Here is a 144179-nt window from a genome sequence, read left to right as displayed (position 1 = left end):
CCGAATAACAATTCCTGTTTTGCAAACTATATTCTCGAAGTGTTTGTCTGGAGTGCTGTTTATAACGAACATTAAACATCCACGACAAGCAGAACAGATAAGTAGTGAAGAGAATTTTGTAAGGTTCAGTACTACAGAAGAATACCGAAGTTCAGATGAGTAGATTTAGTAAATAATAAGGAGACAAAAGTTAAAGCTGTCCACAATACGAAGGTTGGTTTGAATACCACGAAGCTTTACTACACTCGGTGCTACTGGAGATGGAATGCCGTTGCCGTCTCCGAACTCTGACCTGACTTTTCCAACCAGTTGTTGGATGAGCATTACTGCCGGCCGGAGTGGCCGAGCGGTTCTAGGCGCTACAGTCTGGAACCGCGCGACCGCCACGGTCGCAGGTTCGAATCCTGCCCCGGGCACGGATGTGTGTGATGTCCTTAGGTTAGTAAGGTTTAAGTAGTTCTAAGCTCTAGAGGACTGATGACCTCAGAAGTTAAGTCCCATAGTGTTCAGAGCCATTTGAACCATTTTGAGCATTACTTACAGTTGACTCGAGACCACTGAGCTGTATTGGGGAGCAAAGAGCTATATGGTACCATCTTGAGTATCTACAAGGGATGCACTGACAGAACACATCCTGAGGTATGAAGGACTTATGCAAAAGTGGCAATATTTGTACAAGATGCTTTGACGTGGAGAACTGCACCGAACCAGACTTAGTCCTGAGGACCACAAGAACATTACCTGTGCGAAATACACTCCTGGAAATTGAAATAAGAACACCGTGAATTCATTGTCCCAGGAAGGGGAAACTTTATTGACACATTCCTGGGGTCAGATACATCACATGATCACACTGACAGAACCACAGGCACATAGACACAGGCAACAGAGCATGCACAATGTCGGCACTAGTACAGTGTATATCCACCTTTCGCAGCAATGCAGGCTGCTATTCTCCCATGGAGACGATCGTGGAGATGCTGGATGTAGTCCTGTGGAACGGCTTGCCATGCCATTTCCACCTGGCGCCTCAGTTGGACCAGCGTTCGTGCTGGACGTGCAGACCGCGTGATACGACGCTTCATCCAGTCCCAAACATGCTCAATGGGGGACAGATCTGGAGATCTTGCTGGCCAGGGTAGTTGACTTACACCTTCTAGAGCACGTTGGGTGGCACGGGATACATGCGGACGTGCATTGTCCTGTTGGAACAGCAAGTTCCCTTGCCAGTCTAGGAATGGTAGAACGATGGGTTCGATGACGGTTTGGATGTACCGTGCACTATTCAGTGTCCCCTCGACGATCACCAGTGGTGTACGGCCAGTGTAGGAGATCGCTCCCCACACCATGATGCCGGGTGTTGGCCCTGTGTGCCTCGGTCGTATGCAGTCCTGATTGTGGCGCTCACCTGCACGGCGCCAAACACGCATACGACCATCATTGGCATCAAGGCAGAAGCGACTCTCATCGCTGAAGACGACACGTCTCCATTCGTCCCTCCATTCACGCCTGTCGCGACACCACTGGAGGCGGGCTGCACGATGTTGGGGCGTGAGCGGAAGACAGCCTAACGGTTTGCGGGACCGTAGCCCAGCTTCATGGAGACGGTTGCGAATGGTCCTCGCCGATACCCCAGGAGCAACAGTGTCCCTAATTTGCTGGGAAGTGGCGGTGCGGTCCCCCACGGCACTGCGTAGGATCCTACGGTCTTGGCGTGCATCCGTGCGTCGCTGCGGTCCGGTCCCAGGTCGACGGGCACGTGCACCTTCCGCCGACCACTGGCGACAACATCGATGTACTGTGGAGACCTCACGCCCCACGTGTTGAGCAATTCGGCGGTACGTCCACCCGGCCTCCCGCATGCCCACTATACGCCCTCGCTCAAAGTCCGTCAACTGCACATACGGTTCACGTCCACGCTGTCGCGGCATGCTACCAGTGTTAAAGACTGCAATGGAGCTCCGTATGCCACGGCAAACTGGCTGACACTGACGGCGGCGGTGCACAAATGCTGCGCAGCTAGCGCCATTCGACGGCCAACACCGCGGTTCCTGGTGTGTCCGCTGTGCCGTGCGTGTGATCATTGCTTGTACAGCCCTCTCGCAGTGTCCGGAGCAAGTATGGTGGGTCTGACACTCCGGTGTCAATGTGTTCTTTTTTCCATTTCCAGGAGTGTAGTTCTCGGTTTACGTACTATTATGTGTTCCGCAAAAAGTCAGCATGATGTGAGCTGCCCCGCATACCGTCAAATCGATCCGATGATGCGGTATTGATAGGCGTTTCCCTTGCGTGTAGGGTGGAGGGGGGTGGGGGGGTGCTTGCCTTCCTTGAAGCTGTGTGTGCGTCGCGTGACGCGGCGAAGCGCCAAAGTGCGCAGCTGCCGGCTTGCGGCTGCGGCTCTTTGTGCAGCGCCCGACAGCCGATGCCGCGGCTCGCGTGACGCCCGCCGTCGATCGGCAGCCAAATGCTCACACACTTCACAGCTTATCATTTATTTATTTAGTTAGAGGCTCAGGTAAACAAGAAGCACTCCACCAGCAAGAACGTTTGTCACAGCCACGTCAGTTTTCAAAAGCAGTCGACGGTGTGAATGCTGTATCCGGAGGTGTGAATCAGTTACAAGCTCGGCCTGCAAAACCACACACGACGAAACGAATAACGCTCAAAACTGTACGACCATTTATGGCACTGAGGACAGTTCATCGCTTGCCGCTACACTAAGAAATTACTTGAAAAAAGTGTATCTATTCAGTGAAAGAAGGAACTAATGTTTACAGATGATGCTAGTAACGACCCAATTGACGTTCATTGAGTGCAGTGTGCGACGCATCAGACTGTGAGAGACAAGTAGCAGCTCGGTTTGACTGGTGGCTGTAGCAGCGTTTTCAATCTTCTCTTGCAGCTCTTCTGTGTATGTGTGTATTTGTGGCTCACGGGGATTCAGCTGCCACTCCAGATTTTTTTTGTGTTTCAACCTAACGTCTACTTAGCAGAGAACGAATATCATCTTTAATGTGAATTTCAGACCACACTGGCATTATATCTTCTTCACCTGGTGTAGTCAGAAGAGAAACGAATCTTTCTCTCCCTATCTAAAATCTTTGACAGAAGTGGGAGTCGAGCCCAGACCATAGGTACAAGAACCTACCATCAGTCCAACAGACCACCAAACCCTCACTTCTATGATTCATTTTTCTATTGTAACGCCGTTGCGCCACACTGGATAAGAATTCTGACACACAGGCTCCCTGTAGTAAATTGCAGCATGTTCAGTAAATTCATTTACTTGGTTGACCGAATCACCATGAACTAGCTGCCTCGGCTACCCAGTGCATAAATTCGACCCTTATTTTGTAATCACAGAAATAAAATCACTTAACTGCCACCTACACAGAACTGCCAACACTGTAGGATGCAGAAATTTAAATAGGAAGTGTTCCTTTCCACTTGAGCTATTCTGTTGCGCTATCTGTTTGTAAAAAACGTCGTGCAGCGCAAAAGAAAAGCTGTAACTGTTTCTCTCAGAAGTCTAGACCCGGCCATTTGCATTATCTCGCAGCGCTGTGGTATGCAGAAGTTCTGGAGGTATTGTTGTTCAGCTCTGGAGCTATTGTAGCTATGTGTCAGCTAGTAGCATAATGTTAAGTGCCGTGCACCATAGAACAGATTCCCCGAGTTCGAAAACATTTATTACTAAATTTTTTTTAAATACGCAGTTCTGCTGTCTGCTGAAGTTAGCAATCTAATGGAACTTTGAACATAATTCCCTTCACTTCTCAACCCAAAATAGTTGCATGTGGAAAAAGGGCTAACTTCTGTGACATTTTGTTCTTTTCAGGTTTAGTAGACAGCTAGGCAGCAGATGCATATCTAAGCTTTTTTATTATGTATTGGGAGAGCGTATCGTGCCCAAATGCGTCAGAAAGTATTTTCTACATTAGCTGTCGTGTGGTATATGCATTTTATTCTTCTTCAAACATTGTTTGACAGCTTAAACTCAGAACAAGTTTTCTACATGCAAGTAATCAATAAACTGTATGTGCATCGTTAGACTGTTATAGATAACATCAGAGAATTGGCATAGGTCGTTGATGATTAATTTCACTCTTATGTTTACTATTGTTTCAACAACACTAAAGGAAACCTTACGAAAACTGTGCACTGTATTGTAAGAAATGAAATAAAACTACCCACGATAACCTTACGACGAAAGTCTGTTGTAATAAAACTGAGTATCTGTACATAAGCATGCCTCTATCGACACGAATTAGTAAAATACTACTCACTTAGATTTTGATTGGGTCTGTGTTTAACTGGTATGCTGTGTCATACTCAAGAGGTATGCAAATGTGGCATTTCATAAATATAGTTATGTATTTCTAGAAACCGAAAATTTGCTTGTGAACAGTGGAAAGAAGCGTTACCTGTTGCGCAGCATTGTAAGTTTTTCACCATTGCACTATGAGCCGAAACTATTTTCTACATCTACATCTACATCTACACTCCGCGAGTCACCTTACGGTGTGTGGCGGAGGGTACTTATTGTACCACTATCTGATCCCCCCTTCCCTGTTCCATTCACGAATTGTGCGTGGGAAGAACGACTGCTTGTAAGTCTCCGTATTTGCTCTAATTTCTCGGATCTTTTCGTTGTGATCATTACGCGAGATATATGTGGGCGGTAGTAATATATTGCCCATCTCTTCCCGGAATGTGCTCTCTCGTAATTTCGATAATAAACCTCTCCGTATTGCGTAACGCCTTTCTTGAAGTGTCCGCCACTGGAGCTTGTTCAGCATCTCCGTAACGCTCTCGCGCTGACTAAATGTCCCCATGACGAATCGCGCTGCTTTTCGCTGGATCATGTCTATCTCTTCTATTAATCCAACCTGGTAAGGGTCCCATACTGATGAGCAATACTCAAGAATCGGACGAACAAGCGTTTTGTAAGCTACTTCTTTCGTCGATGAGTCACATTTTCTTAGAATTCTTCCTATGAATCTCAACCTGGCGCCTGCTTTTCCCACTATTTGTTTTATGTGATCATTCCACTTCAGATCGCTCCGGATAGTAACTCCTAAGTATTTTACGGTCGTTACCGCTTCCAATGATTTACCACCTATGGCATAATCGTACTGGAATGGATTTCTGCCCCTATGTATGCGCATTATATTACATTTATCTACGTTTAGGGAAAGCTGCCAGCTGTCGCACCATGCATTAATCCTCTGCAGGTCCTCCTGGAGTACGTACGAGACTTCTGATGTTGCTACTTTCTTGTAGACAACCGTGTCATCTGCAAATAGCCTCACGGAGCTACCGATGTTGTCAACTAAGTCATTTATGTATATTGTAAACAATAAAGGTCCTATCACGCTTCCCTGCGGTACTCCCGAAATTACCTCTACATCTGCAGATTTTGAACCGTTAAGAATGACATGTTGTGTTCTTTCTTCTAGGAAATCCTGAATCCAATCACAAACCTGGTCCGATATTCCGTAAGCTCGTATTTTTTTCACTAAACGTAAGTGCGGAACCGTATCAAATGCCTTCCTGAAGTCCAGGAATACGGCATCAATCTGCTCGCCAGTGTCTACGGCACTGTGAATTTCTTGGGCAAATAGGGCGAGCTGAGTTTCACATGATCTCTGTTTGCGGAATCCATGTTGGTTATGATGAAGGAGATTTGTATTATCTAAGAACGTCATAATACGAGAACACAAAACATGTTCCATTATTCTACAACAGATTGACGTAAGCAAAATAGGCCTATAATTATTCGCATCTGATTTATGACCCTTCTTGAAAATGGGAACGACCTGCGCTTTCTTCCAGTCGCTAGGTACTTTACGTTCTTCCAGCGATCTACGATAAATTGCTGATAGAAAGGGGGCAAGTTCTTTAGCATAATCACTGTAGAATCTTAAGGGTATCTCGTCTGGTCCGGATGCTTTTCCGCTACTAAGTGATAGCAGTTGTTTTTCAATTCCGATATCGTTTATTTCAATATTTTCCATTTTGGCGTCCGTGCGACGGCTGAAGTCAGGAACCGTGTTACGATTTTCCGCAGTGAAACAGTTTCGGAACACTGAATTCAGTATTTCTGCCTTTCTTCGGTCGTCCTCTGTTTCGGTGCCATCGTGGTCAACGAGTGACTGAATAGGGGATTTAGATCCGCTTACCGATTTTACATATGACCAAAACTTTTTAGGGTTCTTGTTTGGATTGTTTGCCAATGTTTTATGTTCGAATTCGTTGAATGCTTCTCTCATTGCTCTCTTTACGCTCTTTTTCGCTTCGTTCAGCTTTTCCTTATCAGCTATGATTCGACTACTCTTAAACCTATGATGAAGCTTTCTTTGTTTCCGTAGTACCTTTCGTACATGATTGTTATACCACGGTGGATCTTTCCCCTCGCTTTGGACCTTAGTCGGTACGAACTTATCTAAGGCGTACTGGACGATGTTTCTGAATTTTTTCCATTTTTGTTCCACCTCCTCTTCCTCAGAAATGAACGTTTGATGGTGGTCACTCAGATATTCTGCGATTTGTGCCCTATCACTCTTGTTAAGCAAATATATTTTCCTTCCTTTCTTGGCATTTCTTATTACACTTGTAGTCATTGATGCAACCACTGACTTATGATCACTGATACCCTCTTCTACATTCACGGAGTCGAAAAGTTCCGGTCTATTTGTTGCTATGAGGTCTAAAACGTTAGCTTCACGAGTTGGTTCTCTAACTATCTGCTCGAAGTAATTCTCGGACAAGGCAGTCAGGATAATGTCACAAGAGTCTCTGTCCCTGGTTCCAGTTCTGATTGTGTGACTATCCCATTCTATACCTGGTAGATTGAAGTCTCCCCCTATTACAATAGTATGATCACGAAACTTCTTCACGACGTTCTGCAGGTTCTCTCTGAGGCGCTCAACTACTACGGTTGCTGATGCAGGTGGTCTATAGAAGCATCCGACTATCATATCTGACCCACCTTTGATACTTAACTTTACCCAGATTATTTCACATTCGCATTCGCTAATAACTTCACTGGATATTATTGAATTCTTTACTGCTATAAATACTCCTCCACCATTGGCGTTTATCCTATCCTTGCGGTATATATTCCATTCTGTGTCTAGGATTTCGTTACTGTTCACTTCCGGTTTTAACCAACTTTCCGTTCCTAATACTATATGCGCACTATTTCCTTCAATAAGAGATACTAATTCAGGAACCTTGCCCTGGATACTCCTGCAGTTTACCAATATTACGTTAACTTTTCCTGTTTTTGGTCTCTGAGGACGGACGTTCTTTATCAACGATGATAATGTCCTCTCTGGTAAGCCGTCAGGTATTTTATCGTTTCGCCCAAGGGGGGGTCCCTCTAACCTAAAAAACCCCCGTGTGCACGCCACACGTACTCTGCTACCCTAGTAGCTGCTTCCGGTGTGTAGTGCACGCCTCACCTGTCTAGGGGGACCCTACAGTTCTCCACCCAATAACGGAGGTCGATGAATTTGCAACCATTATAGTCGCAGAGTCGTCTGAGCCTCTGGTTTAGACCCTCCACACGGCTCCAAACCAGAGGACCGCGATCGACTCTGGGCACTATGCTGCAGATATTAAGCTCAGCTTGCACTCCGCGTGCGATGCTGGTTGTCTTCACCAAATCAGCCAGCCGCCGGAAGGAACCAAGGATGGCCTCAGAACCCAAGCGGCAGGCGTCATTCGTTCCGACATGTGCTACTATCTGCAGCCGGTCACACCCAGTACGTTCAATAGCTGCCGGAAGGGCCTCCTCCACATTACGGACGAGACCCCCCGGCAAGCACACCGAGTGCACACTGGCATTCTTCCCCGACCTACCCGCTATTTTCCTGAGGGGCTCCATAACCCGCCTAACGTTGGAGCTCCCTATAACTAATAGGCCCGCCCTCTGTGACTGTCGGGACCTTGCCGGAGAATCGGCCACTGGCCCAACAGGCGAGGCATCCTGTGGTGGCTCGGAAACGATGTCATCACCACTAGGAAGCACCCCGTACCTGTTGGAAAGGGGTAAGGCAGCTGCCACGCGGCCAGATCCCACCTTCGCCTTTCGGCCAGGCACGCGCGAGCCCACCACTGTCCGCCATTCACCCTGGAGTGATGGCTGACGGGTAAGATGCTCACTGCCGGAAGACGCAGCGACATCAGGGGTTCCATGTGATTCCAAGCCCACCGAAGTAGGCATAGGTCTCACCACAGTTGCCCCAACGCCACTACTAGCCGACGCCTCGAGCTCGATGAGCCTAACAGACAAAGCCTCCACCTGCCCCCGAAGAGTGGCCAATTCACCTTGCGTCCGCTCACAACAACCACAGTCCCTACACATGACTATGTTTACCCTACTCTATACGGTGACAAATTCCCAAGATAATCTTCTGATGAGCTACTCTGATAATCAAGAAACACTCACTGAAATACGAGACGCGAAAAGTACGCTAGGTTTTCCCAGAAAAAATATTTAAAAGCTAAGCGCAGCAAATAAGTACAAAAACGCTTTATACAAACAGTACTCGCTGCTGCTGGTGCTCTCGCTATGGCTGTCACAAGACAACTGCTGATTCAAGTGACTAGTGGCTAACGGCCGCGAAACAAACAAAAGACGGTTTTAGGGTGCTTTCTGTTCTAAACGATCAAGAAAACACTAAGAAATCTAACACGAAAACTACGTAAAGTTTTATCAAGAACTGTTAGTTACTATGCAGAGCAGATAAACACAAATAGAATCCCTTCCTTAGTGGAAGTTCGTAAACAAAATGCAAAATAAACGCTTTATACAAACAGTACTCGCTACTGCTGGTGCTCTCGCTCTGGCTGTCACAAGACAGCGATTTGCTTACTGATGTTTGATCTGACTGCCTGTAGCCCTTTCACAGAAGGGGTAAGAACGTTGGAGTCAGTGAGACTGGAACTGCGAACCATAACAGACGCTTTTTCACAGGTCAGCACGCTACCACCGAGCTGGCAAACAGGTATGTGTGTGGGCTTTCTCTTACGAGTCCAATAGTGGCTAGAACTCATAAACCGCTAATTAAAGGACGAGATTAGTTGCGATTTCCACCTGCAACGACTTTCCTGGGCTGAAAACGTAAATTTACAATTTTTTGTTACACCTCAAGCGATAATAACTGAGATTATTCAATGGAAATGACAGGTAAAATCAAGTGAACTTCGAGGTTTAATTCCGTGCACACAAGGAAGTAACTCGCCGATCACAGAGTTGCCAAAAATACGTTGCCTTGTTGCCAAATCTCAGTTACAGTACCAGCAGGCAGAAGACGAACCGATGTGATCCGACAGCGGGCTGGGAAGTGACCATAGCTGGTGTCTGCAGGTCACAGCTGCTACGGCCTGGAATACGTAATGCGACTGATTCGCATTTCTGTAACTAGGTTTAGGGACTGGAGCGTAGTTACTAAAAATAATCAGAATTGACTGCAAACTAAGCATCATAAATCAATAACTCCCATTGTTGTTTTTATATTTCTTTCGTAAGTGTACTCAAAACTGAGAAACTCATTCACAGGCGTTTTCGTGCCTCGCCGATAGTCGAGCACAACAAACAAATAAAAAAAAAATGTCTGTGTGTGTGTGTGTGTGTGACAGAGAGAGAGAGAGAGAGAGAGAGAGAGAGAGGGAGAGATAGAGAGAAATATAAAAGAATGAGAGAGAGAGAGAGAGACAGGGAGAGGGAGATAGAGAGAAATAAAAAAGAATATGAGAGAGAGAGAGAGTGTAAAAGATTGTTGTAAAGAAATTGAATCACGGTATGTAAAGAAATCTTTCTTTTAAAATGACACTTTCCACATCATTACGAAATGTTGTATTCATGATCTATGGAACGAGAATTAATCTAATATAATCTAATCTAAACTAATCTGATCACATCATATTGATGACTAGCCATGAAGAGTCATGAATTACCGAAATTTTTGCCAATACCAGTAACCAAATCTAAACTTGAAAATAAAAGACGACATTTTTTGTAATAAACCAGGACCCCTACTAAGACCCTTTCGTCCCTGTTAGCTAACCACGAAAGATGTTGATATACCTCCATTCTGAAGTAACGAAGTGTGCATGCATTTAAAGATGAAGAGCAAGACGTGAAGTTCTGTGACGGAGATACGAACCCAACACGTAATCGGATTGTTAACTAAGAAAAATCAAATGTTACGTATCGGTTTTTCTTACGAGCTGCTAGGTGTTTGAATCTAAAATAAGGATACAAAGTTTTGTGCTTAGCGACAATCGAACTTCCCACATACGGTGCATCTACGAATATAGCTTAAGTATCAGTTGCTTACTTACCAACAGTAAGATGTGTGCGTATTTGACCAGAAATAACGACACCTATTGCGAATGTTGGCAACACATGAACAGACATTAAAAATGCACGTTTATTTTCACTAACAGGTGGGTGTGCACTTGATAGGGCTTGAAATGAAATTATGAATATTTTTGTACTGGATCCTTTGGAGGAGACCTAGAGAAAATTGCAGTCTTGGGAAAAGGAACGAAATGATTGAACTATACTGTTCTGAGATATTCAGATCCTCGAAAGAGAAGATACAAATTCGAATCACAGTCCAGCATCAAATTTTTCAACGTCTCTAGTTCAATCGAGTACAAGTAAAATAAGAGACCTGTTCCTTTAAATGGCTATCGGTTCATCAAATAAAATAAAATTTTCTAATGTAAGTGAGTTTACTGGCGACTGTATTTCTGATTGCTATGACTTCCGCTATGTCATTTCCCAACGTAAACCGGCTCTGCCCAGTTGTTAATATAGGAACGTGATGTTTAATGCGGAGTGTGGATTATAACGTCCTTCTCCTGAGGTTACCAGAGGTAAAATAGATCTGTTTCTGCCTCTTAAAAGTAAATTTCTGAACCCACGCAGTGCACCTGTGATAATTCTTTCCACCAGACCATTGTGGCCACATTTCCCAGCCTCAAGAGTGTGCTGAAACGGATGATGTGCTTAGCTTACAAAATTAGTCACAGCGGAAAAAATGCGAGTCTATTAAATGGTTAAATAGAAGTAAGCTTCTGACGCGGAGATTATGTTACTCTTATGTCAGCAGGATGTAAAGACTCTTCAAGGCATCATAGGTTCGAAGTACAGCCATTTTGAATTCTCACAAATTGAGCAAATATCTTAGTTCGAGAAAATTCACTGTGAAGTGTGAAGTTACCGGATAATTCGATTATTACCGTCATTATTACTATCATTTCATTGATACCGCTGCTGGAACACACGTGCTTGAAGATCATTTATTGCCTTTTGGTCACAATAGAAGTAGTTTCCCAAGAACAGATTCTTTCCCTGTCTACGGAATCCTTTTCATGTTAATATCAAACATCAGCAGTTACTCGTAGATTACATTAAAACTAAAGTAATTGATGAAGACGCTACTTGATAACAAAAACGCGCTGCCTTTCTTCATTTTCTTGGGCATAGAAATGGCTGTCGAATACTGCGAAACCAAAAGACAAGAGATCTTACTGCCTTCCGATATACGTCGCTGTCAGTTCTTCCATACGATTTGGTCGACATGACCTGTTTCGAGTTGCGTATGACAGACAATGTTTTAGATAATCAATTGTTTTATATGGTCAGCGACTAAGTGTAAGGTCAATGAGTCGGATGCGGGTTTTGAACTATGAAATACTTTCCTACATTATAGAAGCGAATATTAAATTTGAACTAATATTACGAAAATTTTGTACTTTGATAGCTTAGAATGAAAATCTTTCTGTTTGTTTCAAAGGAAAACAATTGATTTTCTAAAACATTGTGTGTCATACACAACTTGTAACAGGTCATGTCGACCAAATCATAGGGAAGAACTGACAGCGACGTATATCGGAAGGCAGTAAGATCTCTTGCCTTTTGGTTTGACAGTACTAGATAGCCTTTTCTAGGCGCAAGTAAATGAAGAAAGGTGGCGCGTTTTTCTTATCAAGTAACGTCTTCATCTGTTACTTTAGTTTTAATGTAATCTACGAGTAACTGCTGATGTTTGATATTAACATGAAAAGGATTCCGTAGACAGGGAAAGAATCTGTTCTTGGGAAACTACTTCTATAGCGACCAAAAGGCATTAAATGATCTTCAAGCTCATGTGTTCCAGCAGCGGTATCAATAAAATGATAGTAATAATGACGGTAATAATCGAATTATCCGGTAACTTCACACTTCACAGTGAATTTTCTCGAACTAAGATATTTGCTCAATTTGTGAAAATTCAAAATGACTTTACTTCGAACCTATGATGCCTTGAAGAGTCTTTACATCCTGCTGACATAAGAGTAACATAATCTCCGCGTCAGAAGCTTACTTCTACTTAACCATTTAATAGACTCGCATTTTTTCCGCCGTGACTTATTTTGTAAGCTAAGCACATCATCCGTTTCAGCACACTCTTGAGGCTCGGAAATGTGGCCACAATGGTCTGGTGGAACGAATTATCACAGGTGTACTGCGTGGGGTCAGGAATTTACTTTTAAGAGGCAGAAACAGATTTATTTTACCTCTGGTAACCTCAAGAGAAAGACGTTATAATCCATAATCCGCATTAAACATCACGTTCCTTCATTACCAACTGGGCAGAGCGGGTTTACGTTGGGTAATGACATAGCGGAAGTCATGGCAAACAGAAATACAGTCGCCAGTAAGCTTTCTTACATTAGAACATTTTATTTTATTTGATGAACCGATAGCCATTTAAAGGAACAGGTCTCTTATTTTACTTGTACTCGATTGAACTAGAGACGTTGAAAAATTTGGTGCTGGACTGTGATTCGAATTCATATCTCCCTTTTCGAGGATCTGAATCTCTCAGAACAGTATAGTTCAATCGTTTCGTTCCTTTTCCCAAGACTGTAATCTTCTCTAGGTCTCCTCCAAAGGCTCCAGTACAAAAATATTCATAATTTCATTTCAAGCCCTATCAAGTGCAACCCACCAGGTAGTGAAAATCAACGTGCATTTTTAATGTCTGTTCATATGTTGCCAACAATCGCAATAGGGGTCGTTATTTCTGGTCAAACACGTACACATATTACTGTTGGTGAGTAAGCAACTGGTACTTAAGCTATATTCGTGGATGCACGGTAGGTGTGCAGTTCGACTGTTGCTTAGCCACAAAAGTTTGTATCCTTATTTTAGATTCAAACACCTAACAGCTTGTAAGAGAAACCGATACGTAACTTTTGATTTTTCTTAGTTAACAATCCGATTACGTGTTGGATTCGTATCTCCATCACAGAACTTCACATCATGCACTTCACCTTTAAATGCATTCACACTTTGTTTCTTCAGAATGGAGGTATATCAGACATCTTACGTGGTTAGCTAACAGGGACGAAACGGTCTTGATAGGGGTCCCGGTTTTTTACAAAAAATGTCATCTTTTATTTTCAGGTTTAGATTTGGTTACTGGTATTGGTAAAAATTTGAGTAATTCATGACTCTTCATGGCTAGTCATCAATAAGCCCACACACATACCTGTTTGCCAGATCTGTGGTAGCGTGCTGACCTGTGAAAAAGCGTCTGTTATGGTTCGCAGTTCCAGCCTCACTGACTCCAACGTTCTTACCCATTCTGTGAAAGAGCTACAAGCAGTCAGATCACACATCAGTAAGCAATTCGCAAGAAACTATTTTCGGCTTGTAGGGAAGCAGCCTACTCACGCCGTATAAAATTCACATCAGCCCTCCCACTGTGTGCCAGCCTAGTCCGCTGTAACTAGCTCTGACGTTATAAATGTTGTGCAATACTTTAAAAATCAAGTAAATAACCTGAAACGTTTCTAGTATGTCAGGAGTAATACTAAATCAATATGTGTTGAATATCAGTTCAATAAGTTTACCCATTTTCGAAATTTGGATTTTTTCTGTAAAAATCATTTGCGCTCCAGAAAAGAGCTAGAAACTTAAAAATTTATATTTAGATTCTTTTTTCATAATAATTTAGTAGAAACAGTATTCTGGATCTCTCAAATTAAAATTTTAGTTGAAATTCATGATTTCCTGGTTTTTGTCTTAGAAATTAAGGAAGCAAGATAGATTAAGTAGGCGAATAAATGAAGCTAGGATGTTTAAATTTACGTAGATGGGAGATCCGCTATTATCATAAAAATGTGAGAAGTTTCAACTGAATAACTATAAAACTATAGCGATAGCATATCTCCAAAGGGCATGTTCACAGCTCGTCTACTGCGTGTAGTGTAATTAAATTAATTCTCTCGCCCAAAATATTTGACTTAGCCACGTCAGACTTTTATTATGATTACTTATCTGTGTGTTGATTGCACATTTAAATCGAGAGCTTCATCGGCCATCAGCAAAGGAAGCAATGATTTATTCGATAACTTAAAGTGGTGCATTACTAGCCCAGCGGCTTTTCGTCAGAGCGGATTTCATCAGGCGTTCCCTTAACCGTCCGCACCGCGGCTTTATATATAACAACGCTGCGCGAGAGAAGAAGGCCCCAGTTCTCTCCAGACGCTGATTAGCGCACCATCTGTGCCGGGAGTCGCGTCGCGTCGGTATCATTGCTATAAACAGCCTCGGATGCCGTAATAAGTTACTCGGGGTACGCTTAACCATGAAATCGTTTTCGAGTGAAGTGTTAGTTCCGGGCCGGCCGAAGTGGCCGTGCGGTTAAAGGCGCTGTAGTCTGGAACCGCAAGACCGCTACGGTCGCAGGTTCGAATCCTGCCTCGGGCATGGATGTTTGTGATGTCTTTAGGTTAGTTAGGTTTAACTAGTTCTAAGTTCTAGGGGACTAATGACCTCAGAAGTTGAGTCCCATAGTGCTCAGAGCCATTTGAACCATTTTTTTGTTAATTCTGGGATGACTTTAATGATTTATCTTCAGTTTGCGTATGTCGTATTTTCACATGCCGCCGCGAGAGAGACATTCTACCATTATTTAGCGTGGCGTTTGATGAACATTATCATCAAAGTATGGTGAGCATTCACTTAAACATTTAATTTGAACAGTTATAGTTGCATCAGCGTATTAGACTCTGAACTGCTCTGGTAGTTGGATTGTGTGGATTATTTTTGGTCTGTGACTTTCAGAATACAGTGAACATTTTAGAGAGAATGGTTTTTGGTTATGAATCCCAGACAATCTCCTAATTCCTCAGAGCTGTAAGCTGTAGCTATAAATGTATTTCTCAGATGAAGTGGTCACTAGGAATAATAATTTCAGGCTTCACGTTTTGCTAATCACTTTCTGGTTGCCAATATTGTAGTTACAGAGCTAGTGTTGAGAACGGCAAACAAAAGCATAAATAAAAGGAACATTAAATAACAATAATTCCACCCGCCACCCCACAGGCTCAAAGTGCAATGGTGAAAAACTTACAATGCTGCACAACAGGTAACGCCTCTTTCCGCTGCTCACAAGCAAATTTTCGGTTTCTAGAAATACATAACTATATTTATGAAATGCCACATTTCCATACCTCTTGAGTATGACACAGCATACCAATTAAACACAGACCCAATCAAAATCTAAGTGAGTAGTATTTTACTAATTCGTGTCGATAGGGGCATGCTTGTGTACAGATACTCAGTTTAATTAAAACAGACTTTCGTCGTAAGGTTATCGTGGGTAGTTTATTTCATTTCTTATAATGCAGTGCACAGTTTTCGTAAGGTTTCCTTTAGTGTTGTTGAAACAACAGTTAACATGAGATCGAAATTAATCATCAACGATATATGCGAATTCTCTGATACATACAGTTTATTGATTACATGCATGTAGAAAACGTGTTCGGGGGTTAAAGCTGTCAAACAATGTTTGAAGAGGAATAAAATGCCAATACCACACGATAGCTAATGTAGAAAATACTTTCTAACGCATTTGGGCACGATACGCTCTCCCCATACATAATAAAAAAGCTTCGATATGCATCTGCTGCCTAGCTGTCTATTAAACCTGAAAAGAACAAAATGTCACAGAAGTTAGCCCTTTTTCCATATGCGACTATTTTGGGTTGAGAAGTGAAGGAAATTATGTTCAAAGTTCCATTAGATTGCTAACTTCAGCAGACAGCAGAATTGCGTTTTTAACAAAATTTAGTAGTAAATGTTTTCGAACTCATGAAATCTTATCTATGGTGCACGACACTTACCATTATGCTACAAACTGACACATAACTACAACAGCTCCAGAGCTGAACAACCATTCCTCCAGAACTTCTGCATACCACAGCGCTGCGAGATAATGCAAATGGCAGGGTCTAGACTTCTGAGAGAAACAGTTACAGCTTTTCTTTTGCGCTGCACGACGTTTTTTACAAACAGATAGCGCAACAGAATATCTCAAGTGGAAAGGAACACTTCCTATTTAAATTTCTGCATCCTACAGTGTTGGCAGTTCTGTGTAGGTGGCAGTTAAGTGATTTTATTTCTGTGATTACAAAATAAGGGTCGAATTTATCCACTGGGTAGCCGAGGCAGCTAGTTCATGGTGATTCGGTCAACCAAGTAAATGAATTTACTGAACATGCTGCAATTTACTACAGGGAGCCTGTGTGTCAGAATTCTTATCCAGTGTGGCGCAACGGCGTTACAATAGAAAAATGAATCATAGAAGTGAGGGTTTGGTGGTCTGTTGGACTGATGGTAGGTTCTTGTACCTATTGTCTGGGCTCGACTCCCACTTCTGTCAAAGATTTTAGATAGGAAGAGAAAGATTCGTTTCTCTTCTGACTACACCAGGTGAAGAAGATATAATGCCAGTGTGGTCTGAAATTCACATTAAAGATGATATTCGTTCTCTGCTAAGTAGACGTTAGGTTGAAACACAAAAAAAATCTGGAGTGGCGACATGTACAAACTCTGTCACCAGTAACCTTTCTTATAGTAGTTATTTATTTCTAGTGAACAAACGAACGCTATGTAGAGTCACAGGACACCTATTCCATCTTTTATCTGAGCTTCTGTATGTCGATAAAATTGGTTCAGAACTGAGAATGCGACTGAGACCGCCCTTAACGCGGAATTTGATCCCTTCGTGGCAATACAGCTCGGCTATAATTTGTTGTTTGTTCAAAACTGCAGATTCCTCAACATCTCCACATATTACGTGTGAATGGGTTCGAATCCTGGCCCGGCACGAAAGATTTCATTATGTATTATCAAGCTCTAGCATGAGAACACCTATCTACTGGTGGATAATAATTTTGATTTTTAATGTTTTTTCATTCGTTGTCAACACTAACGATATCTGACGTTTTTGACTGCCAGTGGGACACAGAACTACTTGCGAGATCACTGTAAGTTCAAGATGTTATTCCGAGCTGCTTGTGGAGAAAAATTCGGTATCTGACGTCTCTTTGTATGTAGTCAACAACGATATGTGTGGGGCTCTATTCCCAGTGAGCACTGAACCCTTCGTCATATTATTTCTAGTTCAAATATGCTCAGATGTCGCTGCTGGTGGAACAAACCCATATTTAACGTTCGTTTTCTCTAGAATATAACAGCGATAGGTGTCGGGTTGGAGTCCTGGGAGGGAAACAATTATTGTTTCTTCTCGTCATTTCAGTTAAAACATCTAGCTACTGGCAAGGAAATCCGATATGTCACAGTTGGTTGTGCTTCTATATCAATCCGATTAGTTTCTGGGTTCGAATCCCTGTCCAACACAAAGGTTTACCTCACGGCATTACAATTAAGTTACTTGTGAAAAAGCAATATTTATCATCTCTCGTAGTTCGTTAACAGGGACAAGAGATGCTTTGGAGGAATTCGCGTCCGTTAAGAATGTTTGTGTTATGTAATTTAAAGTTGATATTTGCTAACTGATACTGTCTAAAATCGAGGTATATCACTCTCTGTATGCCTAATCAGGAATGACTGTTAGTTTGTGTCAGTCACGAAATCTTTGCTTAGTTTGCATGGCCTAGATTTGAATCCATATGCAGAACGAGACGGCTCGTCGTGTCCTTTGACGTTCATACACATTCCCAACTGGCAGCTCGTGAATGACTTAAATTTTTAATTTCATTTTGTGTTTAATGATATGTACGGTATGTTACTCTGCAGAGGAAATCATGAATACGACCAACTTATCACGTGCATTATCTCTCTGACGTAATAATGAGAGTGGTAACATTTCAGGTATGTCATTTACTGTAATAAATGTGAGCTTACAAGCCTTAATGACACTCTTATCTGTGATAACGTGTTCCCTGATATTTGCAGTGTCGTGGTATTACTTTATATCATGAGTTATTGCGAGACAGAGCAGTGTTTTCTAGTGGTGACATGTTGGAACCATTTTCAATAGTCAAACGACTGTACCAAGGAGCGATTAGAGGACCTGCTAGTCAGCCGCGTTATGCCAGTTGCATGCGAATCAGGCGATGTGCAGTTAAGGTCGTTCGGATACTTTTGAGCATGACTGTACTTATTGAAGAGATGGTTGGTTTCAGCAAGCAGTGTATTTTGATCCAAAGAAGCGGGAAATTCTTTACTGATAGATGCTTCTGGGTGCACTACGTACCCTCATATGGCGAAAGTTTCGAGCGTGTGTTGCACCCAAGATCATTGTGAAACACGATCCTTTTGGTGGTCCATGTGTGGGAATGCACAATGGTTCATGGGCGTTCTGAACCCCAGTTTTTGAAAACGACACACTCAAAGATCAACGATATTGTGGCACTATACTCTTTTCCCATTTGCGTCTTTTCATGGGTGCACTAGACCCTGATTTCATTTCACAATGAGTGACAGTATCAAGCATATTCGGCAAGTGCACTGGGCTGCCTGTTCCCCCTACTTAAGTACCGCGGAGCATATGTGGGATGCATTGGAAGACGAAATGCTGCACACCACCGACGACCCTGAGGTTGCCGACCGCGCAGGGGGAGGAACGGAATGGCCTACCACAAGAGCTCCTCCCGTAATGGTGGCCAGCACGAGAACATTCACTGCTGCCCGCAAACCATATTAACACCACTGTCCAAATGGTGGAGGAATGGGACGGCCTACCACAAGAGCTCCTCCCTTAATGGTGGTCACCACGAGAGCATTCACTGCTATTCACACACCCTATTAACACCGTTGTCCAGCTGTTGTGGGAATGGACTACCACAAGAGCTCCTCCCATAATGGTGGCCAGCATTAGAGCATTCACAGATTTTCGCACACCCTGTTAACAATATATTCCAGGTGGACGAGGAATGGAATAGCCTACCACAAGAGCTCAAGCTCCTCCCTTCCTGGTGGCCAGCACAAGATCATTCACTGCTATTCGCAAACCCTGTTAACACCGCCGTCTAGCTGGTGGAGGAATGGAATGACCTACCACAAGAGCTCCTCCCTTAATGGTGGCCACCACGAGAGCATTCACTGCTGATCGCACACCCTATTAACACCACTGTCCAGCTGGTGGAGGAATAGAACGACCTACCACAGGAGCTCCTCCCTTCCTGGTGGCCAGCACGAGAGCATTCATTGCTGTTCGCACACCCTGTTAACACCAATGTGCAGCTGATGGAGGAATGGAATGGTCTACCACAAGAGCTCCTCCCTTAATGGTGGCCAGCACGAGAGCATTCTTTGCTGTTCGCACACCCTGTTAACACCACTGTGCAGCTGATGGAGGAATGGAACGGTCTACCACAAGAGCTCCTCCCTTAATGGTGGTCACCACGAGAGCATCCGCTGCTATTCGCACACCCTATTAACACCGCTGTCCAGCTGTTAGGGGAATGGAATAGACTACCACAAGAGCTCCTCACTTCCTGGTGGCCAGCACGAGAGCATTCACTACTGTTCGCACAACCTATTAGCAACATTGTCCAGCTGGTGCGGGAATTTAACGGCCTACCGCAAGAGCTCCTCAATTCCTGATGGCTAGCACGAGAGCACTCACAGCTGTTCGCAAGCCCTATTAACACCACTGTCTAGCTGGTGGAGGAATGGAATGGCCTACCACAAAGGCGCCTCCCGTAATGGTGACCAGCACGAGAGCATTCACTGCTGATCGCACACCCTATGAACACCACCGTCCAGCTGGTGGAGGAATAGAATGACCTACCACAAGAGGTCCTCCTTTCTTGGTAGACAGAACGACAGCACTCACTGCTGATCTCACATGCTATTAACACCTCTGTTCAACTGGTGGAGGAATGGAACGGCCTACCACAAGAGTTCTCCCCGTCCTGGTGGCCAGCACGAGAGTATTCACTGCTGTTCGCAAACCCTATTAACACCAGAGTCCAGCTGGTGGAGAAGTGAAATGGCCTACCACAAGAGCACCTCCATGATTGGTGGCCACCACTAGAGCACTCACTGCTGATCGCACACCCTATTAACACCACTGTCCAGCTATTGGGGAAATGGAATGGACTACCACAAGAGCTCCTCATTTCCTGGTGTCCAGCATGAGAGCATTCACTACTGTTCGCACAGCCTATTAGCACCACTGTCCAGCTGGTGGAGTAATAGAATGACCTACCGCAGGAGCTCTTCCCTTCATGGTAGCCAGCATGAGAGCATTCATTCCTGTTCACACACGCTGTTAACACCACTGTCCAGCTGGTGGAGGAATAGAACAGTCTACCACATAGGCTCCTCCCTTAATGGTGGCCACCTCGAGAGCATTCACTGCTATTCGCACACCCTATTAACACCACTGTCCAGCTGTTGGGGGAATGGAATGGACTACCACAAGAGCTCCTCTTGTAATGGTGGCCATCACTAGAGCATTCACTTCTGTTCATACATCCTTTTATCACCACAGTCCAGCTGGTGGAGGAATGGAATGGCCTACCACAAGAGCTCCTCCCTTAATGGAGGCCACCACAAGAGCATTCACTGCTATTCGCACACCCTATTAACACCACCGTCCAGCTGTTGGGGGAATGGAATGGATTACCACAACAGCTCCTCTTGTAATGGTGGCCATCGCTAGAGCATTCACTTCTGTTCAGACATCCTGTTAACACTACCGTCCAGCTGGTGGAAGAATGGAATGGCCTACCACATGTGCTTCTCCCGTCCTAGTGATCAGCACGAGAGCATTCACTGCTGTTCGCACACCCCGTTAACACCAATGTGCAGTTGGTAAAGGAATATAACGCCCTACCACAAGAGCTCCTCCCTTCCAGGAGGCCAGCACGAGAGCACTCTCAGCTGATCACACACCCTATTAAGAGCACTGTCCAGCTGGTGGAGGAATGCAACGGTGTACCACAAGAGCTCCTCCCGTCCCGGTAGCTAGTACGAGAGCTTTCACTGCTGTTCGCACACCCTATTAACTACACTGTTTTGCTGGTGGTGGAATGGCACGGCCTACCACAAGAGCTCCTCCCATCCCAGTAGCCAGCACCAGAGCATTCATTGCTGTTCGCACAGCCTATTAACACCACTCTCCTCCCGATGGAGGAATGGAACGGCCCACGACAAGTGCTCCTCCCGTCCTGATAGCCAGCACGTGAGCTTTCACTGCTGTTTGCACACCCTATTAACACCACTGTCCAGCTGGTGGAGGAATGGAACGGCCTACCACAAGAGCTCCTCCCGTGCTGGCAGCCAGCACGAGAACATTCACTGCTGTTCGCACACCATATTAACACCTCTGTGCAGCCTTTTGCAATGTTCACGCAGCTTCATAAATCTCTGTGACATCAATGTGGTTATTGTCATTCAGTAAATGTCGTTTGTGTTCGTCTCACTGCACATTTCTATCAGTCACTTCCTTTTCTATACGAAAGCAATTGTTGCCATGAATTGTCCAAGTTTTCTCGCGCTGTGTTATTTGGCAGCAACATGTCATGCTAAAGTGGATGGAACGATCGTAGGAGTATACTCAAAATGGCCGTATGTTCGTAGTAGTTTAGCCTTAAATGGAATGACCAGATAAATCAAATTTTGAGGAAGGTTCGGATTTATAGGAAGAAACGTAATGATGCTTAATTTAGCTACGAAGTAGGGGTTGCGTAAAAAGTCTTCGTCGACCAAGTCCTCCAGCCACATTTCCGATCGAGATTTACAATATAAAATAGTTGTAAGTTATCGTTGAAATTCGGGACAGACTAAAGTATTAAGGAGACAAGAAGTAATTTAACTGATACTTGAGTCACACTGCTTTCTACTCAATTATCATGCAAATTAGGATAGATACAATTGTTACAGGTTGTGGCTAATTTATTTTTCATACATATCCCATAATTATGTTTATAAATAAATATGAGTATTCAATTCATTCAATGTTTACGTTTGACTCTTCACTTACTTTAAGTTATGGGCTTTTATTCAGTGTCCAAGAAGATATTAGCATTCAGTTCATGTTCATAGCCAACACACTATTCCAGTCAGATAGAATTAGTCTCAGTGAAACTTTCTACAAATTTCCCACTTTAAGAGCTACGCCTAGAGCCGTAATTTTCGCGTTATCCACTCCATTTTGAGCACAGAAAATTTAGTGAATACTACTTAAAGAGGTGAGCTCCCCGTCACCACGGTTTTGGAGAAATTGTTGTATCCGTACAAGCAATGAGTTAAAATTTTTCTGAGAAAGCAGTCAGTTACATTAATTGTAGGTTTTGTATAATTGTATCAGGTTGCACCTCAGACTGAGTTCCGGTTATCGGGAAAGTAATCAGTTTCATGAATCATAGTGTAATCGTAATTTGTAGGCAGGTGTGTGCATTTTATACATGTGTTGGTGGATGAAATAAGAGACAACAAATCGCAGCTTGTCTATTGTGGTGCAATCTGGTGCCATTTAGTAGCCTGTACTTTCTCTCCTTTAGATTATAATAAAAGTTTTGTGGGTTCTGTCCCACATTCGACGACTCATCTGTGTTATAATCAGTGTTGTGAATGTTTTAGATGGCTTATATATGTACAACACGTGGTAAATAATTTCGTGTGTGCGGAAATCCACGACCCTTACAAAAACTTTTGACAGCTGTTCTGTTTTTTGTGGAGTGTGGACGTTTTTCACCCCGTACGTTGAGCGTGTAACTTAGCGAAAGTCGTATGAGAAGCATTATAGATTCCCAATGCGGAATAAAATGTTACAGTATCCACTATAACGAGTCCGTGTGGCCCATGAAAGTACGGAACGTGACTTATACGAATTTAGGGGCCACTTATGAGAAACAAAAATTTTGCGCCCCACGAAATGTAGCCAGTGCAGTCTTACGGAGTGGCTAGCACACTGGACTCACATTCGGGAGGACGACGATTCAATCCCGCGTCCGGACAGCCTGATTTAGGTTTTCCGTGATTTCCCTACATCGCTCTAGGCAAATGCCGGGATGGTTCCTTTGAAAGGGCACGGCCGACTTCCTTCCCGTCCTTCCCTAATCCGATGAGACCGATGACCTCGCTGTCTGGTCTTCTCCCCAAAACAACCCCAACAGTCTCACGGGACACAGCACATTAAGCTGCCAAATAATACACGTAATCTGTGGAACATGCTGTCAATCAGGCACTCTCAACAACGAGAAAACTGTGCATGATTGGTTATGAGGGAAATGAAGTAAGGGAGCAGCAAGGGAGCAGGAGTGAGAGTCAAGAATTTATTTTGGCTAGCTTTACATTTTGGTAAACATATATCGTTGATAGAGAGGCGTGAGGGATATTCAGTCTAATATGTGGTGAGTATTTAAGGAAGATAGGGGATAACAGAGCTGTGCTCAGCGAGACGCTACTGAGAGATCTATATTTTCGTGTTGTTATTAGTTAGTCAAGATAAAAACATAAACCAACATGTTGGGAGTTACCAAACAAGAATTCGAAGGAGGTGAATCCTTGCTGAAATACATTTCGTACTTCGCTACAAAAAAAAAAAAAAAAAAAAAAAAAAAAAAAAAAAAAAAAAAAAACAAGAACACTACAGGGACACAATTCGCTATACTCGTTCTTCGTTATGTGAAGTACAAACATTGTGCGTAGAAGATGATGTACGATTTCCTAACCAGCGTGATTCGCAGCCGGGAATCGAACCCGGGCCCCAGAGGTTTCACAATCCGTCGCGCTGACCATTAAGCTACCGGGGGCGGACAATGGGGAGATTATCGTTTGGGACTATAATCAGAATTGTCACATAACTATTAGGAAAGAAGACGTGAGCTGGAAGCCAGTCGCATGGCGGAGGATAAGCTGGCTAAACAGCTGCCATTTGTTGTGCAGTGTAAACAAGGCTTTGATGAGGGATTTAGAGCTCTGAACTGTATCTAGAAAACGAGAAGAACAAACAAGATCTCATTTTCAGACACCAAATTTTTGTAGATATTCAGCCTGCCTGTAGCAATGTAAAAATACAATGATATGATGTCTCTGTTTAAGTCAGGGCTTCACGCACTAGAATCGGGATATCGGCCATATCATAAAAACCTTCGTCATTGAGGAGAGGACAAGAAGAAGATTGAGAATCGTCATCTGAATATGCAACTAATGACCTTTAATAATTACAGTTCTGTGAAATGTAAGAAGATCAAAAGGTGAATCAATTCATTTTTGCGGGGGCAACTCTGCCCCTCCGCAAGTTATAAAAATGATGTACAGTAGCTTACTTTCGTAGTGATCGATTCATAGCTGGCGCAAAATATTTTTAGAGTAGACGATTTTTCTGTTTTTGGCTTCCTGGTGGTTGGCGAAGTGCAGTTGATGTCTCAGTCTGTTCCATTTTACGATTTGTTCTCCTGCAGTCATGCAGCTGCTGTTTGAGATTACCTTGGACCAGGTAGAAAATTTCGAGCTACATGTGCCTCTTAAGATGTCAGTGATAGCTGAATTTATTTACTTCCACTCAATTACCAATTCCACTGACTCAGTGGATTACCACTTCGGTGGTGATTCAGGAACCTGTGGGCGCCGTACGCCTTTGCGGCAGTTACGAACAAACACTCAACGTGCGACGTGTCGCAGCGGCGGAGCTGTTGGCGAAGTCCTCGGTGGTCGGTATTTCTCGCACGTCCACTTGCGCAAAGCTTACCAGCAGTTGCTGTCGGATGCAGTTTCAAGAACTTTCTTGGTCCTCAAAACCCTCTTGGGTCTATATTACTTTAATCGCTTACCTTTTAGAATATCGTACGCGGCATGAATTTATCAACAGTATGTGGAGTAGTGAATTAGACATGCTCTGTTACGTCAGTTACCTTGAAGACGGCTAGGTAACAGGCTCTATACGAGAGGAGCTTTGCCTTCGTTGTAAGCTGGAAAAGTGCAGTTTTTCTGCCCAAAGGGGAATTTCCTAAGACATGTGCTTAACAAAGAAGACCTTGTCCCTATGGACATTCCTGTATTTTCGGGTAAGATTTCGTATTATGCTCTGTTCATTCCCTGGGCCATGCACTTCTGTCACCCTCTTACTCGTCTTCGCCAAAAAGGCGTTAAAATTGTCCTACCTACTGACTGTCAATGGGATTGTTAGTCTCTCAAGTAGTGTCAACTCTATTTCGTGGTCTCGTTTTGGGGCAGCATGTGGTCACTATTGGTCAGTGCATTGGCCAGTTTCCCATACACAGGCAATCTGTCTGCCATGTAGTCCACTGACAATGTTCGTGTGCTGTCCATTATTCTTGCCATTGCGGGATCCTCAAGGAGCCTCATGTCTAATAATGTTAGGCAACTTATGTCGGAGATGTTTGAAGGCTTCGCATTGGCAAGGGTATGCAGCATCTGACAGCTGCCTCATTTCATCCACGATATAACTGAGAGATGGAGGGCTTCATGTATATGTTTAAGACTCAGATGACGAAGCCTGTGTTTGCCTTATCCAGTGACTATGTGTTGTGGAGTTTCTGGCTACATACCAGACAACATCGGTTAAAGGGTGCAGCTGGGGGAATATTTGCATGGGTGCCAGCTGTGGCGTCTCCTGTGTATGATTTACACTGTGTCACAGGTCCTGGACCACAGTGGTCCGTTGTTTCTACCTGCTGGGACCGCCGTTTAGGCCTGGTCCTTCTGCCAGCAGCAGGAGTGGCTACCAGGTGACGTGGCGGGCCACCACGGTTGGACGTTGTTGGTGGTGGATGTCACTCGGGAGCTGCTCACCCATCAAGCAAATCAGTTGCATCTGCACCTGTTGGAGCTTCACAACTGCGGACTTCTATTCATCCAGGTGATAGGGATGGTCATAACACTGTTCTGGGGTGGGGTTTCCACTGACAGCATTGCGCCTTCCCATTGACAACTCCTCTGTGCTCTCCACTGTCCTCCCACCATCTGCAGCCTCAGATCCCAGTGAGGCTCAAATCTGCACCTGCTGACGTGGATCTCACTGATTTGGACTGCCCACCTCCCTTTATGCCACCAGCCCCTTCTAACTGATGGGATTTCCATCACCTTCACTGCTGTTGAACCGCTATCGCTCCTTCTGGTGGAGCTATGTCTATTCTGATGGTCAATACAATGGTTATTTTTCCTAGGGCCTAGAGGCTTCTGTTATACGCTGAAAGCAGCGGCGCAAGCCTAGCCACATTCATTCTGCGTGGGCCTTTTCTGGAAGAAGGGACTTTCCATCGCCACCAGTTGATGTCACAATGAAGGTAAATGTGCTGGCATGGGTACAGCAGCAGAATAGTTGAGAAACCAGCCATCGAGGGCACACATGGGAAGACTTTATGGTAGAAGGTTTACCTATGGGTGGCAGTAAGCCGAGGTTGCTGGTGCTAATGCTGAGTTCAACACCGAGGACCTCGCCTTGTGCTAAGTGTTTTTGGTGACTCCTAAGCTGTGAACCAACTGTACCATCCATGTCCTGAGTTTATTCCTGTGCACGTCTCTGCATGGTTTTGAACTCACTGTTTCCCTGTGGATCAACTCGCATAGTAAGTTTTCTTTCCTCTAATGGGACTCTGTTCCATAGTTATTGTTGAGAAGGCAGCCTGTGAAGTACCCTAATCAACAGTGTTGTGTAGTGGAGTTGTTGTGTTTTTGCAGATACTAAATTAAACAATAACCACATTTCCCATATAATCATCTTACATGGTATTGACTCTGTAGCAGGTATCCGACCTCAGTAACTTTGCTGAGAAATCGGATTCCGCATAGGAGAATAGTCACTTACTCACCCCCATCAGTCATTAACAAATGATCTGTTAAACCCACAATACTGGACAGCACATGCGTTCCATACTGATTTTTAATGTAATTTCCATACCATGAACAGACAGTCAATCAGATGTGCAATATAGAATTCCACCAACATACAGTCTACAACAGAATTGTCAGCATCGCTGCTTGATACTTTATGTAAGCAATATCCACGTTAAGTAGTTAACATTGGAGACATACAGACTATAGTGTCATAACCGCTTACCGGTCCTGACTACATGGAATGTGTATACTTCCACACAAGTCATCAGACAACCTGTATGTAATTATTTTCATTCTCTGGAAGACGCTGGTTTATATTCCACGTACGTTATTTTTATTATTTGTCTATGTGTAGGATAGACACTGGAAAGCATTTTAGCACAGCAATATGATCAGAATATCGAGCACCAGCAAACGCCTTTTGGTGATGATATTTGCCTATAGCAAAAACTGCTAATGAAGACCATGAGGAAAACATATTCAGTCACATGTGTATCTACTTTTGCCTTCAAAATTTTATTGTATTTCCAATTCAGTTGTAACCTTCTAGCACAGTTACACTAGCCGCAGCCAGGGTAGGGTGTGGGAGAGTATCCAGCAATGACAAGCCACATGCATGTGTTTTTTGCATTCCTGCTATTACGCTACGTACCTAAATATACAATAAGGGAGGAGCTTGAGCGGTTTCTGTTTATCAAAGTGTCAACTCCGATGTCTACAATCAATGCGACATGTGCGAGGTACCGCTCCCAAAAGAAATGTACAGCTCAACACCAAGTAGTGTGTAGAAAAACTTCGTCATGTTATCCTGCCTCGCGTGGTAGCCGTGCGGTCTTGGGCGCCGTGCCACGGTCCGCGCAGCTTCCCCCGTCGGAGGATGGGTGTGTGTGGTGTCCTTAGCATAAGTTAATTTAAGTTAGATTAAGTGGTGGGTAAGCTTAGGGACTGACGACCTCTGGAGTTTGGTCCCATAAGACCTTACCATAAACTTACAAATTTCCATTTTCATGTTATCCTAGCAGGGGGGAGGGTGTAATAAACTATGAATAACTCTGATATTTTGGCAAAACGTTAGGGGGATTTGAAAGTTATGTTGTTTTCTTACACTCCATTCAAACAGATAAATTGTTAACAAGTTTTTTTTTGTTTGTAATCAGTGATTTAATCACCTTCATAAGGAACAACATTTTGCCATCAAGTGTGCAAACTGTCACTGCCGGATCGATATAAATGAGTTGGTGTTGGGAGATGCCGTTTTAGACATTTTTCACATATTCAAATTTTGCCCACATAAGATATATTGCAGCGATCGGAATATATGGAAATCCGACGGCTCAATATCGGGTGAGTATGGTGGGTGAGGCGCTAGCTACCACCGTAGTTGTTCAATTCTTCCCAGGGTTCATATTGCGCGTCGTGGTCTTGCAGAATAACGCCTTTTCTGTTAACAATCGCTGAGACATTTTCGCTAACAATTGATTTATTTGATTCAGCTCTTCACAGTAGAGCTCTGTCCGCAGCTCGTAGTCGTGCGGTAGCGTTCTCGCTTGCCGCGCCCGGGTTCCCGGGTTAGATTCCCGGCGGGGTCAGGGATTTTCTCTGCCTCGTGATGACTGGGTGATGTGTGATGTCCTTAGGTTAGTTAGATTTAAGTAGCTGTAAGTTCTAGGAGACTGATGACCATAGATGTTAAGTCCCATAGTGCTCAGAGCCATTTGAACCTATTTTAGGAGAGCTCTGCATTCAGTGTTTGTTCAGGTTTCAGAACTCCAAAATGAACGACGCCGCGAATACTCCACGAAACACACTAAAGCTCCATTTTGGGATGCAAAACCTGGCTTAGCTGTACTTGATGGTGATTTGTTCGGAGAGAGCCACTGCCTTTTGGTTCATTATACAAGAGACAATTTTCATCTCCAGTGATCAAGCGATAGAAAAACGCTTCTTTAGATATCCTGCTGAAGCAGTATGTGGCATGTGATGGATCGGTTTGCACTTCTTGTCCATAACAAATTGCTGGCAATGTTTCGGACGGTCTACCAAGGGTGATTTTGGGTGTTCGACAGTTTCTCGACCGTCTGACATGGATTTCCTTTCACTTCCACCTTTAACATGTCATTGTCTTAAGTTGTCTCTCTTCCTCATTGGTACTACTCGAAAAGATCAAAGTTACCAGATTTTAATTTAGAAAACTATATTTGGTACTTAGGAACATATGTTGCACCTGCATAAACATAGAAATAATTTTGGTAGCAATTGTTGCGTAGCTATCCCCGCAAATCTGAAAAGTATTCGTTGCCGGATATGTACAAATTCTGTTAGTTGGCTGAATATTTCCCCATAAATTGCAAAAAAATTAAGATTTATTTATTTACGAGTAAATGAGTATCTCTAATCTTAAAACGTCTTTCGAACTTCTGTGACGTGTACAGTGATCTGATAAACAACAAACTAATATCGACATACACTATATGATCAAAAGTATCTGGATACCTGCCTGAAAATAACTTGTAAGTTCGTGGTGCCCTCCATAGGTAATGCTGAAATTCGATATGGTGTTGGCCCACCCTTATCATTGATAACAGCTTCCACTCTCGCAAGCATACGTTTAGTCAGGTGCGGGAGGTTTCTTGGGGAATGGCAGCCCATTCTTCACGGAGTGCTGCAGTGCGGAGAGGTATCGATGTCTGTCGGTGAGGCCTGACACGAAGTCGGCGCTCCAAAACATCCCAAAGGTCTTCTATAGGATTCAGGTCAGGACCCTGTGCAGGCCAGTCGATTACAGGTATTTTATTTTATTGTAACCACTACGCCACAGGCCGTGCATTATGAACACGTGCTCGAACGTGTTGAAAGACGCAGTCACCTTCCCCGAATTGGTCTTCAACAGTGGGAAACAAGAAGGTGCTTAAAACACCAATGTAGGCCTGTGCTGTGATTGTGCCACGCAAAACTACAAGGGTTGCAAGCCCTCTCCATGGAAATCACGACCAAACCATAACATCACCACCTCCGAATTTACTGTTGGCACTGAACTGGCAGATGACGTTCACCGGGCATTCGCCATACCCACACCATGCCATCGGATCGCCAAATTGTGTACCGTGAGTCGTCACTACACACAACGTTGTTTCCACTGTTCAGTCGGCCTGTGTTTACGCTTCTTACACCAAGCGAGGCGTCGATTGGCATTTACCAGCATAATGTGTGGATTGTGAGCAGCCGATCGCCAAAGAAATCCAGGTTTTCTCACCTCCTGTCTGACTATCATAGTACTTGCAGTGGATCACGATGCAGTTTGGAATTCATGTGTGATGGTCTGGATAGATGTCTGCCTATTACACATTACGACCCTCTTCAAATGTCGGCGGTCTCTGTCAGTCAACAGACGATGTCGGCCTGTACGGCTATGTGCTGCACGTGTCCTTTCACGTTTTCACTTCACTATCACATCGGAAACAGTGGACCTATGGATGTTTAGGAACGTGGAAATCTCGCATACAGGTATAATGACAAAAGTGACACCCTATCACCTGACTACGTTCCAAGTCCGTGAGTTCCGCGGAACACGGCATTCTGATCTCTCACAATGCATAATGACTACAGAGGTCGCTGATATGGAGTACCTAGAAGTAGGTGGTAGCAAAATGCATCTAATACGAAAAACGTATGTTTTTGGGGGTGTCCGGATACTTTTGATCAGATGGTGTACAAAGAAAAGGTCCCCTTAGTAATACGAACGATCTAGACTTTGATAAACGCCATTTTATATTAGCACACCAACGATATAAGTTTTCGTAATCGCTTTACATGTTCAAAAATTGAAGTTATACACAGGCAGAATATGATTAGCATTAGATCGTCATCTGCCTAACGTGCCTAGCACCTGCCTGCAGTTAGTGTGTCACGAAAATTGAGTGATGCATGATGTTTCGTTGGTTGGGCACTCTATTCCACAGTTATCAGCGCTCGTAGAAAGTCCCAGTATTGAAACAGTCCAGTCGGTCAACAAACACCAAAGATGTTAATGAGGATGAAATGATGAGGACAACACAAACTCCTAGTCCTCAGGATTGCGTGGTGGAGCCTGAAATATATTTCAGCAGCTTTTTAATGATAATGATAACATGGCTATTATGGATAATATGTATTTCATCTATGTGAATCTGTCACAATATTCCATAAGAACACGATTTTTTTTTACTGTCCACCAGTTCCACTTATACCAAGAATGGATAAGCCTTTTGCAAAGAAGTTAACGTGTGGCAGTAGAATATTAAACCTTAAAACCACAGGACGACGACAAGCGCTCATAAACCACTGGAGAGAGTTGCCAGGTAACCCTGACCAATCATTGGCGGTGGGCCTAACCTTCCTCACAGCAGCGATATGACAAAAAGCTACTCGCATAAACCGCACTAAATGCGCACCATTTGTTTGTTCGTCGAAAGCAGTAAATTTCAATCCGTTGATATTGCTGAAGATAACCAAAAAAGTTGACACTTTTGGTTGTTCTGCCGGATATCAGCGTCGTTGTTGCTCGTAAGCTTCATCAGGTACGGCCTGAGACTGTTTCTCAAGCGGGCCTGGTCCAGTTTTTTGTGTCTGTGCCCTTCCCTCTCCACCGGCGGATGCCGGCATTCCCTACGCAGTCCGCGCCCGATCGCTACGACCTGCTGGAGCGCAGTCATTCCGTTTTCCATCCGCTGCGGTTCTGGAGGTTTCCTCTGCGGTCCGTACCCACCAGCCCCGCTCCTGGGTGTTCCATCTTCGGTCTGGTGCGTTTGGGGATCTGTGTGGGTTGCTAGGTGCTCTCCCTGTGGTCCTCTCCCGCTCACTGCGATCTTCTGCAGTGTCGCCATTCCGTTTTCGATCCTCTGGGGTTCTAGGTGTTTCCTTGTGGTCCGCGCCCATGGAACTAGATAAATTACATTCCATCTTCAGTCTGGAGAGCCTGACACTCTGTCTGAGGGCCGTTTTCTCTATCCATACTATCAGTTATTCTAGAGCAGGATCTCAGGCTCTACTTAGCTGGTACACCATGTCACGGTTAATGAGGTTGTCAGTTTCTTTTACCTCTATCGATTCCCTTGTAGCACTGTCTCAAAATCTGGGTGGCTGTCCTAGAATCTTGGTTTCATCATAATTCATGGTATGATCTAGTTCTAGACAGTGTCCAGCAATGGTTGACATCGTCACCTGTCTTAATCAGGTGTGTCTTTGTGGTTCCTTGCACCTGGTATCCACTGTTATTGTAGTCTGGCTAATGTAGAACATGCCACATTGACAAGGTATATTGTAAATGCCTGGTTTCTGTAACCCCAGGTCGCGTTTAACGTTTCCCTCCAGACCCCTGATCTTGCTGGATGGACAGAAAACACACTTCCTGTAGCATTAACGGAGGATCCTACTGATTCTGGCAGAAATAGAACCAGCATGGGCCGGATACGCCATCTTCTTTACTTCATCTTGCTTTGCTTCTGGAACCTGTGGTGTGATGACTGGTTGGAGTGCCATCTCAATGTGTTTGGCAGTATATCTATTTTTGCAGAACACTGTTTTAAGATGCTCTATTTCCGTTGATAGACTCTCTTCGTCTGACAGGATACATGCTCTATGGACCAATGTCTCATGAACCCCATTTTCTGCACAGTGCGGTGACAGCTGCAGGCCTGCAGATATAAATAAGTGGTGTGGGTTTTCGATACGCACTGTGGCAAAATCATCCATCTGGTTTCCTTTCAAACAGTCAATCCTGAAACGGCAGTTGGGCATTCTTCTCCAGTCCTATGGTTAACTTGATATTTGGGTGAAAGGAGTTAATATGTTCAGGGAACTAATTGAGCCTGTCCTTCCCTTGAGGCAAAAACATGAAGGTGCCACCCACATACCTGTAGAAGCATGTGGGTTTACATCTGAAAATAAACAAACTTTTCGCACTTTATGTGTGCCTCTGTTTGAATGGCTATAGAGATTAGATTTTTGTTTGTAAATTTCACCTACCGCTAGCCATTCAGTGTGAACTAGTTTTAAGTATGTGAGTTCCACCAATTAAATTTTTGATATATGTTCACTTGATTGTTGTAGTCTAAAAGTGTTTAGATCCATCGACTACAATGAAATATATATATATGTTCACCTCGTTCTTGTAATGGAAAATGTTTAGAGCCAGTTACTTCATAGACACATATTTTCAATTGCTTGTGGTAGTGGAAAATGTTTTAGAGCCACCCACTTGATGTAACTACCTTCACCTTTAGTTGAAAGTGTTTTCTTTTCTTTTTTTGCGTGAAACTTCCCTAGCGATAGTATTTACCTTGCAAGATAGTGTAATTAGGTTGTGGTATCTCTGCATTAGTTGTAAAATTATATATATATATATATACATATATATGTACACTCCTGGAAATGGAAAAAAGAACACATTGACACCGGTCTGTCAGACCCACCATACTTGCTCCGGACACTGCGAGAGGGCTGTACAAGCAATGATCACACGCACGGCACAGCGGACACTCCAGGAACCGCGGTGTTGGCCGTCGAATGGCGCTAGCTGCGCAGCATTTGTGCACCGCCGCCGTCAGTGTCAGCCAGTTTGCCGTGGCATACGGAGCTCCATCGCAGTCTTTAACACTGGTAGCACGTCGCGACAGCGTGGACGTGAACCGTATGTGCAGTTGACGGACTTTGAGCGAGGGCGTATAGTGGGCATGCGGGAGGCCGGGTGGACGTACCGCCGAATTGCTCAACACGTGGGGCGTGAGGTCTCCACAGTACATCGATGTTGTCGCCAGTGGTCGGCGGAAGGTGCACGTGCCCGTCGACCTGGGACCGGACCGCAGCGACGCACGGATGCACGCCAAGACCGTAGGATCCTACGCAGTGCCGTAGGGGACCGCACCGCCACTTCCCAGCAAATTAGGGACACTGTTGCTCCTGGGGTATCGGCGAGGACCATTCGCAACCGTCTCCATGAAGCTGGGCTACGGTCCCGCACACCGTTAGGCCGTCTTCCGCTCACGCCCCAACATCGTGCAGCCCGCCTCCAGTGGTGTCGCGACAGGCGTGAATGGAGGGACGAATGGAGACGTGTCGTCTTCAGCGATGAGAGTCGCTTCTGCCTTGGTGCCAATGATGGTCGTATGAGTGTTTGGCGCCGTGCAGGTGAGCGCCACAATCAGGACTGCATACGACCGAGGCACACAGGGCCAACACCCGGCATCATGGTGTGGGGAGCGATCTCCTACACTGGCCGTACACCACTGGTGATCGTCGAGGGGACACTGAATAGTGCACGGTACATCCAAACCGTCCTCGAACCCATCGTTGTACCATTCCTAGACCGGCAAGGGAACTTGCTGTTCCAACAGGACAATGCACGTCCGCATGTATCCCGTGCCACCCAACGTGCTCTAGAAGGTGTAAGTCAACTACCGTGGCCAGCAAGATCTCCGGATCTGTCCCCCATTGAGCATGTTTGGGACTGGATGAAGCGTCGTCTCACGCGGTCTGCACGTCCAGCACGAACGCTGGTCCAGCTGAGGCGCCAGGTGGAAATGGCATGGCAAGCCGTTCCACAGGACTACATCCAGCATCTCTACGATCGTCTCCATGGGAGAATAGCAGCCTGCATTGCTGCGAAAGCTGGATATACACTGTACTAGTGCCGACATTGTGCATGCTCTGTTGCCTGTGTCTATGTGCCTGTGGTTCTGTCAGTGTGATCATATGATGTATCTGACCCCAGGAATGTGTCAATAAAGTTTCCCCTTCCTGGGACTATGAATTCACGGTGTTCTTATTTCAATTTCCAGGAGTGTATATATATATATATAAATAAATAAATAAATAAATATATATATATATATATATATATATATATATATATATATATATATATATACAGGGTAAGTCACCTAACACTACCGCTGGATATATTTCGTAAACCACATCAAATACTGACGAATCGATTCCACAGACCGAACGTGAGGAGAGGGGCTAGTGTAATTGGTTAATACAAACCATAAAAAAATGCACGGAAGTAAATTTTTTAACACAAACCTACGTTTTTTAAAATGGAACCACGTTAGTTTTGTTAGCACATCTGAACATATAAACAACTACGTAATCAGTGTCGTTTGTTGCATTGTAAAATGTTGATTACATCCGGAGATATTGTAACCTAAAGTTGACGCTTGAGTACCACTCCTCCGCTGTTCGATCGTGTGTATCGGAGAGCACCGCATTACGTTGGGATCCAAAGGGAACGGTGATGGACCTTAGGTACAGAAGAGACTGGAACAGCACGTTTCGTCCACATGCTAACACCTTTTTATTGGTCTTTTTCACTGACGCACATGTACATTACCATGAGGGGTGAGGTACACGTTCGACGGGCGTTTCACAGGACGTGGAGGGCGCATAAATTGGCCAGCCCGTTCTCCTGATCTTACACCTCCAGACTTCTTTCTGTTGGGTACGTTAAAGGAGAATGTGTACCGTGATGTGCCTACAACCACAGAGGATATGAAACAACGTATTGTGGCAGCCTGCAGCGACATTACACCAGATGTACTGCGGCGTGTACGACATTCATTAAGCCAGAGATTGCAATTGGGTGCAGCAAATGATGGCCAGATTGAACATCTATTGGCCTGACATGTCGGGATACAATCTATTCCACTCCGTAATTGAAGCACTTGCCCGCGAAAGGCAAAGGTCCCGAGTTCGAGTCTCGGTCGGGCACACAGTTTTAATCTGCCAGGAAGTTTCAGCAGAAGGTTGATATTTTTCGTCAAAAACCAATCATGTATCTGTAAACTCATATATAAATGTGAAAAGTGAATCATGTTACTGTGCCGGCCGCGGTGGCCGTGCGGTTCTAGCGCTGCAGTCCGGAACCGCGGGGCTGCTACGGTCGCAGGTTCGAATCCTGCCTCGGGCATGGATGTGTGTGATGTCCTTAGGTTAGTTAGGTTTAAGTAGTTCTATGTTCTAGGGGACTGATGACCTAAGATGTTAAGTCCCATAGTGCTCAGAGCCATTTGAACCATTTTCATGTTACTGTAAACTGATACTTCACAAACACTGTTAAAAAAATCTGAATTAAAAAATAAATTCACTTATTTTATTGTAAAAATGTCGAATTTTGTTATTATTTCATCCCTGAATCACCATAATTCTTTTCATTAAAAAATATTATTAATGTATTTTTGTGTGTCTATACAAGACGTGGATACAGCCACGCTGCACTGCACAGACATATAAGGTTTGCTGCTTTTAAAACAAATCATTTTTGAATAACACATGCTGGACTTCGTCCGGCGGTCACGAACACGCAGTGCGCCTCAGCACTTTCTTTCAGCCCTGGCGCCGGCAACCGCGCGGCTGGCATCTGATGCATCGCGACCGAGCTGTCACAGCCACTGGATTCCATGCAGGTGAGGTGAAAGCTGGTCTGTTACTGACTCTGGTAACATTACTCAGCACGTCAAGGCTGACGTATGTGTCTCATACAGTTCCAGAGGAATTCACTTCATATACAATATCCCCCAATAATCTTACATTGTACGGACGTTGGGTGCCACAGAAAGAAAGAAAAATAGCAAATTTTATCCAATAATAAACGATTATTTATTTGTAATCCCACTTAAAAGTAATTTTACATTCTCATATGCAGATACAAGAGCACCTTTTTGGTAAATGTTCTTCAGTTGATGGATTGATGGACATTCATACAATCCAGGTCTTGGATAGAAGCAAATTTAAATATTCCACGCAGTCAGGTACTCTTCTCATCACCTTTAACGTAGATGATTGTCTCCTTGTGATCAAATACTCAGGGCACTCGAACTAAATCTGTATAAGAGATGCCAAGGTCATCCCAGTGAATTCCATGATAGAAGTGTGTTAACCACATTGCACTTCTACATTTTTTAATGCACTTCACATCCTTGAATGGTTTCGGCGACGCAACTCTTGATGTAAATGTTCTTATTATTCCATCACTTTGTGTAAATGCTATTAATGCACAGTCTTTAATTATGAATCGCCTGCGTTCATCATAGTAAAATCCTTGAGCCTCAGCTACGATCCTCACACCTTGGGGTAACATCGTGATCTGCCTTAGAGCTAGAGGAGCGCCTATTAATTTATACAACTCGTGGCACTACACCAGTTACAGGGCAGTAGTTAACAACACAATCATGCAGAACTAGAACATACGCGGCAGTGTGATCTGGGAAGTTTGTTGAAGATTCAAATTCAATCTGTTGAAAGGTGGCTACACTGAGCCACTGCGCCAGAGATTGCGCCAAAGAGTATTATTCAGCCGCCTCCACAGTGCTTGGGGAGAGCTCGTGGTAGTCAGTGCCTGTCGAGGACTCGTAGTAGTCAGTGCTTGGGGAGAACTCGTAGAAGTCTGTGTTTGTTGAGATGTGCTAGTAGGCAGTGCTTGCTGAGATGTGATATTGGAGAGTTCTGGTCGAGATGTGGTAGTGGCGAGTCGGTGTGGAGAGATTGTAATGTTTAGAGTGCTTTTCATCAATATAAACGAAGGTAAAAAAAAAAAAAAATTTCTTTTCCCTCTCATTATTCCAGTGTCCTAAATAAAGCGTCATTACAGGTTCAGTCAACAAAGCATTTGACGTGTGTTCTTGTATTAGAGTGTAATTCTGGTTTTCTTGCGCAATTATAGTATTTCTAATTTTTTTTACCACGTCAGTATAAATGGTATTTGAAATTTCTTGTCTTGCTGAAGAAGAACCGTGCCAGATGTGTACGTTGAGCCACACTCCCACACACAGAACAATTACATTTGTGCTTTGGTTTCGTAGGTGTATAGTTGCTGGGGACTTAATTAATTAATTGTGTTAACGAAAATTTTCATTTCATTCTTTGTTGTTGTTCTATGCAGTCAGATTGCGTAATAATATTAGTCAGGGCCAACCGTTTACGAAACAGCGTAATCGGACATACAGCTACGAAAAATTAAAAATTATTTTCAAATTAATAATAATTAAGCCCCTATGCACGTGGCGACCGCTGCTTCGGATCGTCCCTTGGATTCTTCTGATTGTAAAAATAGTAGACAGTAGTATTGTTGTAGTAATTTGTAGTTAGTAATTGTAGTCTATTTTGCATGTGTAGATTCTTCTAATGGTATTTTCCAAAATTTAAATTTGTTGTCTTGTCTATGGGTTTGACAATTTAGTGCAATTATTTCAATTGTTCGTTAATCGTGTTTGAGGGAAACATCTCGTGTGAGTGGTATTGTTGGAGATGAGGAGTCATTGTGTGTAATTTTCGTACAGTGACGAGTTTTGTATGTTTTGTAAATGATTACGCGATCGATGAAAAAGGCGAAAATGATGAATAGTGAGAATGACGAAATTGTTGACATGGCGAACTCGCCAACACAGGACAACAGTATGATGAATAATGGAGTTGAAAACAATGTAATAAATCGGGAAAATAGTCCGGAACCATTTCAAAAATTTTTCACAATCAAAAAATTTTCAGAATCCGAGATTAACGACAGAAGATTCTGGAATAGTATCGAACTCAGATAGCTTTGCAGCTATGACGAAGGAAACTGGTTTCGTGAGAAATGTTAGGGGTGAAAAGAATTTTGAAACAGTTACTATGGAGCAGTTGATGAGTGCTATAATTAATGTGGGATCACAGTTACGATCTGAATTTAAAACAGAAATAGGAACAATTGAAACAGAGTTAGGAACAATTAGAACTGAGATGAAAGCAATGACAACACGATTAAGTTCACGAATAGGGACATGTTTCAAAAACATGAAAGATGAATCAAACAAAGAAATTAGAGAAGAAGTACAACCGATTTTGAATTCTCACAATAATAGATTAATTGCAGTAGAGATTAGACAAGAGGAAGAGGACCGAGAACAGGAAGAAAGAGATCGCGTGATAGTACAGAAATTTTCAGAGTTAAATTTTCAACGTGCAAAAGATAAGGAAGAAATACTTGAGAGAATCGAGGAATCCGTACCAAATGACTTAACGCAACAGTGTGAACAGTCAACTACTAAATGTGACAATACCGAAACCCGAGTTGCGACACTTACGGAAGACGTAAACTTATTGGAAATAGATGACGAGATTTCAGATAAATTGACAAGTCTTAGTTTAAATGGGGACAGAGATTCGGATGATACAGCTCCATTACCATTTGCAGAAACCGAAGAGTACCAGAACATAAATAAGCATGTTGAAAATCAGGGAAAATTTAATGAACGCGTGAAAAGGGAATTTAAGGCATTAAAAAAGCAAGTCAAACAAATTGAAGGCGAAATCGTAGGAAAAGACAGCAAAAGAAATTTAGAATCACAGATACCAGAGGGGTTCGAAGAAAATAATTTGTTTCATTTACGGGATGCAACAAGAGAGCGCCAGGCGCGCGAACTTGACAATAATCAACATTGGGACTGGGACAGACGCGGTAGGTCTTTGTCGCCACGAGGCGAAAACTTTGACTATAAACACTTTTTGACTGTTCGGAAATTTAAGATCTTCCGCAATTCTAAGAATGACATACATCCATGTGCATAGTTAGATCAATTTACGTACGCACTTTCACCAAATTTGCCACTAAGTCACAAACTAGAAATTATGTGCGGCTATTAAAGTCCTCAGGGGATTCACTACTCTAAGTGAATATGTGCCGTAGCGAGCATAGGGCCCCGAGCTGTAGTGGTGCTACACTCCTGGAAATTGAAATAAGAACACCGTGAATTCATTGTCCCAGGAAGGGGAAACTTTATTGACACATTCCTGGGGTCAGATACATCACATGATCACACTGACAGAACCACAGGCACATAGACACAGGCAACAGAGCATGCACAATGTCGGCACTAGTACAGTGTATATCCAGCTTTCGCAGCAATGCAGGCTGCTATTCTCCCATGGAGACGATCGTAGAGATGCTGGATGTAGTCCTGTGGAACGGCTTGCCATGCCATTTCCACCTGGCGCCTCAGTTGGACCAGCGTTCGTGCTGGACGTGCAGACCGCGTGAGACGACGCTTCATCCAGTCCCAAACATGCTCAATGGGGGACAGATCCGGAGATCTTGCTGGCCAGGGTAGTTGACTTACACCTTCTAGAGCACGTTGGGTGGCACGGGATACATGCGGACGTGCATTGTCCTGTTGGAACAGCAAGTTCCCTTGCCGGTCTAGGAATGGTAGAACGATGGGTTCGATGACGGTTTGGATGTACCGTGCACTATTCAGTGTCCCCTCGACGATCACCAGTGGTGTACGGCCAGTGTAGGAGATCGCTCCCCACACCATGATGCCGGGTGTTGGCCCTGTGTGCCTCGGTCGTATGCAGTCCTGATTGTGGCGCTCACCTGCACGGCGCCAAACACGCATACGACCATCATTGGCACCAAGGCAGAAGCGACTCTCATCGCTGAAGACAACACGTCTCCATTCGTCCCTCCATTCACGCCTGTCGCGACACCACTGGAGGCGGGCTGCACGATGTTGGGGCGTGAGCGGAAGACGGCCTAACGGTGTGCGGGACCGTAGCCCAGCTTCATGGAGACGGTTGCGAATGGTCCTCGCCGATACCCCAGGAGCAACAGTGTCCCTAATTTGCTGGGAAGTGGCGGTGCGGTCCCCTACGGCACTGCGTAGGATCCTACGGTCTTGGCGTGCATCCGTGCGTCGCTGCGGTCCGGTCCCAGGTCGACGGGCACGTGCACCTTCCGCCGACCACTGGCGACAACATCGATGTACTGTGGAGACCTCACGCCCCACGTGTTGAGCAATTCGGCGGTACGTCCACCCGGCCTCCCGCATGCCCACTATACGCCCTCGCTCAAAGTCCGTCAACTGCAACTGCACAAACTGGCTGACACTGACGGCGGCGGTGCACAAATGCTGCGCAGCTAGCGCCATTCGACGGCCAACACCGCGGTTCCTGGTGTGTCCGCTGTGCCGTGCGTGTGATCATTGCTTGTACAGCCCTCTCGCAGTGTCCGGAGCAAGTGTGGTGGGTCTGACACACCGGTGTCAATGTGTTCTTTTTTCCATTTCCAGGAGTGTATTTCTCTTTTAGTTTTCTGCACCGCTGCCTACTCTTTTACTATTCTTTGCATCTGTCAAAACAACTCTTCGACTATCAATCTATCTTGAGAGTAAGTAAACAATAACCTGATATGACTAATTTACCCAAAAGTGACTTCGGAAATTACCATTTGGTCTTACTATATTTTCTGCAGTATTCATTCGTAGCTTAAACGAAATTTTACCTGTTTATCTTCGTGACAATATTACTTCATATGTTGACGATATTCTTATTGCTAAACGTTCTTGGAGTGAGCATAACAAAATTTTGGATTCATTTTTACGTATTTTTTCAAGAGTTGGCATTAGAGAGAACTTGGAAAAATCTGAATTTGGTCGTTCTCAGGTGAAATTTCTCGGTCACTTTATTTCTACAGAAGGTATTCCTCCTGATCCAAAAAAATTAGAAGCTCTTCGTAATTATGCTGTTCCTACCACAAAACGTGTTGTTCGTAGTTTCCTTGGTATCTGTAATTTTCTTAGACGCTTTGCTAGATTGGACGATTTGGCCACACCTCGTTTTTGCGATCTATCTGGAAAGTTCTTTTTAAACGAAAATCGCTCGACAACTCTGTTTGGTTAGTTTGTATTCCTGATGAGTGGGTTAATAAGCTGATTTGGTATACGCATTTCAGTTATGCACACTTTGGTCCCAGAAAATGCTTTCATAAATTACGGGAAAATTGCTACTTCAGTAATATGGAAAAAACGTATTCGATCTGTTCTGGCCAAATGCAAATTATGTCAAAAGGCTAAGCCGCCAACAATTTCTCACAGAGCACCGTTGTTTCCTATCATTCCAGCGAAATTAAAGGACATGGCTGCAGTTGATTTGTTCGGTCCAGTGGTTCGTTCTACTAATGGTTTTGCGTACATTTTCGTAGCAGTAGAGTTGACATCAAAATATGTGTGTTTTACACCTTTACGCAAAGCAACAGCTCGTTCAGTATCTAACGCTTTCATCAAACATTTTCTTAAAGAAGTTGGTCATGTTGATAAGGTTATATCAGACAATGGATCACAGTTTCGTTCTAAAATTTGGCTTCGTACTCTACGGCGTCGTAAAATTAAACCAATTTTCATTTCAATTTTTCACCCCCAATCTAACGCTTCAGAGAGATGGATGAAGGAAATCAATAAATTGTGTCGTCTTTATTGTCATCAGAATCACAGAACGTGGGATCAGTATCTTCATATTTTTCAAAACATTCTGAATGAACTTCCTAATGACTCAAATTCTTTACCGCCTATACTGATATTGAAAAACAAAGCACCGACAAATCGCATTTCTGAAATCGTTCCTTTTCCGCCTTCACGGAAACTACGGCACTCTGAAGTTGTCAACCTGGCTCAGCAAAATATTGCATCTGCGGCTGCTAGAAGAGAGAAATCAGCTAAGCGTCCTGATCGTTTAAAAATTTTGTCAGTTGGTCAAAAAGTGTTAATTAAGTCTCATCATTTGTCTCATAAAGGAAAAGGCTTGTGTCGCAAATTTTTTCTGCTTTCTAACGGTCCATATAGAATTCGCAAAATTATTCATGATAACACTGTTGAAGTAGAAACTCTTAAATCTCGACGCTCTAAGGGAATACGTCATATATCAAACGTTAAAATTTTTGTGGAATGACATACTTTAGAGAAACTAACAGCTACATGTAACCACGCAGAGAATACAAGGATACCGCGCTGTGTTTTGGCGGCGGCACATACTCAAAGCAACAGTCAAGTCTGCGCGCCGCACAAGGCAGTCGTTGACTGCAAACAATTGCTTCCTACGTCACGCGCCTACAGCTGATCGAGCGCTCAGTGCGAATGCACTGACAGCCGTAAACAAATACACAGTCTAAGTTCTCCGATTAAATTCAGTATAAAGCTATAGTGACTTGATTAATTATGTTATTAACATTCAGTATTTTTCAGGATACGGTTGTATAAGATATTTAAGAACGTCAGGTAAATTCTGTGTGTTTCCGACGTTAAGAGGACTTGCTATCGAGAAAATTTCAGAAGGAATGTAATTTCGAAGAAGAAACTAATAAACTAAAAAAAGGTAACTATTGATTGAGTTCATTTTTCAGGTAACATATTTCCACTTAGGTATGTACTTTAGACGTAATTTGCTGCTCGCGATTACGTGATTCATACTTTGTGCTAAATTTCATATCTTATGAATTTACTTGTGAAGCGACGTGCTTGCGTACATTTGCTGATTTTTGTCAATGTTTTATTAATGAACAGGGTTGTTATTTGTATATATTATGCATCGCTTGGCTGCACTGCTTTTTCACTGATGTCATATTTTTTTTATTATGTGTCTGCTGTGCTTATTTATTTAAATTATAATTGTCAACTGATTACTTGTGCTGATATGTATGTAAGTTATACTTTGTGATTTATCTGCTTGAGCCTTCATGTTTACTTATTAAGATGACATATGAACAATTATTTGCTTATGCTGATATGATGCTAATGACCTGTTTATTACGTAAGATATATGTTTACTGCTATGCGTATGGATTGCATATTTATACATTTCTGTTTGTCGTCACAACTACTCTTTAATTTGGTATATAGCAATGCTGATGTACAGTGTACGAACATAGAGTTTAGGTTACACTATGGTATAGGTTACATATTGTTCGCTTGGCAGAGCCTCGTTGTAAGAATTGTGCTGCATCCACTTGTTGACATTCTGTTCTCTACTGGTATATTTACTCGCTATTGCATGTTTTACTTACGCTCAGTGCCTTATATTTTTAAGATAAGAAAATGAGCTGCTGTAATTCGACGAACGACATTAGTACAAGAAACTTCATAGAAGTCACATGAGCTGGAGGTTTTATGAAAGCTGTATAAATGTATGCTAATAGGAAGGAAGCTAACGACATGACATACCAAAACTAGAGTTAGACCATTGACAGTTATTACACTGCATTTTTCGTGAGCAATTGAAATAGGAAGTGACACTTGATACAACAAATACTCCACATGTTTGCTTCTGTTTGCCATAATTCTTGAAGTGGTGTACACACTGTGAAATATTATGATCATTCACACTCCGTAATCGTACTTAATTACTGAGAGTTATTCGAACTAAGTCTGTTAGAGGTAATGTATGCATTTCTTTTGTTTATAATTCATAATGAGTAGAAGATTTGGGTCAGATGGATTACACAGAGGTTGTGTGTTGACAATGTGTCTTCGGATTGTATGGAATGATGAGGTTTGCATTAGGATTTTATCAGTACTTGTTCGAGGTGACTGACTAGAGAAAAGAGTTGTTATGGAAGTGAAATGATATAGGTAATAAGGTTTATATGTATCGACGTATTGAAGAGGTATTATTGAGGTATTATTGAGATTATGTGAAGTTGATGATTATTGGAGTTTTGGTGGACAAGAGGTAAGGTAAATGATATTGATGATAAGATTTATATGTGTTGACATAAGCGGTATTATTGAAGTATTGAGATTATGTGATGCTGATGATTATTGGAGTTTTAGTGTATAAGAGGTAAAGTAAGTGAGGTGCATATTTTTTTTTTGTTGGTCTATATGGAACAAGGAGGATGAAGTTAGCAGACTAGAACACTAAAGTGGAAGGAAGATTGTCTACACACACTTTGTTAAATCAATAAGCAGTACATAATTTTTTTGAAGAGAGGAAGTATTTGCATATCTTGGTAGACTGACAGTTGTTCAGCAACAGTACATTTGATTTGGCTTGGCAAACATTGGTCTTGACATGATGACTATGACATTGACTTAACTATTATTGACTGTTATACATTGCTGCCACTACTACTTGATACACATGATAAACATCAAATCTTGGACAGAGTTACATTTACACAGTTAACACTATTCAATTACACAGTAGTACTTAATGTGGATGAAAGATGAGTGAGTTTGTTTTGTGTGTTTTCCTTTCCTAATCCCTAATAATTAGTCCCAACCTATCTCCTAAATATTATTTAACTTGTTTATTGTGGCTTGCACTGACACCCATAAATGTTATAGTGAAACGTCCCCTTTGAACAATTCTTACAAGACTGTCCTTAAACTGACATACAATATTTTTAGCGCAACACAATCTGACTTTCAAAATTCCCTACAAAACAATGGCCCTGACTAACATTTAACTATACCTTTCACAAATCACTTACCTCACAAAAATCTTCGCTGCTCAAGCTACTGCAATACAGCGAGCGCCACTACTGCCAACTAAATAAAAGATTCAAACTATGGAAGGCACTAACTACTGATAGGGATAGTTAGCAAATGAAAGATATTAATAGAGAACAAACATTGTATTTACCTTAATATCATCACAAGTCATTATATATATCTATCAGTTCATGACAAATTACAAACCTCCGCCATCTCTCTCCCCACATCCACCACTGCTGGCGGCTCACCTCCAACTGCGCAACGCTACGCGCTGTTCACATCCAGCTGCCGCTGCCCAACACTACAATGGCAGACAACAATGCAAACTAGCCACAGACTGCACACAGCACAGCCAGTGATTTTCATATTGAGCGCTACGTAACGTTGCCAATAAGAAAACATAAACAGCCTACTTACATAGAGAAAACATAAACAGCCTACTTACATAGCCCCCATGCTCCCCACAAAAAATTTTACAAAATATTTTTTTGGGCAGTGGCCAATAATGATTTGATAAAATTTTTCATAATTACAATAACAAACATGTCAAATGCACACACTTATTGATACAATGTTGGTCAAAAGCTAAAATTTTCTCACAGTCCATAAAGACAGTCCTAATCGTACATAACAGGAGAATAGCCGTGTTTTTCTCAAAGTCTGAGCAGTAAAAGAAAATGCACACGGAAGTAGTGGATTTCCATGCAGTCTTGAAGAAGTAGTGTTGTCCTTCCAACGGAAAGACAGTGCTGACTCTCGACATGCATACAGGTAATGGGCCACAACAGAGCAAACCCACTGCAGAGTCAGTCGAAGTTTTGATGAATATTGGTAGGTAGGTCATCACAGAGCAGACCCACCGTAGTCCTGGTAGAGATTACGATATTGGTGGGCCACCAGAGGTGCAGACCCACTGCAGTCCTTGTAGAGATAATGGTATTGGTGGGCCACCAGAGGTGCAGACCCACTGTAGTCCTTGTAGAGATAATGGTATTGGTGGGCCACCAGAGGTGCAGACCCACTGGAGTCCTTGTAGAGATGGCCAGCAGCCATCTGTAGCGACTGTGCAGGTGCACAATCACCCTCGAAGAGTCTTGCGGAGAATATAGCAAGTCCATCAACCACCACTTGTGCACTCACAAAGTTTTTGAAATTGTCCTTAGAACCAGCAATGCTGTTATCCAGTCCCTTGCTGAATTATTAACACACGTGCAAACACTAACAGTCCCTACTTCTTACATATTGTCCATATACTATGACCAACAGAAACGTGTGCAGTGAAATGTAACTTACAAGTTAATAATGTCATGAACTGGTGACAATTACAATTTTATAACAGAAGAATACAATAACAAAGGTACAAAATACATCATTAAAGAACATAACAATACAGATAACATTTGTAGTACAGGCTTTACAAAAGAATCGAACTAACATATACATCAGTGGAATTATGACATGAGTACATACATAAAAGATCACAATAACTTTTGAAACATCAACTTCACACATGAGCATTAAACAGAATAAATAATGTGTAAGCATATTTATAAGGTAAATAACATATTATTAATGCCAATTATATTTGAGGATAACAGTATTCCTCATCATAGTGAATGTAGCTTAATATTAAAAGAAGAAAAAAATTCTATGAAACTACACAGAGACAGGAAGAAAACAAATACTCAAGGGTACACAAACACATAGTGGGATAACACCAATAGGAAAGGACAGGGTTCGTTTTCAGTGTAACATTTGGTACTGCAGTCCAACCCAAAACTTCATATATCTTTCCTCTTATTTCATCCTTTGTTTCCACAAAAAAAAAATTCTATCTAAGCATGCTTTCTGTGTTTATATGCTCACACATTTCTTACCTCATTTTTATTTTCCATTATCTTACCTCATCATTTATTTCCAAGAAAATCCTACCTAAACCTGTTTTCTCAATGCATTTCTTCCCATTCATCGCAACTCATTCTCTTAGAGGCTACCCCCTCTTAAGCTAACTTAAATCTACTGAGCTCAGATGCTAAACTAAGGAACGAGGCAATGCAGCAGCACAAAACAATTAACACAAGCAGCAATGACAAAAAATACAGATTGGCAAAGCTAGCAGCAGCAAATGTAATAACTTATATCAAAACATGACATAGCTCAACAGAAAAAATAGTACACTAAAGATAACAATGCAGATAAGGGAAATGTATAATCACATCTTAATGTCTATGTAATTAAAGTGGTGCACCACAAGAAGTTATTCTACCAAAAAGTTACCAATTACTTGAAAAGAAAATTATGAATGCAGTTACTAGTTCCTTCTTATTGTTCTTTCCTTTCCAAGTGCTCCTTTTTTAAAGAATGTGGATCATAAAATAATTATTTAATAGATCTGTTGACAGAAAGTGTTCACATTAGCAAATGCATTTAATTTTATTTTATGAAACCAATGCTGCAACACAGCTGGAAAACAGATGTCAAATGAAATAAGCAATTACGCAAACCAAAGCATAAAAACATCATTCAATAGCTATGTGGCATTTCGTAAGTCAGTAGCTCTCAATTCTCGTAGAAAGACACTTATCATTATCAGGTTTGCAGATGTAAGAATATTTCCAAGGATAATGGCCTCCCCCTTTTTTTTTTGTGCTACCTGTGCCGCTGAAAAGGGCTCGCAATAATGGCTTTTTCTCCAGGCGTCTGACACAGCTGGGTGCCCGCGACGCATTACGTGCAGGTGGTCACTTAACTTTCGTACGGAAATATTTACGACAGGAGATTCTGCTACCGTGGTAGTCTCATATAAAAATATTTCACAGGTCAAGAATTAGCGTTGCAAATCTGTAGAAACAAAACCCTATAAATATAACAGTGTCCAAAACAATTTTCAGTGGCATTGTGATACATTCATGCATATACACACACATTTCATAACTCTTAAAGTACGATTCTTGGTTTCCAACAACCTTTTCATAAATCAGAGTCCCTAACCCCTACTCCTTATTCCTTACCTTATTACACATATACGTATCCATCGACACTCGTCAATATTTCGTCATTATAAATATGAAGCATAATCAAATAACTCATATAGTAGCCTCAGCCTATTAATCGTAAACATACTTCAGCAGCATAATACACATCGTCGTCGTAAAAATAACATCATAACACCTCAGTCAAATCTCAAAATCGTCGTAGCTTCCTCCAATAATTAAAAAAATTCTCTGCTCATGTCAAAAGTGTCATCTGCCTCAAACGTACTTTAAAAATCATAATCCCTTTACCAAATACATCATTCAAAGCTCTCATAGTATCACAATGGTTCCAAAAAAATATGAACAGTTTACAATGCACAGACAAAATACAGTTTCATAAGTGTGAAGTTATCCAGCTGTGTAATTACGTAAACATCTGTCACTGACGTAGTAAAAAAATGTTTATCTCTCAGTTAAATGATCAGATAGCTGTGTAATTTGTGTGTTAGAGAAATATGGTACCGATGTGTAAAGTAGTATAAGCAAATACCATATTAGCTAGGGTTCCTTGTGGTTGCCACCCACATGGTACACAAAGTAAGCGTGTACCCCCCTGAGGATAAATGTAATTATACCCTCAGGTGTTACAAATTACAGCAATGGAATGAAATGTATCACGGAAAACTTTCTTTGTAATTAAAAAATCTTTGAAAATAAGTGTTTTAAGTATAAGATTAATCACTCAAATGCGTGTCCTGTAGCGCTAAATGCGCGTCTTGCTGTAAGATAATTCTGTGGAACTGTCGTAGTTATCGTCCTCTGTAAGCAAAGTTCTGCTAAAGTCAATGTACTTACCTCATGATACACAAAAGTGAAATGCTTTGCGTATAGATATCTTAGTTATTACGCTTATTGCCGTGATGAGGAAAGTACTGTACAGTAACGTATTGTTATGCCACGAAAAAGGCTTTCTCATTGTTGCTATACCACAAAAGTTACTACTAAAACATGATAGGGATAGTTAGCAAATGAAAGATATTAATAGAGAGCAAACAATGTATTTACCTTAATATCATCACAAGTCATAATATATATATCAGTTCATGACAAATTAGAAACCTCCGCCATCTCTCTCCCCACATCCACCACTGCTGGCGGCTCACCTCCAACTGCGCAACGCTATGCGCTGTTCACAGCCAGCTGCCTAACACTACAATGGCGAGTACTACAACAATGCAAAGCAGACACAGACTGCCCACAGCACAGCCAGTGATTTTCATATTGAGCGCTACGTAACATTGCCAATAAGAAAACATAAACAGCCCACTTACATAGAGAAAACATAAACAGCCTACTTACATAGCCCCCATGCTCCCCACAAAAATTTTTACAAATTGGTTTGGGCAGTGCCCAATACAGATTTGAAAAAAATTTTTCATAATTACAATAACAAAGATATCAAATGCACACACTTATTGATACAACGTTGGTCAAAAGCTAAAATTTTGTCACAGTCCATAAAGACAGTCCTGATCATTCATTACGGTGAAATATAGTGTTTTTCTCAAAGTCTGAGCAGTAGAAGAAAATGCACACGGAAGTAGTGGATTTCCATGCAGTCTTGAAGAAGTAGCGTTGTCCTTCCAACAGAAAGACAGTGCTCACTCTCGACATGCTGACAGGTGCCCTGACTAACATTTAACTATACCTTTCACAAATCACTTACCTCACAAAAATCTTCGCTGCTCAAGCTACTGCAATACAGCGAGCGCCACTACTGCCAACTAAATAAAAGATTCAAACTATGGAAGGCAATAACTACTGATAGGGATAGTTAGCAAATGAAAGATATTAATAGAGAACAAACAATGTATTTACCTTAATATCATCACAAGTCATTATATATATATATATATCAGTTCATGACAAATTACAAACCTCCGCCATCTCTCTCCCCACATCCACCACTGCTGGCGGCTCACCTCCAACTGCGCAACGCTACGCGCTGTTCACATCCAGCTGCCGCTGCCCAACACTACAATGGCAGACAACAATGCAAACTAGCCACAGACTGCACACAGCACAGCCAGTGATTTTCATATTGAGCGCTACGTAACGTTGCCAATAAGAAAACATAAACAGCCTACTTACATAGAGAAAACATAAACAGCCTACTTACAATAGGTTTACTGATATTTGAGTATTTGTAATAGTTAATATGACAATTATCTGATATCATTTGTGTGTTTATTAGCATTTATATGTTTAGTGTGTAAAAGAATTTGTATGTGTATTCAAACTATTGTTCATGCCTGAACTGTCTGATTAGTGATGGTGAATATTATGAACTGTTACCTGCACTTTTTCAACATAATGGGTGCCACTTAGAAATGATTAATTTCTGCTGATGAACTGTGTGATTAGGATAGTGAATATTATGGACTGTTACTTGTACTTTTTCTACATAATTGGTGCCACTAGGACATGTTTAATTTCTGCTTATAAACTCTGATGAGCATTGTGATCAGTGATAGTGAATATTATGGACTGTTACTTGTACTTTTCTACATGATTGGTGCCACTAGGACATGTTTAATAAACTCTGATGAACAGTGTGATCAGTGATAGTGAATATGATGGACTGCTCTCTGGACCTGCTCATCATTGCTAGGTACCACTGATAGACTGCTTCTACTGAAATAATGTCACTTGTTGGTGTCTGCACCTGTCAATATTACTGGGTGCCACTAATGAACTGCTTCTGCTGAGAAATGTGACTTGTTGCTGTGTGTACCTGCTCAACATTACTGGGTGCCACTGATGAACTGCTTCTACTGAAATAATGTCACTTGTTGCTGTGTGTACCTGTTCAACATTACTGGGTGCCACAGATGGAACTGTTTCTACTGAGATAATGTCACGTGTTGGTGTCTGCACCTGTTCAACATTACTGGGTGCTACAGATGGAACTGCTTCTACTGAAATAATGTCACTTGTTGGTTTCTGCACCTGTTCAACATTGCTGGGTGCCACTAATGGAACTGCTTCTGCTGAGAAATGTGACTTGTTGCTGTGTGTACCTGTGCAACATTGCTGGGTACCACAGATGGAACTGCTTGTACTGAAATGATGTCACTTGTTGGTGTCTGCACCTGTTCAACAATGCTGGGTGCCACTGACGGACAGCTTCTACTGACATAATGTCACTTGTTGGTGTCCGCACCAGTTCAACATTACTGGGTGCCACAGATGGAACTGCTTTTACTAAAATGATGTCACTTGTTGGTGTTTGCACCTGTTGACCATTGCTGGGCTGGAATTATCAACTATTTTTTTTTTTTGAATAATTAAAAGTATTTTATGTGAACATTTGTATAGACTGATTTTTTGTGTATTGTGTAAACTATTATGTAAAGTCACATGTATGAAAGAATTTGTAGTGCCTACTGTATTTTATATATTAGGTTATTGAAAGGTCAGTGCAAAGCCAAAATTTTAACTAATTATGTGATATTTAGGTATTAATATTATCTTTTATTTTTGTCTGTATTTTTGTGGACGAATTTGGTGGTATTTTCACCAACAATGCTGGCAAAAATACCATCAAATTCTGGCCTGTGGAGGAGGGGCATATGAAAGGTGGCTACACTGAGCCACTGCGCCAGAGATTGCGCCAAAGAGTATTATTCAGCCGCCTCCACAGTACTTGGGGAGAGCTCGTGGTAGTCAGTGCCTGTCGAGGACTCGTAGTAGTCAGTGCTTGGGGAGAACTCGTAGAAGTCTGTGTTTGTTGAGATGTGCTAGTAGGCAGTGCTTGCTGAGATGTGATATTGGAGAGTTCTGGTTGAGATGTGGTAGTAGCGAGTCGGTGTGGAGAGATTGTAATGTTTAGAGTGCTTTTCATCAATATAAACGAAGGTAAAAAAAAAAATTTCTTTTCTCTCTCATTATTTCAGTGTCCTAAATAATGCGTCATTACAGGTTCAGTCAACAAAGCATTTGGCGTGTGTTCTTGCATTAGAGTGTAATTCTGGTTTCCTTGCGCAATTATAGTATTTCTAATTTTTTTTACCACGTCAGTATAAATGGTATTTGAAATTTCTTGTCTTGCTGAAGAAGAACCGTGCCAGATGTGTACGTTGAGTCACACTCCCACGCACAGAACAATTACATTTGTGCTTTGTTTTCGTAGGTTTATAGTTGCTGGGGACTTAATTAATTAATTGTGTTAACGAAAATTTTCATTTCATTCTTTTGTTGTTGTTCTATGCAGTCAGATTGCGTAATAATACTAGTCAGGGCCAACCGTTTACGAGACTTGCGTAATCGGACAGACAGCTACTAAAAATATTTGCATTTTATATAATTAAGCCCCCAAGCACTGTACATCTACAGGCCCTGTTTTAACTATCTCATTCTGTTTTGAACACTCAATCACGATTATTGGTGCTACCTTCTTGAAACTCTGAGGACTCAGTAGGCATCCTTCATTTTCAACGCTTGGAATCTCACATACATGTCAAATGCCAGACTGTATTCATTGCTGTCCCACACTAGATGTAGATTCTCATATGGGTAGTATTCGGAATTCAAGTAGACTCTGGCCTTAGTTAACTTGCACTGGTGAAATTCAGTTAGGTCCTTTGATACATACCCATGCCTTTGAGTTTGAAATGCGAGTATGATGAATCGAGATGCTGATGTTTTAATAACCCAAGTATGTGTGGATGCTGTAGGTAGAACTGGGTATTCAAAAAGCTCCCATGATCGGAGGGTTAGTGGTAAATAGGTGCCGGCATTCATAAATTTTATGAACTTCAAGTGTTCCTCATTAGCAACAGTGATGTGAGGCATTTTCCATACTATACTATTAATCTTGATTTGAACATTCTCTGCAGCTGTTTGAATGAATGAATTCACGTCACTTGCACTCTGCACCAAAATAAGCTCTTGTTTAGCGTTCACAATAATTGGCTGCATGTCCTCAAAATAAACCAATAGTAGTTTTTTGTGGCACGCACGTGGTACATCAGCTGTATCACACCTCACCATTTGGTGCATCTATGAACCACCCCGCATTTTCCAAGCTGTTTGAATCAGAGGGTGAGGCTGAAATGTACGTCTTAAGGGTTGACGTTATTCTGACATTGTTTGTAGGGTCGATTTGGATACCGTTAAATTCATAATGTATCTCTTGAACAGGAATGCTAGGACATTTTGCGTCAGCTTCAAGAGTGTTACTGCAGTTCAGTCAGCTTTCTTAAATGTACAGTCCAGATACAGGAAGCTCTTACAAGGCAGTGTTATGGCCTCCTGATGCTGGATAACAATTATAATTTCATCCGTTTTTGTAAATGTGCTTGAAGCGTAGGTTAACAATGATTATTCTGGTCAACAGTATGCAGTTCTAGGTAATCAAATGTCTGGACTGTCACCGGGAGATACATAGCGTTTGTGGGGGCTTGAACTATTTTATACCCAGTACCCGCTGTAGGGAAGAATCTGGAAACTGAGTGAATCAACTTATCATTGAGGTATGAGTTTGTGGCAATATTGCACTCAACCTGGTTTGTGCTGATTGGAAGTATATCTACAGCTTGAACCGACATGTAAAATTTACTGGGGTCCTTCACCAAAACGCGATCCTTTGCAAGACCTAGCAGTGGACCTATTGAATCTCTCTGTCTAAAGTCGATCGTAGCACTCTCTGTCCGTGTTTCAGATTTAAGGGTATTAATGTTTGCCCATAGTTCAATAACTTTTCCTGACTGTTTTAAGACTTAGTTTAAATCAACTACATCGTAGGCACCAGGTTGTATTTGTAGTATCTCCTTCCGACCGTTAGTTTCCAAATGCAGTTTATTGTCGCTCTTTGTGATATTTGGAATGCTGTTATACATCTCCAGACCAATCAGCGCAATACTCCAGTCCCCCGCCCTTAAATCAATCGGCGGAAAGTAATTTACACGTAATACTGATCCTCACTCTTTTAAAGTCAGAGTGTACGACATTGCATCTAAACCTCAAATGGTGGGTGTGAGTTCATTGTTGGCTATTTTATATGTGTGGATGTTCGCACGCCTGCTCTGACGAGGAGAGGAGAAAGCACGCATTCCAGACTTCTCAATGCTCGGTCTAAATATAGCGCGCATTCTAGATGTTCGCTGATTTGGGCAAAGGCTACTTTGCCATGGCTGTGATGAGGGATATAGCGCAGCCCCGCCTATAAGTGAACCTACCGCTTACAGAGCTGCAAGGACTGTAATGAGGAACGGAGTAATTCCACCTGATGTCTTTGGTAGTGGTAGGCCCTAGGTGGTTTAATTGCGGTCTTCTTCTTGTTCTTCTTCCCACCCTTCAACACACATTTAGCTGCACACATCAAAGTAGAATACAGTTTTTCAAACAACCTGGTTTCTTATTCTGTGCCCCCAAAGTTGTTCGTGCTGCATTCATAATTCGTTTGAAATTCATCAGCCCGAAGCCCAACTTAATTTTTCCACACATGGTTTTATCAACTACGAATGCAGCAATACGCTGACCTATTCCGAGATATTTTCTTTGTCTTATTTGCTTGGCTTTATCGGATAATATTCAGTCGACAACGTGGCATGCTGGGAGATCCTTATTTGCAGCATATGCGAGGTCGTGTTCAAGGCAGGTTTCGTCTAGTAGATTCATACCTTTATCACGGCGTGCCAGGCATTTCTGAAGCTTTGTTCCAGGCCCACAGAAGTTATATCCCAGAATGTGCTGTTCAACAGGCAATTTGTCGAGAATACCACCTCCACCTCTTATTATGGTGTGCCTCCTACCATGCATGGTACGCTACTGATGAGATAGAGGTCTACGCTCCCTGTTATATACTAACTCGTCAGTGTCAATCCAACTGTTTTCTGGTGACGAAAATCATAGCCATTTAACTAGCGCTCCATTCCCACGACGTCTTGTCACGGGTTTCATGAGAAATACATCTAGTTCACAACTCTTCTGCAAATCCTCCGTATAAAAACATCCTGTAATTTCTTCACCCTTGCCATCCTTTAAAATATATGTCCCAGGGTTCGTTCTCTGCACTTTGGATACTGTGAATATCTCCGCTGACCAGTTTGGTAAGTACGATTTCTCGAACGCTGTCTTGTGTTTTGAAATACGTACTAAGTCACCTACATTGAACCTCTGTTTGCACGGGTCCAGAATTTCAATGCGGAAATATACTGTGTCCATGAGTGAATTAATGCGAACATCGATCAGTCTCATTTTTATTGTACTATGTTTGGTTCGATTATACCGTGCAATTATCTGTGAGAGGATATGTAACCACTTGTACGAACCGCTAAGATTAAAACGCATCCACATTTCAGCTTTGACTGTTCTGTTCAAACGCTCCACGATGCTAGTTTTCAGGTGGGTAAACATGGAGTAGTGGTGTATCCCGTACCGCTCAATCACTGTGTTGAAATGTTCATTGTAAAACTCACCACCATGATCGGTTTGAAGATTGTTCGGGCATCGATTCATTCCTGTCTGCAGCAAACGTTCAATCACTACAGCAACATCTCTAACCGTTTTAGTTTTCACAGGTAATGATCATGCATATTTAGAGAATGTGTCAATAAAAATTAAAATGTATTTGAATCCATTATTGTCATGTGAATATTGACTCAATTCTACAAGATCGGCTTGCCACAAGTTATCCTGCCCTTTAATTGTAACATGCCTGCAAGGGTATGTTTTGCATGCTGGCTTGTGCAGTTCTCAAACTAACGTCTCCATACTTATTCGATGATACCTCTCTCTCGAAGATCAGAGATTATCGAAACAACCTCATTTGAATGAGCTGTATTGCCTGCAGCAGCCGGAGTCCTCAACAGTCGAAGTCTGTCTATTAGTTCGTCTGGCTCATCATAATATATATAATTCAGGAGCTGATAGCTCACTCCTTTATGCTGAACGTCTACACCCTCACCAATGCATTTAAGTTGCTCATTCAGTAAAGGTTGTATAATGGTTGTGTATTTAGAGTTTTGCAGGTTTCTCAGTGTTCTGTCAGGATTTTTTATACAGCTCAGTCAATTGTAGTATTTCACCACACACTTTGCGATCATTGGTAGAGTATTTTAAGTTTTTTGAGGGCCTTAGGAAGATAAGATTCATTAAGATAGGTGTTCTATTAAACTCTGTGTCCTCGATGCGTATTGTGCTATCGGATAAACTTACAGTTTGAGAGCCGAGCGTGTATGGTCTCTCCCTGCTGACACCAAATGTTCTATCTATCTTACCCGCCCCATACTGGTTGGGGAATTCTGAGAATGAATCATTATCACGAGATGTCATCTTACTGATAGATTCGGTAACAGGTTTAAAAGTTTCTCTTAGTGTTTTCTCGCGATCCATATGTCCAACCTCAGCAAACATACTTTGTCTCGAACTGCTTGACTTTATCCTTTGTCGACATCTCGGAGCATACTAATCAGAGCTCTGCATATCATGTGATTTTATATATGCTTTGTTGTTGTTCTTCTTCTCCTTGTTTCCTACACCTCCTTCTTCAATAACAACAACCTCAGCTTCTATCTTCCCCTCAATTGCGCTAATTCTATTCTGAAGCCGATTTTGGTTAAGCGCAAGAAGTTTCTGAGTGTCCTTCAACTCCCTTACAACCTTACCGAATCTTCCCTCAAGATTATTAAATTTCATATCGGTGTACATGCGAGCATTCTGTCTATGCACATCTAACTTCTCAGACTGAGCATCTGGCATGCGTGCGAATTTGTCCATGGTGTAGTGTCTACTGATTCACTCCGCTATTTTGTACATTTATGTATGGAGAAACTCCTGGAAGTTCCGGCTACGCCTACCGTCATTCAGTTTGCGACTTTTATCAATAATGAGGAACCCGTATTTTGAGTGGTTCCAACAATCAGCACATATCTTTACAAATTCATTGTATGACATGTCGGTCCCTACATGAGCCTGGTAAATGTGTTTTAAATTGAGATTGTCTTGTTTGAAGGCTATAATGAGGTTGGCGTTATCCCTCACCAACTGCTTTGCGATCCTGGAATATGTCTGTCTCAGATAAAATATGTCAACACCCATATGACAACCAAAGCAGAAATATCTACGGATTTGACCCTGCTTTTCAACAGCCATTCGTCAAATATGAAGACACTGTTAGGCTTTACTTCTTCAGGTGGAGGGATGTCGTCGCTTTCACTGAATGCTCTGTTCGTTACACCATCTACTCCATCTAATATTTTCTGTAGTAACTGGTACTTGGCTTGAAAGAGTGTTTTGGAGAAGACGAAAAGGTGCTCGAAGCAAACTCCGTCTATGTGCGTTAACAGAGCCATGAGGACATTTGTCTTACCATAGTTGGAAATTGTCGCTCGTATGCTGTCAGGAAGGAGTGCTCCATTCTCCTTCTTCTTCTTACTGGTATTCTGGTCTTGGTCATCATCACAGAACCAGTCACCTACAACAAAGTCCTTGCTTCACCCAGCCTGCCATGATACTTACTGTGCTAGGTACAGGCGTGCAATAGGCTTTTATATGATAAATAATATATGTGTGTAGCCACTATAGCGCAGTTACCTTACCAACTGAGCTACAGCGGCTACACGATAGAATGAACTCCAAGTGGTATATTTCAAGGGAAGAGTGTCACTTACATTAACATGGATAAACGTATACTGAAGTCCATTTTTGTCTAGAGAAATAAAAAGGCAAACAGAAATTTATGATTACAAATATATTTATTTATTCCCTATCTACAATTACGATCAGCATAGACAAAAATAACTTCATTCTTTTTTAAACGGTGAAGCAGAAGTACAGTATTTGGAAAATAGCTGCTTCTTGTATCCCTCAAATTCAGCACGTATATCTCCTAATGTTATAGGCGCATTGCAATAGTCTGGTATTCCATCAGTAAATTTGAGTTTAACATTTTGAAAACCTATTCGAGGAATAGCACAAGCCTTGGGCACTGCAGTTATACAGGTACTAAAACACTGATTTATAACTTCTATGTGAATGCTACATGTCTGAAGCCAGTTAATAATGTCACTGTATACAGCTTGAACATGTGGGCGCCATCTATTTAGTCTCTCCATTGTACTAATTACTGCCATGTCTAGATTGAATAAGTTATCAACAGTCGAGCGCTGCATGAAAATACTATGATCATCAGCACTTTTAATTCTTAGTGTAGCATCGTCATACATTGATAGAATACTCACAGTTAGACTGCCGCAGTACATGTCCCAGTAGGAGTGGGATGGAGGTTATTCGGCAGTCATATGCTTCTTGAAGTATGTTTTTACACAACAGAGTTCATCCCACTCGTAGTCAGAAAACCTAACTGTAATGTTTTTGGGCACATTTTCGAGCACTAACACAGTTGACAGGCTACCGTCTTGTGAAACTTCAAGTCCTACATGAAGACCTTTTGAACCACTAACTGTTAACACATAGCATGAGGTGAACAGTAAAGGCTTTGGTGTACTGGAGGTCAGTATCACAACATCCACACCAGCGCAGTTAGGCTGCTGTTCTTGCATTGGTGGTTTTACATCTCTTGTGCGATGATCAATGGACAACGCGTACAAAGGAGTCCAGTACTGTGAAGCCACCTCAAATGCAGTCTCTGGCACTGACATTAGCACCTCGCTATCATGCTCCAGAATGCTGAGAAGCTGTACTAAAGGATCCTACGTGCCAGAGTCCGAGGTCACCACGTGTGCTGACCCCGACAGGTTGGAACCTGCTGATGCTGATGTCACGGGTGCAGCTAGCGGACAAAGAAGAATATTCACAAGCATAATATGAAGCTGCTACACAAATAATAATAATAATAATAATAATAATTTAGCGAAATAGATACTTTTCTGCTGCTTCCTCCTCGTATTCTGCTGCTGCTGCTGTGGTGACTGACGCTTCATCTTGACTGACTGACTGACCTGAACAGAGATCGAGCAGCTGCTGAGTCCTCCTTATATACCATCCACCTATGTCATCATGACGCCATGTTCATATTGGGAGAATCGTGTGATCACATGACCTATCGAAGTGTCCTATAGCTGTGAGCTCGTGAACTAGATCGGTTCTTCAGTCTGTTGGATTGGAGGCAGTCGTTTCTTGTGGGCTGGGACCTTATATGGTGCTTTTAGAAAAGGTAGACAGTTCCAACAATAGCAGATGTTTCCATGAGATGGGTAATGCATCTTTAAAGCATCTCGCTGCAATGCATTTATTTGCAAGACTGTATTCTTCCCCTTCATACGTTCGAGCATTAATGCGCACTTCCATTCTGCATGTAGGAGGCTGTGGGGGCAGTCCTCGACTGAATGCTGACAAACAACATAGCTGTTAAACTCATCCCGCTCATACACTAATAACTGATCGATAGAACGCATTCGGCACAGCCATGAGGGTCGGGGGTGAGCAGCTGATCTTCAGTGGTATATATCGAGTATACTAATATGCTTAGATCGAAGTGAATTGACATCAACTGGACGTCTCTTCTGTTTTATGAAAGTGAATGCTTCATGATGAATATTTCGACAGTTTGCGCATGTGCATGAGCATGTGCTGGTCACGATATGCATCCTGGCGCCATCCTTCTGCATTGCCGAAATCTGCTGAACAGAATTCTTGTACTTATTCCTCTTACACTCCTCCATTATCATACTCTCCCACACGTGATGTAGGGAACTGTGGCTACAAGCCTCCCTCAAATGTCTACATGTAATGCAGTTATTGAAAGCTCCTCTATCCTTCACATTCATCTCAATGATCGAACACATGCCGATGGTTTGACAACGACAGCTCAGCAAACACTGAATGTGCACAACCAATTTTGGTCATCTGAGCGGAGAAAAAAAAATTGCCGCCATCTTGGATAACGGTACTTGCGTCATCAGCTCACGTCAAGACAGCGTCCTCTGTGTATCAAGCCATGTCGTGGATACACTGGGTGCAGCCATCTTGAATAATGCTACTTGCATCATAATCTGACATCACAGTGGCGCTCTCTGGCGGCGAAGATATGAATTAAGTCGTTTGGAGTCCAGATACGGTGGAAAACACACATGCTTGAAACTGGTTAAATAATAAATACAAGTCCATTTTTCCCGCCATTTTCCTAGCTGTGATGCATTACCATGTTGGAACCCGAACTTCCCGCCATTTTTCCAGTGGGGGGGGGGGGGGGGCATGGCTCTTTCCCCCCAAAATTCAAACGTCCCACCAAAATGCGACATCTATTATGACGTCATCGCCGGCATCTTGGATGACGTCATCGCCGCCATCTTGGATAACTGTACTTTCGGGCAGTATCACACTTGTCCCAGTACCCAGACGACACAAAAACGGGGGGGGGGGGGTGATCTCTCTTGTTTGCCACGTCTTTTATACCCTTCTCCCAAGCCGGCCGCTACTCAGCTGATAAGGGAGTACTGGTTATCCTTAGTGTTTTGCTATCCCTGTTTACATTATTGAAAAACAGAATACAGCCTCAGGTTGATATGGGACTGATCTGTTGAATGTATGTATGAAATCCCGCGTTAAAAGCATTTCCTACGTTAGGAGAAACAATCCGACTCTGTCAGGTGACACTCCTTGAATCGCACGAAAAATACGCTGACAAGTATTTGTCTGAGCTGATACCATCTACATATTGTAAAAACGAATTTGCTAATATCTGGCGAAAAGCTCATGAATATTCATCCGACACACACAGACACACACACACATACATTCCAGTGAAAGTCACAAAATATTTTATTTACTTGGAAGGTAAAGACTATGAGGGGCAAAACTTAGCCCTAAAAGCAGTGGTACATATAACGTCTTTTTGGACATAAACACCTGCTACTGCATGTTACAGCGAAGCAGGAATGGAGGTGGCCAGACATGAATATGGTATATGAAGACCTCCTTTTTCAGTCTCACGAAAACAATGAGAGAAAGGTATTTTATTGTTATACATCGCTTCATAGTTTCACAAAACATTCGCTTATAATTGTTAGCCAACTTGGCTTACATTAGAGCCAATTTTGGGAACATATTTTGCAGTCTAATGTTGGTACTACAAAACTATTGTTTCAGTTGGATTCCACAGATTCTTCGGGTGATGAGAATGGCTGTAGACACAGTTTTTGTTTCACGTAAGAGAACAAAATGAAATCTTTAAGCGATGATTCAAATGAATACAGGCTATGAGACAGTAGTCAGATACTTTTCTTCGTCCAATAATTAACTGGTAGACGTGCTGTGTTATAAGATTCATTGTCACGATGAACAATTAAGCGGAGCTATTCTATCTTCTGTATCAATGGCTGCAACATTTCCACTTCAACCAAAGAAACAAGAGGCTATTTTCTTGTGAGTTCTTTAAGAGAATCACTTTTTTTTGTCGCGATTCACCTAGGAACATCCAAACGATAGTCTGCGGTTCATTTTCCGGCTTGTGGGAACATATACAAGCTTCGTCTTCTATTGGGCTCTTGGGTACGGATACTGCGTTTCCTGGGTCGAATTTCTCTAGCACCATTTGACTCAAAATGTTAATTACTTTCTGTCACATTTTAAAAAATTCCATCGGGTGAAGGATGTACCGCAGTCGTCGATAGGCCTCTGTGTTACCGTAACTCACATGCAGACAGCCTTAAAACATGTTGCGCACAGCATCTACTTTTTTGAAACCACAACCAATTTTGATACTGCTCAACAAATCTCGTCTTTAATGGAAATGTCACCATCATGAAATTCTGCAACCCAGCAGCAAATAGTGTTGTCCTAAGGTGGCCAGTTACTTCTAGTTGAACGAAACCATTCGTTAAGTTATTTCGAAATTCGTGAAACGTCTTTCACCGGAAATCACCAGAAATTTCTGTTTTATTCCTAACATTTTTTCTTCAAGGAGTCGCTGTAAACGAACTACTCGGTCAGTTTATGAACTGCCATTACTTAAAACCACTACAAATGAAATATATTTAAACAACAATAACTTCACACTTGAACAAATCCATTTGGTGTCATTTGCGTGAACTGAATAGGCAACCCTCGTAGCAACCGAAGTTTGCTTAAGTACCGCTCGATGGATGCAATTATTCACTGCACATCTGAAACTTCTAGCGTGCTTTGACAATTGCGCTGCAGACAATGTGGAGGCGGTGAGGCAGGCCACGCTCTCCATCTCTGCATTTGCCACGCCGTATACTTCACCTCACTGGACCGAGATTTCAAAGTGCATGTCTCCTGCTGCTTGCTTGCTGTTAGCAACACTCTGCTTGGTAACTCAGAGATGGCTGCGTCGACTGAATAGACTAGAGGACTGAAGGGCTATTCCAGCGTCCGGCAATTTCGGTCACCTATTCACCGCCTGTCCGCCCCAGAGATGTCCCTGGATGCTTGATGATGGCCAGACGTAACTAACGGACAGCATGTGTTGTAGTCCAGCACGGATTCTACCGTGCAGACTGGTTGGAGCAACTGACGCGTTTTAACTTTTTAGTTGCTATTTATTTTGCTCTTCTCATCCGAGTACCCGAAACGCTGTCGTAAACTTTCTAACTGAAGTACTGTGCAAATCGTATCATGTTACCACAACAAAATTTAAACCATACTAAAATAATTCTTGTTTACTTTATATCACCGATTAGTGAACTAACACAATTTGCAGGTTTTTACAGAGGTTAAGCAGTTTTCGATTTTGCGTTCTTGCTAGTTCCCCTTCACGCTAAAACCCGACCAAACAAGGATTGACGCGTATGGTTCCGACTTATAAACTCATTCACTCCGATATGCACAGTTTCTATGCAGCAGGTAGTGGTGACTTATGTACAGGGGAGAGATTAATATACTTGTGTGATTGTGGTTACAATATTACGAACTGTATTTGTACTTACACATTCCCGTTACCGAAGACTGAGGTGAGATTGTCAACAATAATGTAGAAATAAAATCAGATTTCTTTACATTTATTGTTTCAAACGTTCCTTGTGTTTCTGATTAGGTAAATCAGTCATTTTAGATAAAATTAGTTAGGGTATTATCGTTTTAAGTATACAGTCGCTGACAGACAACCCGAAGCCGAACTTCACTCAAAGCGTGCATGAGCAGATGCCCTCAGTTTACCACAATCTCATCAAGAAAATTAAACAAAAAATGTGTTAAGTATGTGTTTCGACGTCTGTGAAACTATATAGCGAGAAAGTGATCCATGAAATCGACTCTTGCCATATGACCGTTAGTTCTATCTTCTTCTCTATTGTGCTCCAGCGTTCAGTCTCGCGCATTAACTTGGAGTTTCGCCCAAAATGAAGCATCATGAAAGCACGAATTATCAAACAGTTTAGTGATTGGAATGTCACTGCCATTTGTAACAGCTATATATGCACATCGTCCAGTTTTTCCATGTCTTTGTCAACTGGAAGTACCAACTTCCCTCCTTCATGTGGGTTTACTCGAGATGTCTCAGTATCATAAAACGTCTGCTCCTTAGTTCCTGACACAATAGAACATAAAAAGTACTATGTGATGTTAGTTTTCATACATGATACATATCTCATTAGAAATATGCAAAGATAGTTTCTAAAAGCTTTCAATGATAGATAATTTCCAACCCGTTACGCCACATAACGATCAGAGTCAAATGGACAGATGCGTAATACGTTACAAAAACTACAAAAATATGTTTAGACGCATTAAACTTGATTTCTGTATCGGAATACAATTACAGAACATCGGGGAAATTATGTATCATTCCTGATGATTGTCTATAGAAACAACTATGATTAATGGTCGATGCTGCCCTTCGTGCTTGGTACATGCTCGCCGTCTGAGCTACAGCTACTACCTAAGGTGCTGAATCATTACGAGGCGTCCACTGCAAAAACCTGGGTCCGTTTGAAGCCCCAGGACTGATTGCAAACACCATGCAAGCATCTACGAACAGCTGTCCACTGCAGAGGACACGAAATAACACAGGGAAAAAGGTAACTTCTGGAGAAGATCATTCACCACTAACGTTCTAATTGGTTCACCCAAAAGTGGAACCACCCCAAAAAGTTTCAAATCAAATGGCTCTGAGCACTATGGGACTTAAGAGCTATGGTCATCAGTCCCCTAGAACTTAGAACTACTTAAACCTAACTAACCTATGGACAGCACACAACACCCAGCCATCACGAGGCAGAGAAAATCCCTGACCCCGCCGGGAATCGAACCCGGGAACCCGGGCGTGGGAAGCAAGAACGCTACCGCACGACCACGAGATGCGGGCAAATGTGTGTCCCGACCGGGACCCAAAAAGTTTCTTTGGAAGTTGGCTAAGATTCACTTCAGTAATCTGCAATATACATTTACACAGATAATACATGAAAATAATATGAAATGAGGAAGTCTGGATATGCAACTTTAAATTAAAATATAAATATTTTCGATTAGGTTAGGTTAGGTTAGGTTAATGTTTAACGTCCCGTCGACAACGAGGTCATTAGAGACGGAGCGCAAGCTCGGGTTAGGGAAGGATTGGGAAGGAAATCGGCCGTGCCCTTTCAAAGGAACTGTCCCGGCATTTGCCTGAAACGATTTAGGGAAATCACGGAAAACCTGAATCAGGATGGCTGGAGACGGGAGTGAACCGTCGTCCTCCCGAGTCCAGTGTGCTACCACTGCGCCACCTCGCTCGGTAAATATTTTCGAAACAATACTCGCTGCCAAGAAATCGAAGTCTCTGAAGTGATATATTAGCAAGACGTTAGCTCTGAAAGAAGAATAAATCGCGATTTAAAAACCTTCCAGATTCACGGGGCGTCTAGTTAAAAAAAAAATGGTTCAAATGGCTCTGAGCACTATGGGACTTAACATCTGTAGTCATCAGTCCCCTAGAACTTAGAACTACCTAAACCTAACTAACCTAAGGACATCACACACATCCATGCCCGAGGCAGGATTCGAACCTGCGACCGTAGCAGTCGCGCGGTTCCGGACTGAGCGCCTTAACCGCGGGACCACCGCGGCCGGCTGGGCGTCTAGTATTTCATTCGTGACAGACGTGTGTGTGACACTCTGTTCATATTAACTGAAGCCAAACTATATTCAGAAAGGGGTGTAAGTAACCTTGCTCAAAAATTTCATTCCTGACTACCATGCCTGAATAATACTAGTAACGTACTTCTGCCTGCGATGTTAGCATCCATTCAGTGCATCTTTTTTTTTAAAAAAAAATTCTTTATTCACAAAAACATTATAATTATACAGTGTGACCCACCACATTATATGATTAGTGGGTCGTCAGATGTTGCAAATTATTATAATTGCAGCTAGTTTACATGTTAACAATCGAACTGCAGCCAGTACAGATTTACAGATTTACAATGGGCATCTATATTAGTATTGAAACTCTACTTTATAAGCTACTAATGTCTAATCACTACTACCTGTAGCTTCACAGTTGTGTCAGCAATGTATATAACCCGACTATACAATCTTGCTCATGGAGCTAACCCCGATGAGCGTGCCCCTGACACTAGGCAGGTCAAGGATGACTAATCGCTGCAGGTACCTATTTAGTTTCCTAATTCTAAGTCCTACAAACTAACGTTCTAGCCTATGTCGTATTTGGTGCATGTCACGATTCGGTGTTATTGTACACCGCTCCCCCTGGTCCTGCAAGTGGCGGATTTCAACTATAATGTAAGTTGGCCTGTCCCCGCACAGGCGGTATAGGATTAGGGCACTGGACACGTTTGGTGTTTGTTATTATTCACGGATGTCCCTCAGATATTCTGTCAATACTTCTGTGATACCCCATTTGCCAAACTGTTCAGATTTTGAAATGTGTCTTCACGTCTCAGTAAGTGGTAGGTGTCATTGTTAGGTAACTGGTCTCGTAATGTGGTTGCTACATCACTGAAAAGGGGGCACTCGTACACCACATGGTCGGGAGTATCCTCCGATGTGTCACAGTCACACGCGGGCGTAGCCCTTTTCCCAAACTGACATAAGTATGTCGTGTAGGGCCCATGACCAGTGAGAAAATGGAACAGTCCTAGGGTTGGCTCGAAGTACTTCGTCCCTAGTCGTTCCTTCACATCCGGTAAAAATTCAAATCTCCTTCGGACAATTTCTTCTGCTTCCCACGATTCCTGCCACAACTCTTTACCTCCTCTCCTTATCGCCCCCTTGTCCTCAACCCTTACGCCCAGTACATCGCCTGTTTTGATGAACTCCCCTTTTTTGCTGCCTGTTCCTTGATTTTGATGTACAAAGGACAGAACCCCATTATGAAAAACAGAGCCCCACCTGGAGATGTCCTGTAGGCTCCCACAGACCTTAAAAACACGTTCCTCTGCACTCTTCCCACTGTCATAGTGGGCACTACCCTCATGAGCCTGTGCACGCAGACTCCTGAATCGTAACCCACTATTAACATTAAGGTGCTGTTGTGGTATAGTTTTATGAGGTGAGGGGAAGACGGAATCTTGTGTGACCTATGGACATGAGATTGTTAAGTACTTGCAGGGCTCTCTGCGTTACGGTTTCAATGTCCTTTCCGAAGTTCCACCTTTCGTCAGTGATGATACCTAGGTAACGCGTCTCGCGTCGCCGAAGACCTGGTGAGCCCTCAAATCTCACGGTGGGATTCCTAATCAGCTGTCCTTTCAGCAAAAGATATGTCGACTTGCTTGGGGAAATTGTCATTTTCGTGTTTTGGCACCATAGTTGCAATTTTCCTATGGCCCTTTCTATTTTAGGCTCTATGTCTTCTCGGCTTCAGCCATCAACCAACAGGAGGAGGTCATCCATGTAGGCTACCACCTCTAGCACTTCTTCACTTTGTTGTAGGTCGTCCAACAGTGGCCCCATGTGGCTGTTCTAGAACCGGGGGCTGAGAACAGAACCCTGGGGGCATCCTTTGCTATTGTTTTTCCCACTCTCCCGCTAGAGGATGATAGCCAGACCTCCCGATCCTCGCAATAGCTCCTCAGACAAGCGTATAACTGCCCTGGACACTCTTTCTCCCGCAAGCAGGAGAAGAGTGAAGGCCACCACAGGTGGTCCAAGGCATCACTGATGTCCACCATGATACCAACTACATACTCGTGCGGGACTGAGCCACACATCTCAGCCGCCAGGGCGATTGCATCAGATGCACCCCGGCCTGAAACTGAACTGCCTGCTACTCATCCCTCACAGCACTCAGTGAGCTGACAGTCTCTCAGCCACCAATTTTCCCGAGCAGGTGCAATAAGTATATTGGTCTGTAGGATTTTGTTTCAGCCAGATCTTTGTCGGGCCCTTTCTTTATGATCACGGCAATTGCAATTTTCCAGATCTTTGGAATTTTTTTCTGCCATAGGCACTCGTTGAATAAATGGGTGAATGGCTCTACTAGTTTTGGGGGCAAAGAACTGCACCACCTCCACCACAGTGTCGTCCGGCCTGGGAGCTTTTCCCGTCTTCGGGGCTTTTATGTGGGCAGTGGGCAGACATCAGGCAGCAGGGACCGTAGGAGGACCTCAGCAGTCTCCTGACAAGATTCCGTCATCCTGTCCCCATGCCTGACTGTTGACAGCTCCATAGGAGAGAGCTGATTTTCTCCATAACCAACTTATAGGGTACTCCACATATGTCGATAGCTGGTTGATTCAGAACATAACTTTCCCAGCTTCATACCCTTACCGCTCGTAGTTCTTTCTGGAACTTGTGCTTTGCCTCCCGAAATTGCAGCAACCATCTTTGCCATTCCCACCAGATGACACTGCGCTGGTAGTGCCTTCTTAGCCTTCTGGCAGACTGACGCATTTCCTCCAGTTTGGCTCACCATGGTGACAGAGAGACCGCCATGACCTTCCTCCTTGTTGGTCAGGCTGCTTTCACTGCTCTGGTTATCGCACTCACCAGCTCCTCAGCTCTCTTGTCCATGTCCATGTCCTGGTGTGTGTCACCTTCTGGCAAACATGGAATGTCACACTCCCTCGCTAGGCGTTCCCAGTCTGCTCTTTTGTAATTCACTTTTACCTCCCACCTATGGCCCAGTGGACCTGTATGTCATCTAAGGTGAATGTTATAAGATTATGATCACTTGTGGTGACATTGTTCTCGACCTTCCAGTTCTGTATAATGTTGACAGCGTTTGGTGTGACTAAAGTCACGTCTGTGTTTGTTCCTTGCCCCTCCCCCCCCCCCCCCCCCCTCCCCCAGAATAGGTAGGAGGATTACCAGGCTTGTTGGCCACCACAAGTTGCAAAGCCATAATTGCCTCTTCCACTTTTTCTCCATTCGTATCTCTCATGCCACTGTACCATAGGGGGATTTTGCATTAATGTCACCAGTTATGAACATTTTCCGTCCCTGCAACGCCATGATTACTCTTGTCAGATGGTCTAGATGCTGTTCGATGTCATCTCCATATTGGAAGTACATGTTTACGAGAGTAACCACTCCCACAGGGGATTGTAATTCCACAACGTTGCAGTGAGTGGTACTGCACTATGAGAGAGTTGTTAGCCGCAAAACTTCATTCGTTATTACTATTGCCGCTCTCAGGTCATCCCCTCTGCAGACAATTTGCCATGTAGCGGCTGCGAAGGATATTTTCCCAGCCTGAGAGTAAAGCTCCTCCAGGCAGAGCACGTCCAGTCTCTTCTCCTCCACCTCCTTATACAGCTCCTGCATCACCAGTCTACTGTTATGAGTCTTAAGTTAGCCAATAGTTATTTTTGTCATTATGGAAAATATATGTGAATATGATCGTTTGGCCAGGTCTTACTCCAGTCAAACGTAATACGTAGATTTTCCAAGACTGACTGAATGTAAATGTCTTCAAGGTCAAATTTTTTACCTCGTCTCTCGAAAACTTCCTTTAGCAAGTTCCGCATTGACTTTAGCTGAATTCTGTCTACAGCCCCCATCACCAAGAAGGTGACCTTCCTACCATTTTCATGTCCCACCCAGACCACATGTCGCAAGGCAGTGGCCAGTGTAGTCGGCTGCTCCAATCTCGCCAATTGCATGGCGAACTCAACGTTAGGGTAACACCCTGACCGGGTCGACAGGCGGTAATCTGACTACAGGGGTGTATTGTGCAGGTAGATATGTGCTTGTGCTAGTAATTGTGCTTTCTTGAGGTGGTTGTTGTTCAGCTCTGTGCGGTTCGTTTATCCGATCCGCCATAGGCTGGGCCACTACCACAGGATGCTCTTGCCACTACTGGTGTCTTGTCGTACCTCGATCAACGATTGTGGGGGGAAGAAGCTGTGTTCTCCATGGGAAGCACTTTTTGTATGCCGATGTCTACCACTTCAATTTTGAGGGTGTCCAAGATCGACTTCAGAAATTCTCTCAATTTATTTGTCTTCATAGCATCCCTCCTCCTTTTATTCAGGAATTTTCGCTTTGGCCCCCTGTCGCCTTTGTTGTATTCAGCCATAGTCTATTCTGGAAATAAGTCTGTGTTCGAGCGTCCTATAGGTAGGGCAGTTCCGTACAGAGGCTCCACATGATCTTTTGCCTCTTCTTGTACACGGGATACAAACTCCTGTTGCCCTACAATCCTTCCTGTTATGTCCATCCTCACCACACTTGGAGCACGCCGACCCAGTGGTGCAGTGCCTCAGAATTTGATCCAAGTCACCACAGCTGTGGGAACGAGGTACCACAAGATAATCCGTCACATTGACCGCGTGGAATCCTATGTGTAGTCTGTCCATTGTTATGATTTTCCTCCACATTGGTGCGGTGACCTCAGCAATGTGATGGACAACATCACGCTCCTGAGGCCCTATTTTAAATCTTAAATTGAAACAGTTTTTGAATTCCTCATCTTTCATGTCTTCTAAATTTTGTCCCCTTATCGCTTCATACAGTTCCTCATTTGTCATTACTGTGGGTAGATCATATAGAATGACTAAAGGGTTTCATCTTCTGGCTGGACCACAGTTGACCATCGTGTTCAGCTTCTGGTTATTTAGCAGTTTCTCTTTATCTTCTTCAGTGGCAATTTCTACAACTACGGATATTCTGCTTGGTTATACCTTGTATATCTTAATTTTGTCTTTAACGAGAATGATAGTAGTTGTCAGGAGTTCTTGGATCTTTCTGACACTCGTATCTTGGCCAGGCAGTGGCCAAAGGAAGACAGCTCTGTCTGGCCGCTTAGTTACTCTTGCGATTGTATCTTTTGTGGTCTGCGTCTTAGGTGGCGCTTGCACAGCCATTCCCGCCCAGGTCCTTCTTGGTTGCCTTCTTAGTCTCTCATTTTCTCTTTCCAGTTTCTCAACGCAGCCTTCGAGTTTGACATTGGCAATAGCCCATGCAGCCAACTCATTTTTGATGCTTAACAGGGTTGCTTGACTAATCTTACCAATTTTAATGTTCTGCACCAAGAGCAGTGTCATTCTAGCATGCCTGTGAGTTACATTCTCATCATTTGCTTGTCCCAGCTCGTCCTGTGGAGAGGGATCAGACACCATAGAAGCCCATGTATGTGCACTCGTATTACTCGTTTCAGTGTAAGCCATCTTGATTATGAGTGATAAAAAGGTGAGAGCCCACCTCTCGCCCCGGACCGGCTCCTCTGTCATGGGGGGGGGGGGGGGGGACTGCTACAGCCCACCCACCGGCGCCCAAGGCCAAGGGCACTCCTGAGCTGCTGGGTTCACCACGCCGACGCGAACGTACTGGTCCCCTTCGGTGGCCCCGTCATCGATGATTTCTCTCGATACTCCTCGGCAAGTGCACCACGTGCTCTGGAGAGGCGGCTGAACCTCTCGTCCTTCGTCGCATACTAGCACGAGCTTCCACCTCTCAGGCAAGGACCCACTCATACTCAGGTGGTGGGCTGGTCACCCAGTCGTTCGGCGCTCTGGGCCCAGCTAATGTGCCCCAGCCGATGTAACAACCTCCAGGGTTTGTCAGAACACGCCCTGGTTATCCAGGGGCGGGGCGAAGCGTCCTTGCCGACTCGCGCCGAGATCCCACGCCGACAAACGAGGTCGCCGGCATGCAGAGCACCTGGTGTTCTGTCCTCTGCGCAGAGAGGGAGAGGAGCAGCAGCCGCACAGCGCAGAGGGGTCGCACACGAAGTGAGCAACACCGCTTGCAGCCTAGCAGGCCCCCTCAACCCGCCCCCCCTCCCCCCAAGGGACAGATCTTCCGTCCCTCGACACAGCTCCCCCTGTGCCACACACCCTTCGCTTTCCAATCGAGTTGGGTCGCAGCTCTCCCTTTTGACGCAAGGCAACGTTCGGGCGTGCCCTAGAAATGCCAAGCTTGATGTCTGGCACCACGGGAAGGCGGAAAGAGCATATTTGTCAGTTTCATGCGTTTTTTGAATAAGAATAATGAAATATAAGTATTAATACGAGGGCTGTTCGCAAAGTAATCAACGATCGGTCGCGAAATGGAAACCACAGAAAAAATCCTATGAAGCTTTACACAAATGCGTGTGTCTCTAGTATACCCGTAGGTATCACCAAGTCTCACTTCTCCGTTCTGGGTGTACAGCGAGTGCGAAAAGATGCGTGGAAAATGATTTCTTCCACCAAGTATGGGTAACTGCCGCGAGATTTCGCCCGAATTCATGCAACCCCACATAGCGTAACAGTCATGCATTTCCTTGTTCATGATAGTTCTCGGTCGCACACTGTAGAGGCCACGAGGACACTCCCGCGGCGTTTACGATGGAAAGTGTTTGATGACCCATCATGAGCCCGGATTGCTTCTCTCTGATTTTTTGTTTCTGCGAAAACGAACTGCTGGCTACGAAGGCAACATTTTGGCACAGGCAACGAGCTACAGTCGCACGTAGAAAATTATTAGGAGGCCCCTTCTGTAATGACGGTATCGGAAAGTTGGTACGACACATGTCTAAGTTGGAGCGGCGGCTGCGTAGAGAAGTAGCTGGAATGTGTAGCTAACTGTTGCAAATAAAACAGTTTGGTTTTCGATGTGGTATCAGTTTCGCGCCAGATCGTTCCTTACTTTCCGAAAAGCCCTCGTAGATCCTCTAAAGTCACGTCTAACTATCTGATTGTAATCTTCGTCAGTGTCTGATTCTTTCTGTAAAGTGTCTTTCAATTAATCTGAAAAATACTCTTGATCGTTTCTTATTTTAATCAACTGAACTAATTTAAACACAGTTTATTTATAAGATTCAGGTGAATTGAGATGATCACCAAATCGCACGGTGCCTGTAGTTACGAGGTAACGTGGCTTCAGTTTTATACAGCGTCTTTAAAATAATGATCCACTCTATATTTTAAGAAACGGAGTTCATGCAGTTATTGCTGTTTGTGCGTAATATACTGAGATACTGTTCAAGTAAGTGAAGAAAGTGCAATATGTGTCACACCTTAGAAAATACTTAAGATATTCAAAATGGAAAGTCCGGAAGTTTCAAATTAAGTTTGGGTAAATTCGAGTCACTTCCAAATAACAATCAGAACATTTTGCGCAATTTTCAGATGATATTCAGTAAAAATGTGTAAACATGCAGACTATCGCACACACACATACACACATATTCATTCATAAAGGAATACTTTAATATTTCACAAAAAAAAGTACTTAAATACAGTATTTCCTCATCAGTAAATTTTATCTCACTCTGTTTTATACACTGAAGAGCCAAACAAACTGATACACCTGCCTATTATTGTGTAGGGCCCCCGCGAGCAACAGAAGTGCCGCAACAAGACGTGGCTAATGTCTGAAGTAGTGCTCGAGGGAATTGAAACTATGAATCCTGCAGGGCTCTTCATAAATCCGTAAGATCTCTTCTGAACCGTACGTTGCAAGTCATCCCAGAATTGCTCCATAATGTTGATTTCGGAGACGTTTGGTGGCCAGTGGAAGTGTTTAAACTAAGAAGAGTGTTCCTGAAGCCACTCTGTAGCAATTCTGGGCGTGTAGGGTGTCGCTTTGTCCTGCTGGAATTGCGAAAATCAGTCGGAAGTCACAATGGGTGTGAATGGACGCAGGCGATCAGACAGGACGCTTACGTACGTCGCACTTGTCAGAGTCGTATCTAGATGTATCAGGCGTCCCATATCACTCCAACTACACACGCCCCACTCCATTGCAGGGCCTCCACCACCTTGAACAGTCCCCTGCTGATATGCAGGGTCCATGGATTCATGAGGCTGTCTGCATACCCGTACATGTCCATCTGCTCGATACAACTGAAACAAGGTTCGCCCGACCAGGTAACATGTATCCAGTCATCAACAGGCCAATGTCGGTGTTGAAGGGACCAGGGGAGGCGCAAAATTTTGTGTCTTGCAGTCATCAAGGATGTACGAGTGGACCTTCGGCTCCGAAAGCCCATATCGATGATGTTTCGTTGAATGGTTCACACGCTGATATTTGTTGATGGCTCAGCATTGAAATCTGCACCAATTTGCCGGAAGGGTTGCACCTCTGTCACGTACAACGATTCTCTTTACACGTCATTGGTCCCGTTCTTGCAGGATCTTTTTCCGGTCGCACCGATGTCAGAGATTTGATGTTTTGTCGTATTCACGATATTCACGGTTCACGCGTGAATTAGTCGTACGGGAAAATCCCCACTTCATCGCTACCTCGGATATGCTGTGTCCAGCCGCTCGTGCGCCGCATATAACACAGCGTTCAAACTCGCTTAAATCTCGATTACCTGCCATTGTAGCAACAGTAACCGATCTAACAACTGCGGCAGTCACTTGTTGTCTTATACAGGCACTGCCGATCGCAGAGCCATCTTCTGCGTATACATATCTCGGTATTTGAATACGCATGCCTACTCCAGTTTCTTTGGCGCTTCAGTGTACTTTACTAATAAAATTATTTATGTCAAACAGTGTATACTTCACCAATAAATTTCATCTCAAGTGGGTGCAGACAACAAGGAAATGAGAAATGAAATGGTCGTATGCCATTTATTGGCCGGGATATCCACTTCAGGTTTTTTTATTTATGTGTTTCTTTTTTTGTTTATCTTTTTGGACGAGAACCAGTGTATTTTTTTCCTTTTTTTGTTTACCGGTGTATTTTTTAATTCCTTTCAGATACTCTCCAATTGGAACCGCATCCTATTACTCAGTACTCTCTCTGTGACTGTCCCTCCTTTTTTTTTAAAAAAAAGAAATATTCTTTTTTTCCCCAATATGTATATATTTATGTATAGGTAGATATATATCGATATACACACATACATGGAGACTGATTCTATTTCACCACCTGACGCTTACTATATATCAAGAATTATCTCTGCTAGAACAACATGTAGGACGCAAGTTTGAGATCAGGGTGCAAATCATCCAATCTCGATTGCGAGACTAATAGGGCAATTGAAGGAAATAAGAGGAGCTCGCACACGTCTTCAAAATGTTCAAATGTGTGTGAAATCTTATGGGACTTAACTGCTAAGGTCATCAGTCCCTACGTTTACACATTTTTTAACCTAAATTATCCTAAGGACAAACACAAACACCCATGCCCGAGGGAGGACTCGAACCTCCGCCGTGACCAGCCGCACACGTCTTCACAGGAAAAATTAAGAGTAGAGTAGTTTCGCATAAGCATGATGCAATGCAGCTAATAAGAAATCAGCAAAATGTTCATGATGTTTTTCCCTGTTTTTCGTCTTTACATATTGCTCCCAAACGTAGGTCAGATAAACGAGTTCATTATGAATTTGCCGATCGCTGAAAGCGTAGACTGTATATCCCAACAACCAGACAGCAGTATTGTGTTTTGCACGTGGAAAATATTTAAAGTCCGGTACAATGACACTGTCAACAAAGGTGTGGGCCACTGCAGTTCGAGTGATGAGAGCCATCATCGACTGGCAAGTCCTCCACACGTCGGAAACAACATGACATTGCTCTCTCTGGTGTTAGGCACGCCACACCTGCCTCAGTTGGGGGAGGCGAGAAGTTGGATATCAGCTGAACGCTGATTGGCGGGCAATGTGTTATTGACAGCTTTGTACCACAACACAGACACATCGGACGATAAAACACTGTTATTTATATTTGAGCATACTTGCTTCCAGTTTACAGTATGTAGGCGAACTACCAATTTATTAACCAGAGGTTGTCCCTTCACTTCGATATAGAGTCGCCGTGCTGTCCTGTGGGGATCCGTGGCCGTGCGGAGGACGTAACTTCTATTAAGGATATATTCTCGTACAAAAGACATACGGTAAGGGATGTTCGCCACCGATACTATGACGCATTCAGATTGTGACCGACAGACAAGTTTCCAGCAGAGCTGCCGTCGGTCCATCCGGGAAGCTGGCCTGCAGTGCAGCAGTGCGGTTCACGAACAACGCTGCACCTTTGCGGAAGAAATCTACTAGTCCAAGTCCCCCCCGTGAGGGGTCCAAGACACACACTGTTGCTCGCACTTTATAAACTTCGTAGCGCCAGAGTAGCCAGTAAACTGCTTAAGATATACGAAAAAAATGTTCAAATGTGTGTGAATCTAATGAGACTTAACTGCTAAGGTCATCAGTCCCTAGGCTTACACACTACTTAACTTAAATTATCCTAAGGACAAACACACACACCCATGCCCGAGGGAGGACTCTAACCTCCGCCGGGACAAGCTGCACAGCCCATGACTGCAGTGCCTAAGACCGCTCGGCTGATCCCGGGCGGCAGATATAGCGCGTCCTATTAGTTTCGGCACAGTAAGCAACTGCGCCATACACCATCCCTTAGAGAGGATAAAGGAATTGATGAGCTTGACTTTCTCGTGCAAGTTAAGCTGCCGGGTTGCGTAGCTTCTGCAAAGGCCTTTAATGGAGTTGAGAAGTCTTCTCCAATTTCGTGCTTGCATATGCTGCGGACACGCAGTTACGTCTGGGCCCAACACCTTGTGGCCTCTCACGACTCTGTACCATGGAAGGACAACGTCGGTGGCTAGCAGACCCAGTGGAAGTAGTACAGTTTCACAAGTACTGATCGCTGCTCCAGACGCACGTTCGTATTGGCGAAGGGAGAAGCGAATCGAGTCTATGTCGGCTGTATGGTCAATGAAAGCGCCTACATCGTCTGTGTATGCCATTTATTTAATAGAAGCATTGCATATTTGTACACCTTTTGATAATCGGCCTATTCTGAGAAGCGGGTCTATGCCAATATCGAATAGGAACATTGACAGCGGACATCTTCGTCTGACAGAGCGCCAGATAGGAATCGGTTTAGTTTGCCATCCATTTGTTGTGACTACTGATCTTCCTCCCGTGAAAAAGTTTTGAATAACTTGGATAAATTCCTGGCCAAACCCCATTTTTGTCATGACTTGTAGCAGGTACTTATGGCTTATGCGATCGAATACGTTCTCGAAGTCTACGGATAGAATAGCTGTCGACAGTTTATGGACTGCCGTGAGCGCTACTGTGACTCGGTACACTGCGTGAAAAGTACTGCGGTGTGTGACTCCAAATGTTTGGTAGGAGCTGATAGCTTTGTTCGTAACTGGCTTCATCTTCGCTGCAATGCAACTTACAGCGAATTTGTAATCCATATTGAGTAACGTGATGGGTAGAAATTCTTGGAAACGGCATGTGTGTTGCGTTATGGGGACGAGTAGACCTCGACCTTACAGAAAATAATCGGGAATTTTGGTGCAACGAATTACTTCGTGAACTATGTCGGTGAATTTTTCTCATAAGATGTCCCAGAAGACATGACAGAATTCGGTTGAGAGTCCATCAGGTCCTGGAGACTTTCCTTTAGAGCATGACTGTATAACATACACTCCTGGAAATTGAAATAAGAACACCGTGAATTCATTGTCCCAGGAAGGGGAAACTTTATTGACACATTCCTGGGGTCAGATACATCACATGATCACACTGACAGAACCACAGGCAACAGAGCATGCACAATGTCGGCACTAGTACAGTGTATATCCACCTTTCGCAGCAATGCAGGCTGCTATTCTCCCATGGAGACGATCGTAGAGATGCTGGATGTAGTCCTGTGGAACGGCTTGCCATGCCATTTCCACCTGGCGCCTCAGTTGGACCAGCGTTCGTGCTGGACGTGCAGACCGCGTGAGACGACGCTTCATCCAGTCCCAAACATGCTCAATGGGGGACAGATCCGGAGATCTTGCTGGCCAGGGTAGTTGACTTACACCTTCTAGAGCACGTTGGGTGGCACGGGATACATGCGGACGTGCATTGTCCTGTTGGAACAGCAAGTTCCCTTGCAGGTCTAGGAATGGTAGAACGATGGGTTCGATGACGGTTTGGATGTACCGTGCACTATTCAGTGTCCCCTCGACGATCACCAGTGGTGTACGGCCAGTGTAGGAGATCGCTCCTCACACCATGATGCCGGGTGTTGGCCCTGTGTGCCTCGGCCGTATGCAGTCCTGATTGTGGCGCTCACCTGCACGGCGCCAAACACGCATACGACCATCATTGGCACCAAGGCAGAAGCGACTCTCATCGCTGAAGACGACACGTCTCCATTCGTCCCTCCATTCACGCCTGTCGCGACACCACTGGAGGTGGGCTGCACGATGTTCGGGCGTGAGCGGAAGACGGCCTAACGGTGTGCGGGACCGTAGCCCAGCTTCATGGAGACGGTTGCGAATGGTCCTCGCCGATACCCCAGGAGTAACAGTGTCCCTAATTTGCTGGGAAGTGGCGGTGCGGTCCCCTACGGCATTGCGTAGGATCCTACGGTCTTGGCGTGCATCCGTGCGTCGCTGCGGTCCGGTCCCAGGTCGACGGGCACGTGCACTTTCCGCCGACCACTGGCGACAACATCGATGTACTGTGGAGACCTCACGCCCCACGTGTTGAGCAATTCGGCGGTACGTCCACCCGGCCTCCCGCATGCCCACTATACGCCCTCGCTCAAAGTCCGTCAACTGCACATACGGTTCACGTCCACGCTGTCGCGGCATGCTACCAGTGTTAAAGACTGCGATGGAGCTCCGTATGCCACGGCAAACTGGCTGACACTGACGGCGGCGGTGCACAAATGCTGCGCAGCTAGCGCCATTCGACGGCCAACGCCGCGGTTCCTGGTGTGTCCGCTGTGCCGTGCGTGTGATCATTGCTTGTACAGCGCTCTCGCAGTGTCCGGAGCAAGTATGGTGGGTCTGACACACCAGTGTCAATGTGTTCTTTTTTCCATTTCCAGGAGTGTATTTTGTGTCTTGTACCGTCACCTTCGCTCTCAACTGTTCGCGGTCCTCGTCTAAAATGTCAGTCTGCAGGTCATATAATAAATACTTTAATGCTACGTCATCTACTTCAACGTCTCGAAAAAGGGCTCTGTAGTGGACTGTAATATGTTGGAGAATCACTGCTTTATGTGTAAGACGCTCGCCTGACGCCGTTGTTATCGCTGCCATGTGTTAACGTAGCGCCCATGTGTTTTCACGCGCGAGGTGATAGGACGACGGTTCTTCGTCATGCAGAGCGCTCAAGGCACGACTTCGGCCCAAGATTCCTTTTGCTTTTTCATTTGTATGCGGAGAAAATTTGATTTGATACGGTTCAAGTGGAGGCGGAGATTGTCGTTTTGTCCGACGGGGGCGTTTAAGGCATGTTTGAGACATTGCTGGTAAAATTCTGATAAGCGTTGCGTCCAGAAAGATACCTCCTGGTTATAACATTGCGCAGCCATTCTAATTGACGGCTTTGCGTAGGCAGTCCACCACCGGAGTGTTGGGTGTAATTTTTCTCTTTCTGCAGGCAATACAGTCACACAGATTGCATTTTCGAGCGGAAGCCTGTCGCCGCAAGATGTCTCGTATTAAGCTTCCACAAGCTGGGAGTAGGTACGACATTTGCACGCTGCAGGTGTATGGCAACGACAAAACCGTAATGGTCGCTAAACGCGACAGGAATGATGTCGACGCTTTTTAGATTGTTTGTAATCTGTTGAGAGACATATATGCGGTATATTCTGCTTGCCCCACTATTATACACTCCTGGAAATTGAAATAAGAACACCTTGAATTCATTGTCCCAGGAAGGGGAAACTTTATTGACACATTCCTGGGCTCAGATACATCACATGATCACACTGACAGAACCACAGGCACATAGACACAGGCAACAGAGCATGCACAATGTCGGCACTAGTACAGTGTATATCCACCTTTCGCAGCAATGCAGGCTGCTATTCTCCCATGGAGACGATCGTAGAGATGCTGGATGTAGTCCTGTGGAACGGCTTGCCATGCCATTTCCACCTGGCGCCTCAGTTGGACCAGCGTTCGTGCTGGACGTGCAGACCGCGTGAGACGACGCTTCATCCAGTCCCAAACATGCTCAATGGGGGACAGATCCGGAGATCTTGCTGGCCAGGGTAGTTGACTTACACCTTCTAGAGCACGTTGGGTGGCACGGGATACATGCGGACGTGCATTGTCCTGTTGGAACACCAAGTTCCCTTGCCGGTCTAGGAATGGTAGAACGATGGGTTCGATGACGGTTTGGATGTACCGTGCACTATTCAGTGTCCCCTCGACGATCACCAGTGGTGTACGGCCAGTGTAGGAGATCGCTCCCCACACCATGATGCCGGGTGTTGGCCCTGTGTGCCTCGGTCGTATGCAGTCCTGATTGTGGCGCTCACCTGCACGTCGCCAAACACGCATACGACCATCATTGGCACCAAGGCAGAAGCGACTCTCATCGCTGAAGACGACACGTCTCCATTCGTCCCTCCATTCACGCCTGTCGCGACACCACTGGAGGCGGGCTGCATGATGTTGGGGCGTGAGCGGAAGACGGCCTAACGGTGAGCGGGACCGTAGCCCAGCTTCATGGAGACGGTTGCGAATGGTCCTCGCCGATACCCCAGGAGCAACAGTGTCCCTAATTTGCTGGGAAGTGGCGGTGCGGTCCCCTACGGCACTGCGTAGGATCCTACGGTCTTGGCGTGCAACCGTGCGTCGCTGCGGTCCGGTCCCAGGTCGACGGGCACGTGCACCTTCCACCGACCACTGGCGACAACATCGATGTACTGTGAAGACCTCACGCCCCACGTGTTGAGCAATTCGGCGGTACGTCCACCCGGCCTACCGCATGCCCACTATACGCCCTCGCTCAAAGTCCGTCAACTGCACATACGGTTCACGTCCACGCTGTCGCGGCATGCTACCAGTGTTAAAGACTGCGATGGAGCTCCGTATGCCACGGCAAACTGGCTGAAACTGACGGCGGCGGTGCACAAATGCTGCGCAGCTAGCGCCATTCGACGGCCAACACCGCGGTTCCTGGTGTGTCCGCTGTGCCGTGCGTGTGATCATTGCTTGTACAGCAATCTCGCAGTGTCCGAAGCAAGTATGGTGGGTCTGACACACCGGTGTCAATGTGTTCTTTTTTCCATTTCTAGGAGTGTATATGTGCATATATTGTGTTTTATGTGCGTGGAGGAGGCACCACGTGTCTCGCAGATCTTTGGCACCTAGCAGATTCACCCCGTATGGTGTTCGATGGATGAGCCTGTTGCACAATTCAAGTCGCCACCGAGAACTATGGGGTGGGTAGTAGCAAAGAGAGGAACGATTTCTTGATTGAAAAATGTTGCGCGCGCTCGTCTATTATCTGTAGGGGTGTAAATATTGATAAATCTCATCCCCTGTATATTACACGCAATGGCGTTCTTGTATAAAATTGCGCACATTTTATATCATTGTTAATATTATAAATAACATCATATACTTTTATGTTATTGAAGATGTTTGCGGTTACTTCCTGAAGGAAAATTACGTTGAAGCGACAGTACTGTACTAAGCCCATAAGGGACAAAACTTTGTGCAAAGAGGAAATTCCTTTTATATTTAAGGTAAGAACAGAAAAAGGTTTTATTTATGTATCACAGACAGCCATTGGAAGTGGAGAAAAAACGGAGAAACATTAGCTAAGGAAAACGTAATACAAATCGCGATAATTTCTTCCTCCATGTGCTTTGAAACAGAGATTTTTTAAGAAGCAAGAGTGAGGCTGGTGTTATGTGACGAATATTTGCAACTTATTTTAGAACCTGTTTGAACTCACACATCTTCGGACCAGCCAGCACCGCGTTGTTGATCTGAACGGGGAGAATCGTTGGTGGTTTCCATCGGTACGTGAGTGTGTGGTAACAGTGGTGAGTCGAATTGCATGGCATGGTCCACATGAATGTCTTCTCCCAGGACGTGGGCAGTGTGGCAATCACAACGTTCGTGCAGTATGCTCTGCTTTTCTTTTAGTTGGCGCTGACAGTACGGCCTCGGTTAAGAGCGTTTGTACGCTGAGTTCTTTCTCTTGTTTGTTAAGGAATTCCCTTAGATGCCGAACAGTTGCCTCGCGCCGGCGTTCTGCTTCTGTTTCTGGCGACGCAACATGGACGACTGCCACGGGGCAATGTTGGTCAGATTTAGAAGTTGAATCCGAATTTTCGTTTCCGCGGCCGCGTCGATGTTTTCTTTTTGAAGCTTTTCTCGGTGAATTGCTTGTAGATCTACGACTTGGGGATGGACTAGGGTCTTCACGCGAAACCCGAGTTTGTGAGGAAGCAACAGAACTGCGCCCGATCTCTGAATTTCGCATGATGTCCGGGATTATATCAGATTTAGTATCATCACGGTTTCGCGGTTCTGGATGGATATCAGCCACAACCGTTTCATTTGTTACATCATCGTGAAGTGCCACGGCACTACGTATTGGAGCGTTAGGAGAATTTTCCCGGCTGACGGCTTTTCGTCAATTTCTGTGGCGTCCATCACATTGTCGTTTGTCTTTGGGGGCTTGTCCGTGTTTGCTGGTATCGCGGACGATTCGCATGCAACCTCTGTCACAGCGAGTAACGAGGGCTGAATTGTAACAATATCTAACGCTACTGACGCATACGAATTTTTCTGCGGTCGTGCCCTATCCCCTCCAAGCGGGAGCTGCACGGGGCGGAGCCTATTCGAACAATTTTGTCGAAAATGATAGGTTTCATTGCAGTAGGAACACGTCTGTGATTGTCCATTGTAAGATATAAAAACTCTGTAACCGACTATGGCGAGAAAGGACAGGATGTGGTGCTTCAGTTCAATACGGACACTTCTTACTCCGTTGTAAACTTTTAATCGAAGTCCACTTCCCCATTTTTCATTGGTCACTGAAATCACATTCCATACGGTATGAGACGATGAGCAATCATTTGCGTTGGGATTTCAAATGGAAGACTGAAAATACCGTAACCCGCGTGGCACAGGATCACGTCGCAAACGCTTCCATCATTCGGCCGCTGTATTGCAAATCTTTTTAGTTGACGCCACTTCGGCGACTTGAGTGTTAATAATGATGAAAGACACACAATACCCAGTCACCTGTCGAAAAAATCGAAACCGGACCTCCTTGCGTCGTAGGCGGTAACGCTACCGCCGGGCTACGGAGGAGGTCGCTGCAACTTACAGTAATTCTACATCTTCATTATTTATGGAAATTATGTAAGAACTTAAAATTCTACCTCATAATTAATTTACATTTTTTTCTTTGCTTTACACTTCACCTAAAAAGAAAAGCCTTTATTTCAGATACTGTACTACCTCATTAGTAAATTTCACCTCTCTCTGTTTCTATAACTCACAAAAATATGTGTGTAAAACACTGCATTGCTTTATCAGTAAATTTTATAGACTTTTTTACTATCCTAAATATCTTATACTTTCATTTCTTTCAAAGCAACAAGATTCAAAGCATTGAGACAGAGGACACGTGCGTGTGTGTGTGAGTGTGTGTGTGTGTGTGTGTGTGGATTTGTATATGCGTGGGGGAGGGGAGCGGAAGAACATGTGTTTGTAATATCATCTCATAAGGCTAGTTCAAGTGTTTGATGATGACGCATTTTATCAACACTGTAATGTGTCAGGTTAATCAGTCAGCTCCTATTAGGCTGCCGGAGCTTTCAGACTATACATATAAAACTGGTGTATTACATGGTTGTTATTCTAACACAATAAATCAGTTACACATCATATTTAATTTTTGGTTTTACATTTTGATAAAATAGATTTGTTACAATTTACATGTAACGTTTCTTTTAGATTTTATAGTTAAGTTTGTTATTTTGCACTGTCAAACTCCAGAAACTATGTGATGAAATAACGTACTGAGCACTAGTTTTATGACGTAATTTTTATACACGCTCTTAGTCGTCGTCAACATCTTTTAAAATATCTTGCTAACGGTAGTTGCTTGCAATTCGAGTACATATGTGAAATATCTGCAGCAGCTAATCAAGTTTTACCAGCTTTATCTGCCCTAATAAAATCTGAAAAATATTTAATTACGTTTCTTGGACAAGCAGTTTAAAATATCAGTAATATTTGTTTATTATAATTATCAATCAGCTGGTTGTACAGAATCAGAAAATGTTCAGTGTAAGGCCGGCCGAAGTGGCCGTGCGGTTAAAGGCGCTGCAGTCTGGAACCGCAAGACCGCTACGGTCGCAGGTTCGAATCCTGCCTCGGGCATGGATGTTTGTGATGTCTTTAGGATAGTTAGGTTTAACTAGTACTAAGTTCTAGGGGACTAATGACCTCAGCAGTTGAGTCCCATAGTGCTCAGAGCCATTTTTTTTGTTCAGTGTAATAAATACATTGGCATATGTCGTGCACTTAAAAAGCAACAAGTGTTCAGTTTCTGTAAAGCTGTTTTTAATTAGTGCCTGTATTATTTCCACAGTTACTTCTCAAAAGACGTTTAAATCACAACCAGTACCAATGAGTTTGTATTGGTATCGAACAGTCTTGCGAACTAAACGCAGAACGACAGTAATTTTCCTTCAGGGAAAAATATTAATTTCTCCTATAGTTCCACTACATGATACCTTGAGAACAGAAATTGACTTTTAATATCCTTATACTATTCAATGACCTATGAGCGCTTGTTACTAGGCAAACAAGCAGAAAAGAAACTGCATTAGTCCATATGACTATTCTGGAAAACACCTGTGTCCATTTTTTTCAAATGCTAGAGCACAGAAATCAGTCGTCCTACATTTTACACAGAAATGGACCACTGATTGCTGTGCTCTATCATTGGAAAGTCATATCACAGTCGTTGAGTATACCCACGATCCTAATGGAAGGTAGCCTGATGTGTCCATTTTGGAAATTTGTGGTAAGATCTTATGGGACCATACTGCTGAGGTCATCGGTCCCTAAGCTTACACACTATTTGGTCTGACTTAAACTAACTTACGCTAAGAACAACACACACACAACCATGACCGAGGGAGGACTCGAACCTCCGACGGAGGGAGCCGCGCGAACCGTGACAATGTGTCCTTTTTATTCACTCTACCGCGACAGACCATGCTCCCGGTGCTAATACTGGGAAAGTCAAGTTCCCCATCAGTGATATCTGAAAATGATGATGAGAGATATACTTTACAGTCCTGCAAAAAAAAAACCATACTGCTTCTCCACATGTCGTGTAGACACCTATTGTGCTCAAGATCGGATGCTTTTCTCCCTTCTCCAACTGTGCTAGTTTTTCGATGTCTATTGCACCTCCCATTTCTTTCAGATGTCTCAAATTCCGAAACATTTCTGTTCTGTGTTCTTGAATTACATTAAGTGAACACAATAAAAAATTATATCAGTAGTAGCGGTGAGTAATTCATGTCAGACTTGCATTTTGGAGAACTGCTTGTGAGCACGCGTGTTCAACAAGGAAGCTGTGAACGATGACGGTTATGATGGAACCGCATCAGTGACATACTACGCATAGCAGGTCTTTATTTTCTATCCTTTATTGTGATTCAAACAATTGAGAGATCAGTACCAGCAAGTGAGAACCTGTTCCTATAGCTAAAAACACTTAGTCAGCAAGTTGAGAGTAACCGATGTCTGCATATGTGTAATCAAGACATTGTCATATTCTATTGGGCAAACGGGAAGGTGTGTTGACTTTCAGAACATGCACAATCAAGGAACGGAAAACATACCCTCAAATGCAGTTCTCAGTAGTCATTGCCTCATCACCTTCAATCTACATAACAGAAGAAATAGCTACATTGACTGGCTGTCTAGCATTAACTGTAATTTAGCAGTGAAATTATCTGCTGCTGCCTGGCGTGTGAACGTTTCGTGATGAGCAAGATGACGCTTCCCAAATGTCAGATCCATATCAAACGCTGCTTAACACACACTGTCTGGGAGACGAGGTAGGATATGCTCGCAAAGGCTGAGTGACAACGACTCACGTGTCCATTCTTCTCAGCTACATCGTTTTGTAATGAAAGGTTTGTAGTTTTGGCAATAAAATTCTTCGTACACGTTTAATTATCCTTTGAAAACGAAAACGATCCCTTACCTTCTTTTCCATAGATCCAAGTTATGTTGTTCAAAATGCGAAATTCCATGTAGTAATTAGGTGAACGGTTTTATGTCCTTCGAATTTGTCAAACACAATTTTTGTGGCTCGTCTTCAGTTTCTTACTCTGTGAGTCCTTCACTTCATTTGCGACAGCCGTCACAAACTTGGAGCAATAATCGATGTTTCCTGTAGTTCATCTTCAATGGATATTATTTCATTATCATGCGAATTTTCATCTGGTACTTTTGAAACCAGCAAGAAAACTAATCACGGGACCAGCTTATTTGGGCAATTCCAGCAGAAATAATCGATAAATGCTGACAAATTATTGCAGACTGTCTTCCAATCATGAAAATCATTTGAATTTTTGAACTCTCCAAGCCTGTACATTCGCATGCCGATATGTATGTCACCATCTATCAATAAAGTACCACAATTTTTATGTAATACATGCTTAATAATATTGGTCTGTTTATACCTTGTGCTGGATTTAAGGGGTCTGGAAAAGAGAAATTTCCGTTTATGAGCCTTGCTAAGCATGTGAAATTTATTTTAACAACGTTAAATGTTAAACAATAGATTACATAATTCTTCCATTCGCTAGTATTTTATATTATGAATTATTAAATCATCTCCATCGACAGTTACATGTGATTTACCGTTCATCCAACCTCTTGATTCTGTGTACAGTATCACATGTTTTGTCTATTGGTTTACTCAAACATGATGCCACTCTTCCTCCTGTCTCAACCATAATTTTACTTTGTGACTCTTCTTCAAGACTATATCCTTCCTCTTTGTAATCGTCTTCTTAGACTCTTTTCGCAAAGCCTCTATCACTTTCTCTGTTTCCTGTTTCCGTAAATAACATGTTTAATTGATTTTAACGTCTTTGTGTTCTTCATCTTCTTCGGTCTTCTTATTTTTATTCTTCTTCCTCTTTTTCCTTCTTGTTCATCTTCTTCTTCTACTACTACTACTACTGCTGCTGCTGCTGCTGCTAATATTTCTTCTTCTTCTTACAGAATAGCTGCCGTTCTTGAATCAGCTTTTATCGTACTTTAAAATCTAGTTTGAATGCTTTATCCACCACAAATTCAGCTTCAGCTTGTCCTTTTCCCACCATTGACAGCTTCCTGTTGGTGTTTCGTCGAAATTTCAACACCTGACTTTTAAGACTAATTTTTCATCCAGTGGATGGAATTGAGAAGTGTATTCTTAACAGCAGCTCAGTCAGTGTCTGACCTCACTATAAGCAAATTTCTCATTTTATATAAGAATGTGGAACAGCTCAAATGTAGCAGCTGATGTCGTTTCTCTAAATACACATGTAGTTATCGTATCGTGAATGCTACTCCATAGACACGCTACAAATTGGTTGGGTAGAGAATTATCAGTTCCATTTCTAGCACGTTCCCCTGACCTCATTTCTTTCTACTGTGATCTGTGGGGCTCCCTGGGGTTTATCCAGCAAACGTTACTAACTCAGGAACATCTTATTACTGTCTCATGGAAGTCTAAAGTAACATTTGGTTCCGTGCGGTAATATTTGAAGAGGCATCTTGGTATATGTCTTGAGCCCTCGAAAAGCGAGGTATTTCACCCTGCCTTGATGTTAATAATGCTCTCACAAAGTTTATAAAAATGTTTGCGCATACTGTATGCTGACGTGACAGAAGTCATGGTATACTTCCTAACATCGTTTCGGACCATCTTTTTCCCGGCGTAGTGCATCAACTCGACGTACCATGGACTCAACAAGTCGATGGGAGACCCTTGAAGAAATATGAAGCATGGTGCCTCTATAGCGGTCCATAATTGCAAAAGTGTTGCCGTTGCAGTAAGTTGTGCACGAACTGACCTCTAGATTATATCCCATAAATCTTCTATGAGATTCGTGTTGCGTGATCTGGGTGGGAAAATCATTCGCGCGAATTGTTCAGAGTGTCCTTCAGATCAGTAACGAATAACTGTGACCCGGTGTCATGGCGCACTTCAGCAATAACAAATTCGTCGTTGTTTGGGAACATGAAGTTAATGAATGGCTGCAGATGGTCTCCAGGTAACCCAGTCTCAGTGATCGATTCATTTGGATCAGAGTACCCAGTCCATTCTATGCAAACTCAGCCCACACCATTATGGAGCCACAACCAGCTTGCAGAGTGTCTTGTTGAGAGCTTAGGTCCATCTTCTTGATGCAATAATTTACCAACAGCCGTATGTATTGTAGAAATTTATTTTATTTTATGAACTTCGATGTGCTACCAGTTTCGGCATTGCATTGATGCCATCTTCAGGCCCCACTCGTCACAGTCGTAAATCGCTATACACTGAAGGAGCCATATAACTGGATCCGTGAATCAAATCGTCCTGCAGCAGCCACCAAGAGCTGTTGCAGAACGACTTGAATTAGAGTTGCAGAAATTGACAATAGCCATTTTCACCCGGTTTATTTTCAGGATTCCAATGTCTCTTGGTGTTCATGCTCGTTTTTATGGAAGTCAACAATACGTTCATCCGTAAGTTTTAAAATATTGTGGCGCGAATAATTCTCCAACAACTGTTGCGTCTTTACCAAGTGGTATGAAGTAACTACATGTTTTCAGTTTTTTTTGAAAATCACTCTGGCAGCCAATGTACGGATTCAGCTACACATATTACCCCATACTTGGTTGTTTATGTTGTCCAAACTATTTAGAAAATATACTAAATTTTAACTGCTACGAATGCTAATAGTTTCATCTCTCAGCACAATTCCATTTGGACTCGTACAAGAATGCTGTAGCCTTTAAAAGTTACGATACTCTGGAGGCCATGTAGTCTAACAAGAAACGCTGGAATTGTAAGTATTATCAAAGGCCGGTACGAGTGCAGGTAAACATCGCTTGACGAGTCACTTCAGGAGAATTTGATTACCGCAACAACTTCACTCATATGGGAAAAGTCGCAGGATATCGGTAGGCCACAGTAGTGATATCGGTATGGGCTTGAGATATTCTAACGACGCAACCATAAGCAGTGGGTTTTCAGTGGGCATACGGATTGAGGTAACGATCTTTACTCAAGTTCACTGATAAGGGCATCCGATGTCAGGTTACCCACTTGAACTCCTTGATGCCCCTCACAGCATTTTAATACCCTATCCCCTGCCCCCGGGCAACCAGCGGCAACTGTTCAAGATCACCCAGGGGAACCGCCCACAAGTCTTTGGCAATTGCGTTTTATTCATAGTCATGACGTAACTTGCGACTTGTCTCGCCGTAATAAACTGGCTGTAAACCCACCCACTCCGCTGGATCAATGAGGATAAATCCCCCTCATTCCCCCCCCTAATCATCATCTTTTATAAATGGGACTCCTCATCTACATCTACATCTATACTCCGCAAGCCACCCAACGGTGTGTGGCGGAGGGCACTTTACGTGCCACTGTCATTACCTCCCTTTTCTGTTCCAGTCGCGTATGGCTCGCGGGAAGAACGACTGTCTGAAAACCTCTGTGCGCGCTCGAATCTCTCTAATTTTACATTCGTGATCTCCTCGGCGGGTATAAGTAGGGGGAAGCAATGTATTCGTTACCACATCTAGAAACGCACCCTCTCGAAACCTGACGAGCAAGGTACACCGCGATGCAGAGCGCCTCTCTTGCAGAGTCTGCCACTTGAGTTTGCTAAACATCTCCGTAACGCTATCACGGTTACCAAATAACCTTGTGACGAAACTCGGCGCTCTTCTTTGGATCTTCTCTATCTCCTCCGTCAACCCGATCTGGTATGGATCCCACACTGATGAGCAATACTCAAGTATAGGTCGAACGAATGTTTTGTAAGCCACCTCCTTTGTTGATGGACTACATTTTCTAAGGACTCTTCCAATGAATCTCAACCTGGTACCCGCCTTACCAACAATTAATTTTATATGATCATTCCACTTCAAATCCATATAACCATACAATAAAGGATCCTTCTTTCTATGTATTCGCAATACATTACATTTATCTGTGTTAAGGGTCAGTTTCCACTCCCTGCACCAAGTGCCTATCCGCTGCAGATCTTCCTGCATTTCGCTACAATTTTCTAATGCTGCAACTTCTCTGTATACTACAGCATCATCCGCGAAAAGCCGCAAGGAACTTCCGACATTATCTACTAGGTCATATATATATATTGTGAAGAGCAATGCCGGCCTTGGTGGCCGAGCGGTTTTAGGCTCAACAGTCCGGAACCACGCGACCGCTACGGTCGCAGGTTCGAATCCTGCCTCGGGCATGGGTGTGTGTGATGCCCTTAGGTTAGTTAGGTTTAAGTAGTTCTAACTTCTAGGGGACTGATGACCTTAGATGTTAAGTCCCATAGTGCTCAGAGCCATTTGAACCATTTGAAAAGTAATGGTCCCATAACACACCCCTGTGGCACGCCAGAGGTTACTTTAACGTCCGTAGACGTCTCTCCATTGATAACAACATGCTGTGTTCTGTTTGCTAAAAACTCTTCAATCCAGCCACACAGCTGGTCTGATATTCCGTAGGCTCTTACTTTGTTTATCAGGCGACAGTGCGGAATTGTATCGGACGCCTTCCGGAAGTCAAGGAAAATAGCATCTACCTGGGAGCCTGTATCTCATGAACAAATAAAGCGAGTTGGGTCTCACACGATCGCTGTTTCCGGAATCCATGTTGCTTCCTACAGAGTAGATTCTGGGTTTCCAAAAACGACATGATACTCGAGCAAAAAACATGTTCTAAAATTCTACAACAGATCGACGTCAGAGACATAGGGCTATAGTTTTGCGCATGTGCTCGACGACCCTTCTTGAAGACTGGGACTACCTGTGCTCTTTTCCAATCATTTGGAACTATCCGTTCGTCTAGAGACTTGCGGTACACAAATGGTTCAAATGGCTCTGAACACTATGGGACTTAACATCTATGGTCATCAGTCCCCTAGAACTTAGAACTACTTAAACCTAACTAACCTAAGGACATCACACACATCCATGCTCGAGGCAGGATTCGAACCTGCGACCGTATCAGTCGCGCGGCTCCGGACTGAGCGCCTAAAACCGCTAGACCACCGCGGCCGGCACTTGCGGTACACGGCTGTTATATGGGGGGCAAGTTCTTTCGCGTACTCTGTGGAGAAACGAACTGGTATCCCGTCAGGTCCAGTGGACTTTCCTCTGTTGAGTGATTCCAGTTGCTTTTCTATTCCTTGGACACTTATTTCGATGTCAGCCATTTTTTCGTTTGTGCGAGGATTTAGAGAAGGAACTGCAGTGCGGTCTTCCTCTGTGAAACAGCTTTGGAAAAAGGTGTTTAGTATTTCAGCTTTACGCGTGAGCTTCAGCTTTAAGAGTGAGAGATTCACTTTGAAGTTAGGCTGTATAGGGAGAGGATCAAGCTGTGTCTGTTTGTTAATAACAAATAACGTTAATCCGTGTCACTTTCTGTCCATGGTATGGGTATTTGTTACTAGCAGTTTAATATTACGTCATTCGATGCACCAGCAGAGACCACAGCTAGGCAGATATGTTAATACTGCTTTGTTCCATAGTTTTGCACCTTTTTAACATATCTTCGTATTTTTTCTGTATTTTCCACGATTTTCACATTTTATCCGGTTAAGATCTACCCCACTTTTCCCAATGTTGCATCAACGTCACGATGTTCTCAGCTAATCACAATGCATCATTATCCCAATTTATGGATCGTTGTTAAGCCACCCTATCAGTACTATAATCCTGATGTAAACAAACACAAACGCAATGATTCGTCAGAAGCCGTAGCACACGTACACTGATGTTGCTACGCTCTTGGATGTAGGTCTTACTTATGTATTATGTATCTTAGTACTGAGTCGTCCGCTCGGTTAGCCGTGCTGTCTAACGCACGGATTTCCGGAGTGGGAAGACGCACCTGGTTCCCGGCACGAATTCGCGCGGCAGACTTGTGTCGAGGTCCTGTGAGCCGGCCAGTGTGTGGATGGTTATTAAGCGGTTCTCCATCTGCTTCGGCGAGTGCGGGCTGATTCCCCTTATTTCGCCTCAGCTACACTATGTCGGCGATTGCTGCGCGAACAAGTTCTCCACGTACGCGTACACCACCATTACTCTACCACGCAAACGTAGGGTTACACTCGTATGGTGTGAGACGTTCCCTGGGGGGGGGGGGGGGGGGGGGGGGGGAGCACCGGGAGCCGAACCACACAATAACCCTGAATGAGTGGTTCGGTGTTGTGCGGCGGAGGGGTGAAGCCGACTACGGTAATCGACGTAGGGTTGTGGACCACTGCGGCTGCGGCTGCGGCGGGGACGGAGCCTCTCCGTCGTTTCTAGGCCCCCGGTTAACATAAAATACAATACAATAGTACTAAGTTACGTTAAATGAAACTTTAACATATTCAAATCTATTAACAGCCGGCCAGAGTGGCCGTGCGGCTCTAGGCGCTACAGTCTGGAACCTAGCGACCACTACGGTCGCAGGTTCGAATCCTCCTCGGGCATGGATGTGTGTGATGTCCTTAGGTTAGGTAGATTTAATTAGTTCTAAGTTCTAGGCGACTGATGACCTCAGAAGTTAAGTCGCATAGTGCTCAGAGCCAAACGCTTTAGCTACGTAGTTTTTGTTTCAAAAATCATGTACAGTCACAGCCTCTGCAGCATCGTGTTCTGATTTTCACGCTGTTAATGCGCAGTATGAAAATCGCTGAGGTTGCTCTCTGTTCCGCAGTGAAACACGCGGGAGGAACACAGTTAAAAAGTGGCGAGAAATAGGCTGTTCTTAATGTTTTTCATAAATTTACGGAGATAACCGGCTCTGAAGTTTTCCCGGCGTTGTATATACTGCAGTTGATAAACAAACCCATATTTAACTTATAGCGCAGTCGGTTGTGTAATGGACAGTACACGAAATGTCGTTATTCGAACGTTGGTTCAAATCATACACGTATAATCATTTTTATGAATAATGCACGTCTTCTTGTTTCTAATTACGTATTGGACGTGAAATTCCTGCTTCCATTTCAAATACAAATTCTTAATTATCGATGTTTTATGAAATACTGTTCATAAAAAGTAGTTTAAATTAAGAGCCGGCCGGAGTGGCCGTGCGGTTCTGGGCGCTACCTGTCTGGAGCCGAGCGACCGCTACGGTTGCAGGTTCGAATCATGCCTCGGGCATGGATGTGTGTGATGTCCTTAGGTTAGTTAGGTTTAATTAGTTCTAAGTTCTAGGCGACTGATGACCTCAGAAGCTAAGTCCCATAGTGCTCAGAGCCATTTGAACCATTTTTAAACATCTTTTACTTTAAAAGCAGTACCGAGATTTTTACCTCACCTGGTCCTACTCTCTTCCTACATTCGGCCTACCATTCAGTTTACAGGAGCAGACCCACGCGCCGTCTTCCAGGCGGGATACAAAAGCTGCGGCTGGTTGGCTTCGTGGATTCTGTTTTTGATAGGCTCGTTATTAACGTAGCAGGTGACACTCCAGCAATCAAATGTATTATTCGGATTCGGATAAGCAAGGAGCTAAGAGATTACCAGACGATTGACTGTAAGGAATAACCTTCAGTGGCTTCAATATTTAATTATGCGGTGAAATCCTTCAGTATTCTCTTACGGTACACACAGCGTATGCTGAAAAATTACCCCGTGGTTAAGTCAGGAATTTTCATCACTCTTGTTTTTAGTTAATACTACGTTAGCTAAAAACGATAACGTGTTGTGGTTTTCGTCTAGTCGTCTAAGGAGCTTATTGTGGGAATTTGCAGTGTATTATTTTATTCTGCTTAAAAATTAAATGACATTCGAAGATATATTGCTCCTCTGCTCGTCTCTTTTTACGTGTGAGCTGCAGCTGGCCATGTCACTGCAGGCTAGCTGTAACAGCTGAACGGCCAGTGCCGTCCAAGTTAAATGCGCCGTTAAAGCAGTTGTCCTTTATTGTCACTAAGTCGATGTGCGCGTAACGCACAGCACAAAACGTACCCCTATTATCGTATCCAATGAGGTTCCAGCAAACGCGGAAGAATACATAGTGCAATGCTTAAATCAAGTTTATTCTTATGATGAACGGATTATAGTGTGTGTGACGTCATAGTGTTAGAAAGAAACATATTGGTAGAAATAATGACGTCACGTTACATTAAAGATGTCATAGCAAGTCCTATAAGCACTATCGATTTTAGTAAAAAATTAATGTACAAGAAATGACGCACCGCGATTTACAAGCCGCCTGCTAAGCTACCACCACATTACTAGATTGTGTGACATCAGGTAAAGTTCTGATGGTTACCGATTTCAGACCAATTATACTGTGTGCAGCACAGCGCTACAAGAAAGGTGCACCTATAGAGACAGCTGACCACTATTCCTAAATTTGATTCAGGCGATGTATTAGCTATTTTGCAAAATATTTGTCTGTCTCAGGGGTACCCAAACGTTTCCTATGACAGAACACTATGAGTTTCCCAGTACGTTGATTGAAATAAATGTTTATTTTGGAGGTTAATAAATTTTAAAAAACAGGAAAACTTATTTTATTTAGTGATTATTTCAATTCTAAATACTAGCTGGTAACTGGATAACGTTCTAGCGCAGTGGTTCCTATCCTTAATTTATTCCTCAAGACACACTCTACAAGTCCTCGAAGTTTGTCGCAACACTTCTGGGACACCGTGTAGACGTGACTAGTACTATTGGTGTGTGGTCGTATGGAAAGGAATGTATTCTGAGTCGTTTGCTTCTACTTCAGTGGATGCATAAAATCTGGACTGAGTCACCAAGTATAGATAATGCGTATTATATTATCAAAATACACTCTTTACATATGTTTAATACGACATCAAAATCATTCATATATTATGACAACCCTCCACTGCTGGGATTATCACGTACTTACATACAGATGCTTCGGAGCTGCATCTCGTATTCAGTTGGACACTGGGGCTGATACTTTAAAAAATCTACACGCTAAATATACATTTTTGGTTTACAGAATGGCAGGCACTATGGATGTCACTTGTCGTTACACTTTACGCCTCTCTGGGGTATCAAAGTCGCGGCACACACAATACGCTCTAACTGGATTGCTCGTTGAATCCCATTTAGATCATGTGACTGGAACTGTTGTCATCATGAGCTATACCCGATGGTATTATTGCTACTGGAGTGAATAATGGTCATTAGTAAAAAACATTTACTGTTGCTGATAATGTTGCCATTCTATTACGCATTCCGGATTTGGTCCTGAACTCTTACGAAATACTAAGGCAGACAGGTGTGGGGTGTAAACCGGCATCTTCCTGAGAATTCAAATAAATACTGTTGATTTGTGTGGCTGTGCAGACGTCCGATGTAATCAGGTCCGATAATTGGTTAATAAGCTAAGCTTTCTAGGCCTAGGCCTTCAATTACAGAACCTCAAAATGTATTACATGAACAGCCAAACAACGAAGCTTACAGTTCTAGTGTGGATGATCACTAGGTTGAATTACTGTCTATACTTAGTAAGCAAGCAACATACCAGTGTTTTCTTGACTGTTTTAAGAATGTATAATATTCTATTTATTGTAAATATAAGAATGTAAATAACATCTATACATATCTAGAGGGTTTAGTGGTCTTGCTGGCAAAGGTGCAGATCAAATTCCACCTTTTGCTAGGTGCAGGAGGCAATGAGGGTCGGACATAGTAAGACATTAACCAGTTTACATTTCGTGTATTAAGCCCAAAGACCGTTCTGCAATTTGTCTAGTAGGAAAGCAATACCTGCTCCTATGGTGTTGATCGTGACATCTTTTCTGGTTATGACTCCAAAAGTTAGAATAAGTAAATGTTTTATTGCTTCTGGATCTGTAAGCGTTATGAAAGATAGCAGCTATAATGAATTATTCGGTAATGGCAGAATGCAATACCGTACCTCGATACTGTACTTCAAAACAGACGATCAGGACCTATAATGGTTTATAAGACCATGTGCTATATGCCTACAATTTTAACGTGAATGTCGATAACACAAAACAGTGATACTGTCAGATGCATTGCAGCCGATCTAATGGTTGAATTTACTGTTAGTCCGCCGGATGGTTGAAATTATTTCACCTTCACCTTCTTTTAGCACCAAGAAAGGGAAACATGTTTCATCATCTACTCGCAGACCAGCAGAAGTTTAGACTGTCCAGACGTATTAATGTTCAACTACGCAAGGCTAATGTCAATATGGTGTTGTAAGTAAATAGCTACGGCTGGTTTTCGAGTCTATCATAATTTGTAACATACATAAGATCTTTAGGATTTTTGTAGCGTGTTATGACAAAATATAGAATTTCATTGACAGTCTGAGACGCTTACCATGTTGGATTAATGAATAAAGGCTTCAGTTATCGCAAGAACTAGTTCCATAGAAGTCTGTGCAACTGACAGTCCAGTGCTTAGATGTGTAAATTTCCGAACAAACATTAGACACTGTGTTTCTTAAATGCTTACCGACACCCTAGGTCACTTATTGCTTATAAGAGAATCATGCGAGCATGACGTATCTCTTACTAAGACACAGACAAAAACACACACACACACAAACAGAATGTTACCTTGTGCCAGCCACGAGAATGGTGCTACGGAGGAACACGACTATCAGTCCCTATTTTCTCGTACCATACGTGAAATATACGCTGACTATGGACGTCTGCTCCCAATAGTAATTTTCGCGAAAAGAGATTTGTTCGATTTGAGCTCACGTAGTACTAGCGTGTTGATTAAACCTATTAATATCAAGACCAGCATAAAATGTTTTTTTTTTTTTAAGTCTTCTACAGGGTGGGGCAAGTGAAAGCGTCTCAGAGAACATGTGCAGGTGGAGTATTCGTCCGCATGATCGGCGTAATACCTTTCGTCGTGAGATGCCGGTCTCTTACGACTTGTGCAAATCAGATCCCGCCTGACGCAATTTTCGGGTTAAGTGTTACACGGCACTCTTTGCCGGCATTTTGACACCCGTAAATTTCTCAGTAAACAACCGACCACACCGTTTCCACGACTTCGTTGCCACGTAAATTACCTCAAAGAACACCCGCTGTTCCACTATGAGTATCATCGTCCTCTTTGCACTGCTCCAATCTCACTGACATGTGTATACATTGTGTGCTCGTCACGGGATGTGGTTTTATTTGCCCCACCCTCTACCGCATAAGAGTTGTGTTACAGACAACAAAAAATTCACTGCTAAGAACTATGGCCAGCAAGCCTATGAAACGATGTTACAGGATTTGCTCCGCAGTGCAGATGTAATGTGTAATAGAAGTAGAATATAATCTATCTTGAAGGTATGATCCCTAAACGAATAACCCGGGCCGGCCGTGGTGGTCGTGCGGTTCTAGGCGCTTCACTCTGGCTCCGCGCTGCTGCTACGGTCGCAGGTTCCAATCCTGCCTCGGGCATGGATGTGTGTGATGTCCTTAGGTTAGTTAGATTTAAATAGTTCTAAGTCTAGGGGATTGATGACCTCAGATGTTAAGTCCCATAGTGCCTAGAGCCATTTGAACCATTTGAACCAACAACCCGGAAGAGTAGTGTTAGAGGAAATCGTCACATGCAAGGATTACGGTATTTCCTCTGAAATTGACACTGATATTAGCTGACTAGTTGATTTGTATTTCATCGTCAATGACTATGTCGTAGAGGAGCTGTTGTCAGAGCTCTAACGATGTATCTGAACCAGGGGAAAGGTGGATTCTAGGTGAAATTGTAACGTACGACAATTTATACCTAATGATAATACTGTAGTGAGTACTAGTTTTATGTTTTTTTGCTGCCAGATAAAGCATTTTTGTGAATAAGACTGAATTGGTAAACCCAACAGTTTACAGACACGCAATAAAAATAATTTCAGTGCCTTATTACTCATACAGCTACCACTGGCTGCTTCACATTTCAATAGGTGACACGCTGATAGCCCTGCCAAATAGCTTCCTGGTATCAGAAATGCAGTCCCTTTCTTTATGGGCGCTGTTCGGCTTCTGCATTATTTAATGGCCACAGTTGTTGTACGTGTAGGTATCACAGGCAGAGAATTTTCTTGACTGTTAACCCTAGCGCCACAGACAGAGGTTGGTGGTTGTCTGATGTGTAGGACGATTTCCAGCAGTTTAAATGAGCCTACGAGATGGCTCTTCCCAGCTAGTTACACGAGAATCATCGAACGATCCAGGTCTGGTCACTTTTCCCACAGCTGGTTTCTCCAAAGTCACCATCAGCGCCTCTGGCTCAGCATCTCGTCAAATATGGTGGTGATTCTATTGTCATCATCTATATTCAGTTCGTTTTTCACCAGCTGTCACTGTGCTCCTATTGTTCGCAATTTGAATTCCGTTGGTGGTAGGGTAACTGTAATTGAGTCTTAGGAGATTCGGTTTAACAGTGGACGGTATTCAAACGCTGCAGATCACTAATATCACATTTTATAGTATAGCGGGAATGGCATCACGACCCCTGTGATTCGTTTCCTATGTATATAGGAACAGTTCGCTTTTCCTCTCTGCTCTGTGATCATGTGTAAGTATCATTTTTGTGTGGCCTCTACTTATACACTTAAGATCATTTCCGCACCTCAAATGGTTCAAATGGCTCTGAGCACTATGGGACTTAACTTCTAAGGTCATCAGTCCCCTAGAACTTAGAACTACTTAAACCTAACTAACCTAAGGACATCACACACATCCATGCCCGAGGCAGGATTCGAACCTGCGACCGTAGCAGTCGCGCGGTTCCAGACAGAGCGCCTAGAACCGCTCGGCCACCGCTGCCGGCTATGCGATGTCACTCATTATGAACGCTCAGTTATCGTAGTAGTGATTTTTCTCCCTTTTTTAAAAAAAAAAATTTGTAGTGTGCTCCCCCCCCCCCCCCCCCCAGTATGTTTGAATTCAATGGATTAGTTTTCATTAGAGTAATATTACATTAATAACAATGCAAATAGTCGGATTTAGTAACTTCTCTAGGTGCGTATTTTGTTGTGCCGTGGTACACACACAGTTTTTTTGGTTGGAAGCACCATAATTTTTTCATGACGTCATCATGTCCACCAACATCGGAACGAGCCCATTTTAATATGCCCTAGTACTTTAGGGATAACTTTACGATAGTTTACAGATTGAATTGTAATATTTCTGCGATGTGTTCCCACCAGGCTAACCTCACCAAGGACATGTTCTCACACAGTTCACCTAAACGTGGAGATAGACTAAAATTTTGCAGAACAACTAATAACTTCCAAGAATAAAATTTAGCAATGGTTGTAAGTTGGCTCTGCAGGTCCGTATTTTTTTGTAGCGCTGTGCTACACATATATCATCTTATGGCTGGAAATCGGTAACCCTGAGAAATGTACTTGATGTCACGCAATATAGTAATATGGTAGAGGTTTAGCAGGGAGTTTCTACTTCGTGGTGTGGTATTTCTTATGTATTATATTTAGTTTGAAATCTAGAGTGCTTGTAAAATTTGCTGTGATGTCATTAATATGATGTCACATGATTATTTCTCCCACCATGTTCGTTTCTAACACAGAGACGTCACACACACTAGTAATGAATTGTTGGCTTAGCAACGATAACTAACCCGGTTCCCATGCTGCATTGTGATCAGCTGAGAGCATCATGACGTCGATGTGACGTCGGTAACAGTGGGGTGGATTTTGTGCAGGTGGATAAAGTGCAAAAATTGTGGAAAATACAGAGAAAATACGAAAATGTGTGAAAAATGTGTAAAATTTTGGAAGAGTGGGAGTACTTACATATTTGCGTAGATGAGGTGTCTGCTGGTATCTCGAATGACGTAATACTAAACTGCTGTTAACTTATAGCCATACGTGGCTGTAGGTTATTTGTTACTAACAAATACACACAGTCTACAATGTTTTCCTGTGCTATCCAGTTCAGAGTGCTCCTGATATAAAAGAGGAAAACTGTGAAAGAAACACGTAAATGATTAAAAAATACTAAAAATTGGGGAAATGCGAAAATCGTGGTAATTGCGAATAAATAAACCAAAATGTGATAGAATGAGAGCACTAACATATCATTTGCTAGTGCCTCAGCTGATGTAATATTAAATAGTTATTAACATACAGACCTCAAGTGATTTGACTTCATGTTTTTATTATTAACAGATAGACACAGCTTTATTATCTCCCTATTCTTCCCAGCTCCAGAGTGAAGCTCTTCCACTCAAGTGTCCCTGTTATGATGGTGGTGTTAGAGAGGGAGCAGAGGGGGGTTCTTGATCCTCATTGGTCCAAGGGAGTGGGTGAATTTTCCTGCCAATATTGTATCAAGTGACCAATTTCGAATTACGTCATGACCCTGAATATAAGGGTTATAGAAGGGCTTCTCTCGATGGCCTTGATCAACTCCAGCAACAAGGAGTCCAAGTGTGTAGCTTGACACCAGATGCCCTTATCATTGAACTTGAGGCATTTCGTTATCTCAACTCACGTGCGCATTGATAACCTACTGCTTACCACTTGTGACGTTATCATATCACCAGCCCACATTGGTAACATAGTTGTAGCCTACCGAGACCATGCCACGTTTCTCAATGCCTGTCAATGTGTTTTGGAAATGGTGATGACGGGAAGCGACATGTTGCCCGATACTGACCTGCGCTCTTACTGACTTTTGGTGTCCACTATTCTAGTCATTTGCAGTTTGTGGTGAGCAATGCACCTGAGCCGCTTACTGTACTTCGCAAGTAATAGCACCAGTCATAATCACGTTACGAGCATCGTCTACGAAAATTCTCGAAAGCAGGATTTCTCAAACGTCCTTACCAAATATCGGAAGGAACCATCCTTGGCTTCTTACCCTATCCGCTGGGCACCTTTTGGATCAACGTGGTCCGCTATGTGGAACAATTAGTACGCTGTGTCTTCAGTTGTTTCTCAGTCAGCCTCTGCAATATGGTAGACCCCGATATTCTCAATGACTGCTCCTTGTGGTCACTCCCACCCCTTTCCTCCATTACCCCGAGATGTGCTACTACCTCCTACTCGTCCAAAGAACCAGTTTCTAATTGTCAGTGCCGTTTTAATGAGCTACTGCTAGCAGCAAGCACTTACACAAAGACACGTGAGCAACCAGTGTCACGAGAGATCGATTACTCCCCGTATCAGTCAGTTACATGCCGGTCAACCAACAAATACCATCTATGAGGCGAACCGATCATCATCCAGCCTCACTACTAACGTACTACTGATGCAAGCGAGTGATCGATAGCGAAGGCGTATCTGAAATATATCAAGAGATACCTGGCGTCCTTTGCCACTGACTGGTCGTCAGATGGTCAGATTATGTAAAATGTTGCTGTTGGCTGTCTCGTTTTACATTTCCCTTCCCTTGATATGTGTTAAAAGGCGTAACGATACAGTTGAGACTAGAACTCGTACAGTCATATACAAGAAGTCAGTGGCCACTTGTTCCTTCTGCAAGTCGAAGCGGAAAGAGCAAATCTAGCAACGGTACAAAATACTCTCCGCCATCCACCCTACAGTGACTTGTTAAGTACGTGTGTGTGTGTGCAGATCTAGTAGCCTTGGTTACAAGACGAACTGCGCCAGCAACCTTTCACCATATCTAGTCCGCGACGAAATAAATTCTGACAACGATAAAGTACGCTCTCCTGACATTTGGAGCGCAACGATCCCTTGACGACGGATGCAACACTTGATGAAGGAGAAGGTGTAGATTATGCTGTTTATCTCTAACGGCTTTTCATGAACAATGTAATGCGAGTGGTTGTTTTCAGCTGACTTAGAAAGAGTGGATGGATTTGACAGCTTTTATGAAATTGTAAAGTTCACCCGACAGATCAAGAGGTAGTACAACGTTTATAAAAACTGACTTTTACTGCGTGAAAGGTTGGGGGGTTGGGGGTGGATGCCTTTGAAATCAACATACCAGAACTCTCATTTAAATTTTCCATTTTCTTTCAAATATATTTCCGTCGAATTGCAGAATAGTACTTTCGATATGATGCGACCGAATGCTTTCACACCATGCCTTACCAAACTTAGTGTTTCATCTTGAATATCTTGACAGGATGAGACGTCATAATCTATTCTTCTAGTTTGTAAGCTCTGATATTGCCCAAATTGATGGCAACTACTTTAATATATATCTTGCAATCGGAATGGAGCAAATAAAGTAAATCTTCGTTTCTTTAGCCAAATTCTGGTTCTACTTACCAACAGCTCACAGTCAGTGCCCTCAAGTACACTTTCAACGAAAACTAAATTTTGCAGTTCTTTTTATTGATTAAGACCTTCTGTCTCATGTAGTTACAGGATTCACTGATTGTCTAGCTAATGGCTTTTCTAGGATCTCTTGGTACAGGCGTCCCTCGCTATTGCTTGAAAGGCTGCATATGGTACCATCCGGCAGTAAACAGTAGTCACCGGACATAATAATGAGTTCTGAGTCTTTGCCAGCTCTCTGCAACTGTTGGAATAACATCTCTTGTTCCCAGGGATAATTGCCAAGGCTCTGGGACGATATTGCTTCTGGCACAAAATGTACAGCAAATCTGCATAGCTCTTTTACGTCTCTTCTTGCCAGCTTCCCGTAATTCTGGGTTCCTTCAGTGTTCCAACGGATTCAGTTGTCATCACTGTGTCACACTTGCGTATAGTTCGGATTTTCAGCAACAAAGTTCTGTTATATATACTGGGACAGAAGAACACAGAACGAGCCTTTTTCCTGTTTCGTTCTCTTTTTTAAGTTTAACTTATCGAAGACCTCAGAAATCATGTGTTTTGGTATATAGACAACTGTAAGTTAATTTCACTCGTGCTTCACGTTAGTTTAAACAGAACGTCCTGTAGGCTATTGCTTTCGCAGTACATAAATGAGATACAAATCATTACATTGAAAATAAACGAAAGAAACTGAAATACTGTAGCAGCGCGAATACTGTAACACTTTATAAACAATGATCACTGAAGAAACCTTCACAAGCCAATATCTCTAAAAAAGCATTTTATTGGACTAAAGGTTCCGACAGAGGTATGCTGCCATCATCGAATCTGCAAGAGGATGGACAGAAGTTGATAATACATGTTTTACAATCATGGTATTACAAATTGGTTAAGTGTCTTGTTTCATAATCGATGGAATTATTACATAGCTTATGTTTTAAAACTTCTGCATCATATTTTCCATCAGTGTTGCATATCGCTTCACACTGCATATGCTGTTCCCACTACCATGAATTTCTCAACACTTCAGCATGTCAAATATAAGATCACTACGTACAGACATAACGTACGTGTACTGCTCTGATTCGAGTGTTCATGACGCCACCAACTGGCACTGACAGAGACTGGATGTAAACTCAGTGACTACCAGGTGACACTGTACTGGTTGAATGGATTATCCTCTCGTGTGTAACATAAGACAGGGATATATAATTCCACATAACTGGTAATACACTATTAAGGACTATTTTTATTTATATTATTATAGTCCCACAATGAGAGATGTATAAAGTTTGCTTATAACTGATGTACGTACCTTTCATAATTTTGTAGGATAAAATACGTATGACAAATATTAAGGTTAAAATATGAGCTTGCAACATACTAAACGTAGACAAGAATTTAAAAAGAACTTCTTGAGGCAACGTGTAGGCACTGGCGGATTTAAGATTTTTGTGCCCCTAGGCACACCATAACATATGTGCCCCTTCAAAAATATGTTTTCAGTAATGTCTATATAGTTTTAAGTCGCAATGAAAGTGCTCTAGGGAGCTATTCAAAAACCGCATTATAATAAACCTGATATTTATTGATTCACCACTTAAAAGTTTACAATAAATTTTGGTTCAAATATCTGGTTTTACCGCCTTCGTTAACTAGAAAATCAAAGTTACAAATTTGATTAACGCCGCAGTGTAAAATAATGTCGATTTTTGATTCATTAACTCACCGTTCCACAGAATCATCACTAACGGGGTTATTTCTTTTCGTTATATCTGATTCGACACAGGTTTTTGTGAGACTTAAATTTAGGACTAATTTGTTTTTCATTTTTAATTATTGTTTCATTCACATTTACTTCTTTCACTACAATTGTAGTTGTAGACCTATCATCAGTTCTACTTGAACTGGAAATCGAACCAGCAACATTTCTTGTGAAAAATTTGTCTAGTCGGCCAAGCGTTTTTAGAACATTAGATCTTCCTTCTCTTTGTTCCTTCGCTAATTTCCGAAATGTCGACCCAATTAATTTTTCATCTTTCTTTAGTTTCTTTTTGTCACTCTTATTCATGTTAAGGACACTTGCGAAATATTAACACCAACACTAAAGAACATAAGTTTGTAAATAAAAAGCATCCGGTTAAAAATCGCACCACACGGCACCCGAGCACAAAACAGTTTACTTTAAACACCAAAGTCAACTACCACCAGCATAAAAGAAAATACGTTTCGCAAAGTTTTGAACATGGCTGCTTGGTTCAGTGACCGTTTATAAATTAAAATTGAAGGAAATGAGCCTTCGGTAACAATTTTTTAGTCTTAATAAGAAGGTTTCAACGGTTCTAAGTGTGCCTTCATCAGAATTTACACACTGAAAGTGGTCTGTAACATAATTACAAATTTATGGGGCGAAAAAATATTTTACATGAAAAAGTGTAGGTACTGACTAACAATACAAGACATTACATGTCACGTATAAAATGAATAACAGGCCAGAAGGGCTTTAGTCACAAACTCTTTAAAAGGAATGTGTCAAGCTTCTAAGGGCTGCTCATACCTGTACAGCCACAGGTTTTTCGAAAATAAGTTTGTAATTAAAAAGCATTCCAGTTCAAAATCGCACCACACGGGAAACAAGCACGAAGCTCTTTACTTTAAGCACGACAATAATCAAACGACTACCTTGGATAACTTGACAGAACTGTGCTATGAAATAACATCTTTAAATGTTAAAATAACAACAGTGCAGTAAATGCCGCCCTCTAAACCTGCTGTCTCTATGGCCGTGCTTAGTGGGCCTGTAAGTAAATTCATCTCTGGAAGTCGGTATTTCGGGGTAGGCCCCCTACTGTGCGTCATGTTTATAATTTACACCTGACAATGGGAGGTTCCTAAAGGTGCGATCGATTTTTTAAAACTATCTAAATGGTGATCTACGGTAAGATCCCAGATACCACACATTGCAGCCATTGACCCTGGTGGTCCCTCGTTTGCGAGTAGTTGACGAAAATAAAAATCGTAATTTTGCTTCGTACTCAACAGCATTCAAAAAGTCGCGTTATATGGTGTGTTGGCGTGGTGTAATGGATACGATAACAGCTACCCGTGGAGGAGGTTGCGGGTTTGAATCTCATTAGGTGTAATACGTTTCATTTTATTTTTTAATCTTTATCGAAACAACTTTGGTCATGAATTTTATTCAGTTGATTGATTTCTATGTAATTTTTTAATTCCCTTCCTTTGTCCCATAACTTTTAATCATAATACCATCTTCTTCATTTGCTCTCATTTTCTTCGTGTCATTCTTTCTCAACTTGAAATCTTTGTTCACGTGTTTTTAATTAATTTAATGTATTAATTTAGATTTAATTTCCTTTGTTTTATCCCCCTACTTTTTCGTCCACACTATTGCGTTCATCATACCCATTTCTCACTTTTCTTCAATTGCGTTTTACTTCAAATACGTCTTTCATTTAAATTTTCCTCTGTGTTATCTTGTCTATTAAACCGTAGTTGTTTTGGTTATGTTTCATATATTTGTATGACGATTACTGTGAAAAAAATAGCACATTTGGTAACAAAATTTTTCGAACGATTGCACTAATATAAATAGATCATTCCGGCTTTTGTTTTTTAACTGATAGATCGGACTTTTCAAATAATTGAAAATTGGAATGGATAAATATAATTAAATTTATATTTACAAAAATTCCGACTAGAAAAAGAAGGATATAAATAAAAAATGAAACAAATGAAAAAGTTCGCACGGTGACTAAAATGATAGACAAAAGAACAGAAAAAACTGCATTCAAACCTATTAATTGAATAAAAAGAATGATCGAAGTAATTACGATGAAGATAAAAAAAGTTGAGTGCAATTTGAACCAACAACCTCCTGCATGCGAAGATATTATCATAACCATCACACTACAGAACTAGTTCACAAAATGTAACTTTTTTAGCGATGTTGAGCATTACAGGAAATTAAAATTTTTTTTGTCGATTACTCGCAAACGAGGGCCACCAGTGTGTGATACGTGGGATCTTAACCTACATCAGCATGTAGATAGTTTCAAAAAGTCGATCGCACTGCTGGGGAACTCTCCTTGTGAATGTCCACAGATACATTTTGAATTTCTGGTCACAGGGGAGGTATGGAGTGTGATGGAGCTCTACAAATATTTCATAGGTCGGTACCTTTTTATAACGTTAGGTATACGAAGTACCTAGGCGATGCGGATTCTAAAGCTTTCAATAAAATTTATGAGTTCAATGTTTATGGTGATACCTTGGTAACAAAACTGGAGTGTTGTGAAATGTGTAAAAAGAGGATGGGTGCTAGATTGAGAAAGCTACGAAGAGAAATGAAAGGAAAGTTCCTATTTGAGGGAAATCACTCCCTGGCCGAGACAGATTGACAGAAACTGAAACAGACCTTCTTCAGAGTTATTATGGACTGGACATTAGACGAACTGCACGTCTGAATGATGTTACAGCAATGAGAAAATCTGTATGGCCCACCTACTTTCATAAATTGTTCGCAGATGATCACCCTGATCACGGACTTTGTCCAAAAGGAGCAGATTCTTGGTGTGGTTACCAAAAAGCAAAAGAAATTGGTCAAATGTACGATCTTGATAAGAATGGAAGGAAAACAATTTTTAGAGACCTGAGTGACTCAGGTTGGCTTAGTAAATGTCTTCATGGGGCACTCAGAATACAAATGAAAGTTTCAGCCATTGCATATGGGAAAGATTACCCAAGAATGTTATTGTAGGACTAAATACATTAAAGGTTGGTGTACTAGATGCAGTGATATGTTTCAATGATGGAGTGATAGGAAGGTTGGAAGTCTGGAGAAATTTAGCCATAAAATGTGGCTCTAATATGGAAGAAATGTTTTGAAATGTGTGTGAAATCTTATGGGACTTAACTACTAAGGTCATCAGTTCCTAAGCTTACGCACTACTTAACCTAAATTATCCTAAGGGCAAACACACACACCCATGCCCGAGGGAGGACTAGAACCTCCGCCGAGACCAGAGTTGCTGTTGTCAAACTGCTTACAGTAACGTTAATGGTGGTGCACATAATTTAGCGCTGACTACCTACGTAAGTAAAGATAGTATGGTGGCTTCGTCGCTTCTCTTTATTTGGCATCAGTATTTGTAATCCGATTTAACGAACACAGTAATCCATTCACGAGCTGCTAATGATACGGTATGACTACAGAGATCATCGTGCGGGTATTATATTAAATCTGCAGTGAATTGCTTAACAAATATTACCCTCAGATATGCAGCTGGAATGACTCACTACAGAGTTACTCTATGTTGCACTTGGTTAAGTGATCACTTCACTTCAATCCTGCTTCTACTGTTCGTAAATACTTGTACAATGTCCATTCGTTATTTGCCTAAATATGCGCTACAATCTCATTCGCATATATATGACATGAATTAGCGCCGCCACAAAGCAATGACTAAGGAAGTGATGGATGCCGTAGAAGCCCCTTACATTAATGGCAAGACAAGTGTTCGCAAATCACCCTATTGCCACAAAAAACAAGTGCATCTTAAATATCGAAGGACCGACGTCCACACTGTCACAGCGCATTGAAATACAGCAACGACGGCAGATGAAAATATGTGACCGAACGGAGTTCGAACCTAGACCTCCTGCTTGCTAGGCTAACGTGCTGACCACTGCACTATCGGAACACAACAGCCAACCTCTCTGCACCATCTATCCACACACGCTCGTCGTCAGACGGAAATTCACATCTTTGCCGCATACCACATGCGCGAACCCCCCCCCCCCCCCTCCCTTCTCGCGTACACTCACTCTCACGTGTGTCTAACACCGAAAACATTCGATAGGGGGTGGTAGTATAGACAAATTGCAGAAAAACTGCCATGTAAGTTGTGCCCAATTTTTATTGAGTACATACAGCAGGGTTCAATGCATTTTCGTTTCGTATGTTGGGCCTTACAGGACCCCGTTGTCTATAGTTCCTTGAAAATGAGCATCCAGCGTTATTGGAAGAGGTTCCTTTCGCCAAAGAACGCGTATGTTCCTCCAGCACAACGGGGCTCTTGCACATTCTAGTCGTCAGGTGGCACGTCATCCAAACGTAACATTTCCAGGAAGATGGATAAGTAGAAACGGGCACTTTTCTTGCTCACCAAGGTCCCCGAACCTTATCTCTTTGAATTTTGGCCTGCTGAGATGGTTGAAAGGAGAAGTCTACAAAGAAAAAGTAATCCCAAGAGCCGATTTGATCGTTTGTATTATGAATAGTGCAGCCCTCATAAAAGAACGCAAAGAGGACCATTGAAGAACTACACGTGTTATTATCAAGAGAAGTCAAATGTGCATTGAAGTTGGTTTGGGAATTTTTGAAAATCAATTTTGAACGTCCTCATTTACCTTTGGTTTAAGTTTGTTAGGGTTACGTACTATCAGTTGTATCTCTGTACTCAATAAAAAGTGGAATAATTTATATGGAATTTTTTATGCAATTCATCTGTCCTACCACTTGCTAAAACATCTACTATTCCTCCTGAAACACCCTGTATATGGATATATGTGTGATGTCTAATCTTTTGGACATGTCCGAAAGGAAAGACACCACGAATCCGGGTCGAACCTGATCAGGCACCAGTTTTCATGTGACAACGTAGTTGTATTAAAACTCCCATGACAGTCACAGTCTGGACATCTGTCCTTCGATATGTAATTGATTAACAAGGCTGTCTATTTCGATTCGTAGTATCTGTTCTTTCGGACACCACACACAGACACACACACACACACACAAACATTTTTATGTTAAGTGCTGTTCGGAATATGTTTGGCAACTTAGTGGTAGTGCCGGACTGGAGCTGCATTAACCTACCAATTTCACTAGGTATAGTTGTATGAAACCTGCTTCTTTCTGCTCTAGCCTATTCTACAGCAATGAGTGAATGCTCCAATTCTTGATACCTCACTGGATGTGCTACTGCAATTGTAGCCAAAGATTCAAATCCCGCTGGAAAAGTAAGGCACAAACACAGCACTTATTCGCTAGCTTCTAGGTAACGTGCTTCCATGGCAGGTGCAAGCTGCTTTTTGTTCGCCTTTCGAGGCTCGCTGAAAGCCGGTTTTTTAATTCTTTTGTAGCAGAGCTATAACAGGTAGATAGAAATTCAATAAGGGAATAGTAAGACAACGCTCGAGCAAAATTCGTCTTGCTACATTTAGTACCCCTTAGTGTCAGAGTGAAAACCTTATGGTACTACTAAATTCAAATGCTACTTTTTTTCTGACGACATTTTTGTTGTTGTTGTGAATACATAATTTTATCTCTGAACTGTCACATTTTCATAATACGTGAGAATGATACAGGACATGAAGTAAATACAGACATTTTCGAAGTGAAAAGTCGGTAATATCCTACTAATTCGTGGTAAAATAGGCTGAATCGCCTTATAGATACTTAATGTCTTATGACGATAGACTGCATTCGTGGTGTTTCTGTAGTTGGTTGAATTTAATTTGTATTAGTAAAGTGCATATTTTAACTTCGTTTTACATTAGTTTCATGAAGGTATTTTTGATCCGTCGTTGCAACTACAAAATGCGTGATTTTTTCACCATACGCCTTTCGCTTTATTGAGGTAAACCATCATCAGTGGACTGTTATTAAGTTTATCTGATAATTTTCTTCTAGTGCTGCAGAACATCTAAAAAGTAGAATAAAATTATCAGTGTCTAACACAGAAAAACAACGATGTGCTAGCAGACGGCATTTCCCGATGTAAGCGAGAAATCAGCCGAAAAATCACCGGAAGTACAAACCAACCTATTCTTAATGAACTGTTTTTCTATCTAGAAAGTAAATCAAACCGTAGAAAAACTTTATTACAGACCACTGATGATGCTTGTTCCTCAATAAAGCGAAACGCGTCAGGTGGAAACATCACGAATTTTGTAGATGCAACGACGGATCAAAAATACCCTAATGAATTATGAAGCAACTACGGACACTATGGCCACACAAATGAAGGATTGCATTAGTTTTTCAACGCAACAGTAATCATCAAACATAAATTAATCAGCAGAAGGATATTCTTTCACAATATCTAAAACAATTTGACAATTCTAAAGTAGCTTACAAATTCTACGCCTGTAAAAACCTGCTGGTTCTAACCTTGCCATTAGTTTGAAGAGCATTTTCGTCTGTAAGTGAATTGGTTTGACGGTTGATCGATGAAGAGTGGGAAAGGTCAAATTTTACGAAGATATGATGAGAGCGACAAGTGCTTAAGAGATGACTTCCCTATCACTACAAGTGCCTGAGGGATTACTTTCCTGTCAATCTTCTGGATAGCTTTGTTCCTCAAATCAACAGAATGCGTTATCATTCAGTAGCACACGTGATGTAGTTTTGTAGGTCGATTTTCTTAGACTGCAATCGATAGGTGTCTCAATTGTTGGCGACAAATTCCAGCTGTGATGCACACACCCTTGGGGAAGAATTCGTAGCGCAAAATACACTTTTGGAGCTATCAGACGGAAAATATTATGTTCACACTACTCTTTGCTCGAGTCTACGTCTTTTGATGGGGCTCAGCCTTTCATTTCTTCTTAAGAAGTTAACGATAAAGGCGTCATAAATCGTCACCAGTAACACTACTGCATAGGAATGCTCAATGAGCGACCAAAACTGCAATAATAGTCACTCCGTTGATTTTTGTTGTTTTGAATTAGAGCATGCAGTACTCCTACACCAGACTTCTGAACTTTGCCTGTTGAATGCAAATGTGTACGATGGTTAAATGGTAATCCATCACATATATCAGTAATCGAGACTTCCTTAATGTGGAAAATCATTCATGCCAGAACGATCTATGTTGAAACAAGAACATCTTTTTCTGTTGTATTTTTCCCAAAAGCACTCACTCCACACACAGTTCAAGTCTCTCGAGCTGCCTCCTCTGCATTCACCTCTCTGTTACACCAAAAGTAAATACCGTGTTACAGATGTTACACCTTTTTCCACTTGCGACTCAATTTTACAACGCTTAACCGCAGATCGTGATTTTCAAGTATGCAAAATCCAATGCTTAACTGCAAGATGATAACTAGAACATCAGATTCGAAAATGACAGTTGATACCTACACTGACCGCGTCGCGCCGCGTTCTCTTGGGCGGCGCCGGATTTCAGGCAGCGGGTCGCCTCTGGCCGGTGGCCGGTAGTCGCTGCAGCGCGAGGGAACGCTCGAGCGCTTAAGATATTCTGATCGCGACGCAGCCACGAGCTGTCCTGTGGATTTGTTTCTGGAAGTACTTTTTATTGCTGGTGGGTACAATGTGAAGCAATTATCTTTGATGTTCAATAATAACTTTAGACGAGGGCTAGAACTTGGTAAAAAATGCACTTAGATGCAATCACGCGACTATTAGTTTAGAATGCAGACGATTACCACTTTTTGTTGTTCTTTTTTCGATCACGAGAGAAAATTCCCAAGAGGGTTCGGAATCGAACCCAGGACCCCGTGATCCATAGGCAGCAACGCTAGCCACTCTCTTTATTTTTTTACACAGGAAACACACCGAAATATATACTGAAATGGCAGAAGTCATTTCGACAAACACAAAAGGTTTAAATCAAAAAAACATATGTGAACGAATGGGGCGTTAATTTTAACGTGCCCACATCTTCTTTCCTCCGTCACTTCTACGTCGTGGAACATCTAAATCCAAACAAGAGTCTACACAAAAAAGAAGAGGGGGAATGTCAACGCATCCAACGTCTTGTCGATGAAAAACAAGATACAGCATATTAGAAAAAAGTTCACGATAACGGGGCATCCTGAGCCGCGTCCAACGGGCTGTGGCCATATATTGGGAACAGGCACACTGATCTGCGTCATATCCAATCACCAACACGTAGTGGATCGAATGTCCAACAAGCCACATGATGACATTGTTCTTCGATCGGGGAAAGAAGGTTGAATCGGGACGCACGAGAATCTTCCCATAGATAGCCGCCTCCGGCGTCCTGAGAATAAAAGCTAGTTATCGCCGAAGCCATCTCCTATGGTCATGAACGCAGGAGATCAACCGATGATAGATGGCAACGATCCGTCACACTGAGATCAATACGAAAAAGTCGCACGTTGGTGGGTATAATATCATGAACAGCTTGGTACCACGAGGACGCCACTTCCTTCTGGAAAATCGGAAGGCTAGTCTTAGACCAAACCATCTTACAGTTCGTTTCTGGCGACAGTGTTTCCACACACGGAATACAATGAGGAACTGGCCAGCGGCTTAACAGCATTTTTAGGGAGAGATGCTCTTGGGAAAGGATATTTACTCCTAAATAGCTGACATCAAGAAAAAATTCCTTAACGTGTCGTAGTTTATAACTAATCCTACCAATACCTACTGGAGGTATTAAACTCGCCGGTCGGATACAGTCATAGAGGCGAGCTATAAGTGACTGAGGAGCGCATTGACATGCTAAAACGGTAAGACGGATGAGTATGGCAGAAGCCTTGACCCGAATGTCAGGTAGGCCCAGACCTCCCCATCATCCCATAACGCACGCGAAATATAGAGTTGCGCCAGACAAACCTGCCAGTTAAACGCTGCAACTTGCGGTACATCATCGCACGAAGTGGAAAGATTTGTCCAATAAAGTAAGCTTTACTTAACACATACGCTTCCATGGCCCGGACCTTATGAAGAAGTGAGAGGCAGCGACGCTCGTGTTCAATTATTGCTCCCTGAATCTTACTCGTGACAGACTTCCAGTTTATCGTAGCCATCTTTAGCAGACAACTGTCAATTATAACACCCAACGATCGATATTGGGTGACCTTCAAAGTCCATGGAAATTAAACAGTGTCAATGACATTTATGGACATTAACCCGCGCTCCCGTAAGACGACAAAAGACACCCAAAACTTCCTTCAGCAGTGGTATATCATCATGGGTACGGAGAAGAACGATAACGTCATCAGCATATGCACGAAAGGTAAACCTTTCTCCCAACAGCAACCAGCCACCCAGACAAGCAGCTATAGTTCGCAATAAGGGGTCCAAGAACAGCACGTAGAGTGACATAGATAACAGACTCCCTTGAAGGACGCCCTGACACACAGCGATGGGGGAAGAGCTGAACAGCCATCGTGCAGCATCGTCAAAACTCGCATAAGGAATCCATGATGAACGCTGTCGAATGCTTGGTGAAAATCAATGAAAAGCAAAGCGCTTGGCACGGGAATGGTGGAAGCAATCGAAATTATATCACGACATTCAGCAACGGGAGTCAGGAGAGTACGACCCGGAAGACAACTTTGACGGCACGCGGTAATGGTAGCCAACAATACCGAGAGTCTCTTATTTACCGCTCACGCCACTATTTTATAATCATAGTTGAAGAAGGTTGTCGGGCGGACCTGATCCACACGCAAACGTCCCGGCTTTTTGGGGAACAGGAAAATTTTAACAACCTTAAAGCTGGGCGGGAGAAGGCCTCCGTGGTATACTTCATTCGCCACGGAAGTTATCGTATCTCCTATCAGGAGCCAAAATATATAAAATTCTTTGGGAAGGCCATCGGGGCCAGGCGATTTGTGGGAGGGAGAACGACCCACAATATGAAGTATATCATCGCGATGGAAAACAAAGGAAAAATGGTTCAAATGGCTCTGAGCACTATGGGACTTAACTGCTGAGGTCATCAGTCCCCTAGAACGTAGAACTATTTAAACCTAACTAACCTAAGGACATCTACATCAACATCAACATCAACATCTACACCTACATCTACATATATTCTCCCCAAGGCACCTGACGGTGTGTGGTGGACATCACGCACATCCATGCCCGAGGCAGGATTCGAACCTGCGACCGTAGCGGTCGCGCGTTCCAGACTGTAGCGCCTAGAACCGCTCGGCCACTCCGGCCGTGCGGAAAACAGGGAAAAACTCTTCCTGGAGAGCTGGCGTAACAACACTATCAAGGAGTGAGGTAAAATCAAGAGACGGTGGACCGTCTGAATCCACTCCAGTATAAAGTTTGGAATAGTACTGGTAAAGTTTACGCATGTTATCACATTGGGAGGACCCCTCACGCCCATCTAGAGAACGAATGGCAGGAAGAACCGTCCTTCGAGATCGCTTGTGAAGCTGGAGAAGATGATAGAGAGAGCTCAACTCATCCTGTACGATTCAGCAAGGCTGGGAACACAATCGGACATCATCCATTTGCCTACGTTTGAGTTGGAGAAATTTCGCCATCACACGGTGGACGTCGATCACCATCAATCACGAACATTATAGTAAAGATCACGAAGGAGAGCATAATAAAATTCCCTAGTGCACCTTATTTCAGCCGCTTTTTCGGCGCTAAAATGCTTGAGTGTATTTCGAATGCGGGGTGTAGCAAAGATAACCCACCATTCCAGAAGTGAGGAATAACGCGCCTGGGACTGAGTTGTCCGCCGCCATACGTCTGCAATGATACCTTCCAGAGAGGGGTCCGTGCGATGTGAAGTGTTAAGCTTCCATAAAGGACCCGAAAGGTGGACCCGCTCGGGACGTGGCTAAAAGTCATTGAAGCAGCACAGTGATTAGTGAAACTGCCAGGAATTACATTTATTGATAGAAACTGATTACATACGGGGGCACATAAATAAAAGCGGCCCAATCGGCTACTTGAAGTAGCTGTAAAAAATGTAATCCGCAACAATGTATGATATCTGCCAAAACAAGCATCCTGGAGATGCAAGGACCTCATCATATCATTAAGTTCAAGACTAAATGTATAACTGAGGGTCTGACTACATGACGTAAGACGCAGTTAGAACCGGCCCCAAACAAAACCTTGCGCAGGTTCCGTCGGAGTAAATAAACAATTTCTGCCTTATGAAACTCTACACGATCGGATGAACGACCGGGTCCAGGCGGAGTGTAAAGAAAAATGAAGGTTAGGTCATACAAACTACAGCCTATACAGCGACCATCACCTAGCGTTTCGAAGTCCGTCAGCGGGATTCCATCTCGACAAAGCAAAGCCATACCGGTAGAATTTTCAAGCTCGACGTTGAAACATATAGAGTATCCAGGAAGACAAAACACATCAAATAATACCTCTTGTAAACACACGATATCAGCTTGGAAACCGTAAATAAACTGGCGTAACGCAGCAAAAAGCCGTAATTGAGAATGTATCCTATTGACATTGAGGTTAGAAATGTGTACGCCTGCATCCGTTAACACATGTAAGGTCAATAAAACAACACTAAGGAAAAAGAACTCATCACGTCCGTCTTTCCTCAACGTCCAGAGGCGGGGGAAAGAAGGTACTGTATAATTCTAATCCTCCCCACCGGATGCCAAGGAATCCGCGTTTTTCTTTTTACGACGCGCCGCTGCGAGTGCAGATTGAAAACGATGGGCCGGCCGCGGTGGTCTCGCGGTTCTAGGCGCGCAGTCCGGAACCGTGCGACTGCTACGGTCGCAGGTTCGAATCCTGCCTCGGGCATGGATGTGTGTGATGTCCTTAGGTTAGTTAGGTTTAAGTAGTTCTAAGTTCTAGGGGACTGATGACCACAGCAGTTGAGTCCCATAGTGCTCAGAGCCATTTGCGCCATTTTTTGAAAACGATGTTTCACACCACACCATGAAAACATATACTCTTGATGTGGTGGGGTTGCGGGCACGTCAAGCTCCGATTTGACAGAGGAGCCGTCGCCACTGCAATCACCGGAAATCGGGGAGCACAACTCAGAACGACCAACAGCAACATCAGGTACAGAAGAGACAGGTAACGCAGTGCCAGTGTCGGATGGCATCTCCTGATCATCAGGAAGAGAACCCGTAGAATCCTGTTGCTCCACCGCCTCATAGTGGAGGAGAGATGGTATTGCACTGGAACACTGTAAAGACTGGCCAGCAGGCAACGTCTCCGCGGGAACATGCGAACTCACGGGAACCGTCACGTCTACGGGTAAAGTGGGGGACGCAGATTCAACACACATTTTAACATCAACAGAAGCAGCTCCATCATCTCTGGTAATACTGGAATCACTATTAACGTCAGTAGACAACTCATTACCACCAGAAGGTGCAGCCTCTGTCAACGCCGTATCAGAAGAACGAGACTGGAGTGGGGCGTCCTAGAAATCTGTACCGTCCTCAGTCCGCCATCATTTGACTTTCGCTGCAGAAGCCGTCGTCCCCTCACGGATCGAGGCCGCACTGGGACGCGCCGGGAATGGTGGAAATTCCCGAGTAGTGGGGGGTAATGTTGCCCCTACATCGCTTACAGCTGGAGATTGACTGACAGCTGACTGCGAAGATACTGTGTCTGCTAACGTTAAATAAATAAGTTTTTGATAAGACGACGTCAGAACAGTAGTACGGCGCGGACAATCAGATCTGAGATGACCGCATTCGTTACAAAGAAAACATGTAACTTCTTGACCTGCATACGTAACATGGATTCGGTAACCACAAACAGTTAAGTGGGAAGGAATATTCTTTTTAACGCACATGTCCACAGTCCGGATACCATTATAACACTGGAAGCGATGTTGTGCTGCCGGTCAGAGTGGCCGAGCGGTTCTAGGCGTTAGGCTGGAACCGCGCGACCGCTACGGTCACAGGTTCGAATCCTACCTCGGGCATGGTTGTGTGTGGTGTCCTTAGGTTAGTAAGATTTAAATAGTTCTAAGTTCTAGGGGACTGATGACCTCACATGTTAAGTCCCATAGTGCTCAGAGCCATGAGCCATGATGTTGTGCTGCCCACCGTTCCTATCGGATATGCCGTATTACTCCAAACGGAAGCAACGCTGTTTTAAGAAATGAATCGTCCACTTCAGGAGGAATTCTAACCGGAGTATACTCTAGTGCCGCATTTTCAAGGAGAACCTGATTAACGGAATCATCGCAGTGTGTAAAGAACACTTTAGAACCAACGCGAGAGAGAAGCCGTTCTACTTGAACTGGATCATAAAACTTCACAAAGAATGCATACAAATCAGAATCAAAGTAAGGAGTATCTACCTGATGAGGTGTAACACGGATAACATTAGCCAACCAATCGTGAATTTCTAAGGTACCAGGGTGAACGCGACGCATACTCTTGTCAAAACGGAAACGAACAGTAGCTCGACGAGGAACAGATTTAGTAGACTCGGCAGACGCCATGGCGCGGGCAGAAAACACCGCCGCCAAGAGGAAAACGACAACAAACTCCACTACGCAACTATGATCTGACTCCGGCCGATACACCAACAAGGCGGAGTAACTTCGATACAAGCGGCGCTGCGGCACAAGCCGTCTCCAAGCCGTCTCCAAGCCGTCTCCAAGTCTTGTGACCGTGCATCAGTGGCGCCATAGTGTCCAGCACTCTCCGTGTTCTGTGCGACTGTCCCTTGCGCCGCACTTCTCAGGACTGCCCCTCCCCCACTTCCATACAGTCTCACCATATGTCCTTTCTGGAAACGATCACTGTGATTGGCTAGTGCACTCCCTCGTCTCTTCAGGCCAACGCACACTCACAAACATAATGAAACACGTTCGAAATACTGGATTTACATTTAAATAACTTGAAATTAAATAAATATTCCTACGGACGGACCATAAACACGCTGTAACACACATTATTAAATACATAAACAAATTAAATAAACGTATGTCAAAGGAACAGAACAGCAGTAATCCAGTAGTCTAATGTCTCTGTGCTTTCTAAAACACAGTAAGTAAATGACCACCATCTTCATGAATAGTATTTATTGGATATAAAATAAGACATAGATGAATAAATATATTTATAAGCATGGTGCTACTTTTTTTCGTGTAACTGTGGAGTACTTACAGATGACGCGATTAATAGAAATCGGCCACTTTGCCCCCGAATAACTGATGCACTATTCAAGTTACATACCTGTAGTTTATTAGTTTATACCAATTTAGGTTTACATTAAAAGCCTTCTAAAGAGACGTTGATCGACAAAATCGGATGAACCGTTTAGATTTTGGAAATTCGTGGTTAGATGTTACTTGTATAATTTATAGTGAGACACTAAACTTTAAACTAATAAAGATATTGAAAATATGATTTTACCATCAGAATCGTCATGCAAAAAACGGTAATGTACATGTTTACTTTTAAGGTGTCATGATTCCTCTTGCTATTATTAATCTCTACATGAACTGTGTAATGTCTAGCCGGCTGTTGTGACCGAGCTGTTCTAGGAGCTTCAGTCTGGAAGCGCGCAACCGCTACGGTCGCAGGTTCGAATCCTGCCTCGGGCATGGATGTGTGTGATGTCCTGAGGTTCGTTAAGTTTAAGTAGATCTAAGTTCTAGGAGACTGATGACATCAGATGTAAAGTCCCACATTGCTCAGAGCCATTTGAACCATTTGTGTAGTGTCTACCATTATGGTTTCAGAAAGTCTGCCATCTTTTTCACTCCGAGGCATACTAATCTCCTTCATCGACACGAAGCCCATTCCACAACACGGCGTTAACATGGAATTTTCAGCCACGTGGTCGGTCTGGACTACATGCTGGGGCTACCCCTCTTGCTCCATCTAAGGTATGGCGCCATGGGGTCGCTGACAAGCCCCAGCTTGCCGAACGGCCCGTACCGCCACGCCAACTCCGAATAGAACATTTTCAGTTCGCCACCACTTGTCCGTTACATCACACACCTCCACATATTAAGAAGTAGCACCCTTCAGTTCATACAAGTACATATAAACCATATAACAAGCCGGCCGCGGTGGCCGAGCCGTTCTAGGCGTTTCAGTCTGGAACCGCGCGACCGCTACGGTCGCAGGTTCGAATCCTGCCTCTGGCATGGGTGTGTGTGATGTCCTTAGGTTAGTTAGGTTTAAGTAGTTCTAAGTTCTAGGGGACTGATGACTTCAGAAGTCAAGCCCCATAGTGCTCAGAGCCATTTGAACAATATTACAAAGAACAGAATTAAATGATATAAAAACGCGAGGCCAACAGTGTTAACAAAAGTTTTGTAGTGGTGTGGGAGCAGCATAAATTTCGAAATATACCTACACTAACACTAATTATCAATGTAACGGCATATTAAATAAATGCCTGCACTTCAGTTATGCATAAACAAGCAGGAATTTCGAAATAAACTTACACTAACACAAATTAAGAACGAAACGGCATATTAAATAAATGTCTGCATTTCAGTTATGCATAAATAAGTTTTTGGACGAGAAATAAAGTTATTAAATGCACTTTTACTTACGTGCGATTTTGTAAGCACTTCTTGTGCCACTTACTCAAGCTAGGGCGCCTTCTCGCACATTTTTTTCCGTCGCACTAACACGCTCACACGGATTTTCGCATGAAGTGTTGATCAACTCACATCAGTCTTTTGACCCAGTGTCTCCGAGAAATCGTGTCTACCTCTGAATTCCGAGTTCCACCGTTTATCGTGACAAATCCGTCTACAACGAAAACCAAAATTAGGAACCCGTCAACAAATCATTTCCCAAACCCATTGTAACCTCCCCCTCACTTATCGACCTTAATGACAGTGAAAAATTAAACCGCATGCACCTAATCGAAATTTGGAAAAAGCAATCGTCACCGAAGTTAATTTGTCGGTAAAGAGGGAGGAAAGTGTTACATCTCAATGAAAGGAAAAATGCAAATGAAATTGGTGGAAATTAATTTTGAGAAAAAGGTAAAATTAATAAAGAAAGTAAATGTGCAGTCGTTACGTCAGCAATTAATTGGCTTTAATTAGATATTTGAGATTTGGGGAAAATTACGGTCGCCAGTCCCATGGAAAACTACTATAATAACTGAAAATGAAAGATTAATGCACACATATTTAGCATTAAAAGCGTGGCAATTGAAGGTTGACACGTGTTGTGTGAAAACTGAATGTTTGTCAGAAGTAATAAATTTCGCTACACTCTGACTTAATTTAGCAAAAGAATTAATAAAACCGGAAAACTGAAAGTTAATTTACTGACTGAAATTAATAGTGAACTTTGTTTCTGAAGCACTACGAAATTCAATAAAATATGGTTAGTCTTGAGCTACCTCATCAATCATTTCAAAAGCTACTTCAATCTACGCAATTTAGAAATAAGAGATTTACCTTTGAACTTGAATTAAATCATTCTGAACAATTAACAATAGTAAAATTTAGTATGTACCAAGCTGAGCTGCAGTCACAGGTAAGCTAAAAATATGGTAGCAAAACTCGCACTCTTAATTTCTGCTTGTGTAATCTAAATATTGTAGCCAGCTATGAATACTTTAACTGAACTTTGAAATTAAAGCAGTGAAATGGAATGATATTACTTTAATGCTAAGGAAGGGACCCTGCTTGGTAATGCAATTCGGACAATGAGCAACAAAGGTTCATGCTAAGTTGCTGTAATTTTGTGATGCAACAGTATGAATAGCTGAGGTCTGCCATACAGTTCTAAAACTTTACGTGCTTTTACTCTTCCTTTTTGGTTGATTGAAGGTTTGCAGTAGTCGATCGGGAAGGTGGCGACAGTCACTCATTGTCGGCCGTCGCTGTTGCAGAAGCTGGATGTTGGCGCGCCTTCTTCTCGACACTGTCACCAGGCGAAACGTGCTCTTGATGTGCGCCAGCTAATATTTCCCGTCCGCGACACCGTGTCAGAAACTATCATAGCAAGTCGAGCGCAATTACATGCTGCCAAACCCCGAAAGCGCGGCAACTCGCGGGAGCGTCACTCAACACACCTGTTCCACCGCCCTACTCCAGCCAGACTCTCCTCTACCCGCGCTCCACACGGCAGAGTTAACACTACCCAATATCCTAAACACTTTGGTTCTCCACACGACCTATCGATGTATTCGTTCGATAGCATAGTTTTCCCTAGGCAAGACCCAGCATTAAAATACAAATAGTATTCACAAAACAAACCAATTATACATCGACATAAATGCATTAATATAAATATAAATACATAAATATATAAATATATATATATATATATATATATATATATATATATATATATATAAACAATTACAATATATAAAGACACAGAAATGTCATATCTTCAGGAAAGAAAATAAGGAAAAAAATTTAGAGTACAATAGGAGGATATGCATTTCCGGCGTTACACCACCAGGATGCATGCTAAATATTCCGTCCAGCGGAAAGAGATACCTTAGGAACAAAGTCACAAGGTAAAGGACTGAACCACAGTATTTCTTTATGCAGTGATTGACCAACAGCCATATGTATTGTAGAAATATATTTTATGAAGCTCATAAAATAAATTTCTACAATACATGCGGCTGTTGGTAAATTATTGCGTCAAGAAATACATCCCAGCCGTTGTCCTACAGTCCATAATGGATCAACAAAGATTGAATCACAGTAAGCTCAAATTCCCATTAGTTCTATTTAATTGATTTTATTCAATCCTTCCTACCTTCACGTACCAAAAATTGCATGCACATACAATTACAGTTGTAATACCATTCAAACTGACCACTAAATCATTTGCCACACTTTTATACAAAGCATAAATCAATATATATTTTACTAAAATGCACGAGATCACTGACCTCCACGCACCCTCAGTGCGCAAACTTCCCCTTTTACACACGTACAGTGCCACAATAAACTAATAAATAAGTATTGAATCTCCAAATAAACACATGAATTACCCCTCCAAAATTACTACCACTAATTACAGATTAGAACAGCATTTCACTTCTGCCCTTTCTCTATATATCCTTAGCAATTTTAAACTTCTCTCATGTCTACATATGCCACAACGCTCTACCGTACCTATGCCAATCAGTCTCACTAGAATCACACTCCTCCTTCATATACCAACTCGTACGAACTTCATTACACAAACAATCCCCATCCACACTATTTACTTCAGCCCTCTCTAAATTTTCTGTTAGTTCTTCCATAATTTTCGCCAATTTACTAACCATAGAATGCGCAACTTTACTGTTTTTCCCCTCCAAAATATCGACTCTTGCAGCTTCAACAAAATTACACATCAATTCACTGTTAAACACTTTATTTTCCGGAATAATACATCGATGTTTAATCAATCATCACCATAAATATTCATCTCAGCAACCTTATCGGCTTATACACCATTTAAATGACTACATAAATTCACATCGGAAATCTTACTTTCCTCCGTCGACAAATTAACTTTACGTAAATCGTACACAATTTTATCCTCCGCCGCTACTTTACACGAATTGCTGCTTTTTGTCGTACAATTTTGGGACTTTCAGCCTTGCTACATTCCACTGTGATCGGACAAAAATCAGCATACACTGCCATTTCTACACCCATTTCATTCAGAATAATCCCAATCTTACTTTGCATACATTCTCACAGTCATATTCTGAGAAACGTTTTAGATCCACACATTCATCAATAATTTTCGTTTCGCCTTCATTCGTGACTAGAAACGCGTAAATTCCTTCCTCCGAAGTATCAATATCAGTAGCTTTTACATCATTACATAAATTGCCATTACTCTATTCCTTTAAACAGGAATCACCGACCTCCGCAGATACATTTTTAACTTCAACTGCTGGCGAGACCAATGCTAAGCCTCCCTTAGTAACATTGACGCTTTCGGCCGAAACACAATCACCCTCACTTGCAGCTGGCGAACCCAAAGCTATGCTGCCCTCACTAACATTAACGCTTTTCGCCGATTCACAAATACTTTTTACTACAACACCTTCCATACTGCAATTGCTACTATTTGCTAATACCTCTTCACAACTCTCTACACAATTTGCTTTCATCAAATTCATCTCCTCTTCAACATCTTTTTGAAGCAGTGAATCTTTTCATTCATCACCATTTACACACTCATTCATTACACATTCATAACTTACATCAATTGCTTTTTCAAAGTTACCTACAATTTTTTCAAAGCAGAACCTATTTCAGTTCGCATTGTACCAGTATCAGTCCGAATTGCATCCATAACTGTTTGAATTTTACTGATATTATTTGCCATTGTACTCCTATCATTTCCCATTGTACTGATATTATTTCCCAATCCCTGGATCATCTGCATTAGCTGAGACACCGTATGCCCCCCCCACATTCATTCCTCATGCCTGAATTCCTACTAGTTACACATTTGCACTCTGATTTCAGACTAACCGGCTCACTTCCGTTTTCAGAATTACACATACCAAGTGTTTGTTTTATATCCGCGAGATCTATAAGTGGAACTTGAACTTCAGAGTTAAACACTATCTCACTATTTGCGCAGGCACTTATCTGTTCAGAGATGGTTCCCTCGGCCATGGTGATGCCGTCGGTTGTAGTGGAAATTGACATTCAAGTCCACCCTAGAGTACTGGAAGACGCTGCCTTGGTACTGCTGGTGAAAAGCGTCCACCTCTGGACAAGTCGCCTGATGTTACTGTAGTTGCTGCCAGTTACCGCGTGGTCCAGCCGTCTCTGATACCACTGTCCGTTAAAGGCGCTAACTGCTACTGTTCCCTGTCCACAACTTGTTTAAACTCTGAGCCCCCACGCAAATTGCCTTTAACGTGATAGATTAGGACCTCTATCCATAGCATGTGTTAGTTGTGAAATTTACTGCGTAATTTAACTATTTCCAGTTACCTATTTGCGGATAAAACCGATCTCACACTGTGTCTTGTGAGAGGTTCACTACACAGAAATCTCTACTGGTTTTGAAAAGGTTTTTATACTTCGCATTCTACACTGAATAACAGAGAGCGAAGGTATTACTACTACGCAGGGCACAACTCCTGGACGAGTTCCCAATTGCGGGCTTTCGATTAGAATAAAAATGATAGTGGTGTTGGTCCTCTATTATGCACCCTCCATCTCTGAGTTCATATATTAAAAGTTTTGGCTGGTTTCGTTGTCTAGGGGCTGGGATACGTAGTACATATTCTTCTGTTTAAATTTAATAGAGGGGTGACAGCAGTATACATAGTCAGGAACATTTTCACTGTGTATGGCGAAAGTTGTACGCCATGAGGAATGTTCAAAAATCGGTGTATGGGTACCACATACTCATAGCCAAAATCACAAAGATCAGAGGGTGGCCATATCTGTGCTTGGTCGTCATCATTTGGCTCGTGAACAACACCGAACATTCCTATCCTGTGTCGTCACTGTTGACGAGAAATGGTGTCTTCACTCTATCATAGGGAAAAGAAGGAAACAGTTGCGCCCAAACAAAGTAGCATCTCCCTGTAAAGAAGATCTACGCGCTTTCTCAAAGGATGATGCTGTGATAGTGGTGGAGAAGCGACGGTGTAGTGTACTATGAATTGTTCCCCTGAGGTGTAGCCATCACTCCTGACTATTTGGAAATGAGATGAGAAGTTCCGCCTTATGCATGACACCTTTTTTCTTTTGTTTCACCAATGTTTCAGCCCTTTTGTGCTATAGTCAGTGGGTTCTATTTTTATTTTTAACTGAAAATTTGTTGTTAACATATTAACATTTGTGTCGTTTACAACATTATGTAAAAGTTGTATTTGTAACTTAATTGGCGAAAAGTGGGTGTAATCATAAGTAACATACCTTACATGATGTTATTGTCCGTTTATTTTGGTAGCTGTTCTGCTACACGATATAGAATTTGTCATCTGCACAGCAAAACGTAATTTATTTTCTGTTTGTTATGCATTTACGAACGGAAATCAGACTGTATCACGTTTTCTTTCTGTAACTTACAGTTTTGGAGTTGTGGGACGTTTTCCTGTGTTGTTGGTGAAGTAAACAGGCTTACTTCTTTGCCTGTGTTCGCGTGGCAGTGCACTTTTTCCGATTACTCAAAACATAGGCGGAGTTTTCGCTGCCATTACGTGTTGTTGTGGCTGTGTGGCGTTTATTTGTTTCGTAGCGTGTTCTGCTGGGTGAGGCGCGCGAGTTTGAATTGTATTTGGTGTTAGTGGTGTGTGGTTTGTATGGGTTTGCGTGCGTGTGATGAGTATTGGGGCAGAGAGAGAGAGAGAGACTGTAAGAAAGAAAGAAGGAAAGAAAGAAAAGAGAGAGAGAGATGATTTTGTGTGTGTGTGTGTTACTTGTATAGGTCTTCTATTGTGGCGAAGAGGGTTTTGTTGCACAGTGATGTGTATTCATTGAGTACTTTCTTTCCTTGGGCTATTGATTTTTGGATGTGGTAGTTTTCTTCTTTAGTTAATTTTTGGTAAAGGCTGCTGATAGTTTTTAGGATGTGAAGGTCAGTTTCAATGTTTTTTGGGTGGTGGTTGTGTGCTACCAGGTGGTCTGCAAATGCTGAGTATGTGCTATTGCTTTTCAGTGCTCTGAGGTGTTCATTATATCTGGTTCTGACGGTCCTACAAGTTTGGCTCCCATATACGGATTGACAGCAGTTGCAAGTAAGTTGGTAGATGCCGGACTGGCTTTATTTGTCAGTGTTGGTGGTATTTCTTCCGAGTCTGCTCTATATTGTGTTGTTGGTTCTATATGCTATGTTGAGTCCTTGTGTCTTTAGCATATTACCCACCCTGTGTGGGACTTTGTTGTTGTAAGTCATTATGTGCCATTAGCTGCTTACCATCTGCTGATTTGTTGTGTGATGAGTTGTGTTTGTATGTGTGTGTGTTTCATGGTTATGTGCTGTTTGTTTTTGTATTTTGTGGTTTGTTTTGTCTACTCTCTTTGCGTCATATCCATTCTCCTGTGCAATATGTTTTATCGTGTTCAGTTCTTGTGTGTAGTCATGCCTGTTCATGGGTATTTTGTTCAGCCTGTGAAGTAAATATCTGAAGCTGGCTTCTTTGTGAGTTGTGGGGTGATTGGATTGGTTATGAGTAATGGTGCTGCTGAGTGTGGGTTTTCTGTAGATTGTGAATTCATGTTTGTTGTTTCTCTTGTGTATAGTGAGATCTAAGAAATTAAGTTTTTCATCTGTTTGTGTTTCTATGGTGAATTTTATTTGTGGGTGGATGGAGATTATCTTATCATGAAGTTCTTTTATGCGAGACAGTGGTTCATCTATTATGCAAATTATGTCATCTACATATCTGTACCAATATATTATTTTGTACTGTTTTGGTATTACTATTTTGTCAAAGATTTGTTTTTCTATCTGATTGAGGAAAATATCAGCTAGGAGGCCACTGATTGGGGATCCCATGTGTAGTCCATCTTGTTGAGAGTAAAATCGGTTGTTGAATGTGAAGTAGTTTTGTTCTGTAATGAGCCTGAGTATGGCTAATATTTCTTGTATTTTTGTTGTGGGTATGTTTCCTTGCAGTTGGAGGTTTATTTCAATTGTGTTGATGGTTTCTTCTGTTGGGATGTGTGTGTACATTGAAATTATATCAAATGACACCAATGTTGCTGAGTTTGGTATGTTATCATTTCTTATTTTTTCTATTAAGTCATTTGAGTTGTTTAGCCTTCTGTTGTTCTTATATCGCCCCACATTTCGAAAGCTTCTAGTCTCTTCTTGTCTAAACTATTTATCGTCCACGTTTCACTTCCATACATGGCTACACTCCATACAAATACTTTCAGAAACGACTTCCTGACAAATCTATACTCGATGTTAACAAACTTCTCTTCTCCAGAAAAGCTTTCCTTGCCATTGCCAATCTTCATTTTATATCCTCTTTACTTCGACTCCCCAAATAGCAAAACTGATTTGCTACTTTAAGCGTCTCATTTCCTAATCTAATTCCTTCAGCATCACACGCGTTCATTCGACTACATTCGATTATCCTTGTTTTGCTTTTATTGATGTTCATCTTGCATCCTCCTTTCAAGACACTGTCCATTCCGTTCAGCTGATCATCCAGATCCTTTGCTGTCTCTGGCAGAATTACAACGTCATCGGCGAATTTCAAAGTTTTTACTTCTGCTCCATGGATTTTAATGCTACTTCGAATTTTACTTTTGTTTCCTTTACTGCTTGCTCAATATACAGATTGAATAGCATCGGAGATAGACTACAACCGTGTCTCACTACCTTCCCAACCACTGCTTCCCTTTCATGTCCCTCGACTCTTATGACTGCCATCTGATTTCTGTACAATTTTACCCATGCCACCTTCAGAATTTGAAAGAGAGTATTCCAGTCAACATTGTCAAAAGCTTTCCGTAGCTCTACAAATGCTAGAAACGTAGGTTTGCCTTTCCTTGATTGATTTTCTAAGATGAGTCGTAGGGTCAGTATTGCCTCACGTGTTCCAATATTTCTACGCAATCCAAACTGATCTTCCCCCAGATCGGCTTCTGCCGGTTTTTCCATTAGTCTGTAAAGAATTCGTGTTATTATTTTGCAGCCATGGCTTATTAAACTGATAGTCCGGTAGTTTTCACATCCGTCAACATCTGATTTCTTTGAGATTGGAATTACTATATTCTTCAGGAAGTCTGAGGTTATTTCGCCTGTCTCATACATCTTGCTCACCAGATGGTAGAGTTTTGTCAGGGCTGGCTCTCCCAAGGCTATCATTAGCTCTAATGGAATGTTGTCTACTCCTGGGGCCTTGTTTCAACTTAGGACTTTGAGTGCTCTGTCAAACTCTTCCCGCAGTATCACATCTCTCATTTCGTCTTCATATACATCCTCTTCCATTTCCATAATATTGTCCTCAAGAACATCGCCCTCGTATAGACCCTCTATATACTCCTTCCATGTATCTGCTTTCCCTTCTTTGCTTAGAACTGAGTTTTCATCTGAGCTCTTGATATTCATGCAAGTGGTTCTCTTTTCTCCAAATCTCTCTTTAATTTTCCTGTAGGCACTATCTATCTTACCCCTAGTGATATACGCCTCTACATCCTTACATTTGTCCTCTAGCCATCCCTACTTAGCCATTTTGCAATTCCTATCGATCTCATTTTTGAGACGTTTGTATTCCTTTTTGCCTGCTTTCTTTACTGCATTATTGTATTTTCTTCTGTCATCAATTAAATTCAATATCTCTTCTGTTACCCAAGGATTTGTATTAGCCCTCGTCTTTTTAGCTAGTTGATTCTCTGCTGCTTTCACTATTTTGTCTCTCAAAGCTACCGAATCTTCTTCTACTGTATTACTTTCCCCCAATCCTGTCAATCTTTCGCTAATGTTCTCCCTGAAACTCTCTACAATCTCTGGTTCTTTCAGTTTATCCAGGTCCCATCCCCTCAAATTCCCAACTTTTTGCAGTTTCTTCAGTTTTAATCTACAGTTCATAACCAATAGATTGAGATCAGAGTCCACATCTGCCCCTGTAAATGTCTTACAACTTAAAACCTGGCTCATAAACCTTTGTCTTACCATTATATAATCTATCTGAAACCTTCCAGAATCTCCAGGCTTCTTCCATGTATACAACCTTCTTTCATGATTCTCGAACCAAGTGTTAGCTACGATTAAGTTACCCTCTGTACAAAATTCTACCAGGCGGCTTCCTCTTTCATTCTTTACTCCCATTCCTTACTCACCTACTACGTTTCCTTCTCTTCCATTTCCTACCGAATTCCATTCACCCATGACCATTAAATTTTCGTCTCCTTTCACTATATGAATGATTTCTATTATCTCATCATACATTTCATCAATATCTTCGTCATCTAAGGAGCTAGTTGGCTTATAAACTTGAACTACTGTGGTGAGAGTAGGATTCGTATGCATCTTGGCCACAATAATACGTTCACTATGCTGTTTGTAGCAGCTTACCGTCATTTCTATTTTTTAATTCATTATGAAACCTACTCCTGCGTTACCATTGTTGATTTTGTATTTATAACCCTGTATTCACCTGACCAAAAGTCTTGTTCCTCCTGCCACCCAACCTCACTAATTCCCACTATATCTAACTTTAACCTATCCACTTCCCCATTTTAAATTTTCTAATTACCTGTCCGATTAAGGGATCTGAAATTCCACACTCTGATCCGTAGAATACCAGTTTTCTTTCTCCTGATAACGACGTCCTCCTTAGTAGTCCCTGCCCGGAAATCCGAATGGGGGACTTCTTTATCGCCGGAATATTTTACCTAAGAGGACGCCATCATCATTTAACCATACAGTAAAGCTGAGTGACCTCGGGAGGAATTACGGCTGTGCCCGCATCTCGTGGTCGTGCGGTAGTGTTCTCGCTTCCCACGCCCGGGTTCCCGGGTTCGATTCCCGGCGGGGTCAGGGATTTTCTCTGCCTCGTGATGGCTGGGTGTTGTGTGCTGTCCTTAGGTTAGTTAGGTTTAAGTAGTTCTGAGTTCTAGGGGACTGATGACCATAGATGTTAAGTCCCATAGTGCTCAGAGCCATTTGAACCATTTGAATTACGGCTGTAGTTTCCCCATGCTTTCAGCCATTCGCAGTACCAGCACAACAAGGCCGTTTTGGTTAGTGTTACAAGGGCAGATCAGTCAATTATCTAGACTGTTGCTCCGGCATCTACTGAAAAGGCTGCTGCCCCTCTTCAGGATCCACACGTTTGTCTTGCCTCTCAACAGATACCCCTCCGTTGTGGTTGCATCTACGGTACGGTTGTCTGTATCGCTGAGGCACGCAAGCCTCCTTACTTAATATTTGGAGAAGAACTAATTTAAGAATGAAATATCAGAATATTAGAATTTAAAAAGATCAAAACCCCTGAAAATACAATATATATTACGTAATATATGTATATATTGTATTTTCAAGGGTTATGATGTTTTTAAATTCTGATATTCTTATATTTCATTCTTATATGACTTCTTTTATTAATTGTTACATTTCATAGTTATGTTTGTCCTTCAGGAAGATTTGATGCATTCAGTTGGATGATACTGATTGTAGAAACGTTCGCAGCATAGAAATTCCGAAACCACATGCATCGTGCGAACGCAGGTTCGCCACAGTGATATATTTTCGTATCAATCTCACTCGGGAAAGGAACTGCATTAACAATGCTGAAGATAGGATGTGGACGCAATAATTTTGCGCAAATTGCGTATAACGGTTCACTTTATTGAAAACTGGTGCTAGAAACTGATTATGACTGAAGATCCACTAAGAGGTCGTTACCGAAAAAACATTCAAATAATTTTATCATTCATTTAGCGTTTTCTTTCACTTTTTAACTCATTCACCAGACATATAATTAGCAGCCGAATACGGCAACGTTATTTCGATGTACTCTGGAAATTATACTTGTGGGTGTTTTACGGGTAAGGGTAGATTAATGAGAAAAAAATTGAAATAATAATAGCGCTTCGATTATGGGATGCAGAAGTGCGAATCCGCGACGCCAGTCACTGTGCCACCACTTCGGTTGCACTATTTACTCGCTAGAAGACTCATGAAGTACCTCGAAAATTGTTACGGTCGTTTCCTCAGAAAAGATGGAGTACCTACGGATAAGCCGAGACACGTCTTCGCTTATTATGACACCTCTCCCAGTGAGCGAAATTTCTGGGAAATCGAGTTCTGACACTTGCCGTGTTCTCCTCGTAAGAACGATAGTTTTAGGTGAATCTAGCGCATTGATTGATATTAATAAGCGAAGAAACAAAAGTAACACATACTGGTCACAAAGTATCAGACATTCAGTACATGATATGTAAGAAACTTGAGAAGGTTATAGAAACTTTATCGCTACACAAAAGTACAAACCGAAATATCTTACAATCTTTAAGTGTTGGTCACAACTAGTTCTGTGGTTGTCACCCTAGGATGACAGCTTCCTTGTCTCGGCTCTTGATGGATGAGGTTGCGTATAGTGCAGAAATAGCCGTCCTCTTACCTCTAGTACATAGCTGGCGATTTTCCCATCTCATCCTAGCCACACTGTCTAATTGCCTGCTCACTCTTCACTTTCATATAGCAACTTAAATGTTATACTAGGCACTTTTCTCAGTGCTCTACACGATCAGCTGTGGTGCACATAGATGGAAATTTGTGGTGGAGAAGTAATATTTTTTATGTGTTAAACCTGCCATACTTTCGGGATGCTGTTACTTAACACTTCAACATAATAACTCAACTTTACATGTCGCCTCTACGGTTCTGACCTACATCTATACAAAGACACTTTGACCGTTGCCATACCCATCACGTTCTTCATATCTCTCACCCTTTGATAACACTATATCACATGTTGCCAACATACAGGCATACAATTAACCACCAGCTACCACCTTTGATCGACACTGGCAGTGGGTTGACGTAGCATGGAATTATGTTCTCATAGTTGTCATCTAAGCACAGTTCGACTTGATGTTCAGCCACATTAGAGCCTCCGTCACACCATTTCCTAAATGTTCTTTATAATTTAACTTGTTCGTAATTTTAATTCCTAAGTATTTAATTGAATTTGCTGCCTTTAGATTTGATTGATTTATCGTGTAACCGAAGCTTAACGGATTCCTTTAAGCACTCATGTGGCTGACTTCACACTTTTCATTATTCAGAGTCAACGCAATTTTCGCACCATATGGATATCTTTTCTAAATAGTTTTGCAATTTGTTCCGATCTTCTGAGGACTTTACAAGACAATGAACGACAGCATCATCTGCAAACATTTTAAGATGGCTGCTCAGATTGTCTTCTAAATCGTTTATGTAGATAAGGGACAGCGGAGGGCCGATACCACTACTTTCGGAAACACCAGAAATCACCTCTATTTTACTCAATGACTTTCCGTACGCAGCGCTGAAAACGTGTCGTTTTCGTTTTTCTTAAATATGTTGGTAATATTAGTCAGACGTAGCTAATATGTGCTCAAATAGGTGAATTCTGTAAGATTTTTGTGGCTAATTGTTAGTACTCCGTCTTCAGGCCACAAGTGGCCCATCGGGACCATCCGACCGCCGTGTCATCCTCAGCTGAGGATGCGGATAGGAGGGGCGTGTGGTTAGCACACCGCTCTCCCGGTCGTTAGGATGGTATTCTTCACCGAAGCCACTACTATTCGGTGGAGCTGCTCCTCAATAGGCATCATGAGGCTGACTGCACCCCGAAAAATAGCAACAGCGCATGAGGCCTGGATGGTCACCCATCCAAGTGTCGACCACGCCCGACAGCGCTTAACGTCGGTGTTCTCACGTGAACCGGTGTATCCACTGCGGCAAAGACGTTGCTTTTTGTGGATAGTTGGGTATGTGAATGGCAGTCTGGACGTCATGAATCCATGTTCTCAATACGACAATTGTGTGAATCACTTCGTGACCGCGGTTGCATAGGTGAAGACTTAGAAGGGAATTGTCCAACCCAACAAGTCGAAATCTACACTGCAAATTTTTTATACTAGAAAAATGCAGTGAAAGAAACACGTCAATATTTTAGCTGGTAGGACACAGTGCAAGTGTTTAAAAAATGTTGAAATATGTTAGATTCGTAGCTCGCCATGCAGATGGAGAAATGTATCCCCCTGCCCAACCTGTAACAGACAGACTAAGCAGAACACGAGGGGCACACATCCTGGGTTGACGGCACATCGACTATGATTGTAATTAGTAAGGCGAATTTCAATTTCTGTCGATAGCTTCCTTGACATAATTGTTCACAGTAACTGTTTGCGTGAATCTGCAAACTGATTTTAATGATTGGCAGCTGCCTTTGCAGTATCACTAAGCATTAACAGTGGAGATAAAACTTACCTAACTTTTTAGTGAGTGTTTGGCATATGCTTTCCATTAGCATCTGACTGTACGGGTTCCAGTATTTCATCGTAATGGGGGACCGATTTAATGTTTTCAACATGGCAACGATGAAATATGATGAACGTGGTATTCAATAGAAATCGCCAACTTCCCCTGAGGACTTACATAGGTGTTATTTATTACATAATTTTTTGGACATTCATGTTAACAATGTCAGCATTTTTTTAGCAATTGTGCAAACGTCAGAAGAAACAGGAAATAGCTCTGACGATTTCCTTAACTATGGTTAAAACGATGACTGTTGTGTTGATTTAAATTCAGAACAAAACAGTGTACCTTTCAAGCCCGAAGAAAACATGTACTGATGTACTGTCATAGCATTCAGTTATAGAGAAGAGGCTTTTTATGGTAAACGAAGGCGGGAGAGAACGTTTAAACTTGTGTACAAACCCGGTTTAGATCTTGAAATCAGAACATCAGTCGTAATAATGGAACAAAGATTTACTCGTAGTACGAAATAAGCGACGGAATGAAACTAAAAAAAGTGTGGAAGACAACTATTCGAAAGATTTGGAACTGCTCACGGCTGTTAATGCACTGTCACCGAGTAAGATCTACGAGAGTGGGTGCTCTAAATTGCAGGTGAGATGAATATTACAGATTCTCAGGCTTCTTCGAACAGTTTAAAAAGTTTCAGGAAATTGTACGGAAATGGAAGTCACAAAATTACGACGTTTACCTCAGGTAAACGAGTGATGAAGTTTCTTGTTATGCCCTAAAAGCTACATATAAAGCCAGTTTATATCTATATCTACATGATTACTCAGCAATTCACAATTAATGCTTGGCAGAGGGTTTATAGAACCAACTCCAAGCTATTTGGCTAGGGTTCCACTCTCTAACAGCGTGCGGAGAAGACGAGCACTTAAATCTTTCTGTCCGGGCTCTGATTTCTCTTATTTTATAATGATGATCATTTCTCGCTATGTAGGTGGGAACCAACAGAATATTTTCGCACTCGGACGAGAAAGTTGGTGATTGGAATTTCACGAGAAGATTCTTCCGCAGCGAAAAAGCCTTTGTTTTAATGAGTGGCCCCATAATTCACGCATCGTGTCCGTTGCATTCTCTGCCCTGTTTTGCGATAATACAAAATGAGCGGCCTTTCTTTGAACTTTTTCGACGTCCCCCGTCAGTCCCATCTGATGCGGATCCCACAGTAAACAGCAGTACTCCAGAGGACGGCGGACAAGAGCGGCGTACGAAATCTCCTCAGGCGATCTGTTCCATTTTCTAAGCGTGCTACCAACAAATAGCAGTCTTTCGTTTGCTGTACCCATAACATTCTCTGTGTGATTGTTCAATTGATGTTATTCGTAATTGTAATCCCATTGTATTTAGTTGAATTTACAGCTTTTAGACTTGAGAGATTTATCGTGTAACTGAAATGTAGCGGATTTCTTTCAGTACTCATGTGTATAACTTCACACTGTTCATTACTTAGAGTCAACTGTCACTTTTTCCACCACACAGGTACCTTGTTTAAATCATTTTGAAGTTGTTTTTGATGGTCTTATAACTTAACAAGACCGTAAACGACAGCATCATCTGCGAACAATCTAAGAGGGCTGCTCAAATCGTCTCCCATGTCGTTTATGTAGATCAGAAACAGCAGAAGGTCTGTAACACATCTTTGGGAAACGCCACACATTACTTCTGTTTTACTCGATGAGCCTCCGTCAGTTACTTTGAACTGTAATCTACCTGACAATAAATCACGAATGTAGTCGCAAAACTAAGACGATACTCCATAGGATCGCAATTTGATTAGAAGACGCTTGTGAGGAACGGTGTCAAAAGCCTTCTGGGAACCTAAAATAACGGAATCACTTTGACAAACCCTGTCAATAGCACTCATTACTTAATGAGAATAGAGAGCTAGCTGAGTTTCACAAGAAAGATTTTTCCTGAATCCGTGCTGACTGTTACTCAAGAAATCGTTTTCTGCGAGATAAATCACTATGTTCGAACAAAGAATATGTTCCAAAAACTTACTGAAAATCGACGTTAGTGATATGGGTCTGTAATGCAGCAGATTGCTCCTGTTTCCCTATCTTGGATCTTGGTGTGACTTGAGCAACTTTTCAGTTTTAGGTACAAATCTTTCGATGACCGAGCGGTTTTACGTATATCATTGTTACATATGGAGGTATTGTATCAGCATACTCTGAAAGAAACCTGACGGGTATGCTCTCTGCACCGGAAGCCTTGCCCTATAAAGTGATTTAATCTGCTTCACTACACCGGCTATATCTACTTCTAACTTACTCATGCTGGCAGTTGTTCAAGATTCGAATTCTGGAATATTTACTACGTCCTGTTTGATGAACGAGTTTCGGAAAACTTTGTTTAGTAACTTTGCTTTAGTGGCACTGTCAACGGTGACATAACTATTTTTATTGCGCAGCAAATGAATTGATTGCGTCTTGCCGCTTTATATACGACGAGGATCTGTTTGGACATTCTGCCAGATTTCGAGACAGAGTTTCGTTGTGGAAACGATTAAAAGCATCACGCATTGAAGTTCGTGCTGAATTTCGAGCTTCTGTAAAATTTCGGCAATCTTGTGAATTTGGCATTCTTTTTAAATTTGGCATGCTTTTTTAGTTGCCTCTGCAAGAGTCTTCTGACCCGTTTAGAGTAACAGTGATATCAGTACCGTCGTATATTACTTTATTTGGTACTTATCTCTGAACTGCCATTGATACAATTTTTTTGAATTCAAACCGCGTCTAGTCAGTCTACGCTTACATATTGAGATCCAAAGGAGTGGAGGCTGCCTCTTACATAGGCATCTAGCGAAATTTATCAGCGTTTTGAAATAGATGTGCTTTGCATTTATTTTTGGTGAGTTTGGATGATACGGTACTGAGTGCCGCTACAACTGCCTAGTGGCCACTAATCCCTGTATCATAATGGTCTGTATTTGTTCAGAATTATTTGTTGCAAATAGGTCAGATTTCGAGCAAATTGCACTTAATAATTTCGAGTAAAAAAATAAAAGTCCCTTGCACAGTCGTTGAATGCTATGTCACATTCTTATACAAAACCGCCAAGGATTCTCATTAGTGGATTACCGTTTCCGCAGCTTTGTCTCTGTCTTCATGAACAGCAAGGCTAATTAAAACCGAAAATTAAAAACAAGTAATGCTTACTTGCAAAAGTTTTGTAATCAACATAATATAATTGGAAAAATCTGAAAGAATAAATTGCATTATTACATCCGAAGCGTTTTCTTATAATTTGCAGAAAATAATTCATTGTGTATCTGAGACTCTTGGCCTGGACACAACAACATCTCTGTCTTTAGGAGGTCGATGAGGAGCGTATTAATATAAGTCAGATTCTAATAGGGAGATTTAGACAGCCGTTAAAAATATTTTCAAAAGTACAAATCATTTTCAGTAAAACTGTCTAACAATACAATTTGCAATAGGTCTTTGTCATTTCGCGCTTATCGGCGGAACGATATTGTTAAACGTCAGTCACTTGTGCACTGCCAATTTGCATCACCATATTTTACGGATTTAATCAAGTACATCTGGTACACAGATCAATACACAGAACAGTGGCTACGACCATTTCTCAGGTTATATCTAAATAAAATTAGTAATTATTGTGAAATGTGAAGTGAGTTAGCTTCTAGTTTTTCAGGTGTTGGTGGTATAAAGAAAACGTTAACGTTACCCAGTAGATATTTCGCCATTTTGTGGCGACCTCAGAGAATAAACAAGGACCTTTTTTTATAATGTTAGCAAAATATGCATTATTCTAAAAGTATCATAACAACAGTGCTACAGGAATTACTATAACGTATTTCACGTCAACAATTTAAAATCCCAATCGAAGGAAGTTGGCTACAGTATAATATTATACACTGTCTTGATTTTCTTTTCTCTGTGTAACAATTACATCTAAAACAATTCAGCTGTCGACAAGAAATGCTACTTATCAAAAATATTAATGATTTGAGGCATTTTTGGTGCGTACTGAAGTGCTTAAAACTTATGTGTGTGCACTTTGGATTTGGCACTAAGCGATGTCACGTCCTCTTGCCAAGACTGCGGCTGTTTATTCGCCGATGCTCGGAATAAGCATGAAGGGCTGAACAAACCAGTGTCATAAGCGGTTCTTCGTGCGACAATAACGAATAACTGTAACAATTTTTTTGAGAATATTTGTAGTGCGCCTTACCAGATAAAATTCTGACACTGCATTTCCGTCATTGTATTCTGTCTGTGTGAAAAATTTCAGTGTAGGTTTTGACATGTCGGATTAAACCATCCGCTTTTGACACAAATAACTGTGTTATGCCCTGTGAACGACAAAGACGTCATTACAGAGTCAAGAACCAGTTCCAGTTGCCGACGGCAACATAGTGGAAGACCCTAAGTCACTAATTGTAATCGATCTCATACGATTTCTGATTGGCACACTAGATAGAACCTAATGATTCTGCAGTACAGAAAGTGTGTTCTGAGAATTATATTGTGTTTATCGTTGAGCGTGATGCTTGCGAATCAAATCACTTTTACTGTAGAAACTATATTTCTTTGACACAGAAAATTAAACATTTACGATTTACAAATATGAAGATCAGTGGAACCTACACTGTCATTGAAGTAAAACTGAAAATTAAAAAGCAACAATTTTTAGAGAAACTATTCAAGTTTTCCTGATTAGTCTTCACTCAGAGATTTATCAGATACCACATATACTTGGACAGTACCTAACAAGCCACAATTCATCAGGGCTCATTTTTCTAAAGGCTGGGGGCAACAACTTTTGCATACAGCCTTACGAGAACACATAACTCGAATCTGGCCTTCTCGACGACTTATCCCGCAGGCAAAATCCTCATGAGCATTTGAATTCTGGTAGATTCGAGTGCGGAATTTCACAGAACATAATGATGGTTACAACGATGTATCAAATGTCTATGCGCAAACTGACTCTGAGTGTTCCCTCCTGTGATCTGTCATGGAGGACAGAGATCAAATCCGTACACTTCCACCGACGTTGCCTAAAGGAGACAATGTAAGACATCGTATCTGATCTTCTTAAGTGGATTTGGTTAGACTGAGACTTCCACCTGGTAAACCTTCTTATCCCAAATTTCGTCTACTTCAAAAGTTGTCGTTAAAGTCCCCCACTTCTGCCTTTGCACTGGAACTAAATTGAAGAACCTTCGCTCATTGTTCGTAATATATAGTCATACTGATTTATCCATATTTATATTGAGTAACAGGAGGATTAAAATTTAACGTGCTATCGATAACATGATCGTTAGTGACAGAGCACAAGCTACACTGAATCAAGGTTGAATAAGAAATAGACTGTGTTCTTGTTTAAAGAACCATCCCCATATTCAATGTAACCTATTTCGGTAAATCACGGAAAACTGAAAACTGGAGAGCTGGACTGGTATTTGTGCATTGCCGATCCTGAATGCGACTCTAGTGCCACCATCACAAACCATCTCACTCGATCCAATAAATTCGTAATTTCTCTGCACGAGAAGTGTATACTTCCAGTAAGGATGTTGGCTATGAATCTCACTGCATGAAATTTCAATAGTGAAGCATAGCAGCATTCTGTTTACGTTTCGCTTCTGCTCCTTGTACTAAAACTATCGATTATTAATAAACTAGTTTTTTGTGCAAGCGACTAGAGCTCGAAACTTAAGCGTTGTTGTAGAGAGAAGAGCACTTATTCCCGTCACTGTATTTTGATCACTTCTAGAGCATAGTTTAATCTTTCTCTTACTGAACAAAGTAAGCGCTGAATTTAATACTGGCTAAAACGAAAAGCTGTTAAGTACGCTCGTACAAACAGAAAAGCCTACAATACCGATTTCTTGGGCAGATTTAGCGTTCTTGTGAGAGCTTCAGTCGACAGATGATTTAAAAAGCTATTAATAACCTGCGAAGCACCCATCTGTCTGACATTTATCACCAGGCAATAGATTACTTCAACAGGAAATAAACGCTTTCTGTCATCGGAACCACTAATATTTTAAGATTCTGCAGTTTATTTTCGCATTTCTATGCCGTGAAATTCACAATGTGCTGCACACCAGTGATCGTGCACACTTAGTGCACACTTACTCCGTGAAAGTAGCTAATTTTCCCTGGAAAAGCGTTTGTGTGTTTGTCTGTCACACAGCAAGCTTGTGTATACGATGAAAGTTAGGTTAACTCAAGCATGAGATTCTCATTGTGGGATTTATATCCATACTGGTAATCACACTAATTTCAGAAAAACATAATGTTTCAATATTTTAACATCCATGGGAACGTACTTTCGTGAGGGCTTTCCCTTTTTTTTATTTCTTTTTTATCACAGCTAGTGAGGATGAGTGGGAAGAACAAACCTGTAATGTTGGGAAACAGCACTATTAGTGTCCTCCTTGGCACAGGCAACATCTGGGAGTAACGTTGCAAAGCAATAAGAAATCGAACGAGCATGTGAGAGCTGTGGTAGGGAAGGCGAATTGTCAACTTAGGTTTATCGGACGAATTTTAGGAAAGAGTGGCTCACCTGTAAATCAGACCGCATATAGCACGCTGGTGCAAGCTATTCTTGAGCACTGCTCAGGTATGTGTGATACAAACTAGATCGGACTGGCGGGAAACATCGAAGCAATTCAGAGGTGGGCTGCTTGATTCGTTACTAGTAATTTCGGAAAACACGTAAGTGTAACGGAGATGCTTCGGGAACTCAAATGGAAATCCCTGGGGTGTAGGCGACTTTCTTTTCCGGAAATACTACTGAGAAAATTTAGATAACCCACATTTGAAGCTGACTGTCGAACGATTCTACTGCCGCCAGCATAGATTGCACGTAAGGATCACGAAGATGAATAAGAGAAATTAGGGCTCATACGGAGGCATAGAGACAGTCGTTTTTCTCGCGATCTGTTTGCGAGTGGAACAAGTAAGGAAATTACTAGTAGCGGTACAGAGGACCCTCTGATACGTACCTTATGGTGGCTTGTGGTGTGTTTATATAGTTGTAGATGTAGATGACTTATACAACAAAATTTTCTTTTCAGCCTTGCTTCTCTCTGTCTGTATTATGCTCGATAGGCCATTAACAAACCATGAGAGTTTTCATGTTACTATGTTTGCTTCTTAAAATCACTTTCAATGTGTCATTGTCCTGAAAGGTTGACGAGGTCAAGCTGCTACTGAATACGAAATTCTCTATGTTTCAATATTCAATCTGTTTGACTGCGTACATGGAATCATATACATATCATCATTTAATTCATCACTTCCACTTACTTCAACGTCTATTTATGAATAGCTGAGTACTAAAATATAGGCTATCGAGTTTATAGCGAAAAATTGTGTGACGACAGGTTTTTATATATTTACTAGCTAAGCACCTGGCCTTTCCTGGGTATGTATATATACTGATGGAAAAACAAATCACGATACTTAGAAGGAGTTGTGCGTTGTAAACACCTCACTGAGTTTGAACGCGGTCGTGCAATAGGACAGTGAGGAGCTGATGTTCCTTCGGCGATATGGAAAAAACCTGGCAGAAATGCAGCCACTGTACATGACTGCTGGCAGCGGTGGTTACGAAAATGGAAGGTCGCAAGAAGACCGAGCTCCGGACGACCACTGGCACTACCAAGAGGGAAGACCATCGTGTTCGATGCATGGCGCTGGGGCACCGTACTGCATCCGCAGAAGCCGTTTCAGCAGCAGTTTGTACCAGAGTGACAGAAAGAACTCCTACAAATCAGTTATTTCAAGGACAGCTTCGAGGCAGACGCCCAGTAGCGTGCGCTCCACTGAATTCAAATCACCACCATTTACAACTTTAGTGGTGTCAAGCGAGAGCTCATTGGACGGCAGGACGGAGGTTTGTTGTATTTTCTGATGAAATTTGCTGCTGCAGTGGTGCCATTGATGGCCTTGTGTTATAAGGAGGTCAGTTGAGGGCCGGCATTCAACTTGTCTGTGTGCTAGACACTGGACTTACTACCAGCAGTTATGGTCTCGGGGGCGATTTTGTATGACGGCAGGAGCACTCTCGTGGCTATCCCACAACACCCTGACTGCAAATTTATCGCCAGTCTGGTGATTCGAGCTGTTGTGCTGCCATTCATGAATAGCCTACGATGGTATGTTTACGAACAGGATAACGTTCGCCCACAAACCACTGTCGTAGTGCAATGTGCTCCAAAGGGGGTCGACATGTTGCATTGGCGAGCTCGATCGCCCGATATGTCTCCAGACGAGCACATATGGGACATCATCGGACGACAACCGCAGTGTCATCCATAAGCAGCATTAACCGTCTCTGTAATGACCGACCAAGTGCTAGCGGCATGGAACTTCATACCACAAACTGAGATCCGGCAACTGTACGACACAATTCATGCACGTTTGCATGCTAGCAGTCAGCACTCTGGCGGTTAAATCGGTTACTGATGTACAAGTATCTTACATATGCCAAGGTTTATCTCGCGCTTACATTAACCCGTGGTCTGGCAATGATCATGACTTACATATGTTACCTAGACGAATGTATTCCAGAAATTTCATTGCTCTACATTAATTATGTTTAATAGCTTCGATTTTTTTCCGTCAGCGTATTTCGGTATACTAGTAGTCCATATTCTCCTTCCCTCTCACTCTGTCAGTATCCTCCTCCATCCTCTCTTGGTCTGTCTCTTCCACACTCTCTCTCTGTCCACTTCTTCCAACGCCCCCAAATCTCTTTCGATCTCCTCCAGTCCCTCTCTATGTCCATCTCCTCCTATCACTGTTCCTGTCCATCTGAACCACTCTCCTCTCTCTATCCTTCTGCTCCCTGCCCCTCTGTCCATTTCCTCTACCCTCTGTCACTTCGGTATCCACCTCCCGTCTATCTTCTCCTCCCCCTCCCTCTGTCCATCTCCTCTGGCACACTGTCTGTTCATCTCGACCTCCTTCATCTCCCTGACCATCCCCTAGTCCCCCCTGTCTCTGCCTATCTCTTCCTTTCAATGTCTGTGTCCATTTCCTCCTCTTTCAACCCACTGCCCATCTTCTCCTCATCCCTCCCTCTGCCCATTTCTCATCAGCCTCTCTCTCCCATATCATGCCGCCCAACTTAGCTCATCTCCGCGTTCCCCCTCTTTACCTCTCTATCGCCTCCTCCCCCTTCTGTCTCCATGTTACATTCTCACCCAAACAGGTGGCTGGTGCTTCTTCGCCTCCCCCCCCCCCCCCCACCCTCCAACCCCCACAATATTCGTTTCCAGAGCGAAGCTGCTGTGTTTACATAATTTGTTTGAAACCATTCAAAGAGATCAGAATGACCTTTTTACACATGGATTTGCCAGATTATTCACGAGTCAAGAATACTCTTATTTCACATTAATTTAACGTATTTCACAAGTATTTCTACATGTATTTCACCTGTATCTCTCAGAATTTCGCCACAAAGTTTCATTTACACGCAGCTCGACATTTATGTCGTTTTATGTCCTTAACTATGTGTCATAAAATGATATGATTTTACAAGTATACCCAGTGGTACATGAGGGTACTGCTACAAAATGTATAGCAAATAGAGCTAGTAGTAAAGATGTGATAAATTAAAACGTCATACAGGATGCTGCAATTTATCCCGCAACTTTGTATGTGACGTCATGTATCCTGAATTACGTATCGCAACATGATACATTTTTGTAGGTCATTCAGAGGCATATGTAAATATTTTATGCAAAATTCGTCGTGAAAAACGGTCGTAGTGAAAAAATAGTAAATTAAAACTTAATGCTTCATACTACTATTTTACTGCACTAATAGTGCAAATGTAGAAAGCGATAAAATTTACCCTTTCATCATTTTGCAGTGGTTGTCAGCGAAAAAAATATTCTCAAGGACTTGAAATAATGTATAAAATATGTGGTGTCACCGCCAGACACCACATTTGCTAGGTGGTAGCCTTTAAATCGGCCGCGGTCCATTAGTATACGCCGGACGCGTGTGTCGCCACTGTCAGTGATTGCAGAACGAGCGCCGCCACACGGCAGGTCTAGAGAGACTTACTAGCACTCGCCCCAGTTGTACAGCCGACTTAGCCAGAGATGGATCACTGACAACTACGCTCTCATTTGCCGAGACGATAGTTAGCATAGCCTTCAGCTACGTCAATTGCTACGACCTAGCAAGGCGCCATAGCATTGGATATTATTTTATATTGTGGTTATAACATGTATCGTCAAGAGAGATGTTCTACAATTGTGGATTAAAGTTAAGCATTACATCAACTACGTACTTTATTTGCTACTATTAATTCCTTTAACTGTTCCAGACCTCACGCCAATCTGCGTGAGCTTAACGCGTGCCTTTCGGCTTCCTCTCATTGTGACTTGGCTGTCTTGCCAAGTCACAACTAAATACATTGCAGATTAACTGGCTGTTTTTCAATGAGTTCCTTCCAGGATGGGGGAATGGCTGTGTACGTAAAAAACAGTATTCCATTTGAGTCCATAGACGTATCACGACACTGCACTGAACAGATATTTGAATGCTGTGCAGGGGCAGTGGAATTTAGTGAAACTTAACTTCTAATTGTTGTTGTTTGTAGGTCCCCTAACTCTGACTTTAGAGCCTTTCACTTTGTAGGAAATAGCAGTATGTGGCTAAATGAGGTGACTTCAATATAAATTTTGTATATGATGGTGCAAGTAAAAGGATGTTGGTAAATTTCCTAAATTCATATCATCTATTGCAGGGTGTGTTTTTCCCAACTAGGGTGCAGGGGAACAGTAGCATACCCAACGACAATATTTTTATTCATTCATCATTACTAGATGGGAATTCTGTCAGGAAAAGGGTGAATGGCCTGTCTGACCAAGATGCACTAGTTTTAACACTAAAAGGCTTTTGTACTCAAACAAATGTCACATCCAATTACAAACTATGTAGGAAATTTAATCCAACAGCAACAGAGATTTAATGAAGCTTGTCAAGGAACAAGAGTGACAGGATAATTATAGTGCCGATAACATAGGTAATATATATAATGCTTTCCTTAACACATTTCTCCTGCTGTTTGAGGGTTGCTTTGCATTAGAACTTTCTGAACAGGGCACTAACAGTAATAGGCAGCCCGGGTGGCTTACTAGTGGGATAAGTATAGTATGTAGAACAAAGCGGGAATTATATCAAAATGTTACAAGTAATCACAATCAAGCAACAGTAGCCCATCACAAACAATATTGTAAGGTGCTTAAAAATGTTATTAGGAAGGCAAAGAGGATGTGGTATGCAAATAGAATAGCTAATTCACAGGATAAAATCAGAACCACATGATAAATGAAAAGCACCAATTTGCTTTTGTTCTACAATATTACTTTTATCGTTAACCCGTTTTCGGCTTACAAGGCCATCTTCAGACATTTACTGAGTATTATCACCAAAGAAGTTACAATGTTTCCAAACAACATTGGAAGAGAAGTAACACATCCCGATTGAAGTAGAAACATACAGTAAGTAACATCTTTGACAGTGTGGTGGTAATGCAAT

The sequence above is a fragment of the Schistocerca serialis genome, chromosome 3 (genome assembly GCF_023864345.2).
Source record: "Schistocerca serialis cubense isolate TAMUIC-IGC-003099 chromosome 3, iqSchSeri2.2, whole genome shotgun sequence".
Lineage (NCBI taxonomy): Eukaryota > Metazoa > Arthropoda > Insecta > Orthoptera > Acrididae > Schistocerca > Schistocerca serialis.
This window is presented reverse-complemented; position numbering follows the sequence as displayed.